General features: G+C 54.0%; 3 protein-coding genes across 9 annotated transcripts; all 3 read right to left on the reverse strand.

Annotated features, from left to right (window-relative positions):
- Positions 1 to 257: 257 nt before the first annotated feature.
- CACNA1S (calcium voltage-gated channel subunit alpha1 S) lies at positions 258 to 68,520 on the reverse strand. Of its 3 annotated transcripts, none has more exons than XM_032318912.1 (44): positions 68,200 to 68,520; positions 66,400 to 66,505; positions 51,275 to 51,414; positions 49,490 to 49,632; positions 49,158 to 49,310; positions 46,296 to 46,501; positions 44,799 to 44,902; positions 42,804 to 42,949; positions 42,287 to 42,368; positions 40,196 to 40,356; positions 36,892 to 37,117; positions 35,923 to 36,130; positions 34,801 to 34,921; positions 33,825 to 33,939; positions 32,741 to 32,834; positions 32,004 to 32,073; positions 29,622 to 29,754; positions 28,852 to 28,981; positions 27,814 to 27,873; positions 26,093 to 26,199; positions 25,531 to 25,618; positions 25,176 to 25,283; positions 22,523 to 22,575; positions 22,089 to 22,235; positions 21,419 to 21,620; positions 20,795 to 20,953; positions 19,347 to 19,457; positions 18,542 to 18,625; positions 12,915 to 12,971; positions 11,927 to 12,055; positions 11,663 to 11,728; positions 10,993 to 11,084; positions 10,114 to 10,273; positions 9,054 to 9,181; positions 7,962 to 8,058; positions 7,529 to 7,631; positions 6,483 to 6,584; positions 6,066 to 6,190; positions 4,549 to 4,677; positions 3,524 to 3,759; positions 2,167 to 2,252; positions 1,304 to 1,395; positions 953 to 1,096; positions 258 to 828 (listed from the first exon to the last, which is right to left on the reverse strand). In XM_032318912.1, exons 1-44 carry the CDS (start codon positions 68,349 to 68,351, stop codon positions 577 to 579), a joined length of 5,607 nt encoding a protein of 1,868 aa, XP_032174803.1. In that variant the 5' UTR covers positions 68,352 to 68,520; the 3' UTR covers positions 258 to 576. The 3 variants fall into 3 exon arrangements, with proteins under 3 accessions (XP_032174803.1, XP_032174802.1, XP_032174804.1); XM_032318911.1 differs by having other exon boundaries at positions 953 to 1,144; XM_032318913.1 differs by lacking the exon at positions 12,915 to 12,971 and having other exon boundaries at positions 953 to 1,144.
- A 1,625-nt stretch (positions 68,521 to 70,145) lies between these two features.
- ASCL5 (achaete-scute family bHLH transcription factor 5) lies at positions 70,146 to 70,718 on the reverse strand. The gene has a single exon (XM_032318914.1). The coding sequence runs from the start codon at positions 70,716 to 70,718 to the stop codon at positions 70,146 to 70,148; it is 573 nt and encodes a 190-aa protein (XP_032174805.1).
- Positions 70,719 to 88,106: 17,388 nt separating this feature from the next.
- TMEM9 (transmembrane protein 9) lies at positions 88,107 to 107,727 on the reverse strand. 5 transcript variants are annotated; one of them, XM_032318515.1, is made up of 6 exons: positions 107,627 to 107,727; positions 107,002 to 107,112; positions 105,815 to 105,906; positions 100,131 to 100,239; positions 97,642 to 97,773; positions 88,107 to 89,164 (listed from the first exon to the last, which is right to left on the reverse strand). In XM_032318515.1, the coding sequence occupies exons 2-6, from the start codon at positions 107,074 to 107,076 to the stop codon at positions 89,012 to 89,014; spliced, it is 561 nt and encodes a 186-aa protein (XP_032174406.1). In that variant the 5' UTR covers positions 107,077 to 107,112; positions 107,627 to 107,727; the 3' UTR covers positions 88,107 to 89,011. The 5 variants fall into 5 exon arrangements, with proteins under 5 accessions (XP_032174406.1, XP_032174409.1, XP_032174408.1 ...); XM_032318518.1 differs by having other exon boundaries at positions 107,011 to 107,112; positions 107,627 to 107,726; XM_032318517.1 differs by having other exon boundaries at positions 107,011 to 107,112; positions 107,542 to 107,627.
- Between the last annotated feature and the right edge of the window lie 19,335 nt (positions 107,728 to 127,062).

Genomic DNA, 127,062 nt, shown 5'->3' on the forward strand with positions numbered 1-127,062 from the left:
AGGCCACTGGGGTTGAGGCAAGAGGGGAGGAGCGCTGAGATGGCCTGGGACCACAGCTCTGCAGCCAGAGGCTGCCCCGCGAGGACCTGAGGCTCCAGCGTCCCCAGGCCCTAGCCAGGCCCTCTGGGGACTCTGTCCTCCCAGGCCGAAGCTCCCAAGCCCTTGAGTGGAGCTCCTGGGAAATGGAACAGAGACGAGGGAAGAGTGAAAAGAAGAGAAGGAAACGTTTCCAGAAAAGGAGACAAGCAGGCGTCAGGTGCCAATGTCATAGGCCTGAGACTTTAATGTCCTGCTGGGGGGAGTGGCCTTCTGCCAGCCAGACACCGGCACTGTGGGTCTATTTGCATGACGTTGGAAGCTCCATCCAACCGTGCCTTCTGCTGGTGAGAAGGACAGCCCATTCGTCAACTTCTTTCTGATCTTTTTTCAGTGGTTCCTGACTACCCCTACTCAGCCAATCCACTGAGATTCGGAGAGAGAGAGGGGGGTCTCTGCAGGGGGCTAAGCCTTCTCTGCCCCAGCCACCCCGCCCTCACCGTGGGGGCTGCTAGCTCTAAGCCCATGCTGTGAGGGTCTTCACAGCCTGGGGGGGATCAGGGTCTCCTGGGAGCCCTGATGCTGATCAAGGCTGCCCAGCGAGGACCTGAGGCTCCAGCGTCCCCGGGCCCTGGCCAGGCCCTCTGGGGACTCTTGTCTTTTCAGCAGTTCTGTGGCTGCCACCTCCATGTCCTCTGGTGCCATCTGGCAGGCATCTGCCAGGGCCTGGCCGGTCGCCATGACAAAGTTAGCATCAGCCGCCAAGGTGTCCAGGCCGCCTCGAACCAGAGCCTACAGGGAGGACAGAAGGCCGGGTGGGTTCTCCTGGGGCGCTGCCTCAGGGGTCTGCCTCTATTGGCCAGCCCAGGGCCACCCCTGAATGTTGCCCACTGCTCTGGGCCCGCCGCCACCTCACCTCTTGAATCAGCTGGGCTGTCGCTGGAGTCTGGCACTGGGATCTACTGTCCTTGGTCCTACTGCTGTGGGATGCTTGCTCGGGCAGAGACACCGGGCTGGGCCTCCTCCTCTCCTCAGGCAGGGGAGTCTCGGCGCTGGCACACTGTTCCAAGTGCAAACAGCAGAGACCCCAATGGGGATGCTGGAGCCCCTGGGATCTGGTGAGACTTCAGCTCTTCCAAGGGAGCCTCAGCCAAGACCCACAGAGAGGGAAGGACCCAGGAGGCCGACCCTTTCTGTTATTAATGGGCAAATAATGGTGGCCCCCCTCCTCTGTATAGAGTTTCTTCCCAGGCCTCTGCCCCATTACCTGGCAAGGGGCAGGAGATGCTTGGGATCTGGGGATTTCTCTCTGGGTCAGCTGTTCTTTTAGATTTTCCACACAGGATTTGCTGTGGGGTTCTGTGGGGCAAGACAGACCAAGGGCAATAGGGCTGCTGACTCCTCCCTGGAGTCAGGGGAGCTCTGCTCAGCCAGGCGGCCAGACCCTGAGAGCTCCCTGAGAGTCCTGGGGCTGTGGAGGGTGTCCTGTGTGTGTGGGGGGGTACACATGCTAAGATCCAACCAAGTCCAGGCTGGTTGGGTAGGACCCTGTGTTGTCCTCTTGCTCCTCTACTTGCCCTGGTCTCTGTCCTTGTGGGTTTGAGAAGGGGGAGGGATCAGGACCAGAGTTTGAGTAGATCTGGCCAAGATCTTCTTTGGTGTTTCCATGTGTGTTTGCATGTAAAAGTGTGTGTATGTGGTGTGTGTGTGTGTGTGTGTGTCTACGTGCTCTGGGGAGCAGGGCGAGTGCCCTCATCTCCATCGAACTTGGGCATCCTCAAGGCTCCTGATGTCACACACAGTGGTCTAGGACCTGCTGGGAGATCGCCAGGCTATCTCCTGAAGGACCCCAGGGCCAAGGGGTCAATGCGGCCAGGGGCTGTCCTTCAGAGAGGGGAGTACCAAGGGTGTGAGTTTCCTGGCCTGCCCCCTTCCCACCTCGCTCAGTTACCTACTTGGCACCCTTCTCCCCAACCCGGATGAGGAGCTGACAGCTCGTCCACCCCAGGCCCAGCTGGCTCCCATAGCGACAGGCTCCCAGCCAGATCCCCCTAGTGTAAGGAGAGAGCCAGGCTCCCCAGCCCTCTCTGGCAGACTGCTCTGCTTCTAGGGCACCCAGAAAAGACTGACCCAGGACCCTTCGGGGTTGACCAAAGGCTCCTCCTCTGGCAGCAGGCGTCTCTGTCTCTTCAGGGAACTCGCTTTCATAGTGGAGGCTGAAATGGAAGCAAGGCTGCTGAGTGAGAGCAGGCTGCTTGTCCTCCCGCCATCCCGCCCCTCCGTGGCCCCTCAGGATCTGGACCCCATCACTGGTGGTGTCCTGATTCCAGGGCTGGGGCTCACACCGCTCTCTGGCCGGCCAGTCCTGGCCAGCTAAGAGAAAGAAGCCAAATGCGTCCCCACCTCCTCTCCTTTGCCCAAGGGATGCCGTTCTTCTACCCTTTCCACATTCTGTTCATCTTTTGTGGCCCAGCCCCAGCCTCACACCCTCTAGGACACTGGTTCTCAACCTTGGTGGCACACTGGATCAACTAGTAGTGGCCGTGTCCCATCCCCGGAGTCTGTGGTGAGGCCCTGGGCTCCGCCATTTTGGAAGGCCGAGAGACAGTGGGGGAGTGGAGGCTGGCACATGGAGGCTGAGAAACATTGCTTAGCTCTGTTCTAGGCCTTTCCGGCCCCTGGTGATCAGGACACCTGCATTCTCAGGGCACACAGGACACATGTCCCAAGGAGACTACAGTCTTTTCAGGTCAAGGCCCAGGTCTCATACTTCTGTAGCCCCGGAACATCCAGCACCATGGTGACCCAGGCGCACTTCCGGGCCTGTGGGGCTTTGAATGGAAGGGGGTGTAGGCAGCCCCAGCCCTGGCGGGAGTAGCTGCTCAACGGGCATCTGCCCTCTCCTGCCCATTTCTGACGGTGTGTGACAGCCTTGCCAGGTCCCCCTACCTAGAACAGAAGCTCTGCCTGGACCTCAGCCCACAGGTGACGATTTCCGAGAAGCTCTCCCCCTCATCCTGCTGTTTTTCGTGACACTTACGTAATTGTCTATTATATTTAGTCTGCAGCTCAGGGTGGGAGAGAGAAGACCCACTTAGCAATGATATCTCCAGAACCTAAATCCAACAGTTTAACTTTAATTTTCTGCAGCTTTTTGTAGTAACTCTCTCTCTTCCTAACCTGCTATGTTCCAGAGGTCGCAGCTCCTTAGACCTTAGACCAGAGGACAGAATGGAGGAACCACAGGGCATTTGTGCCAATGCTGCCCTCTGCTGGCCAGAGGAGTCTCTGCAGCCCAGGCCTGCCTCTTGCTTTAAGGTGGAGTGGGATCCCAAAGGACACAGAGGCAAGCAAAACACAATCTATACATTTCAGGATGTCCTCCTCCTAAATGACCTGGAACCCACTAAATATGTCTTCCCAGCCCTACCCCAGGACCCCTACATCCAAAGCTGGCAGTTGCTGCCACTACTTTGAAAACACCTGCCTGTTGCTGTGGTTGCTGTTGCCATAGGCAATGTTGGCGTTGGCATTGTTGGTATTGGCATGAGCCAGAGGGTTGGTGCGCGGATCTTGAGGGAAATCCTCCAAGAAGACAGGTGATTCCAGCTCTTCCATCTCTATCTCAGCAAACTGGAGGGGTCTCTGGTTGGCCATGACAGGGGGCAGGGAGTTGGTCCTTTCCAGGAAGTTGTCCACCTGTCCAAAGAGGCCTCCAGTCCTCTAGGGTCAAGGAGAAGAGCGTAAGGGCTGAGAGCCGTGATGGGGGGATAGGAGCTGAGAGTGCATGGGGACTGCCATCCTGGGAACAAGTGATGGCATTGGAAGACAAATCCTGTAAGGCCAGAGGAGGATGGGCTGGGCTGTGAGGGCAGAGAAGAGCTCACGATCTCCTTCTTCAGAGAGTTTTCAATTAAATGGTGGTAGACAGGACACACCTAAGGAACTATGTAGGAGACACTGACATCCAGATGGGGAAATACATTGGCATGGAAAGAGCACTGGATTGGGAGTCTGGAGAACTGGTTCTAGTCCCATGTCTAAAACTAACTTGCTGAAGTGATATTGGCTATCCCATATCATCTCTTTGGGTCACGATTTCCTCAGGAATAACCCAAAAAGTTTTAACTAGGTGGTCATTAAGAACCTTTTAATTCTATGGTGTCATAAAAAATTCTAGAGGGCTAAGGATTGAGGACCAGTGTAACTGGTAACAAGTAGGCACGCCTTTTGATAATGAAGGGATTCGAAGAGATGAACGTCAACTAGGGCTCTTGGGGAGGTGAGGACGGGAGTGAGGTTTGGTAGAGGAAACTAAAAGAGTATGTGTCATATTTGACAACTTCAGTAGGTTGGGTCCAGTAGGATTCTGAGTCCCAAGAGATGTGGGCTGTGAGTGTCTTCACCTTCCAAATTCCCCTCCCGTATGGTGGGGCTCCTGGCCCTCATCGCTATGGGATGTTGCTGCTCCCCATGCCTAGAACAGATGGGGTGGTCACCGTCTTCACTTACCCGGAATATCCCTTCCTCCATCGCAGCCTCCACCATGGCTCTCTCCAGCTCCTCTTCTGCCGTCAGGTCTCCTGAGATAGTACGGCGGATCTCTGGAGCGGCCTCTTCCTCAATGGTCCGCAGTCCAGCCTGGGGACAGAAGCTCAGTGATCCCTCCAGCCTAGTGAGAGAAACCAGACTGCTTCCCATGGCCTCGCTCATTTCTAGCCCCAACTCCATCCACACCCTCTCCTGGACATTCAACATCCCAGGGCTCCAGGAGGCCCTGCTCTGACTGCTGGCCCAAATCCTAATGGCTCCCAAGGAGTCTTCTCGTAACCTCATGGGTGATTTCATACTCTCCCAGGCCTCTAGGTGGAAAAATCTTTTTACCAGTACAATCTCCGAGACAAATGATCTCTTTTGAATGAACATATCATTCATATCATTTTTTGAGTTGATCAAAGCAATGGGATGAACCAAGATTGGTATCATCTGATAGCTTGCAACGAGAACACAGCATCATTTCTGTGACATTCCTGTCCAGGATCAGTGTATCTTAACCCGATCATGAAAAAACAAGTGAACTCAAACTGAAGGATATCCTGACAATCTTCCAAAGTGTCAAGGTCAGTCAAGGAAAGACCAGAGAACTGTTCTGGGTAGAAGAGTCTAAAGAGATATAGAAACTAAATGCTGTGTACAGTTCTGAAGTGGATCCTTTTGCTATAAAGGACATCACTGGGACAACTGGTGAAATTGGCACGAGGCCTGAGGATTTGATGATCATAAAGTCTCAGTGTTAATTTCCTGATTCTAGTGGTTACATTGTGATTATGTAGGAGAATTATGGAGAATGCCCTTGCTGCATGTGAAAACGTTCTGGGTTGATGGAACATTATGTTGGGAATTACTCTCAAATGGTTCAGGAAAAAAGTTGTACCGTTGTACATGCAACTTCTAAAATTTTGAAATTGTTTTAAAGTAAAAATTGCAATTGAAATGTTTTCGAGCACACAGCCCAAAGGCATGCATATTTTTGAATTTGTAAATTGTGTGTCTGATTAACACCAAAAAATAGAAATAAAAAACAGATGCGATGAAACAAAGTTTAAATTTCTTTGCCTACCGGCGGATCTTTTTAAGCACTCAAATCTCTCTTTTATTTATTTATTTATTTTTTTTTTAAAGATTTTTTTTTTTTTATTTTATTTATTTGACAGAGAGAGATCACAAGTAGGCAGAGAGGCAGGCAGAGAGAGAGAAAGAGGAGGAAGCAGGCTCCCTGCTGAGCAGAGAGCCCAATGCGGGACTCGATCCCAGGACCCTGAGATCATGACCTGAGCCGAAGGCAGCGGCTTAACCCACTGAGCCACCCAGGCGCCCTCAAATCTCTCTTTTAAAAAAAAATCCCATTTCTGTTGGTCCCATCATCCTTCCCTCTGGGCCTCTATCACTGTCCTTCAAGGACATGAAGAGGGAGCTGGAGTCTGGAGACTTGGCTCACTGGAGTCCCTGGGACTTCAGGTTGGCCTTACCTGGATCTGTATGGTATCCTTCTTAGGCCGATACCCATAATACTCTTCCTGGCGCTTCATGAACTTCCGGAAGTGCTCCTGGATCAGAAACGTGGCGTAGAACTTCCCCACAGTCACCTCATCATCTGCAGAAAAGCCAAAAAGGGATGTCCTGAAGGTGGGTAAGAATCTGCACCAGGTTCAGAGTGGGAGCCGGGGGTAGCCAGGACCGGGCCATTCAGGACATGCCTCTCCTTGCTGACTTGGACAGTGGGCAATTCCCATCCTAAGTCTAGCACCGGTCCTGATGGCCACCACGGGGTCTATCCAAGGTATTTACAAAGTGTCTGGGCCATTTTCAGATTCTCACAGGGCTTCCTGGAGAAGTCCCCTTTCCTTAGCTGCTTCTGGACTCTGGTCTCTCAAAGCAGCACGCACCTCCTATTGGAGGAATGACCTGGTCCAGGAGCTTCATGCTGGTTCTCTTCCAGATCTTCTTGATGATGGCCCTCAGCTCCTCGTTGGCCTGCTCAAAGTTACCTGGGGCAAGGGACAGCCAGAGGCAGTTAGGGTTAGGGTTAGGGTTCCAAACACCTCACTCAACAAATGTTGGCTGAGGTTTTGTTTGTTTGTTCGTTTGGTTGTTTGATTGGTTTTGGCAGCTACTGGGCTCAGTACTGGGCATGGTGGGAAGACATCACCATCCCCCTGGGGCAGCCCAAACCTTGGGTCATGTATTTACTCCCCACAAGCCTTGGCTTCCAGTGGTCAAAGGGGCTGCCTTTGAAAGCTGTCTGATGTCTCCTACTCTTTTCCCTTTTCCTTCGAAAGCCCCCAAATCCCCATGCCCTGTGGTCTTTCCAAAGACCCCCGCAGCCTTCCTGCTGCCCTAACTTCTTTTCTCCAATTCTTGACTCTTGGCCCTCCTCTCCTTGCCCTCCGAGAAAACGTTCCCTGGGGCTGTCCTAGATGCTGGCAGAGGTTCTGATGCCCTTGGGGGATGGATCTGATAGAGCTGAGCCCTAAGAGAGGGCTCAGGAATAATACCAAGCTTCCCCACCCCAACTCCTTTCCCAGCTCCCTCCATGTCTGCCTTCCTGGTGGAGTTTGGGGGGAACCTGTGGGGTTAGTGGAGCTGAGTGTGGACTGCCCACCCACTGCGACCTGAGGAGCTCCTCTGCTCCTGCCCAGAGCCAAACCTCAGGTGGCCCTCCCCTCTGTGCTAACACTGCCACTTCTCCGGCCCTGATCAGACATAGCTGCGTGGGAGTAGATCTTAGTGACCTTGGCCTGTAGAGAATTTTTGAGCTCTATCTAAGCCCTGAAAGGCATGAGAATGTTGTGGTCATAGTCAGGGGTCCTCCTCCTACTTTTCCGCATGGCTCTTGGCTCCAACTTTTAGCTCTGACAATCTGGCAGAATCTGCACCAGAAAACTCATCCTCTGAGAGAAGGGAGGGGGGCCGCACGCCAGAAAGCCCTCACCTTCCGTCTTGATCTTGAGTGCCGTGCGGACCAGGGCAAAGAGGGTGGCGTTGAAGGTGACCGTGCCATCGCTGTTCAAGGGCATGTTCATGCCCACCAGCCGCTGTGAGGGGAGGGCAGTGGCTGACTGCTGAGCTGGGACCAGGCCAGGCGTGGCAGGTCATTCCAGCCTGGTCTGTGGACCGGGGGAGGGGGGGATCATGAAGGCTGGGGGTGTGGGTGATTCAGGACACCCTTCACAAGGGAATGGAAAAATGAGTTGGGGGGGACACTGCTGAGACCAGAGGTCCTCAGGGAGGAACTTGGGGATGCAGGAGATGGCTGCTGTGAAATGACTCATCCAATCAGGCCCGCCCTCACCAGCTTCCCTGTCCCAAGGTGCCTGAGCCTCTTTCTTTCCTGGAGGCCACCCCTCCCTAGCAGCGCTGGTTACCTTACAGGCCACCCGGTGGGGACAGAACTTCCCAAAGCCCAGAGGGGGCTGGATCCGTCTCAACAGGGTCACCACATCCAGGTGTTTGATTCTGCCCCTGCAGGAGGACACATGGACTTGTCTCCCTGCAGCCCCACCCAGAAGGTCCCTCCCTGCTCAGACAAGGGACCAAGGGCAAGAGAGCCAGGCCACAGGGCAATGCTTCCTATTGTCCAAGGAAGTAGAAGCTGTGCTCCCTCTTTAAAGAAGAAACAAGTTTGGGTTCACTATTGCCCACCACCAGGAATGGGCTGTCCTTTGTTGGGGGATGTCCTTTTGAGAACAGAATACCCTCAGATGTGGGATCTCCAGGTCTGGAACCTGGACTTCATTTGTACCATGGCAGAGCTTTCCTTGGGCTCTGTTTGAGCTGACTGGGGGCTCTTGGGTTATATTAACAGATGTAGAGGGTGTGGATCACTGGAGGTGGAAGCCCGCTTCCCGAGACTTGTAGAGAGCTGGAGAGCTGTGTCACAGGTTGTTGTGGTAAGGATTAAATGAGAAGAGGCTTGCAGTGGTTAGCACAGGGCCTGATGCCGGGGCAACATTGGTCAAATATGAGCTTCTTATCTTTCTAGAAAGAATGTAAAGCAGTAGTACTTCCCAAGGGTTAACAAGCACACAAACGCCCTGAGGATGAGGCTAATAATTGAGGGTTCTGATTCAGTAAGTTGGCCTGGTAGGGGGGCGGGGAGCCAGAGCTCTGCATTTTAATGACGCTAGGATGCTGTTGGTCCTGGGACTACAACTCTGCTAGCCAGGGCCCGCTGAGGCACTGAGTTCCTTGCTCCTGGATGTGTCCAAGCAAAAGCTGGATGACCATTTCTCGATAAAGTCAAGGGGTTTTCTGCCCTGGGAGGTCATGGGATCCCTTCCAACCCTAAGAAACTCCAATTTTCTGATCTGGAACATCAGATAATGAAGGGAGCAGGGGGCCACTCATTCTTATAAAACTGGAGAGTGACTCCCTGCAGGGACAGCAGGACGGGGTCTAGGATGGAAGGGGGGACAGCTGAGGGATGGCCCCGCCCAGAGCCTACAGATAGGACTCACTTAGCCTCTGGGTCATACTCTGCCCAAATGGCCTTGAACTCATCCAGGTGATGAGGGCCCAGAATGGACCAGTCCCGCGTGAGGTAGTCAAAGTTGTCCATGATGACAGCAACAAAGAGGTTGATGATCTGTAAGGGGAGAACAGAGGGTTCCCACCTGGAAAGACAGGTGATAATGGGGAGAGGGGTGGGGGCTGGGGGGTGCCCAGTGGGTAAGGGGGTCCTTCCTTGAAGACCTTCTGAATGACCTACCTCCCCGACATGAGCAACCCGTGTCACACCCTTGTGTTCCCGCATGGGTAGGGTCCTCAGATGGGGGTCTTTGTGCTCATCCTTAAAAGCCCAGCTCAAGCTCCTCCGATCTCAGCCACTTGCCCCCAGCCCAGAGAGATGACCCCGTCAGTGTCCTCACCGGACCATGCCCTATTACTGCTCCTGCCTTGGCTGTGTATCGTGACCGTCCCTTTGAACGGCAAGACTTGCTCCCACATGGGTTCCCCGGTACCCAGGGAGCTCCTTCAGGGCCAGACTGGGTCTTAGCATGTTTCTACCCTCTGCACTGAGCCCAGGACGCTCATACAACAGTTTTGGACTGAATATAGGAAAGAAGAAAGAGTGAAGGAACGACAGCCCACGGATGGCGCTGGCTCTTCACTTTCCACACGAACAGACAGCAGACCGGGGTTTCCAGAACAATCTGCACTGTTTCTAACCCCATAAGGCCTCCTCTGGGGACCTGTTTCCAGAGCTTCAGCCATGGGGCAACTTCCTCTTCACAGGAATAGGAAGGCCAAGTGGCTTTATTGGGGACCCCTATCTATGCAGGACAGAACCCCTTTAATTTCTTCTTTTGATCACTAATTGCTCACCAAAAAGGGTAAAACTTTTTAGCAACCCCTCTGGCCATGATAAAGCACTCAGAAAATCAAGTCCCCCCCAGGCTGAGTGGAACAAGGGGCCATCTAACCAGAGTCTCCTGTGTCTTATGTCCCCGAAGCCCACCCCCGATAGACAGAAGCTGCCGGGGAAGGGGAGGGTAGGCTCGTCTCCAGGCATCTCACCAGGAAGGCACAGAGCATGTAGAAGCTGATGAAGTAGTAGTAGGCGAAGTTGGTGCCACACGTGTACTCCTCACCCGGGGCATAATCTGACTCGGGGTCGCACAACTTGCCGTAGCTGCAGGCCAGCAGGATCTCCTGCCATGCCTCGCCTGTTGCACACCTGGAAGAGATGGGGTCCCGTTGGCCTGTCTGCTCGTGGGCGGCCCCTCAGGAGGCCAGCAGCCTGGGGGGTGCAGGGTGTGGACAGGTGGGCAGACTGGGGCTTCCCCCTCGCCCCCGTATCACCAAAAGAGGCAGTTCAGACCCCTAGGTTCACCAAGTAGCTCAGGGCGAGGCGGGCCTCAGTTTCCCCTCTGTGCTAGGGCTCCACTGCTCCTTATGGGGTACTATGAGCAGGAGCTAAACTAAAGAAAAGGGGTCTCTTGGCTGCAGGGGCAAAGTCAATCCATGATTCAAGTTGCTGGCGGGGACCGCAAGGGAGAGTGCCATGCTGACCCCGTGCTGACCGAGGTGGGGCAAGGTCACAGGCCACTGAGGCCCTACCACTCCCGTGTAGGGACATTTGGCCTCTGTCTCCTGCTGCACTGGGATGAGGTCCCACTCAGGACCAGCTACGTCATTTTGAAGGTCCAGGGCAAAATGAGCATGTGGGGCCATTTGTTCAAAATGGATTTAAACAATGGCATGGGTCAGTCAGAGCTGACTTCTAAAAGGATTAAACATTTCAAGACCAGGTTAGGAGAGCCTCATCTCGTCCGAGCACAGGGCCCAGGGCCAGGAAGACCAGGGCCTGCCTAGGGGCAGAGTAGAGCAAAGCAAAGGCCAAGGGCAGGGGTGGGGATGGGGAGGTAGGGGTACGGGGCAGCGGGAGCCTCACACCTGAAGAGCAGCAGCACAGCTTGCGGGAAGGTCTGGAAGTTGTTGTTGCGGTTTATCTGGGTCCCGTCCACCATGGCGATCTTACCAAACATCTGCAAATCACAAAAGGCCCCCACCTGTGACCTAGATCGCAGCCTCCCCTCAGCCCAGGCCCTGCTGGCCTCTCCCACCTCACTACTCCCCTCCTTCACCCCTATCTCCTCCAAATCCCCTTCACCACAAGCCACAGCAGACCTGAAGCCAGATTAATCAGATTATTTTCAAGATTGGGAGAAGTTCTTCCCACGGAGCCAAAGGGAAGCGGGAGAGAGGACCATGTTTTCCCAGCACAAGCCAACTTAGGGACTCTATGTGGGGAATGGGGGGGGCAGTGTTCACAGGGGGGTAAACTGAGACACCGGATTCCCTCCTCAGGTGGCCCCTGCTGTCCACCCGTGTGCCAAGGCTCCTCCTGGGTGGCTCCCAGCCGACCAGTCTTGCAGCCACCGGGGGTAAGGTGCCCAGCGTCCTTCCTCAGTCCCGCATCTGACCCCATGGTGGTCGGGATAGAAGACGCAGGGAGGGTGGAGGGTCCAGCCTCCGTGCTGATTAGGCCTCCCTCAAGGGTCCACAGATGCCCCCCACCATGTGGCCCAGATCCCCGCTTTGAGCTGGGCCCTCCTGCCCTCACCTGCATGCCGATGACTGCGTAGATGAAGAAGAGCATGACGATGAGGAGGGCCACGTAGGGCAGGGCCTGGGGGTGAAGAGGGAGGTCAGGGCGCAGGGCTCCACGCACCTGCTCTGCAGCCCTGCCCCTCCCCAAGCTCTACTGCGCACCCCATGGTCACGCCAGGGCTCTACCCCGGGCCACACGGATGCCCGTCACAGCCTCTCCAAGTCCCCCGTGTCCACCTGGCCTGGGCCCCGCTCAAGATGGGCTGGGCAGGCACACCTGGAAGGACTTGATGAAGGTCCACAGCAGAGTGCGAACTCCCTCCGCCCGGCTCAGCAGCTTGATCAGCCTCATGACTCGGAACAGGCGAAAGAAGGCGCTGGAGATACGGGCGCTCTCGTCCGGGTCCTGCGGGCCAGCAGCCCCAGAGGTCAGTCTGGAGGTGGCACCTCAGCCGAGGAGGAAGCAGGCGGGGCGGGAGGGGCAATGTGTGTGTGCTGGGGAGACATCCACGGCAGACAGGAATTCCAGCCCCAGCTCGAGTCCCCTGCCAGACCCTAGCACCCGATCCTCCTCAGGCTTAGGGCTCTGGGCTTGGGGAGCCAAAAGGAGGGAGGTGGCCCCTGCAGGGCGCTAAGCCCATTCTCAGGAGAGGCAGCGGGGACTCAGCCCTGGGCCCTGGGAGGCTGCACCTGGGCCCCACTGCCCGTCCTCCTGGGGCCTCCTGCCTCATCCCACCTTCTCCTCAAGCTGCCACTGAGCCGAGGACTCTCTCAGTGCGGGTTTCCTAGAGCACGGCTGCTCTGTCCCCATCCATTCACCACGGCCACTCCACCACCCCACCGAGCACAAGGCTGTCCTAAGCCAGGCTAGCCTCAGACACCCGGACAACTCTGGAAGGGGAGAGCCCTGCCAGGCTTCCTGTGTCCCCAGAGACCTTGTGCCAGCAAGCTGTCACTAAGGTCCTGCGCCAGCTAGCAGTCACAGTCCTCTCTGGATGCTGCCGTCTGGATGGAGGGCGCCAGAGAGACCCTTACCCTGTTTCCCAGGGCTCTGAGGAAAGCCACTGCAGCCATGCGCCTTCTGCTGCAGAGCCCGCGCATCCCCCCCCCCCCCACCCCTGACCCTCCAGGGCGCCTGCTCTTAGGGAAGGAAGCCCTTGGGGCCGGATCCACCCCATGCAAAGCCACAGCCAGGCCCGAGCATGCAAGCTGCGGGGCGGAGAGCTGGCGGGCGTGCTGGGCAGGCTCATGCAGCCCGGAATTACAACGTTCCCGCAGCCTCCACCCAGGCAATACAGTCCTCCGCTGGAGGCCAGGAAAGTCTGTGGAGAGAAGACACCAGGGGAGGGGCAGGGGAGGAAAGAGAGAGGAGGAGGGACACAGGGGGGAGGGGGCAGGTGAGGAGAGGCATCAGAAAGGACACACAGAAGAGTTAAAGAGAGAAAAAGAGCGGCAGGGGACGAAGACCCCAAGTGGCTGCCAATCAGGGGTGGGGTGGGTGGGTGTGAGGAGAAGCTGTGGGGACAGTGAGGCAACAGGCTGGGGACAAGGGAGCAAGAAGAAGAGGGAAGACCAGACGGGGACGGGTCCCTGCCCATCTCCGGGACGTGCCTACAGCTGACAAGGGGCCCAGGTTCTTCCTGTGTGTCTGGGTTATGACATGCTGGGGACATCCCTGAGGGGACACATTGCAGTGCCGGCCGTTCACTCTGAGTGGACTTCCACCCCTGTATCTCCCCAGCTCCCTTGTGCCGCCGAGGCCCTTATGGAAGTCCCACCCTCTGGGGGCAAAGGCCCTCTGTGGGGGGGTCTGAGCCGCCCACAGCAGACGTCTCTCTGCCCCCGGCCCATGAGCACGACCAAGGCTTCCACCCCAGCGGCCACGTTCTTAAGTTTTTCCTATGTGTTCAGCATCTCTCTTAGGCCACCTTGCACGAGAAACCCTTGTCCTGGAGTCACGGGACAGGAGGAATCATTGTTGAGTCTTCCCATTATTTGTGGGTGAACTTGTTCCCAGTACACCAGTTTCCCTGCCAGGCAACATTCCCTTTCCCCTGGGCCACTGGTTCTCAAGCCTGCCGCCATATTGGATCCCATGGAGAACTGAATAGATTCCTTCCCTGGGTTCCCCACCCAGGCCAAGGAAGTCAGCTTCTAGGGGGTGGGCCTGGCTTCAGACATTTCAGTGCATCCCAGGGGATTTTAATACGCAGCTAAGGATGACCACCAGTGTTCCAGACCTGTGCGGCCCTTATGGGAGCTTCCAGGCCCATGCAGCTCTCTGAGCTACAGTGACGATTAAATCAAGTGAGAAATTTATTTCCTCATTTGCACCAGCCACATTTCAGGTGACCGATAGACACGAGTGCCTAGTGTCAACTGTACCACATGAGGCAGAAGATTTCTACCATTGCCAAAAGTTCTAACAGACAGTGTTGCCCTGGTCCGCTCCCTGGTTTGTATGTCAGGAATAGAAATCGATATTTAAATGTAAAGCCTTGTGCTCTCTTCGGCAGCACATATACTAAATGTAAAGCCTTAACATGATTCCAAGAAAACATTCATTCTTGGTAACTCTGCTCCTAAAAATCAAATAATGACCGACACCCTCTGGGTCCTCTGCCACCGAAAAATTCTCTTGACTTATCCAGGCTTCCTCTACATAGACCCCAAACCTCCAGAAGTAATTACTTTTATTTAGGGCTGTTTATTTTAGCTCTTTAGAGTTCTCTCTTCTAACTTGGCTTTCAAACCCTGGGGCCTTTGGGGTGTTGTTCCCCAGTGGAAACTGAACATAGATGGAAATACACAACACCCACACACCCACACGTGTACACGTGCACACCAGTTTTGCCCAGGACCCAACCTGCCCTTCGCCTGCCCCCACCCTCTTGGGATCTGAGCAGACAGAATTCTGTCATTGTCTTTCAGTATATGGGGGTGAACAGGATTCCCAGGCCAAGCCCTCCCCCAGACAGTCTGCGAGGCAGCCAAGTCTCCAGGAGGTGCTGCCTGCCAGGGCTGGGCCTGGAGGAATCTCAGGCTGAGAACTCCTTCCTCACAGGCTCCAGACTTTTCCTCAGCTGCCTACCTCCGAAGTGTCTCTAGGGCCAGCATAGAATTCTCTCTGGGTAGAGAATTCTCTCTACCCAGCATAGAATTCACTCCTGGGCTGGCAGAGTCTAAAGGGCTCATCGACGGGCAGCAGGAAGTTCAGGAGGAAGCTCTGCACATGGGGGAGGCCTCTGGCTTTGGGGCTAGTCCACAGCAGCCCCTGAACAGAAGCCCAGCATGGCCATGGTTAGGGGGCTCAGAAGGCTCTTCTCTATGCCCCTCCCGTGATACAGCTCGGTAGGCACTCTGCCCAGAGGACAGTTGTCTCTTGATTTCAGCCTCTCTTCCCTGTCCCCTGCTCCCCTCTTCCACCCTGCAGTGACCCCCGCCCCCCCGCCACCGCCATGCCATCCCCAGCTTCAAATCCACAGAGAGGCCACCCTAGAGAGCTCTCGACTTTGAAGATCTCAGACATGGATCTCTCTGGCTGAAGCCTCCGGCCCGCCCCCGTGTTCTTTCTCACTCCACCCTGCATCCCCTCCCCCCACTTCTGTTGGTCCAGCTCCTGGGGCCATACGCCTCTCTGCTCAGCCTGGACCCTTGTTTTGCCATCTCGGCAACCCCCTTGCTTGCACTGAGACGCTCCACCCAACGTGCCAGCCCTCCAGACCACACCTGGGGTCCGGTCCCTTTCCCCAATCTCCCGGGGCACCGAGCAGAGCCTGACTCCAGGGTGCATCTGAGCTCACTAGGCCCACCCCAGCCCCGTCATTTTTCCTGCAGGTGGACTCATCACATCGGCTAGTCCTCAAGAGTCAGTTCCCACCCTCATGCCCAATGTCCTGTCCTCCCTCCCAGTGGAAGTTTCTGCCTACTGCCTCGGACACTCCCGTGGCTGCCCACGATGAACGCCCTCTTCCCTCCTCCCCATGCCCCGGCTCCCTTGCATCCTTCACAATTCTCATGACCTCTGCTTACACTCTTCCTCTTCCTGTGGTCTGACTCGTGTCCTTGGCCATCACCTCTGAAAATAATCCCTTCCTCAGCAGTCTCTTCTCCTGCTGTGAATTTCTCCCGTGCACCGGCTCCGCCTGTAGTCTCCCTTGCCCTAAACTCAGCACCCACCACTTTCCAGCTACGACCTCTACTGAACTCCTTGCAAGCTCCAGACTGTTTCCTGTACGCTTGGACATTTTTTCTCACTTTCTGGTCACTGCTCCCTGCTTATCGTTGGCTCAAGCCCACAGTCTACCCTGCTCAACAGACAACTTCCTCATCGCAAACCGAGTGGCTCTGCTGGCTCCAACTCTGCAGGATCTCAACTCCTTTGCAGCCGGCTCGTCCCACCCGAGGCTTCGACCGTCACCTCTGCGCATCAGGGTCCAGCTCGTGTCGATGGAGCTGCTACTCCCCCGGATACAGAGTGACCCTCGGTTCCTCGCCCGCGTTTCCAACGACTCGCTACCCATTTCCACTTGGGCACCCGGCACCCAAGCCCACAGCCCCAGAACAGAATCATGGTAAGTGCGTCCCCCCAAGTCTTTCTTTTCGGGCAGTGCTGAGTCTCTCTGGACTCCTTCCTTCCTGAGGCCCCAAGTCACCAAATCCTGTTGCCTCGGAGCCTTTCTGTTCCTCTCCTGCTCTGAGCCCTGACTCTCATGGCTTCATGCCCATTTGCTTTCTGTCCCCTCTTGCTAACAGGGATATACTGGAGCTTTCTTAAATCCAGCTTCTCCCCTGGGACACTGGGTCTTAAGCCCTTTCATTTATTCATAGTCTTTGCTCCTATAGTGTGCAGAGCCCGAGGCTAGGCTGTCATTTCTCCCACGTTCAAGGAAACCCTCCTTGGCTCCACCTTCTCCTCCCAGCCTCTACCCTGCTTCTCTCCGTAGTAAAACGCCTGAAAGGAATCACCCCTCCTTGCATTCTTTGTTCCGCCTCGCTGGTCCGCTGTAAGCGGGGATTCTTCCCCATCGTTCCAATGAAACTGTTCCTGCCAAGGTCCCTGCTGATCTCCTCATTGCCAAAGTCAAGTCAACACTCCGCTCCCATCTTTTTCAACTGTTTTGTTCTCCGGGTGGTGTCTCAGGACACCACTGTCTTCTGGGTCCCCCGCCTCAGGGGCCGAGCCTTCCTCCATCTGTTCGCTGGTTCCTCCTGGTCTCTCCAGGCACTAAACGTGGGAGCATTCCTGGGCTCAGCCTTGAGACCCTTTCTCTCTAGAGACCTGCTCCCTTCTCAGCAGTTGTCATCCCTCCCCCACAACTTTAAATACCATCTTCAAATTTAGATGCCCCCCCCCCCCCCCGCCGCCCTAAACTCGGAGCTCCATCCAGACTCCTACATCCCAGCGTACTTGGTGTCTCCATCCAGGTGCCTCGTGAGCACCCTAGATTACCACGTCTACAACAGAAATCTCGGTTTCTCCCCCACACCCGCCCACTTTTCTAGCAGCTTCCATATCTCGTAAACAGAAGCTCAGTTCCTTGGACAAAAATCTTTGTAGTCACCTTCAGTTTGTTTTTTCTCTCTTCCTCTAAATCAAGGCCATGTGCAAATTCGGTCAGCTCACTCTCGCGAGCAGATTAGATGTGTCTAATTCTTGCTACATCCACAGCCAGCCCCCTCGCCACCATCAGCTCTCGTGGTAATCACGGCAGCCTCCTGACTGCCCTCCCTCGGCCGGCCCCGTGTCCCCCACAGCTTGCTCTCAACACAGCCGCTAAGGGGATCCTTTTAGAACTAAAGTCAGACCAGGTTTAAGCCCTCCAAGCAGCTCTCACCTCTCTCAGAATAAAAAGCAAGATCATAACCATGGCCTTCAAGGGACTAAGTGATCTGGCCCTTGGCCTTCTGTCTCTGACCTCATTTCCACCGTCCTTCATTCCAACCACGAGGGCCTCCTACTACCCCTCCAACTCAGAGCCTTTGCACTCACCGTTTTTCTGTCCCAACTCTCCCAACACCCGCATGGCTCCCTCCTTTTACTCGGGTTGTCACTCACCTGGTGTCAGGTACCCTGACACCAACCCTTCCCTCCCTTCCCTTCTAAGCTTTCATCTTGCTTTATCTGTCTTTGTAATACCCACCGGGCCTACCTGCCCTGCTGGAGGTTTACTGTCCGCTTGCCCCCGTGCTCCTGTTCCCTGCTGTATCCCTAGCTCGGGCGGGAGGGACTCAACGAGCATTTTGTACTAAGTAAAGAAATGACCTCCTCCCTAACTGGGCTCATTTTAGTCATTCTCACCTCTCACCCCTCGCCTCCAGATCAACTTTCTAGAAGAACAGCTTTAATCCTTCTACTGCTCTCTTTAGAAACCTCCTGTGACTTCCCTGCCATGTAAAATTCAAGGCCTTCCTCACCCCCCTTCCCTTTCTTGCCGTACCCCCCACCCCCACCGGGCCGCCTCCACATGCTCACGTGATCTGCTAAACCAGACCTCAGTGCCCTGAATCTTCTATCATTTGTCTCCTTCTCCGGGTCTCTCCTACTGCAGCCTGCCTGTGTGGCTTGCTTGTCCCTCCGCCTCCAATCACGAGGTCCCCTTTCCTCAGGACCCACTTCAGTTTGCGCCACCTCCATGAAGCCTTCCCTGACCACTCCACCTTTCCCATCCACAACAGCTCTAGCCCTGGGCAGCCTGACACATAGATTATGTCTGTCTGGAATCTGAGTTACCTGTCCGCCCTGTGAGCTTGTGTCTCCCAGCATTTCCATCTTTGTAAATCCCCTGGGTGCCATGCTACACACACACACACCGGGTACCCCACACATTTCCGGGGAACGAACAAGTGCTCACACCCCACCCCGGTGTGGCTTTGTGTGCCCGATACTCACGTCGATTTCACTGAGGATGACGTCGATGATGCTGCCGATGACAATCAAGAAGTCAAACACATTCCAGGGGTCACCAAAATAGCCCTGGGAAGGACAGCATGGGAGAATCCGAGGGTGAGCTTTAGTGGGAAGGAGTTTGGGTGGCCAGCACACGGTGGTGGCCCCCAGCCAAGGTAATGCAGAACGGCCAAGCCGGGCCAAGGTGGGGTGCCCGTGGCTCTACTTTCCACTAAGGCTCCCGTGTGACCACACAACCCACTACTCCTTCTCCCTCTGGCTCTGTATTTCTCCTCCTCCAGAGTACAACATGGTTGGAGGGGAGAGAGAGAATGCTTGAGAACTCAGAATCTGGGTTTCTGGTCCAGATAGGGAACTCTTTTTCATCTGCCCCAGATCGAAGTCCTGTCTGAGGCTCCATAGTGCAGAATTGCAGCTAGGGTAGGGGGTGGCCGGGCAGGGCTGGGCACGGTGGGAGTGGACTGGGGAACCAAAGACACAGCAAAATGCTCCCCCAGCCCTGGGCTTCCTCTTCAGAAGCTTAAAGGGAGGCAGGGAACATAAGAAACCCTCAATAAAGGGCGCTGGGAAGAGGCAGCCAACACTTATGGCCATCACCAGTTCTGGCAGCCTGACTATCTCGCGTACCCTGTGTCCGAAGGAGGAAATGGGCCGAAGAGTGAGCAGGGTGGGAGCAGAAGTGCTGGACGAGGGGGCCCTTCAGTAGAACGAGACCAGTGTGGCGGTGCTCCATGAGAAGGTCCCCTTCCCTCCAGGCTCCACCTGCCCCCTGTATCCCCGCACTCACCCTGGCCTTGAACGCCATGAGCTTGAGGACCATCTCCAGGGTGAAGATGATGGTGAAGGCCACATTGAGGATGTCTGAGATGTGGTTCATCTCCTCCGACTGGTTGTAGTGCTATGGAGAGGCACAGGAGAGGGGGCTGGGAGGGCCTGGCTTCCCTGCCCTGCAGGGGGCATCCCAGAGCTCTGTGCTCTTCCCAGACCACCCAAGTCCTCTTCGTTGGGTTTCCTGCCCATTTTCTTTTAAATCTCAGAAGACTGAGTGCCTGTTTTGCTACCCCCTGAACTCCACCAAGTCTGAAGGATCCCACAGAGATGGTGAAAGGAGGAGGTGAGGGTCCAGCTGGTCCACCTGTGGGCTCCAAGGCCAGAGCTCACTTCCAGATCAGTTACGGGATGACCGGGAGGGGAGGCCCCCCAGCAGGGCTCGGGGACAAGTCCCACCTAGTCCCTGGAGCACAGGACCAGGAGAGAAGCTCGCTGTCTCTAGCACTGGTGTGATCAGCAGCCACAGGTGTACTGGTGGGCCACCGAGCTCACCAGGCGGACTGTATTCACGCTGCCCCCCCAGCCCCCCACCCCGTGACGGCGAGATGATTAAAGCAGGAAACTTAGCCCCCTTGCTCCACCCCTGTGATCCTCCTTCAATCTATTTCCTTATAACATTTGCTGGGAATCTCTTATTCTTTTTGGAAAGCTGACGAAATCCCACTTTTCCAACAAAACCTTGCCAGGTAGTTAGTTCAGAAGGATCTGCGGGCCCCTGCCCTACCTGGTCTTACAGGACGGCCTAAGTCTGGGCCCAGTTCAGACTCAAACTTGAGCCACTGCTCACGGCCCTCAGTAGGACCTGGGCCTGCCGGCCCTGTGACTCCTCTTTCATGTCCTCATCACCCAGCCACACGGGGTCCTGCGGCTGCGGGTGTCTCGGGCTGCCTGGTGGCACCATTCTATTTATACAAGCCTGATGGGAGCTGAGGCTTCTTTAAGGTTTGCTAACGATGCTGCTGATTAGGAGAGTGTCTATAAAGTATGCTCAGCTCCCAAGAGACACCTGTTCTGTGAATATTAAAGCCATTTTTCTCGAGACCAGAGCCAAAATTCCAACCAACTCCATCAGCCACATTTGCAACAGCGGAACATAAACCGAGAAGGCGCTTTCTCCTTCCTACGCAGCCTTGTGCTTCTGCTTAGCCATCTCCTGTTGACTGACTCTGTAGCTATTTATATGTGTGAATTCCTCTTAATAAACCGGTGGGTGCCCGGCAACAAGGCCTGGGCCCAGGGCACTCCTCTATCCCCCTTGGTACCTCACCGCACCATGCCCAGTACCTGGCAGGTGCCGGAAAAAGTATGGGGGGTGGGGCAGGAGCCAGGACCCCTGCCCTCCCCACCTGCCCTGCCCCGCCACCTGTCCCTCAGGGGGACAGGTGTCTCCTAGGGGGCCCTTACCTGCATGCCCAGGCAGATGGTGTTGAGCATGATGAGGGCAAACATCAGATACTCGAAGTAGGACGAGGTCACGACATACCACACCTGATACTGGTACGGGTTCTTGGGGATATAGCACCTCAGCGGGCGGGCCTTCAGGGCGTACTGCACACACTGGCGCTGGGATACAACGCCACAGGGCGGGTGAGCAAGGAGGGCCCCCCCCCTGTTCTCACGCTCTCATGCGTGGGCTCGAGGACACCCTGCCTTCTGGTCAGCCAGGAGCCGCTGAGGCCAGGAGCTCATGGCGGATGGGCTCTGCAGGCCTGTTGAGGGGAAGGGGTCCAGTGGGCCCGTGGGCTCCCCCTGCACTTCCCCAGCCTATTTCAAACATGGCTCTTGTCCCAGCCAGGGTTCTGAAGGGTCTCCTCTGGGAACAGTTAGGGTTCCATGAGCAGACTCCCACACCACCAACTCGTGTTGCTTCATGTTAGGGAATGAGTCAGAGATGGGGTAGAGTGCGTGGAGGCTGGGTCTGGGCATGAAACGGAAATTCTAGGGTCATCCTTAGCCCTGGGACTTTCACTAGGGCTCAGGCCGGCAGAAGGCCCGCTGGGGCTCTGCTCCCCACCTCAGCCCAGGCACCTGGTTCTTGTCCAGCTCACAGTTCTTGTACTCCGTCTCTCCCTGCTCCTGGAAGGTGACAATGACGAAGCCCACAAAGATGTTCATCATGAAGAAGGCAATGAGGATGATGTAGATGATGAAGAAGATGGCCATCTCCACTCTGTTGTTGTAGATGGGGCCCGTGTCTTCCTTGTATGAGTCTATGGCCTGGTAAAGTAGCCTTGGGAAGGGCAGAGAAAAGCCTGGGCTGGCCTGGAGCGATGAGGCAGAGGGTTAGGCCAGGATGGGTGGGTTTTATCCCACTGGCCATGGGGAGCCAAGGGAGCTTTCTGAACCATCAAGCGACAGAAAAGCAACCATGCCCGAAAATGCTGGAGCAGGTCCTGGAAAGGGCCTGTTTTTCCGTGGGATGGCTCATCTACCCAGATCAATCACTAGGGCTCCCCATGCGGGCTGAGAAGCCCACACCTGCTGGGGAACTAGGGACACTTTGTCAGCATTTCCAGGTCAGGATATCTTCGGAGGTCCAGTCAACACACAAGTCCTTCAAACCCTCCAAGCTGGTGGGTCTGTTGAGCGCTTACCATGGGCCTGACACGGAGCAGCGAGGGCTGCAGCAGGCCGAGATGGCTCCCCAGCCCTGCCCCCACCGTGCCCGTGTGGGACCCAGGCCCCAACCCTCACTCACTGAGGCCATCCCTCAAAGGTGGAGACTGTGAAGAGTGACATCATGGCCGAGAGCACGTTGTCAAAGTGGAAATCACTGTGTACCCACTGGCGTGGGCGCAGCTCCATCTGCGTGGGGTCCCCGTCCTTGTACACGTAGTAATAGCCTCTGGGGGTGGGGGAGGCTCAGTTACTCCCCTGGGCAAGGCCTGGCTTCCTCCTTCCCACGCGAATCCTCTGGGCCCTGGGCAGTGAGCATGCCGGAGAAAAAAGTCCCAGACCGGGGACCAAAGGGGACACTGCTGGGTCCTCCCTCCCTGCAGCTACCCCAGGAAAGGTACTTTAGAACATTCCTACTGGACCTAGGGGCTCGGGTTCCCCAGGTCCCTCTCACACAAGGTCCCCTGTCCAGTGGCCGTCCCACCGTGTGTCCTCAGCCAGCAGCGCTCCGCCCACCTGCACTCCTTCTCTGTCATCTTGGATAAGTCATTGCAGCTGAAGAACTTCCCCTGTGTCCCCGAGGAGGAAGGAGGGAGAGAGAGACACATGTGGTCACAGAAACAGCATTCAGTGGGCAATGGAGGTAAATAGTGGGAGTGAGAGGGAAAGGCAGGGCATGGGGAAGGAGGAGCCTGTCTGTTCCTTAAAGAGGGGGCAGGACCCCAGAAGGGTCTTTCTCCTTCCCCATCACCCATTCCCTCAGCTACCCTGTGGGCTTCCCCACCAGGCCTGAGGCTGCCAAGGCTGAGAAGCAGGTTCCTTAGCAGGAGCCTTGGCTGCAAGCCCCAGGCTGGGCCTGAGCAGAAGGAAATACAAACACGCTTGGCCCGGCTCCTCCCTCAGGCAGCCCCCTTCAATCTACCGCTGTAGGACACCCTCTTGGGTCTCCCCATTACAGATCAAAAAGAAGTATTGCCTCACCTCCCACTTTCCTTCTCCTGCAGGTGGGGTGGCCACAGGGCTGCCGTGGCAATAAAAGCCACAGGAATGGAGCCCAGCGGGGACCGTGAAGGTACACATTGTCTCAAAGTGAAGCAGGGATCCCAGCATGGGATCCTGAGGGCCTGAACAGGTCCCAGCACTGTGCCCCCCAGACAGATTTCAGGCAGATCGGTTTTTTTTGTTTTGTTTTGTTTTGTTTTTTATCTACATCACAGACTGGGCACCCACGGAAGTGTTTGTTTGGAGAAAAGAAGTTGATTGCTAGGTCTTCATGTGGCTAAATTAAGTTTGAAATCCACGGAATCTGGTTGGGTTCCCTCAAAGGCCCCCAGAGGGAACTGCTTCAGTCCAGGATACAGGGCTAGTAGAAGGCACAGCCGTCCTGCCCACTGCAGGTGCTTGCTGTTCCAGACACACCCCCTTTTCCAGTTGCCAGAGCAGAGTGGCGCCGGGGAGGCGGGTGACATCGGGGGAGAAGAGGGGAGAGGACACAGCTGCCACTGGGCAGTTTTGTGGGGACTTGAAACCAAACACTCAATTTAATACAAAAAGCAAACTCTTGATGTAATATAGAATGTATGCACAAGTGTCCACTGTGTAAAACGAGAGGTAAAATGCCACTTGTCACTGATGTCTAACCATTATCGGAATGGGCAGTCTTTTTTTTTTTTTTTAATTTTCTTTTTTTGTAAGTTTGCCAGAGAGGTAGAGAGCACAAGTAGGCAGAGCAGCAGGCAGAGGGAGAGGGAGAGACAGGCTCTCTGCCAAGCAGGAAGCCCAATGTGGGGCTTGATCCCAGGACCCTGGGATCATCACCTGAGCTGAAGGCAGCTGCTTAACTGACTGAGCCACCCAGAATGGGCAGCCTTTTGCTAAAAGACTAAAACACAGGAGAGTTTGGGGTTGTGGGACAGCTGTTCTTGCTTGGAAGGGACACAGGAGCCAAAGGAGGGGGTTGCTCATTCATTCTTGCAAACAGCATGTTGTGTGGGCCAACCACACTCCAGACCCAGGCTGGGTGCCAGAGTCAGGGATGACTCAGATACAGACTCTGCCCTCAGGAGGCCCCAGGGCCCCTGGCCTGGCAGCAGAGGGGGCAAGGGGAGAGGGAACGGGGCAGCCCTCCGCTGGTGCCAGGAGAAGGTCCCATGCAGATCACAGTGAGCACTGCTTTGAGGCTAAGCTATCACAATCTCGATGTGGTCTCCTAGGTGATCCCCCCCACCGCCACAGCCCAGGACAGTAACCAACAGGACCCATCTTCCTTCACATCATCTGGACTGCTGCTCCCCACCCGGACTGCTCTCCCCAAAGCCTGCTCCCTGCCCACTGGGAGAGACTTGGGTTTGCTTCATGACCCCTTCTCCTCTACCTTAGCAGAGGCCCTGGCCCAGAGAAAATGCTCCATGAATGTTGTTGAATGAACAAATGGCTGTAAGATGACGCCATTGCCTAAGTCTGACTGCGGTGATGTCACCGTGATTGTCACACTGTGGGTCAGGAAGAGATTGGGTCGTGAGAGGCAGTGTCAAGGGTGTTGGGGGATACACTTCGATGCCGATTTCTGTGTGATGGGCAGAGGCATCCGGAAATCAGCTGGGTGGGAGAGGACACCTTGCCGGGTAATTTCTAGAGAAGAACTGCAGAGCTGTGTCCTCCCAGGAAGGTGAGAACAGAATGAGGCAGCTCCCGGACTAGAATGATGGCCTCCCTCCCTCAGAGGCTCCTGGTAGATGTGAATGATGCCAGACATTCCAGGGGGGAGCATGGGGTGCAGCGCACTGAAGCAAGTGGAGTGGGCGGGGTGGGGTGGGGAGCATGTTTAGACAAGCCTGGCTGGATGGGAGAGGTGGGGGCGGTGCTCACAGGGCCAGCAGGAGGGGGAGGGACCTCCATCCTTAAGGAGAAGCCACGGAGAGCCAGGAAGACAGCAGGTGCCATGGCCACGGCAGCCAGCAGAGCCAAAGGGGCCAGGGAGGGGCATCAGGAAACCACATCCAGACTCCAGACGGCTGAGACTCACAGCCCAGCGCGCCCAAGGACATCGTTTGCACACTTTGGGGCTCCCTGGGCTTAGAGGCAGGGAACGGACCGGCTCCAGCCTTGGCCTGACAGCTGGCCCGGGAGCTAGGGAGAGGAGGCAGACTGCCCAGGCGGGCGGGCTCACCTTGAAGAGCTGGACGCCGATGCAGGCGAACATGAACTGCAGGAGCGTGGTGACCAGGACGATATTCCCGATGGTGCGGATGGCCACAAACACGCACTGCACCACGTGCTGGGGAGGGAGAGCTGGTCGGCCCTGGCCCGTCCTCACCATCCCTTGCTGCCTCACCGCTAGCAGGAGGGAGGGAGACGTCCACGGGGGACGCAGGGCTGCCCAGACTCATCCTTCCTATGCCCCCTACCCCGTTTGGCAAAGGGGACAGAACACACATCCCCGCAATGGCTGGGCTGAGGTCTCTTGCGTCGGGCCCCTGCAGCCCCTCTTTCCTGCTCCTGGGGTCCTGCACACGCCCTCTCACCTTCAGCCCTTTGGCTCTGTTGATGGCCCGGAGGGGTCGGAGCACCCTCAGCACCCTCAGGATTTTCACCACGGAGATGGCGCTGGACCTGGAGGAGGGCAGTCGAGGAGTGGGCACCGCCGGCCACCTGCTCCGGCCGCCTGCTCCGGCCTCCTGCCACTAGCCCGCCGCATCTGCCGCCTCTCTGCCTGGAAGCCCTCCAGTCTTTCCCCGCTCCTGTAAGCAGCATGTGTGCTCTAACCCAGGATAAAACCACCTCCTGCTAACGGGTGCCGAGCCATGCGGCACGGTAGGGGGGTGACCCAAAGCTAGGGGCTGTGCTCCCTCAGTGTAGCTGGAGGACTGCCTTCTCCTCTCCGCATCCCCCCCTACTCTCGAGGACACTGCTCTGGCCACTTAGCATGGTCCCTTTGGTCCAGTTAGTGACACCCCAGGGGACCCTGGACCCCGATCCATGGCCCCAAGAATTCCTCCCCTTGCAGCGTGGTGTCTACCAACACACAATGGGTGGGGCTCCGCTCTGAGGAGGGGACCACTTGGGGGTCACCCCGTCATTGCTCACTCAAGTCCCATGGAGATGAGGGACACAGCCACCACCAGCAGGTCCAGGATGTTGAAGTAGTTGCGGCAGAAGGAGCCCTTGTGCAGGAAGGCACCGTAGGTCGTCATCTGGGGGGAAGAGGCAGCATCCTGGGTGGGGGCGGGGCTTGGGAACACACCTGTCCCCGTGAAGTAGGGCTTTCCTAGGCAAGATTCGCCTCAGTCTGATCGCAAGGCACTCGCTGAGGCAGAGAGCTGCCAGAGGCTCTATCCTTCACTCTGCGCCTTGCTGGGTCCTCAGTGCTGTTCCCCCCATCCTCTGTTCCCAGTTCTGGAAACAGGACTTCTCACAGGCAGCTATGCTACCTTTGCTCTCTGAGCTCATCTCTGCTCACATGCCCCGGGGCGTCCCAGTCTCCTTTCCCCTGAGGCCACAGACTGGGGAAGCCCCGGCCCTGCTCTCCCCGACAAAACAGGAGGAAACCCATCTTCCTCCTCCCCGGAAGGCTTCTTCAGAAGTCGGCTCTGCCCTGAGGATTGCTGAGTCAGGCTGAACAGCCCGCGGAGGACGGGAAGAACTTCACCAGGCCCCTGACGCTTCCCCTGCCTGTTGCCCCACCTTCTTGCTGGTCCCTTAGCTTCTTTCCTGTGCTCTGTGATCATCTCCGAGGCCCTTTGCACAAACACGCTTGAAGTCTGATGGGCTTGAAGCCTTTCCTGGCATTGACGGTGACTTCGTCTCAACTCACCTTCCTGGCTTCTGAAGCCAGCCCTCCTGTTTTTTCTGTGCTATGTCCCAGCCCAAAGGGACCACTTCCTCCCCTCTGAGCACATCCCAAATACCTTCTCACAATGCATGTGCTGTTGTTTTGTCCTCCTGGACTGGCCTTGTTATCTCTCCCTAATGAAGTCCTGTCCAACCTCAAGGGTTAACTCTAAGCTACCACCTCCAGGAAGCCCTCTGGGATGTCAGGGAAGCCACCGTCCCTCTGCTCAACTCCTTTAGTAGTCAAAGACCCTGATATAAGGAACTGTCCTGAATTCTTATTGCAACCTGCTCTGGGCTATTCCTCCTGCAAAGCTCCCTTCTCCCCTCCTTATTCATGAAAGTGAAGGCTGGGGCTGCTGGGTCTCAGTTATAGACGGGCCCTCCCTCTGCCTCTCAGACCCTCCACAGGGATGGTGATGGTGTGAAATCGTGGGTCGGCCTAAGAAGGGGAGAGCAGTGATGTGCTATGGGTAAGGAGGGGGAGTGCCACGATAGGGCAGAGCTGCCGGAAATCCATCCAGAGCAGAGGTCACTTCTCTGAGGACCTCCGGAGAGAGGTCTTTCAGTCACATGTCACAAAGGTCTAGGAACAAATCATAGCTCCCTGGGTCTATTCTTAGGCTAACCGTGCCTTCCTTCTGCAGGAAAAACCCCCAAGGCTCCAGAGAGAAGGGTTGTGCTCCCTGAGAGGTGCAGAGAGACACACAGCCTGTGGGCTGGTTGTACTTCACATCCCCACCTGGCCACCTGCTCACCTGTTTGCCCCAGCTTATGAGCAGCAACCCCCTCTGCTCTCCTGCATCTGGTGAGTCCTTCCCTGATGTTCTCTGCTCTCCTCTTGCTTTTCCCGCATCCCCGCAACCCAACCTCTGAGTGGATGCTGCATGTAAGTCAGAGCCACATCAGGCCTGATGTCCTGGCCTATAGACACTGTTCTGTAGACAGATCCAGGCTGTGCTACAGCCTTCACTCACCTTGAGGACAATCTCTACAGTGAAGACCGAGGTGAATGCAATGTCAAAATACCCAAGGATCTAGTGACAGAGCAGAGGGGACAGAAGTCAGTGAAAAGAAGTACTGAACAATGATATCATTATTATCTTCAATGCCATCACCACCATCATCACCACCACCATCACCACCACCACCATCATCACCATCATCGTCGTCACCACCACCAGCACCACCACCACTACTATCATCATGGTTGTCACCATCACCCCTACCATCACTACCATTACTATCACCACTACTACCACCATCATCATCACCATAATCATCACCACTGCCATCATCGGCATTATTATCACCATTATTACCACTATCTTCATCACTACCACCACTGCTGTCATCCGCATTACTATCACCACCATCACCAGCATCATCACCATCATGACCATTACCATCACCATCTACCATCACCATCATCACCACTACCACCATCATGTCCACCACCACTACCATCACTGCTATTACCATCAGCACCATTACACCATCATCATCACTGTCATTATCACCACCACCACTATCATCATCACTACCACCACCACCATCATCGCCATTAACATCACTACCATTACCACCACGACCATCATCTCCACCATCACTACCACCACCACCATCACTACCTCCATCAATATCACCATCACCACTACCCTCACCACCATCACCATCATAATCACCACCACAATCACCCCATCATCATCATCACTATCACCAACATCACCACCATCCCCCTGACCACTACCACCACGACTACCACGATTGCCACCACCCCCCTCATCATTAAAACTAGGCACCAAGAGCCTGTCTGTGCTGTGTACTGTGGCAATACTGTTCCGAAGGAGTGGCTCGCGCATCTTGGTCCTCCAGGGACTTGAACTTTAAGAGACTCTGATGCCTGCAGCCACATAGAGCATACACTGAGCTCTGAGCAGCAGGGAGGTGTGCAGGTGGCTGAAGCCAGGTGGGGAGGGGTGCTGAGCTGGTAGAAAGCATGGATCCGCCATCACCTGATTCCTCACAGACTCGGCCCGGATGGGGTCCTCGGCGGCCAGGGCGGCGCTGCTGAGCAGGATGAAGAGCAGGATGAAGTTGGTGAACCAGGTGGCATTGACAATGCGGTGACACAGGACACGGATCCTGTAGAGGGACAGTGAGGGGACCAGGAGAACTGTGAGCCCTTGGGCACTCAGGCCTCTCCGGCCTCTGTAGGGCAGAGAGACCCTGGAGCCTGCATCTGAAAGGCCCTCTGGCTGGACATGCGGGGGGCTGGTCCACCACACCCCTCCTGCTGTTTCTGTGGCCTCAGTCCCCTCCCCCAGCCAAATCCCTGCCCCCACCCACCCCAGCACACCCCCACCACCCTGTGGTTTCCAGCCAAGCCAACAGAGCAGGCTGATCCCCATCCCGGAAGCAGACAGATGAAACTCTGTGAAGACTATAGTCTGTGTATATGTTAAAGGTTTAAGACTGTGAAGCCAGTAAGAACTACAGCTTCACCCAGTTCTCATCCCCCGTCCTGTCTAAAATCGCCCTCAACAAGGAAGCAAAATATACAAACCCTCTTAGCTGTGAGTAACCGCTAAGGTTTCCAGCATTCCTTCTCCCAGAGATACTAGCATTTTAAGCAGGGCACAAGATCTGAAGATAAGGGCATCAGTTTCTCACAGTGTTATGGTAGGCCCAGAGAATCAGGAGAAGGGGGGCCTTTTAGAGCAGAAACCAGCCACTTCTGAGAGCCCCAACAAGCACCCTGCACAGCAGCCGAGGGGCCACCCACTTGTTGGTGGGGCTGAAGATGAAGAAGGAGCTGGCTTCTGGAATGGGTACCGCTTTCTCTTTCAGCTGCAGCTCAGCCAGGGGGCGTGGTCGGGGGCTCACGGGGATCTCAGGCTCATCTTCTTCATCATCGCCTGTGCGGAGGGGAGAGAGAGAAGTTGGAGGCATCTTTACATACTTTCCTGTTCCCCAGGTTCTGTGCTCTGAATGCAACCACGAACCCCCAACCACAAACAAGTGAGGGTGGGAGCAGGCCAGTGCAGGCCACAGGGGTGTCAGCAGAGTCCAACCCAGGCATCTCCCTTTCCCCTTGGGGAATAGATCAGGGAAAACTGTCGGTCCCAGAACCCTCCAGAAGCGGGGCCAGGACCAAAGTCAAGGAGCCTTGCTGTTTCATCTTCTGTCTCAGGGCTGGACTCACCATCTCAAATGCTCGCAGTTGAGAAGTACAGGGGGGACTGTGCTCCAGAGGAGACGCGAGTTGTGGTCCAGGCTCTGCCCCTAACTTGCTGTGCTGACTAGGCAAGACCCTATCCTTCTTGGGTTTCAGCTTCCCAATTTGTGAAATTGATTAGGGGCAGGAGGCTTATTGAAATAGACTCCAAGTTCTTCTCCTGGGCTAGGATTCTAAAAATAATCATTTCAGAGAAGAACTGCCAGCATGGGGGGAAAAAAAAATCAATATCCTTAAGTTTCAGCCAGTCCCCAGTACTGAGGCAGATCCTGGGTTGGGGGGGGGGTAGAGGAAGAAGAGACAGACCCTCTCGGTTTATTGGCTAAGTCTCACGGCCTCACGAGACAGCACACTCCCTGAGCTCCTCAGCTGGGGTGAGCGGGGAAGAGAGGATCCAGTGATCAGACTGGAGGGCGCTGTCAAAGTCGGGGTGCCCCTCCCTGTCCAGGTCCTGCCCAGTCTCCTGTTGACCTCACCCCATAGCCACCTCACCGCTACTCCTCCTGGCCCTTTGGGGAAGCCCGGAAAGAGCCACTATATTCTGCTCTCTCCACTCGATTCTGCTCTCTGCACCGGCTCTCAGCTTCACCCCCCTTTCTCCTGCCTCACAACGAGCGTCCTAATGTGACACTGCCCATCTTGCCCTGGCTGCCAAGGACCCCAAAACACATCTTATGCTTAATGGAAGAAACTGTTCATTCTTAAAGTTAGCATATCTGCTTTCTTTTTTCCCTGTTTGTGCCCATTTTGTTCATTTTATTTTATGTATCTTTTGTCCTAAGCCTAAGGCATTTCAAATTGTCTTTTGGAAAGAAGCAGGATAAACATAGTCAACCTCCTTAGTAAGAACTCCCTTCCAACTGCTCACCCCACAACCCCTCAACCCTCTACCCTCCCCACTTCTTTCCAACCCTTACCCTTTCCTTAACCTCCCATTTCCTGGGTCACCCACTTTCCCCGGCATACCAGCCACGCTCATCTGCTAGGTCATGGTTGTTAGATGAAACAGCTTGAGATGAATTACTTTAAAACCCAAATATTCATTACTGGCAAATATTCATTACTGGAAGAAATATTATTAGTCCTGTCTCTATCAGCTCCGTGCTCCCCACACATCACTAGGCAAAATTGTTTCATGTGTTCATTCAATCTATTTATTGAGGGCCTACGCTATGCCATTTGGCGCACAGAAAGTCCCCCTGGAACTTGAGTCGCTGAGGTAGACAGATGCTAATCAGCGGATCCCCCAAAAAGCCATGAAGTTGCACCAGTGACCCCGTGCTCCCAGGACCCGTGAGGGAGCTAACAGGGAACCTCAGAGCTCTGGGGCTCCAGCCTCTTGCAGGTGGCTTGTTCACAGGAACCCAGCCTGGCCCCGCTCTCTCCACGGTGTTCTCTCCTTGGCACAGATGAATGGTTCTCTGCGGGAGCCACCATTTGCGAGACGTTCACGGTTTCTCTGTGGCTGTGTATCACCCTCCTGGCCACCCTACCCTTATCTCTTTCATTTCGATTTTTCCCACAGTGCAAGTCAATGTTCTATTTATTTCTGTTTCAGTCCAGCCCCCAGACCTGATGGACACTGAGGGGTGAGCAACCTGTCCGTCTCCCACACCACACAGACAGATGTCTGTGGTCTGCTCCACGTGGCCAGAAAACTTGAAAACGGAGTCCTCAGCACTGAAGTATGTAACAGGCACTCAGTAAATACTAGCTGAATTAAATGAAAACAGGATGTGTGGTTTTTTCTATCGTGTGTATTGTAGGGAGAGGCAGGCTTGCGGTGGCTCATATGCGGGACTAGGTCAGAAGGATGTCTCTGTGTCGTGATCCACTCGAGGAAGGATCCAGGGAGGGGACGCGCAAGAGCTTGTCCCTGGGGAGAAATCAACTCCCCAGCATATACCCCAACAGTCCCAAGACCCTCACCTGGGAAGTCAGCCGAAGGGTAAGGATCCTTTATTTCATTGACGTTAGATTCAAACTCATCGATTTTCAGCTGTAGGAATACGATGAAGATGAGGAATGCAGAAGCAGCAGTTTCTACTGACTGAGCACTTAGGGGAGGGGTAGGGTAGGTGTTAGCGCAATCCTGCCTCCAGCCTGGGGGTAGGTAATAGTAGGATCATTCTTTTTTTTTTTTTTACGAATGAGAAGCCAGGCACAGAAAGGTCAGACGAGTTGCCAAGACCTCAGCCTGTCTGAGCCTGTGCAAGCCAACCCCGGCTTAGTTGTCTGGGGCCCAACTCCCGAACCCTTTGACCTCCGCTTCCTCAGCTTCCAGAAGGGTTGAGCAGGGCCAGGCTGGAACAAGCAGGAAGTGCGGGGGGGTGGGGGGACCAATCTGGGCCTCGTAATGGGATGGGGGTGTCAAATGGGGCGGGAGACACCTGACTGGGGTAAGAAGCTGGGACTCTGAGGAAGTCTGGTTCCCACACTGGGGTATCTGCGCCTCTCAATACAAAGGATTCCTTGTGGGAGTGTAGCCATCGACTTTCTCCCCAGGAGAGTGGAGACAGATGCCCTCACCTGGCTGATAACCAGGCAGATAGCCCCTCTCCACCTCCCTACCCACCCCCAGCACCCTAAGTCATGGGGGTGACCCAGAGGACTTGCAGAGTCCCTCCCCATCCTGCCTCCGAAAACACCCCACGTGATATGCTCACCTTGGCGGTGGTAGGGATGCCCTCGCCCTTGGGTTTCTGTTCCAGCTTCTTGGCCATCACTGACTTCTCCTCCTCTGACTTGTCTGGGAGACCCCTGAGTTAAAAAACCAAGGAAGCCCATGGTAGAAGCCCGACTAGACAGTTCTCGGAGCTCAGGGAGCTCTGTGGACGATGGAACAGTGCAGGCTGCCAAGAGGGAAGGGCTATAGGCCTGAGTCTCTGACGAAAAGGCATGATGCCCACCTTGGGCCTGTGGCTAAACATGGCTCACTGGTCAACCACACTCAGTGTTTATTGACAGGTAGATGGGTGGAAAGAGTCTTTGCACCTGGTTCATCAAGAATTCACAGTGTGGGAGCATGGTTTGGTCCAAGATGGGACTCAACTCTTTGGAAGTATCTGGATTTCATTGCTGGTCTTTCTGTCTTTCTCCTCCCATCCTGCCCCCCAGGGCTGGGCATACCATTCCTGCAGACACGGGCATTGAAGGAAGCAGGCCTTTGTCTAGAACCACTCAGGGTGGTTCTCCAGCCAGTAGCATCGGCGCCCCCTGGGGGCTTGTTAGACCTGTCGACCATCAACCCCAGCCCAGACTTTCTGAATCAGAAGCAGTATTTTAACAAGATCCCCAGGTGACTCATTTGCAGTGACTTGTTTCCGGTTAGACTGGAAGACCAGTCCTGCTTCTGCTCCTAGAGGAGGGTCTTAGGCTATGGAGAGTTACATGCCAAACTCACTGATGGAGAGAACAGTAGAGCCCCGAGAAACCAACCGCCACTAGGACGTGTGCACGGCTCAGCAGAGGGAGAGGACTCCTTTCAAGTAGGCAAGTTCCCAGAACTCCCCACCAGGATTCCCTGGTGGGATCCTGCCTGGCTCTGCTGTCCCATTTCCTGGGGCCATCTCCAATTCTGCACCCAGGGACAGCTCAGAGGAAGTCAGTCATCCCTAAACGTGTGGGTGCAGAAGCCTGCCCACTGGGACGGGGGGTCACCGTGGCACAGCCCTTACTCATCGGGCTCCAACGCAGGGAGGCCACCGCCAAGCATGCCAGGCCCCTCCCTGCTGGGGAGGCAGCACTCACTTGGACATCTTTCTGCGCTTTCTCTCCTCAGCTTTGGCCTTCTGGGCAGAAGTCAGGCTCTCGGCCTCAGCCAGGTTGTCCACAGCAATGGCCAGGAAGACATTGAGCAGGATATCTGAGGTCATCCTGCTAAGGAGTCTTGGGTTGTGGATGAAAAGGAAGACTCTGGAGCCAGAGTCCCACCTTGCCCAGCGGTTGGCAGGGCTTAACCCCACTGCCTTGGTGGGCTTGTCAGAGGGCCTCTTGCCAGAGTTACACACGGGGTGGCATGGGCCCGAGTACACGGATGAGCATCCGCAGGGCGGCCTGGCTGCATGGGCTATCCATGATGGGCCTTGAGTGCCCCCCCATTTCCCATCCATGACTGATCCCAGCTTCCACACGGGGCTGAGTGGGGAGCCTCTGAGGCACTGTCCCAGAGAGTCGCGCTTGGCACCCATGAGCTCCAGGAACACTGGCTCCCTCCCTCCCCAGCCCCCTACTCATAATACCTACCAAATGCCGTGTACAGACCTCAAAACCCCCGGGGCCTGCTGGCTCTCTCTGCCCCAACCACCCCACCCTTCCATCTGCTTGTCTCATTCTCCACCGGCCTCTTCCCTCCTTCCTCCCTGCCTGCCTCCCAAACCTTCGGACCAGGCTGCCTACCAACCTCATGGCCCTGCAGCCAAACCTTGTCCTTCCTCCTGCCTGCTCCAGGCTCACCAGCCTCTCTAGGAAGAAATCTGCCCACCGGTAACCAGTCACCTCTGTGATTCTTGAACATTCCTGGGGGCAGGGGGGAACTCTCCTACAGCTCTCCCTGCAATTGCTATTTGCCATGTCCTAGCCCGCGTACCCTGCCCCATGAGTCTGGGGGCTGCCCTCCAGCCGGAGGGCTTGTTGCTTGGCATGTGTGTGGCCAGGACCCCTGTTTTCAGGCCCCCGCCCACCCCCTCCCACAGCTCTTTTCTGTGCCCTGCTTCCAAAGGGATACAATTGCCACAGACGAAAAGGATGATGAAATAAATACACACGAGCACCCCGGGGTAGGACGGTCCGCCGTAGGCCATGATCCCGTTGTACATCATGGAGTTCCAGTCTTCACCCGTCAGGACCTAGGGGGAGGGGGAGCACGGTGAGGGGAGGGGGTCGCAGAGGGTCTCCAGAGTCCTCTCTCGGGACTGCGTGGTCCCAAAGGCCCCTAGACCTTTCCTCTCTTCATCCACGGCCAGGATGAAAGGCCCCTGCTCCCCTCCTGGAATCTCTTCCAATGGTCAGAAATCCTACTGTTGCCTTTCCAGAGCCAAGGGGTCTGACTGTGGGGTCACCACCTCCCTGTGCTCCGTCCCTAATGCCCAGGCTTAACCGTACGGCCCCCACCCAGGCCTCCTGGCATCCCAGCCTCCAGAGCTAGCGCGAAATGTCAGGTGCATCATCATACGTGATGCCCGACCAGCCACAGGGTGAAGGGAAGAGAGGGTAGAATCATCTGGAAGACCCGCCGATGGCCACACACGGCCCTTCTCACAGGTACGGACTGAGGTTCCCCGGTGAGTGCCGGCCCTGCACAGAGGAGCGTTTCTCGGCTCTACACTGAGGAATCTCCTCCGGGAGGCCCATGGCTCTGAAGGCCTCAGGTACATCCCAGCCACGCTCCTCTGGGCGGATTCTGGCGAACATGAACTGAGCCATATCTTTGCAGTGAGAAATGGTTGGCATTTCTCTGGGGCTTTGTCAGTCTTGTTGGGGGAGAGCTCACTGGCTGACTCTGTGCTCAGAGACGGGAGTAGGGCACGGGAGAGAAAGCGGGCCCCTAGACTCCACTCAGTCAGTATCAGTGCCCCTGCCATGGGCCCGCGCTAGGTACCAGGGACAAAGCAAATAGGACAAACCAGGCAGAACTCCCAGCCTCCAGAGGGAGCCGGAGACCAGCAGCAGCTATTACAATGGAGAGGAGCACAGAGGAAGAGGAGGGCCTGCAGAGGGACCCCGAACTCGTGTCAGCAGATCTGAGAAGGCTTCCTGGAGGAGGTGATGCCCCCCGCCCCCGCTCTTGGAGGACAAGTGGGATTCAGCACCTACAGTATTGAATCCTGGAATCCTGAATCTTGAATACCTGGAAGACGCTGATGAGGGCCTGCGGGAAGTTGTCAAAGTTGCTGCGCCGCACCTCCGTGTCCTCGAAGTCGTACCTGCCCCCGAAGAGCTGCATGCCCAGCAGCGCGAAGATGATGATGAAAAGGAAGAGCAGCAGCAGCAGCGAGGCAATGGAGCGGATGGAGTTGAGCAGGGATGCCACCAGGTTGCTCAGAGACGTCCAGTACCTGAGGGCAGAGGGTCACAGGTGCAGAGGAGCCACGCCCCCTCCCCGCGCCCCCCTCCACGGAGCCCCTGAGGTCTGGCCAGGCCAAGGCAAAGGCTCAGGCTTGAGGGGACGCAGAGGGAGAAGCGGCACCCTTGGGCCTCTGGGAGGCTCCGGGATGGAGGCCGGGCATCCACTCTTTCTGCCCATCCTAGCACTTCTCATGGTTTGTCGTTTCATGTTCCTTTGTGCGACTGCCGGCTAACTTCCGGCCACCCCACCAGACTGTGGACCCCAGGAGAGTAAGGGCCACTTCTCTCCCTTGCACCCCTGCACACTCTGTGCCTAGCACAGTCCCCAGCTCAGGCGGCTGCTCAATAAACCCTGGGAAGCCGATGAGCCTGTCTCTGCTCCCTCCCTCTTTATTCTTTATTCTCCCTCCTCATTTCCACCCCCTTTCCCCACCTCTCCTTTCCTCTCATCTTCGTCCCCTTCCTCCTTCTCCCATACTCTCCTTGTCCTCTTCCTTCCCTCCACGCCACGTGCTGCACCCCTGCCCGGTATCCCTGCCCAGATGGTAAGAGGTAAGAGGGAAAAAAAAATTAAGGAAAGAGGTCAAAATGGGAAAGCCATTTCTTTTAGGGAAAGAGGGACATCCTGGGCCAGAGGCCACCCATGAACTTGCCCAGACCCCAGACCACGGGAACGGAGCCCCTATGGAGCAGACCAGGCACCCTATGGGTGTGGGGCCGCTGGAGCAACGCCCACCCTCCCAGCGCTCACTTGGTGATCTTGAAGATCCTGAGGAGGCGGATACAGCGCAGCACGGAGATGCCCAGGGGGCTCATGGCGCCCGATTCCACCAGCAGGATCTCCAGGATGCCGCTGCACACCACGAAGCAGTCGAAGCGGTTGAAGATGGACATGAAGTACTGGCGCAGACCCAGCCCGTACATCTTCATCAGCATCTCGATGGTGAAGAGGGCCAGCAGCACGCGGTTGGCTACATCTGCGGGGTAGGGGTGGGGGGGCCAGCCTCAGCATCGCTCGCTCTCTCTCTCCCTGCCCTGTCCCCAGGCCATGACCTTGCCTGAGCCCTCCGCCCCAAACCCGCTCCCTGAGTTTCCAAAGCATCATCCCTTTTCCACTCTCAAAATCCGTAAAACCTGGTGAATGTTTGCCCATTGAGGGAATGCTGATGTAAGTTTCTCAAATAAGCCATACCATGGCTACATCATGGCTGAGCCATACCATGTTTATCATAAGGGAGTTTCATTACTTTCAATTTGGCTTAAGTTAATTAAGCCCTGCCATAGTCTCATTACTGTACACGTCCTTCTCTCCTATTGGAGCCAACCTGTCCACCTGTGCTTTGCTCACCAGCCCCCCCACCCCTCCCTCACGAAATCCACTGCTAATGATCACTTCTCTTTCCTATGTGTTTAACTTCTTCTTTCAAATGGATTCTCCCATCACCATTTTTAAATGCCAGAGTCTTTCCCATTGTCCCTGTAGCTCCTGCCTCAGCTCTCTCCTCCCTATCATGACCAGACTTCCTAGAGAGCTATTGGCTTGGATCCCTTCATTTCTTCCCACCCTGCCCTGCTCCATTTGCTCTCTAAGTCATACCTAACTGGGTCTAACTGGGTCTACGTGATCACTCCACCAACAGGCTCTCTCAAGGTCACCAATGACTTCCAGGTCACTAAATCCACTTTAACCCTCATTTTCCCTGATCTCACAGAAGCCCTAGGCACTGTTGACCACTCTCGCTTTTTCAAATATTCTCTTTCCTTAGCTTCTGTAGCCCTATATCCTTCTGGATTTCTTCTACTTCTCCTGCTTTTCCCAAGCTTCCTCTGCAGATGTAATTCTTTACCTAACCATTGGATGCTGGCCTTGGGCTGTGCATTTAGTATATATTTCCTCTGATGATCTGGGGATGTCTTCTAAGACTGTAGCTTCAGTGGCCATCCCTGCCAATGACTCCCAGATTTTAATTCTTCAACATAGACCTCTCCATTGAGTTCCAGACCTGTTTTGCCATCTGCCTCCTTGACATTTCCATTGGGATATCTCAAAGGTACCTGAAACTCAACATGCCTAAGACTAAGCTGATGAGTACTGGAGTAGTACCCATCCTCCTGCACCCCCAAATATACTCAGACATTGATTGCCTTCCTCATCTCAGTAAGTGGCATTACCATCCATTTATCTGCAGAGGCCAGGAACCTCAAGTCTCTGACTCCTTTGGGTGGGCGGTACTCAGACAATGCATCGGCAATGCTTGACACATTCAAGGAGCTCTCAAGAAGACTGGTGGCAATGCATGCATGCATTTTTCCCTACCTCCTTCCCATAGAAAAACACAGTCTTCTTTTCTACTTATATTCCTTCTTTAATTTTTTTCATCATTTTAAACACAGTGTCTTTTGTATTGTCCAACTACCTCAGGCTCCCAGGGTTGCTCATTCCTGTTGGTTGGGCTTGATACTTCTTCCTCCGGGTGGCCCTCTTCCTTATCTGTTTTGCAATTGTTTTGTTGTAAGCTCTTCTTTGGGAAATACTTTTTCCCTGCAGGAATTCTGTATGCCTTGGTTTGAGAAGCATCCTTAAAGGGTGGCTTATGTTTGCTTCTGCTGGGCACCACAGGGTTTTCCCTTGCCTCTGACTAGTTTTTTATGTTACTGTCTTAGCTTAGGATCCCTACACCATCTGGAACAGTGCAAATTGGAGCGCATACATATAGGGCACAGATTGGATTTCAATTTTTTCACCTGAGACATTTTTCCTTATTCCCAGAGCCTCCAGCATGGATAAACTTCCACCTTCTTTCCCTGGCCCGATGCGGTGAGATTTTTGCTTCCCACACAAAGGGGTAACCCTAGACTCTGGCTCTATCCAGGGGGTCAGTTCTGTTCCTCACCTGACCCAGGCTCTGGGCTCCTGTCTCCTGTCCCTGCCCGGTCATTAAGAACCCAACTGCCACTCTTTAGGGTTTAGCTCTAGGTTTAGAATATTTCTGGAAATCAATTCATGAGCTCATTGCCTCTGACTTTCAGTTGTTTCTTCATTTCTGCCATCTAGAGACTTCCTTGTCTTTCTTTGAAATATTGTTGTTATGACTTAGGCAGCACTGCCACGTGTCTACAGTGGGGAGGGCACTTAGTTTGATCCGCCATGTTGGGACTGGTCTCCTTATTCTCTTAGTCTCTGCCTTTTCGCAGTTCAGAGCTCCACAGGCAGAGGAACATCTATCTTGGGGATGAGGCTGACTTGACTTCCCCCAAAACTGATCCTTCGGAAATTCTGATCTGATCGTGTTATATGGCTGCTGACAACTTTTCATTAGCTTTCCATCTCCCAAAGTTTAAAATCCCAATATTTTGCTCAAGTACTTAAGGGCCTTGACATGCAAACACCTCTCCCGCTGCTCTCAGTCACATAAGAAGTTCTTACAGCTCCCTGAATTCACTGTACTATTCTATATCCTCACATCTTTGCATGTGCTGTTCGTTCTGGGGGGATCCTCCCTCCCTTCCCTTTGACTGCTGGGGGGCTCATCTACTGATTCTTTAAGGTCCACGGAGCTCCAACATTCCTCCCCTATAATCCTTCTCTTGCTGCCCCATATTTGCCTGCATGGTTGCCCTCCCTATGTGGACTTGACATTCTTCATGAGCATCTATCTTCTCCTCTAAATACACTCCTGGAAGGCAGGAGCCTATTAATTCTCTCTGCATCTGAATTCACTGTCTATGCCTTACATATACCATGCATGCAATAAATAGCTGGTGAAAGACTGCTGTTTTGGCAGTAGAATTTGAACTTGGATGCTTGGAGTTCTAGATTGCTGGTAATCCTTATGCTCAGTATCCGAAATTGTAACAGACACCTGGGCTTCCCAACTGGCTACTGTTATTGCCCCTGGTGATGCCATGAGGAAAATAGTATTACCAGCCTCTGATTTCTAGAAAACAATGTCAATATCTCCATGACGTCTTCTGCCAAACCTGAGGTGCTACTGGCTGGCTTTGGCCATTGGCCACATCTGTCCCCTTTCTGGCTTCACTCTGTTGTGTCTCACCTTGCAAGTGGGTCAGCCACAGAGGCTGGTTGTGGTGCTCGGAGGCAATAGACAGGGTATTGAGGGCAACGACCAGGATCACCAGCCAGTAGAAGACTTTGGACTTGATCACGTCATGGCACTTCCAGCGAAAGATGCGGTTCCACTGCCTCCAGTGGCGACTGGGAGAGGAAACACGGGAGGGGGGAGGCAAAGAGCTGCTTTCCTCCGAGCTCCCCCCCCTTTCTGGAATTGCTTTCCGACAGGCTCCAGCCTGACTCCATCTGATCGCCCACTCTCTCCTCTGGCCACACGGGAGACGCTAAGGGCGTGAGCTGCAGGGCCAGACTGATTTAAAATCTTGCCTTCTACTTGTGAAGCTCTTCCTCTTTCAAAGGAGAAAAATAATGATCCCAGGATTTAGAGATAATGCAAGCAGAATGCTTAGCACAGTGCCTGCCATACAACAGGGGCCCCACACACTTGCATTTTAATTAAAGCACACGGGGAGGGGGGTGCATTTTGTTCATTAGAAAAACAATTGTGTAATGGATTAGTCATATCTGGTGTTGTTGAGGGTGTGTGGAAAGGGCACTGCCACAATCATTGCAACATTTTTTGGAGAACAATTTGGCAGCATTGACCAAGGTTTAAAAATATATATGCTTTGATCCAGAAATTCCATTTCTAGGAATCTGCCTGGTGGGAATGTTCATACTTATGCAGGACTGTTCCTACAGCACTGTCGGCATTGCCAAAACCAGCAAAGATTAATACTTTATGGTATATTCATCCTGTGGACTAACACTCAAAGATACACCAGACAAAGTTGAGCCATCCAGCCATGGACAGGCATGAAGGAAACTTGAAGGTCTATCACTAGTTGAAAGAAGCCAGTCTGAACAGGCTACATGCTGTGTGATTCCTAATATATAACATTCTGGAAAAAGCAAAACTACAGAAAGGCTAACAACATCAGTTGTTAGTTGCCAGGTCGGGGGACGAGGAATGAGAACACGAAGCACAGAGCACTTTTAGGGCAGCGAACATACTCCGAATGATATTAGAATGATGAATCCATGTCATTACACATTTGCCCAAACCCACGATGGGACAGCCCAAAGAGGGAGCCCCAAAGTACACCTCGGCTTTCTGGTGGGGGATGTTGATTAATGGGCAGTGCCTGTGTGCTGGCGGGGGGAGGGGGGGGATATGAGAAATCTCTGTACCTTCTGTTCCATTCTGCCGTGAACCTAAAAATGCTCTAAAAAAATTAAAGTCTTAAAAAAAAAAAAGACACGTGCGTATGTATAAAGTTGCCCTAAATAGATATTTTTTAAGTTAAAAATATGTTACTTGATACTATGTATATCTTCTTCATCAAGTGTTTGCCAGGACCTCCTGTATGCTGGGCACTGTTCTAGGCTGGGTATCCAGGGTAGTTAGCATAAGGAACTCTGCATGTAAAAAGCCAAGCCAAACAAAAAAAACCTGGCGTGTGTGTGTGTGTGTGTGTGTGTGTGTGTGTGTGTGTGTGTGTGTGTGTTTGTGTAGAGAGAAAAGCATAGCAAAGGTCTTGAAGGGATACGCATCGGTTACCATGGTTACCTCTTTGAAGGGCAGTGGGGACCTTCATCTTTTCTTTGATGTATTTCTCTGTTTGATCTTCCAAACTCACAAGTGGGTATGAATTTGGAAGAGGAAGCAGCCAACCAACCAAACACACCTTCCTCTTGAGACAAAGACACTTTGAGGTTGGAGCCTCCCCTTGTCTCCAGACTCCTGGGGAGGCCAGCATCCTTCCCGCACACCTCTCTGTGCTACCTCTTTGCAGCACACACCTTCCCTCTTCCTGAGCAGAGCTTTCCAGGACTAACTGTCCCACCAATGCTACTCTGATCACAGGGTAGCAGCCAGATTCTCTCCCTTGCCCCGTGGCAGGCTCCCACTTTCTTCCCGATGTAGTATATAATCAGGTCATCTGCTGAGTGTCCTAAAGGATGGCGAACATGACTCTAAGGTCCAATAAATGGGGACCAGTAAATGGGTTCTAACTCCCTATCTCTGGGAGTTCTGAGGCTGGGAAGACTCTGGGGAGAAGGGGATACTCACACGAACTGAATGATTTTGTTCAAGCCCTCGATTTCATACAAGCTCTCTGTGTCAGAGCCTCCTTCATCCAAAGACAGCTTCCCTGGGAACAAGAGAGAAAGAGTGGACCAGTCTTCTGGGCCTCTCTGCGCTAGACACACCTGGAAAAGGGGCCATTGACTGGAGACATCTGTGACAACGGGCCCTAGGCAGGCCTGAATCCCTGTGTGTTTGGGGCCCAAGAAAGAGCCCACACCTGGGCAGGGGGCGGTTATGGACAGGTAGCACGGTGCTTTGCACTCTAGGAAGAGCCCCGGGCACACCCAGATGCCATCATTTCCAGGTGTAAGGCTTTAGGCAAGTCACTCGCCCTTTAAGGGCCTGAGTTCTCTTACCGGCAGCACGGCAATGTTATACCGCTCCGTGGGCCTCCCAGGCTTGCAGGACTTTCCTTGACTCAGTGCTCCCAGTGGGCACTGACTGCGTGGGGCAGCTTAGGGGTGGGGAGAGCAGGCTGACCATGCCTTTGGGCCCAAACCTTCTCTCAAGTCCTCAACGTCCATGACCTCGCCCTGCGTGATCCAGCTCATGTAACCCCGCAGGTCCTCCTCCAGCTGCTGCTTCTCCCGGAGCTTTTGGAAGGTTCCCCTGGACTTGGCCTTCTCCCGCTCCTTGGTGAATTCCCTAAAGTGGAAGAGGGGAGACGGGGGAGGGAGGAGAAAAGGGAAAGGGGCTGGAGGAGGACTGAGCGTCCCAAGGACAGAGAGACACATTCTGTGGCTGGGTGTGGCCCCGCCTTCTGGTCCAGGGGGTCACCTGGGGTCCAGGTGTCCTTCCAGGTGGTGGAGGGGCAGCCACTCTCCCTCCCCTCACCATCCCCCTCCCCCCCCACCAGGCAGCCTGCCTTTCTCATTGCTTTCTGCTCTTCCCATCTGATACTTCATTGTATCTCATCTTGGGGTTTCCTTGGATATTAAGGGTTAACCACATGACAGCCCGTTGCCCTCACAGAATCAACCACGGATCTTCACATTCTCCATGCTGCCCAACCTTGAAGCTACCTGAGAAATGTAGCTGGGCTTATAGACCCAAACCCTGGAGGGAATTCTCCTGAGTCTAGAAGAAACCATGTGGCGGAAGGAAGGGACCTGAGGGACAGCGAGCAGTCTTCCGACCAGCAGAGGCAACCCTTGGCCTCTAAGCAGGGTCGGGGGAGGGGGAGACAGGAGCACGGTGCTGGGCTTGTGACGTGAGCACCTCAGCCCTCAGCACCGGCCCCCAGGGGATGGGCACAGGCAGGGGCTCTGGACCTTTCCAAGCAGTGGATCCTTGGGTAGTTCCATAAAACGTATGGGTCCCTCCTCAGAATAATGTTGTGAAATACACAACATAAAACACTCTCACTGCAAAGGAATCGATTATGTTAAAATACAGTTACTGAACTATAAGGAAATCGTGATAAAATACCACATATGTTTCTTTATTAATTCATTAACTAACAAGGTCTGGTTGCCAACCTAACAACCATTACAGTTTCAAAGTAGTAGGGAGTGGAAGCACTCTTTGCAACATTTGTAATGGGACACGTGGTTTCTACTGGGACAAGTCAGAGTCACTGCTAGTAACACTACTGTGGCGTGTGGTCTCCAAGCCTGATAAAAGGAAACACTGAACTTCAGTTAGAGTTAATAAAAAGCAAAGACAAGTTCTTCTTATTCAAGTTCATGGAACCCCCTGAATTCTGCCTACACAATGCCTGGAGGGAAGCTTCTGGGGTGGGGTGATGGCAGTGGGGAAGTAGGTGCATGGTCACTTCCAGACTGTCCGCTGTGGCTGGCGGGCGGGAGGCGGGGAGCCCTCCCAGAGAGAACCTCTCTCATTAATAATGACTCTCAGTACTTAGTGCTCATTATGTGCTCAATTCTAAGTGCTTTGCATGTATTAGCTCATTTTCTCCTCCCAACGACCCTATGAGAGTATTCCGATTGGAAGGATGTGGACCCTGAGGCACAGAGAGGTTAGGTAATTAGCTAAAGGTCACAGAGCCCTCAAGCGGTAGTGTAAGGATTTAAGCTCCAGGGCCCGGCACCTCACCGGAAGGCTACACTGACCCGTGCAGCCAAGCATCAGCTGCCTCCAGGGGCAGGAGGCTGGGGTCTCAGGGGCTTCACTCAGAGGGAGTGGGGGTGCAGAGGGACCAAGGAAGAAAGGATGGGAGAAGGCTGGAGGAGAAGGAAAAAATTAAAAATTAAGGGGCTCCTACCTTTATCTTCAATATCCCCCTTGCTAACCTGGGAGCAGACTCTTGGCAACAGGGATAAGTGGAGGTTCTAACCCCATCTCCCTGCCCTGGTCCTCCTCCTCCTCTCACTCCCCTTCCTTCTCTACCCCCGACTCTCTTTGTCCCTCTGGCTCTTTTCCTCCTTCTCTCCCCTCCTCCCGCCACCTGCTGCCCCTTCTCCCTCCCACCTTCCCTCCCTCTTCTCCTCTCCCATCCCCCCCTCTCCTGCCAGCCGCCTGTGAGCTTCCTTACCCGCTCAGGACACCCAGCACCAGGTTGAGAATGAAGAAGGATCCCAGCAGAATGAGGGTGACAAAGTAGATCCAGGGCCACTCGTTCCCGATGGCATCATTGACCTGGTCCAGACAGAGGTGTGAGTCCCATTCACACCTGAGCACTCACATCCTGACCTGAGGACGCACGTCCCCTTCCAGACTCAGGATTCTCAGTCTCCACCTGACCCTGGGGAGGGGGGAGGAGAGAGGCCATCTGGGCCCAGTGAGGGGACACTCCTCCCCGCAAAGCCCTGGGGCCTGGAGTTAGAAGGGCTTCTCAAAAGGAGCCTTGCTGATTGTCCACTTGGTCCAGACACGATTCCCCCATTTCTCCCTGCACCATCCATGTCCCTGGCTGAACTCTCTGAGACACTCTCCCCCAGGTGGTTTCTTGACAGCGAAGACTTTTCCAAAGTAGAAGAAGCACAAAGAATTCTTGGACTGAGCATGGCCAGCTCGTTCATGAACAAGCTCTGTGACCCTAGACAAGTCACTTAACATCTCTGAGCATTATCCCATCTGTCCACGGGAATGATGCTCTGTGCTTGCCCCTCACAGACTCGTAGCCGAGGTGAAATAACACATGTGACAGGCCTTTGAAATGTTTGATAATTTGCTCCCATAATATGAGCTTACAAGAACTATTCGTACTAATCCTTTCTATTTGCAAAGCATCTGACAGTTTGACAACCTTTGCCTCAACAGGCAGTGTCACGTGTGGTTAAGAGTTCTGGGATCAGAGCCAGATGGATGAGTTCAATTCTTGGATCTACTGCTCGCTAGCTCCGTAACTGCTGGCAAGTTACTGAACCTCTCTGAGCCTCAGTTTATTCATCTGTAAAGTGGGAACAATGCCTTCCGTGGTGGGAGGATTAAATAAGAAATGCAAACTAGCTCCGGATAACACCCAGCAAATAATATACTCCAACAAGGAAACTAATGTAGCATCGACCATGTTGTTGGCACTGTTACAATTTAGCTAATCTGCCTAGTAACCTGTAACTAGCCTATGATGTAGTGGTATTTTTATTTTATAGGCAAGGAAAGTGATAGCTAGTGATATTTATATCAGAAAGCAGTCTTGCTCTGGGGCAAAACGGGACTCAAAGGGCCCTTCATCCCTCAGGAAATCTGAGATTCGAGGTCATCAGGAATGAGTCACCCATGGGTTTCGGGAAAAGTTAGAAAAGTTGAGACCAGAACCCCTGGATTCCTGGTCTCCACTCCTCACCCACCTCTTAGGTCCTGCACAGACAGGCTGTACCTTGGGAACTGCCCAGAGGATACTGGGGCACACACACTTGGGGACAAGAAGGGGGACATACACCCTATGTAGGTTTCCCAGGGAGGGGTGAGAAGGAGCAGCAGACATTAGAGTCAGACCAACAGCACCACCTCTCCCCCTCCCCCCACCCGGTCCCTAGAACCTGGGGATGAAGGTAGGGGGCTCTGCAGCCGCGGGGGCCAGACCCACCCAGTAGAGAACATCGGTCCAGCCCTCCATGGTGATGCACTGGTACACGGTGAGCATGGAGAAGCCAAAGTTGTCGAAGTGGGTGATGCCATGGTTGGGCCCCGGCCAGCCGCCCCGACACTCACTGCCGTTGATGGTGCACGGGCGCCCCGATCCCGTCCTGGCGCAGGGTGAGGGCTTCTCGTTCTCCACCGTGGCCACGATATCTGGAGGCAGAGGCAGTGCAGGCATCAGATTGGAAGTGTGGATGGACAAGAATGGAAGAAGAGTCATCTGCGATGATTGAGGACTAGGTCTAGAGCCCACTCAGCCGGAAATGTAAAGGAGTGCTCCCCGGGAGCACACGGAGCTGGAGGAGGAGGACTGCTCGGGCCCCGGCCGGCGGTGGCTGTCTATGGGCAGCCACGATGGTATCTTGGGCCTTCTGACCTCATGAGAGGGTCGTCTTCAAGGATTAGTTTCCTATGAAGTACCACTTGTGTAGCAAGGGTAATGTGAATGTCATGTCTGCCCACAGAACTTTAAAAAAAGAGGCAGCGTTGTGGCTGGGGCGGAGGTGTGAGGGTGGGGCCACCCGTGTTCTGACTTGCGTTCTTTCTGGGAGCCACATGGAGATGTCCCAGTGGGACTGAGATGAGCTGCCCTGTGACATGAAGTTTTAGGGGCAAGGGTCTGCTCCTAGCAGGTGTTCCCAACCGGCTGCAGTCCCCTCTGTGTCCCTAGATGGTGCTCATATTGTCTCTAAAATCCTTCAGTGTCGATGACATCCTGGGTCCCCTTTTATCTTAGGACATTTTTGTCTCCTATTGTGTTCAGAGAATCGATGAGCTCATCAGAGCTGGAATGCCCTACCTCACCCATATTTACCAGGTTGGCTCAGTCTTCTAGAGATGGGAGAGGAGACATTGATGAATTCTGAGCTCTCAGTGGGTCCCTGACCCCTCAAGTTAGGTAACTCCCATCCCAGAAAGGTTTTGGAGCACCACTGGCCAGCACTGGTCAAGAATGCATGAGGACACCAGGTGAGACCTCCGGGTCTCAGATATGGAAGGTTGTGATAAAAAGTCTCCTTCTCGGGGCACCTGGGTGGCTCAGTGGGTTAAAACCTCTGCCTTCGGCTCAGGTCATGATCCCAGAATCCTGGGATGGAGCCCCGCATCGGGCTCTCTGCTCAGCAGGGAGCCTGCTTCCTCCTCTCTCTCTGCCTGCCTCTCTGCCTACTTGCGATCTCTGTCTGTCAAATAAATAAAATCTTTAAAAAAAAGTCTCCTTCTCTCTGTTTGGATAAGGCTCATTATAGGACTTAGATTGTTACAGGAACAGAAGGGGCTGAACTGGGAGAGAACTAGGAATGGAACCACCAAAAGCTCTATCAGAGTTCACTGCCTTGTCTTGGATTTGGACCTCGGGCTGCCTGTCCCCTTGTCAGTGGGTCTGGGGAAGTGAGGAGTATCCTGCAACACTGTGGATCTTGGCAATCTTGTCCATCCTGGGTTATTCTGGTGAGTTCGAGTCTGGGCTTTTGGTGGGAGGAATTGTCCTAATAGAAGTCACCTCTTTCTGGTGCCATGTTCAGTTCCTGTAGACCCCAGTAGAAGTTAGGCTCCTAACTGAGACAGACCGACACCACCGGCTGGCAGCACTGAGTCTTGGAGTGGGGGACCCACACCTTTTCAGGGCACCTACCTGGTCAAAATAATTTTTTTTTTAAATTTTTAAAGAAAGATTTTATGTATTTATTTGATGGAGAGAAAGCACAAACAGGGGGAGCTGCAGGCAAAGGGAGAAGCAGACGCCTCACTGAACAGGGAGCTAGACATCAGGCTCGACCCCAGGACCCTGGAATCATGACCTGAGTTGAAGGCAAACACTTAACCGACTGAGCCACCCAGGTGCCCCTGGACAAAATTATTTTTATAAGAATTCCAAGACATTATTTCATCTCCCAGTCTTTCAATGAATGCAGAGTGGAGTTTTCTAGAGCCTACATGATGTGCGATTTCACAACAGACAGAACACAGAAGCAGCTGTGTGAATCCAGAAGATTCTATCAAGCCAACTCATTAAAGAGATTTAGACAAAATGTAAGACAGTACCTTTCTTTAAGTATTAAAGAAATTTAAGTATTAACCAAATTCTTGGTTTGGAAAAATATAGTTATTTTTCATAAGGTATCTATGTTCCTAAGTAACAGGCTTATCACTGTTCTTTGAAAATGAATTCATAAATTAATATTATGACATTTTCCTGTTTTCCTATCTATGGATATCAATGAATATCAGAGACTAAAGTTCATATCAACAAAGGCTCTTTGGGGTCCTTAATAATTTTTAAGAGTGTAAGGAGTCCTGGGGCAAACAGTTTGAGAACGGCTGCTTTGGAAGGCTTGGCTCAAGTTCATTTGAGCCTTCAAGGTATGTTCTCCCTGATGACCCTACAAATGACCCTTCAGCTCTTGGGTGCTTTCTTTGGATCCCCTTTAGACACCAATCTGTGGGGCCCTGCTTGGAGGGGCTGCTCAGATCAAAGCAAAAACAAGGGCTGCAAAGAAAAATACAAATAGAAATTCAGGCTTGTCCCAAGTCTGCATCTCAGACCACAGCTGGCCCAGAAAGCCCAAATTTACCTCACTGGTCCGGGCTGGGCGTACTGCAGATTAAACTGTGGCCCAGTTCTTGGCCCACTTCCCTTGATCATTGACCTTGGCAGACCTGTCCTTGTCCAAGAGCAACCCATTCCTCAGGGTAACTAACAGGTGTGGGAAGCAATGACCTAGTTGCGGGGTCCTTCACGGCTGAGGTGGCTGTGCCTTTTGAGTTGCCCTAGGGCCACTCCCTCCTCCCCACGGCCCTGCGAGCTCACCTGTCCCGATGAAGTAGCAGGTCTTATGCATCTTGCCTTTGAAGAGCTCCAGCCCGATGATGGCGTAGATGATGACCATGAAGAGGACGAGCAGGGCGATGTGGAACAGGGGCAGCATGGCCTTGAAGATGGAGTTGAGGACCACCTGCAGGCCTGCAGAGGGGGAGCAGGGAGGAGGAAAGGAGAGTCATCCCCTCTCTTGGGCTCCTGGCCCTCCCTCTCTCTATATCCTGGGAAGCCTCGGGGACAGCAAGGTGGGAGGGGGTCCCAGGGCTGGGCAAGGGAATAGGCTGGGAAAGGAGGAAGGGCATCTGAGGGGCACTGGCACCCACTCGGCACCCCGGACACCAGCCGGAGGGGTCTGAGCACGCGGAAGGCTCTCAGGGCCTTGACGTCCAGACCAGCCCCTTTGCTGCTCATCGGGGCTGTGTTGCTTTGGATGACGTTAACCTGTTCCAGAATCACGGTGAAAACACTAGAGTGGAGAAGAGGGAGAGAAGGGGGTCAGATAAGCCCCTGTTCTGTGGGTCTGGGACCCCGTGTCCCATCTGTGCTCAGGGGACACTGTGGAAAAGCCTAGCGGGGAGTGACAACTCTCATCGACCACTAACTCAGATTTGGTGATGCCTGTCTGGAAAATGTCATTAGAAAAGATTCTGAGGCCAAGTTCAGACTCAGGGAAAAGAGTACTAGATCCCGCTGAGATGTCTGGGTGCTGAGGGGAGTTGAAGTCCACGTGCCACGGGGACTCACGGTCCCCGGCTGGGGAGCGGAGTGTACCCCATGGTGGGCTGAAGGTCACCAGCAGCGGTGCCCTCAGTGGGGACCCAGAGCAGAAAGCCGGAAGCTAGGTTTCTCCGTGAGGGTTCCTCGTGCTGTGCTTTCCGACAATGCCCTTTTATTTTCTTCCCTGCTCATCTGTTCCTCCTCTCAATTTACTCCAAGTCCCATTATCGTTTGAAGGCCATCTCCAACCCTTCTTTATGAATCCTTCCTTTGACGACCGAACCCCTGGGACACTCTCCTGTGTCAGTACAATGAGGCACTGTGTGGCAGTGTCTTCTGACACTCCATTATTCTGTATACATTGGTCTTGGCCTCCCACCAAGGCAGCTCATTAAGAGCAGAGGCTGATTCACAGACTTCTGTTTTCCCCAGGGTGCCGAAGGGCAGCGTTGTGCTTGAATAGCCAACTCTGGAACCAAGATCGCCTGGGTTTGAGTCCTGGCACTGCCGCTGGCTGGCTCTGTGACCGAGGGCTGGTTGCTTGACCTCTCTGAGCCTTAGCCTCCTTAAATGGGAAAACTGAGATGGTTGAAGATCCTCAATGAGATGTTACATGTGAAACACATAGTAAGTGCTTGGTAAATGCTCCTGTTATAATGGGGATTATCATGTTATGGACTGAACCGTGTGCCCCTCACATTCATATGTCAAAGCCCTGACCCTCAGTCCCTCAGAATGTGGCTGTATTTGGAGACAAGGGCTTTTTAAAGACTGAAGTGAGGCTGTGAGGGTCGATGCCAAGCCAGTCGACTGGTGTTATTGGAAGAAGAGGGGATTTGGAAGCGCAAAGAAGCCCCAGTGGGGAGCATACGCTGGACCTCTGGGCTCCAGGGCCAGGCGGGGGTGGGGGGGGGAGCGGGCGGAGACAAATGCTGTTGTTAGAGGCCTCCTGGACCCCTGTTGTTGGGACTTTGTTACGGCAACCCTAGCCGACAAATATGGATTCCTAAATGTCCATCTTTGCAAACCCAGATAGCAGATGCTTAGTACAGGACCATGGAAGACATGAATAGATGACAAAGGTTGAGAAATTTATAAACGTCCAGAAATTGCTGGCCGCTGAAACCATGTCCATCATTTCCAACTGCGTGTGATGTGAGAACAAAGGAACGCGGAGTGTCTCGCTGGGGAAGGGGTGTGTGAGCTGGGACTGCTTCACTCTCCCCCAGCACTGGCTGCATCCGTGCGGGAGCTGGCCCTTCCAGAGGCTGCCCCTGGCATGGTGCTGGGGTTCCATCTTGCTCTGGGAGGCTGCTGCTGGTGGTGGGCACAGTGATCTCAGAGATTCCCTCTGACCTCCAACCCCCCCACCCCCCACACTGGGGCCTCACCCCAGGAAGACAATGATGAAGTCTAGCACGTTCCAGCCACTGCGCAGGTAGGCATCCTGATGGAATAGGAAGCCGTAGGCAATGATCTTCATGGCGGCTTCGATCGAGAAAACAATGAGGAAGAAATACTCCAGCTTCTCCTGCGGAAGCAAACACAGTCACACCACTCTTCTGTGCATCCTGAGTGCACCCTTGAGCCGTCCTGACTTCCCCTCCAGGCAATGTTCTTTCGATGCGCCTGCCTCAGGACATTTGCACTGGCTGTTGTGTCTGCCTGGAATTCCTCTACCCTGATCCCCCACATCATGACCACACACCCCCACATCCCCAGCTCCCTCCCTTCCTACAGGTCTTTACTCAAAATTCATCCCTCACCCAGGCCTTGCCTGGACCGACAAGTACAACTTGAGGGATCTCTGACATTTTCTGTTCCTCTGGTCTGTTTTCGTTTGTCTTCTTAGCACTTAGTCCTAGCTAAAAATACCACATGTATTTTTATCTTGTTCATTTCCTATCTCACCCCCCTTGAACACAAACTCCATAAAGTGTGTGGATTTTTGTTCATTTCCTTCATTATGCCTCTTCCTGGGCCTAGACTCAGATGGAGCAATGAATGGTCTGGGCAGCCCTCAAAGGGAAGGGTCCCGGTCGTTTCCGGTTTGGACATCTTTCTTCTGGCACCATCCTGAGGACTGACGGTGGGCGTGGTGGCAGAGAAGGGGAGTGTTTGTTAGAACCCTGGATGGCCCTCTCTGGCTGATGTTACCAGGGTCTGACCTTTAACTAATTACTCTGTGCCCTCCCCTGCGTGTCCTCCTGCCCCACACCAGCTGCCTGCAGGCGGCCACCTAAAGGGCACAGTGCTCACACTCAGGGTGAAGGGAATCAGGCCACATTGGGAATGGAGGAGACGCTCCAGGTAAGCGCCAATGGCTTCAGCTCAGCCCTGCCCTGCAGAAGGCCTTGCAGACCCCTCCAGTTTCTGACCCTGGAGCCCAATCCTCTGATCCTCCCAGTTACCCGCTCCTGGGCCCAGTCACCCTTCCCCCTTCTCTGAGCCCAAGAGAGTTATTTCTAAACGACAAGGCAGAGTCCCCTCTGCCAAGACTCTGGGCTGAATCTACTCTCCTTGCAGCCGTCCAAACCCTGGCTTGGGGACTTCCAAGAGTCCGGCGCCCTACCCCTCCACGTCTCCCCAAACAAGCCCAGTCTTCTGAGGGGTTGTCCGCCCAGCCTGCTGCTGGCAGGACCGGCAGCACTGCACAACCCCAGGAGGTACGTAGAGAGAGACTGGCTGGTCCTCTGGACCTGACCACCAAGGGGGCTCTGCCTCACCCCAAGCCCACTCTTACCCTTAGTCACCAACACCCCACATAAGCACCCCCAACAGGGCCTCTCCATCAGCACACTATGGAGGCACAACTCATACTACTCTGAATTCATGGTTTCTTCATTCTGGATGGAGCCAGGTCAGGAGACAGATCACCCTATTAATAATCTGGAAGATAATTTATTTTTACTTCCGAGTGGCAAGGGAACAAGTCGCCAAATGGCCCATTGATATGGATACGGTCCTAGAAACCTTCCAACTTGTCAGTCAGAGAATTTTCCTGAGAGCACAATTACCCCTTCTGCACAGAGAGGAAAACTGAGATGCATACGGACTGAGCCTACTTTCTTTAACTTCACCCCTAATTCGCCCCACCAGTTTATAATCCCAGAGCTTCCTTTCTCTTCTAGTCTTTTTCTGGAATGCCATTCTTCTAACAGGCTTTGTTTGTTCATGTTCATTTGTTTGTTTGAAGACTTATTTATTTGAGAAAGAGAGAGAGCATGAGTGGGGAGAGGGACAGAGGGAGAGGGAGAGAACCCTCAAGCAGACTCCCACTGAGGAAGGAGCCTGCCATGGGGCGTGATCCCAAGACCCAAGATCATGACCTGGGCTGAAGCCAAGAATTGGACACTTGAACGACTGAGCCACCCCGGCGCCCCTAACAGGCCTGTTTATAGGAATTGTGCTCAACTCGACATGAGCTGGGGAATCATGGGACACCTTGCTCCACAAAGAGTGGCAAAGGGCCGTCTGGGCCACTCCCTGCTGAGGTGGAGTGGGGGGCAACCACGAAGGGTCTCCTGGGGATGGGCTGGCTCTTTCCTCTCCTGTGTTCCTGTGCTGAGCGGGCTTCCTGGGAGTCAGGCACACCGTGAGGGACAAGAGTAAGGAGGCGGGTGAAGTCAAGTCAGCATTTACGTATTTAAGTGGCTGCAGCCCCAGGGGCAAGATGGTTGAAGTGGGGATGGGGGGAGGGAAAACAGGGCCCAAAATAGTCACAGCGCTCCCAGGCGGGGCGGCCAGCCACGTCCACGGGAGAGCCGCCCGCACCTGCCACTGCCTGTCTAGCCACCACCAGCCAAGGGTGCTGGCCGAGGGCCCCCAGCCTCACATGGGGTCACTCGGCTTCCACAGGCTGTTACCTCTCCCTGCAGCACCCCTGCGAGCACTGGAACGGGGGCTCCTGGAGCTCTAACGCGCTGCCGTAGGAGCCCTGTGTGTGCACACAACATGGGTGCTCAGCCAGAAGGAGATGGAGGCGGGTTATGTCCCTTCTTGAGTTTTGGGACAATGCCGTCCATGTCACACTGGGTTGCCCCGCCGCCCCGCCAATCGGGGCTCCGTCTTTCACAAGGAATAAGGCACATTCATGCCACAGATGTTTATTAAATGCAAGGCTGGAGGCGGCAGGCAAGACCCGGCTCTCTCTCCCTGAGATCAAAGTTACCAGCCTTCCCTAAACCACCCCAGTTCCCTTCAGCACCCGCTTAAGAGGCCGCCATCAGCAGGCGGGAGGCCGCGGGGGATCGGCGTGCAGTGTCTCATCTGCTCTGTTCTTTTGGACAACCTCCTAACCTCTTGCATCTCGGCTTCCTCGCTTGTAAAACTGAGACCCGCCCACTACCCAGAAGAGTCATCGTGAGGAGTAAACGGCCTCCTGTAAGGGAGTGCCAGCGAATGGCCTCGCACGTTCCAAATGTCAGTAAATCAAGCCATTCTGATGAGAGAGACAGACCTGGGTGCCCTCGTGCAAGTCTGTTTTCTGCTCGCGCCCTGTTCTTTCGGTTTCCGCAGGGCTGTGGTCTGAGGTCGCATCTGTGGGTGGCTCACCGGGTCTCGGCTCAGTCCTGCCCTGAATCCAACATGCTTAAAGCTGAACTTCCTCCTTTGTCCCTGTCTCAGTCAGTGGCACCCAGCTGCCCAAGCCAGGAGCCCAGAGTCCTTCTGGGCTCTTCCCATCACTTTCCCCTAGACCCTGCCCATCAAGTTCAGACTTTTTAATTCCCTGATGCTCCCGAATCCACCCCTGCTGCCCTCACTGCCACTGTTGTCCCCGTGTATAGGAATCCAACCATCCGCTGGCCTGCTTTCTCCAATGACTCCAGACGGCTTACCAGAAAAATCCAAATGCCTTCCCATGGCACCCTAAGGCCCGCTATGACCCAACTCCTGCTGCCACCCCTGACTTCCCCGTGGCCTGCTGGCTCCCCATCAGTCACATGGAATGATGTTCGGGTCCCCCAGCTCTCCCCAGCTTAGCTCACAGTGGCCCTTCTGCTCAGAATGTACCTGTGGCCTGTCACCCAAGTAAGACCTGTCACCTAAGAAGGTCCTTCTGGCCCTGCACAGGGAGTGGAAGTCCTGGGTGTCCTCACCTTCTCCTCTAATACTGTGCCTTTCACCAAACTGCAGCCTTCTTGAGACCGTGTGTGTTCTCAGCTGTGGATTCTCCACGGTTTTTCTGCTTCATGGATAAGCTTTCATGGATAAGCTTCATGCTTTCCCCCTCAGGAGTGGTATTTGGGGGGTGGTCAAGGGTCTCCCTGCACTGAAGGCTGCTCAGACTCTCTGGTGGAGGTGGTTGGGGGAGATTTTGTGGCCTGACCCCCGGCCCCACTGGTGTTTCTGATTCCCTGCCCCCACAAGAGTCTTCCGCCCACCGCAGGCCTAGCTGAAAATGTGCTGAGCTCAGGGCTTTTTGCCCCTGCTGTTCCCTCTGTCTGGAACGTTCTTCCCAGATAACCTCTTGGCTCACTGTCTGCTTTCTTTTGGATCCCAATTCGAATGCCACCTTATCACCGAGGTGCACCTGTCACTCCCTGTCCCCTCGCCCCTCTCCATCTCCTTACCCTCCTTTGTTTTCATCTTTAGCAGTGATCACCGCGTAGTGTACCACACAATTCTTTCTTTCTTTCAACTCTTTCCCTTGGCCTGAATATAAGGTCCAGGAGAACAAGGCCTTGGCTTTGTCCAGCGCTCTGTCACCCACATCTAGAACAGTCCCCCACCGACACCAATCTTTGTGATCAGAGGAAGTGAGCCAGTGTCCTTAGCGCGCTGCTTCTCCGGGTCCAGCCTGGAGAGCGGGGCTGTCCACAAACCTTTGTTACCGCTCTGAGGCAAGGGCAGCCACGGAAAATAAGCATTTGGAAATCGTGACAGCGACTCGCCGCAAGTTCTCAGCACGTGGGCGGACTACAGGCTCAGTCTGGGCTTGGCGAGTCTCACGGGGTGCGCGTCCCATGAAGTGGGCAGGACCCCCGACCCATCCACAGTGGACGGTAAATTGGAAGCAACAGACTGGTCTTTCTCCACAAATCGTCTGAGAATCTCTATTTAGAGCATATTGTGCAGCCTGGCACAGAGCAAGTGCTCAAGAAATGTTTGTTGAATGAATACTAAAATACAGTAGAAAATCATCATCTCTCCTGCAAAATAATTTAAAGGGAGGTGCTGATACTGCATTTATACTGTGAAATACAGATTATGGGCTTCACCCTGCTAATGGCACAGAGCTTCTAAAACACCTGGAATTTCCTAAGTGATGAGAGTGACAAAGGTGTCTTTTGTTATTTTAATGAGATAATGGCTTTCAGAGGAACCAACCATGGAATTAGAAGGTTAGAATTTATAGTCCCATCCCCTTATCCTCCAGGAAGAGGAAAGGGGCTGAAGGTTGACTCCATCACCAATGGGCAATGATTTAACCCACTGTGCCTATGTAATAAAGCCTCCATGAAAAGCCAAAAGTACAGGGTTCAGAGAGTTTCTGAGTCAGTGAACAGTGGAGATGCACGGAGTGTGGAACACTCAGAAAGCATGGAAGCTTCGTGCCCTTTTCCCCCATACCCCGAGGTCAAGGTATGCATCTCTTCCATCTGGCTCTTCCTGAGTTACATCCTTTTATAGTGAGCCAGTGACGGAGCCGGTAAAATGATTTGCTGAGTTCTGTGAGCCACTCTAGCAAAGGAATCAAACCTAAGGGGAGGGTCATAGGAACCTCCTGTCCTTAGCCTGTCAGTCAGAAGCAGAGATAACAACCTTGTTTCAGAACTTGCTATTGGCTTCTGAAGTTGGGGGTGCTGTCAATCTGGTAGGGTTGAGCCCTGAACCTGTGAGATCTGGTGTTCCGTCTAGATAGGCAATGCCATAATTCGTTCCAATTGTCGGACACCCAGCTGGCGTGAGAGTGTTTCTTGGTGGTGTGGGGGAAATCCCCCCATACGCCCTAGAACTGGGTGCAGAATCAACACAGGTGTAGCCTCGGGGTCTCTACTCCTAAGAAGGGACACTACACTGCAGGCTCTGAAAGGGGGAAACAGCTCCGATTCCCTGGCCCTCCTGACCTCCTGGGAGGACCGTGCTTTGGGAGAAGCTTTGGGAGAAGTCCGGCTTTGGGAGAAGCCGGCTTCCTTCAAGGGCCTTCGCTGCTACGTGTCCCCTTCAGGGAGTTCTTGTCTCTCCACAAACAGACCTCTAACCAGGGCTTCCAGGGGCACCTCTTGGCCAGAGGTAGGCCTGGTGTAAGGCGCTGACCCACAGGCCTTGCCCCAGCTCCTGGGGGCGTTAAAGCTGGACACTCCCGAAGTCCTGGGCTGAAAAAGGCAAGGCTCAGACTGCATTCCCCTCACCCTCCTACTGTCTCTATTTTCCGGCTGCCTTCCAGCCATAAGGGTCAGTCAGTCCTGCCGTCTGCTCCCCACTCTCCCCGGCCTGTACTGGCTTTGAGGGAAGATGGTGGGAGCTGGCTGCTCCCTGTCTGGGACCAGAGAGACAGCTGTTACCACATCCTCTTTCTCCTCATCCCCAGCCCCACACTGCAGCCTGCAGGAAGACTGGACTGGACTCCCGTCTCTCAGGCCCCCAGCAGCCCCCTTTAGGGCTCAGGAAGAACCATAAGAGCCTAGAGCAGGGCTAAGAAAGGAGCCGGCATGGCTCAGCCAACGGGCTCCCTGGGAAGGGGGTTTGCCATCACCGTGCCCTCCCCACCACCTGGGCCTGGGTCTCCTTCCTTAGGGTCAACCCCTTGTGATCTGTTAGCACACAAATCCTCCTGGTGGAAGGGCATTCTTTCATATTTGTTGTTAACTTTTGAAGGCACATTCGCTTCAAGGAGCCAAAGTGAGTTTGGCTGAGGGAGGGGGAACCCAGGGTGCATGGAGAGGGCTCAGGCTGGCTGGTGGGGGGCTCCGTATGGGTATCTCCCCACAGCCCTTCATGCTCGTGGGCCTCACAGCAAGTGCTCGAAGCAGACTGGCTGGGTGCTGCTATTATAAGATACTTTGCTAACATTAATGATTGTTTTCCCCCTGATTCATCCCCTGTCTTGCTCCCATAAGCAGACAGCAAGGCTGAGTCTCCTGCCCTAGGAGAGGTTGTGCCTGGGCCCCAGGCCTTCAATTTCTGAAGCCTGAACCCACCATTTGAGAACAGGTTGAAGAGAAGGGTCTATCTCACAAGCAAAACAGAGATGACCCCAGGGTTGAGAAGCCTCTGGGGTAGATCGGGTTGGGGGTCTTCTTCCTCATCAAGCCCGAAAGATGTAGCAGGGTCTGGGAGGAGGCCTCGGGGCACCCCCAAAAAAGCAGGGTCCCTTCTTGCCAAGGATCCCTGCCCCTTCAGCTTCTCATGGAGACAGTGGAGGGCGGCCTGAGGGGGCCAGGGGGCTGGAACAAAAAGGCCTCATGTGAGATGGACAGAACACCTGTGAGCCTTAACACTGCCTGAGACGCAGGGCCCAGCCCAAGCCCAGCGCAGGCAGGCTAATGGAGAGCGGTGAGAATAATCAATGTTCAGGTTCTCCCCATCCAGAGAGATCCAGCTCAGAATCCAGAGAATGCTGATTTCTAGGAAAAATGATATTTCCTGAGCACCTCAATTCTAGACAAATGTTCAGCCCTGCTACACTGTTTTTCCTACTTCCCAGCTAAGGAGAGTGGGGCTTAGAGAGGGAACCAGGGTGCCTGAGGCCAAGAGGGTTTGTCCCACCGGCCGTGACCAAGACAAAGAATTTTCTACTAAATCAGCCTGGTGTCCGGTGACCACACCATTCACGGGGTGACCAGCGTCCTGGCGTCTATCTCCATGACCACCTCAGCCTCCAGGTTTGGAAAATGACCCGTTCAGGGGTGAGGAATGTAGCTATGTTTAGCCTGATGGACTTTTACCTAAATAGATGTGATCTGAGTGGGCCTCTCCTGCCATCCTGCTTCCCCTGCCCTTCCCACACAGAACTGCACTCTCCCAGGTCTTGGTAGGTCAGACATGCCAGGGCTTTCTACCCAAGCAAGACCGTGGAGCGGAGAGTAGCAAGAGGCGTCTGCATACTTGCAGTGGTGGTGAAAGGTGGGATGAGGGGAGACTGGGGTGCCCAGGCTGGGAGGGCATGGGAGACCAGTACGTCTTAGGTAATCATAGTGCTAGCTAAGATATATTCAGCACCCACTTACGTACCAGGCTTTACTCGAGCCACATACATGCATTTAATCCTCATGGAACCGTGTAAGGGAGGTACTCCTACCCTCATCTTACAGAAGAGGAAACTGAAGCACAGAGGGGTTAAGTGATTTCTCTGGGAACACACAGCTATTATGCAATAGAACAATAACGTGAACCTAGACGGTTTCCTTCCAGGGTGGGTGGTCTCAGTCAACAGGCCATGCCAGGAAGGGAGAGAAAAACAACAAGCCTGGGACGCCTGGAGGGCTTTGTCAGGTCCTGCCCATGTTTGCCATGGCCCCGTGGCTGTGGTCTGGGAGTGCTGGTCCGACAGAGCAGGAAAGAATGACAACCGCACAACCCCTGTAAGCCAGGTGGGATGTGACGCCATTGCCCTGATTGATGTAAGAGTTCTGCAAGGGTCGCTATCGTGGTCCCCTGTGAGGTGACTGAGACTCAGAGCGTTCAGGAAGCTGCCAGAAATCCAGGTTGGAGGCAGGTTGTCTGATGTGCAAGCCCTGTGTTCCCCTCCCCTCCGACTCCCCCAAAGTCTGCACAACTTGGACAGGGCGCCCAGGGGTTCTTCCAGGTTTCCGTTGTTCACTCCCCCTCCTCCCCCCGGTCTGCAGCTGTGCCCTGTGCGAGAGGCACGGAGTGGGGGTGGGGAACGCTAAGCCCCCAGAAGGGGAGCTGAGTCCCTGCAGTGAAAGAGGGCAGGCTTCAAGGTGGGGCCGGTAGGCAGCTTTCATTTCACTTTGCCAGACCCTGTACGGTGACCCAGACTCGATCACCTGGGCCCGGCAGGTCCCGCCCGGATCTCCAAAGAAAAGGCCAGAGCTGGGGTCCATCCGAGGTCGGAGGCTCTCCAGATGGTGAGGTGGAGTGGGCTGTGGGCCGCAGGAGTCCGCAGGCACATTCCAGACTCTATAAAAAGACAAGTGCACTGGATGCCAGAGGCTTAGGCTGCAGCCTTACGCAGAGGACTGCACAGGAACCTGAACCCCAGGAATGTACTGGGGCATGGCCGAGTCTGCTGACATGGGCGGGCTGGCAGGGGTGGGCCCACTGCTCTCCGAGGGCCGAGACTGGGGAAGCCGGGGAGGTGGGGGCCAGGGACAAGCTGAAAGGCTGAATCCCGCTAGCCTGGCCCTGCCCCGGGGACCACCAAGGCCCACCTAACCGGTATGCCAAAAATCATCCAGAACTTAGAAGTTAGACAAAGGGAGGTCATCATGTCCTTATAAGGTCATGTTGGAGCATTTTGTGACAGGCCTGGCCAAGGACTATTTCATCTAGGACAAAGTCTATCAGCCCCGGCCTTATTCACATTGTAAGCCGGAGAATTTTCTGGTGGAAGGACATCCTCCTAGGCATCGCGGGATGTTAGCAGCATGCCCGGCTTCTACCTGCTAGATCCCAGTAGTGTGGGAATGGTGCCCACCAGTTTCCCAGCATTGCCAAATTTCCTTTCCTTCCCCTCCCCTTGAAAACCCCTGAGCTGGGGGAAGGTACTTGTCCAACTCTCACAGTTCTGTCCTGTAGAGATGCAAATGATTTCTGCCTGCTAGAAAACATAACTCCAATGGGTGACTGTTTCTTTGCCCCGTGGGACATCAGGTAGCCTCGTGTCTAACCTGGGGATCTTATTCCATCATTTCTTTCTCCAATATCATACACTTCTGTTCCTCTAATTCTCTTAGAATCAGCTTTACCCTCCTGTTTGTTCTCTTCTAGGTTGAATTACTCTTTGAGCTGCGTTCCTTCTTTATTTTAATCAGAGTCATGTTTGTACTGTTTGAAAAGCATACTCAGACACAGGGCTATTTTGAGGATGAAGTGAGATAATGCAGCAAAAGCAATCAATTCCCAGTCTGTGCCCAATAATTAGTAACTCTGATCCTTGTTGCTTTTCCATATGAGTGTCCTCGGGCTGCTCAAGGCTGGGGTGGTGATGCTTTCAAAGTCCCCTTTAACTCAGTCAGGGGTCTCCCCTAGGAGCAGCATTCCTTCAGACTTCAGGGAGCAAATGGGCCTTCCAGGACCAGAGCTGGCTTGGGAGCGTCTTGGTCTAGGTTGGGGGCTAGGGCCCTGAGTTCCGGTCTTGGCTTCCAACTGCCCCTGGACATCTCATTGCCCTTTTGCTGGCCCCCATGGTGACTCTGTGTCTATTCCCTCCTCCTGCTTCTCCCACAAATGGTGCCTTTTGTGACCTACAACCGCAGCCTTCTCTTTCTTGGGAGAATTCCAGGACAGGGCTGTGTTCGACGTCGGCTTCCCAAGCTTAAGGCAGGCTTCTCTCTTGGGCACATGGAGTCTGGTCCAGAGAGAGGCTGGGGCTGGGTGCTCTGAGCATCCGTTCTGGCCTGGGCAGGCAGCAGTTTTCCAATCAGGAGAAAACAGGGTTACTGGGGCCTGCTCTCGTGGGACTCCTTCCTGCGCCGCTTGCCAGGGAAGCAGGGATGGTTGTCCTCTCCTCATATCAAGAAAACCACGTCAAGATGCCCAACACAGGGTACAGGCCTGCCCACACAGCCCACTGGGCATGTGCAGTGATTTAACCTCCCAATGCCTCAGTTTACTCTTCTGTAAAAATGAGAAAAATAATACTACCTGCCTTGTGGAGTGTTGTGGGCAATAAATGAGGTCATGCATATACAGCATTAGAATAGGTCCTGCACAATCGTGGGTGCTCAGCAAACACTGCGTGCTGTTGGTGGTGAGGAAGGGGCAGAGAATAATTTGCTGGAGAAAGGGGTTGGGGTGTCCAGGGAAGCCATTCAGAGAGGTTGGGTTTCAAGGAGTGAAAATGAAAAATCTAAGAGAAATCAGGGACAGATAGCGGGTGGGGTAAAGAGGAATTTTTTTTTTTTTTAATATATAATCCTTTGGGCATAGCCTTTGAATCTAGAACAACCCAAGGGTCTCTGTGATTAAGGCCTTGTGACTAGGGAGCCTGCTCTGAGACACTGTGATTTCTGTATAATAAAATTCCTTATGTTGAGAGAAGGGAAGCCACAGCACACCTGGTCTTGATTCATCCAGTAACTTCTCTCAAGTATCTGACGTTACCCCCATCTTACCAGGGAGGGGACTGAGGGCACAGAGAAGTCAAATAACATGTCCAAGATCACACAGCTAGGATATCAATGGTCCTGGACTCAAAAGCATACATCGGTAGCTCCGGGACCCACTTTTCCCCAACCTGGCTGATTTCAGAGCTCCTCTCCCACTCTGCTGTGAGGATACACAGCTGGCCCGGACATTAGCGTCCCCGACCCACCATGTCTCCCCAGAACTCCCCTGCCCTCCCTGAGCCTCAGTGTCTCTTCTGTTCAGGAAAGACCCCGTTTTCCCCCCACTGGCACAGAACAGGGAGAATTGGGGTGCAAGGGGGAGCCTCAGCACCGTCCATCACCTGCAGCAAGAGCTTACAGGTGGGGAGGGAAGGAGATGGGCAGCAGGAGAAAGCTCCTGGCGGGGGTGGGGGGGCACCCAGACTGTGCAGGGGAGCCTGACCCACAGACGGGTGTCAGGGCGTCTTTCCCACAGTGGAGGGTGCCGGCCACCTCCTGACTCTGTTCGCACACAAAGCCACTGTGGGAAGCCTTCCTCGCCTCCTGACCAGCCCTGCCCCCTACCCCTCACCCATCCAATGCTCAGCCCTGCAAAGCCAATCGCCTGGCGAGCGCTGGCACCTGCATGTCAACATGACAGAAACCAAAACTCACTGTCCCTCCTCCCACCTCAGCCTGCTCCTCCCTGGGTGCTGCCCGTCGTAAAGCGATACCGCCACCTGCTCTGTCACCTACTCTGAAACCCCAGCGTCATCCTTGCCTCTTGTTCCCCTCCCCCACACACCTCCCCACATCCCTCAGGCACCCAGACCCGCTGAGCCATCACCTCGCTATCTCTCCACGTCATCCTCTCTCCCATCATGCCTCAGTTCCAGTCTCCCCCACTTCCTGCCTGGACAACTTCATAGCCTCCTCCCTCCTCTCCCTGCTTCCCCTTCTCATCGCCCCCCTCCCCCAGTCCACCCTCTACGCGGTGGTCCGAGAGATTTTTTCCAGGTTCCAAACTCATCCCTCAACCTCTTGCTTCCAGCACCTCGATCATGGGGCTCCCTGCGGAGGCATCCACAAGCTCTCCCCTGGTGTTAAAATATAAAGCATTTTAACACCAGGGGAGAGCTTCCTTCCATGGTTTCCTTTTCAACCTGTCACGGGGCTTTTAATTGCCTATTATCTGCTGGGGGGGTGGTGGCGAGTGCGGACCCTCGCAGGCACTCCCCATCCTCCTCCATGACCCACTCACCATCCAGCAGCCAGACCGCCTGTCTCTTGGCTAGAGGTGGGGAAGTAGAGGCAGGCCTCTCCCTTCCCACAGCCTTGCTGCCTCCACCCAAAGCGACAGCCAGCACAGGGGTATGGTGGCCTCTGCTCCAGGAAACACGGAGTATCTGCTTGGGGGACAAGCCGTTGGCTCCACCTGGCAGTCATTCACGGAATGGGCTGTGACCTTGTCAACCTGGGGTGGGGACTGCCCTTGCCATACCCTATCTTGAGACACCCAAGACCCTCGTGTACCCAACCCTGACCCTGGCCCAGGACACCAGCAGGGAGAGACGGAGCAGTGTCTGTCCGTTGAGGTGGGAAGCTGGTAGGAGGCGGCGGGGGCGGGGGGGGGGGGGCGGGGGAGGGGAGCTGGGAGTGGGCCATGGCTCCAAGCCACTGGTCCATCTACCTCCATATACCATTGTCCCATTGGTCTTCACTCACAAAATAAGGATTCAGAGATAAAATCATTCTAATTTCCTGTACTGTAACCACAGATCATTAAACCCCAAGCATGGGACTCTTCTGAGTGTGGGCCCCAGAGCGACTACATAGGTCACATCCCCATGAAGTTGGCCCCTTCCTCATCCTTAGCATCTCAGGATAAACATCTCATCCTCTGGGAAGGACTAGGTCCTCCTCCAGTATTCATAGTGTCCCAAATCTTATACACTTCCCATCTCATTTTATCTATAATTTAAGTGTAATTGGTTTAATTATATTATGTTTAATTGATTTAATTAATTAAGCCCTGGGAAGATTAGAACTATGTCTACTGGCCCCAGCATGGGCCAGGGATATAATAGGCACTAAATAAAAATTTATTAAATGAATGAGAAAGTTAATGAAGGATTGGTCCTTGGGCCTCCCTTCTTAAAAACTACCGGTTGTTTTGGATGACCTGAAAGTCTCTAACCTCTCTCAGATACCTACAAATCAGCCAATAGAATAAGAGAGAGATAAATATCTGATTTCTTTTCCTTCTGGTCTAATTCCTCTAATTTTCCTCCTGCTGGATTGTGTGGACATGAACATATAATTGACATGTGGGAATTAAGAGTCCACAGCTAGGGGTTGGCTCAGTGGGTTAAAGCTTCTGCCTTCAACTCAGGTCATGATCCCAGGGTCCTGGGATTGAGCCCTGCATAGGGCTCTCTGCTCAGCAGGAAGCCTGTTTCCTCCTCTCTCTCTGCCTGCCTCTCTGCCTACTTGTGATCTCTGTCTGTCAAATAAATAAATAAAATCTATAAAAATAAATAAATAAATAAAAAGAGTCCACAGCTGGAAGCTGGCTCTGTGACCCTGAGTATCACCTACCCTCTCTGGGCTTCACCCCAAAGGGACCAGATTAGGATCCCTCATTGATTGTTAATAGTCTGTCTCACCTTGACATTTGAAGTGATATTCACTGCTTTGGAAAGGTTTCTGGTAAGGTTTTCCTCTTCCAGAAACTCATCATCTTGTGTCTGTGAGCTCTAGACCTTGCCCAAGGCTTTGCAACTCCAGCCCACAGGTTAAAAGAAAGTGCACAGGACCTTGTGAAATTTTTAGGGCAGCCATTTTGTTTCAAGATGGAAGATGACAGACCCAGTAACTTAACCCCCTCCAGAGAGCAATTTTTTTTCGAAAGTAGTCAACTTCTTAAGGAGTTGAAATGGAACAAAGGCCCCAAAATATGAAATCCTGAAGAGTGGGGGGAACCTAGAGCCCTCCTGGATTCAGGGACACTGAATAAAAAGCCAGTCTTGTGGAAGGCTCAGAGCCCCCTCCCGGGCTTGGTCGTACGGGTCCTGCCTACAGTTCATCTCACTCTCCTTCCACACTCAGGAGCTCAGAGTTTTTTCTGTTTATAGCCAAGCACACACTTAAAACCCCAGCTTCTTACCAGCTCAAGATAGATTCCCATGGAAACGGGCAGAAAAGAGAGGCAAAGATAAATATCTTTCTTTCAGGCCCCCGGATGCATGTTAATTGGCCTCCTCCCTCCCATCCCTGTGGTACAAATGCAGGACAAAGCCTGTCGAGATGGTGGGCCCATTGTCCTGTCTCCTTGGGGGGCCAGACTGTCAATGCCTGAGAGCTCAGTTTCTTTTGAGGGCTTCCCCTAGAAGTCCTCTCGCTGTCACCACATGGGCAACACAGTGATAATGAGAGCAAGTCCTAAAGTCAGAGAGGCCTGAGTTTGAGACCCTGTGGCAGGATTTGCATGTGGGGTGACCCAGGGCAAGTTACCCCAAACTCTCAGAGCCTAGATTTCCTTGTCTTTTATGTGGATTTAACAGTGTTGCCTCACAGGGGGTAGTTAAGAGAATTAAGTAAGACAATAACGTAAAATATTCAGCACAGTGGCATCCAGTAAGCACAGCATAAATGGTAACCATGTTTACTACTGTCTAGCTGTTACGTCAAGTCAGCGCTTCACCTCCACAGGGCACGGTCTTCTCATCTGTAAACCAGTGAGGTGGGGAGGAGATAGGACAATGGGATCCTGGAAAACCCCTTCCAGATCCGGCATTTCTGTGTCCATGTTATCAGCGAAGGGGCGAGGAGAATGTAGTCTAGAGCTCTAGAACACATGCTCTCTCGGAATCCCTAGATCCCACTCTCCCAGGAGGCAAGCTCCTTCTGGATGAGGTCCCGGAAAGGGAAAGTAGCCCTCGGCCTCCCTCGCTCTGTAGCTGACCTTACTAAGCCTCAGTTTCCACCTCTGTCTGATGGCACCGCTTTAAGAGGTTGTTGTGTGGATTTTCTGAGCTTCCCCTCATCAAATGCTTAGCACAGTGCTTGGGCACAGGGAGTCCTTGCTCAGTGCTGGCCAATATTCCAGAATCCAGAGTTAGCAGGTTTGCCCTGCAAAGCTGTCGAGTGGCTCAGCCGTGCAGGTGGCTGGAAGAGTGGGGTCTGTCGCCTCAGGAGACAGGAGCCCCAGCACCCCCCCAGCAGGCAGTCCACCAAGGGGGCCTCCCTCAGCCTGGGGCTGCAGGCCCATGGGTTGGGGGGGGCAGGAGGACCTCTCTTACCAGGCCAAGGTTCAGAGTGTTGTTGTCATCTTCTGGCATGGGCAGGTACACAGCCAGCGCCACACAGTTGGCAAAGATGGTGAGCAAGATGATGGTCTCAAAGGGTCTGGTGTCAGGGTTAAGGAGAGTGGGGTGTGGGATTGGTAGCGTTAAGGGCAGTGGTGCGGTATGGTACGGGCCCCTGTTGCTCCTTCCCTGCTCTGCTGCAGGTTACAGAAATGGCCAGGTTCTCCTCGGGAACAGGTAACTTCCACTTAGCCATGACGGCAACTTGAGGTGCCGGTTCCTGGCTGCGGGCTACTCAGCTTCAAGGGCAGGAAGACTCAATGCTCCCCAGCAAGCTCCTGCCCATCCCCCAACCCTACCTGTCCACTATCCTGAGATGCCATGATTTTCTGAGATTCTGGCCAGACAATATGGGGGGCTCACTCAAAGAACTGGCAAGGGCTGCTGGGGGCTGAATATCCAGAGGACAAGACGGGAAAGGGGAACCTGCAGAGGTGGTACCTGAATCAACGCCCCGCCCCCCATACCTGAGGAAGGACCCGCTAAGCCGACTGGGTCAGCGGCCTACCCCGCCCCCTCCCCAGCCGCGCTCACACACTGGGGTGCGCATCCCACACCCACTCACGCCTCCCTCCCAGACGCACCCATCCCCTTCACAGTCATTTCCCAGGGGGCACTCCTGGGGCCCATTCCTTTGTGGGCGAGCCCGGCAACCCATCCCATAGGCTGAGCCACTGGAAAGCGGGTGGTGGAGGGGGGGACCAGTTGGGGGATGGGAGGCACCGTGCACAGAAGGTCTGGACCGACCACCGGCTTCTCTTCCTGCCAGGGTTTGAAAAGAGGTGGGCCGCAGGGGCGGAAGCTGCAGAGAAGGCGCAGAGGTACAGAGGATGGAGGAGAGAGAACCCACCGGGAGAAACTCGATCCCCTGGGTGCTGCACGTCACCAGGTGGGGGGGGCAACTCCGATCCCCGCCTTTCCAACTGGTCCCAAGTTTTTCTTATCCTTCCCTTTAGCCCTTAGTCCCCTATCTTCTAGGGAACAGCTGGTGGGTGCCCAGGCTTCCAGAACCTTACAGAAATATTTCAAATATTCCTGACCTCTCTCTCTGAGAAGGCACTTGACCAGCCCTTCCCCCCAATCTCCTTCCCCAAATAACCAGATATTTTCATCGGTCTTCCTCTCAGAGCTAATGCAAACAGAGAAAGGGTTGGCGAGTCCCAGTCCCCAGCATGGTATGTCTGAGTTATTACCGCCGGGCATCTCGGCCTGCTCCCCGAGCCCCCCGCAGCAGCCCTTTGTTCAAGGCCATTTCTCCCTTGACTCCATCCTCAGCCAGACCCCCCCTCGCTCTGCAGTCTCCGTGCCTTCACACCCTCCCATCAAGGGTGGAGGGAACTTTCTTGCAGACGCCCTACTTCTTTCTCTCCTATCCTATATCAGAATGAGACTGTTGCCTCACACCCCTCAGTGGAGCCCCACGGTAACAGGGTTTGGGCACACGTGTGAACTGCCCCCGTGGGACATCCGGGTCCCTTCCGCAGATGGTTGTCACCAGGCCTGGGGCCGAGCACTCAGGCCGCAGCGGCCCCGCCAGGTCCTCCTGCTGCTCCCCTCCCTCTCAGCTGAAGCTTTCCATTCCAGAGGCTCCTTATCCTCTTCTGGGGCAGTGCACCCCATCTCCAGGTCCCCAGGCCCCTGGGCCCCCAAAGTCAGGGTTCTGTGACTACGCCCTGCCTCCCTCTCCCACATGACAGAGGCTCTCCCCGACAGCCCAGAGGTCCCAAAGGATACTTCCATTCCACGATGTTGATGCAGGCCTTCCTCAGGGGGTTCTGGAGGGTCAAGCAAAACAAGGCCCGGGGCGGCCTTGGCAGAATCTCCGGAACCGGCTTCTTGGGCTGTTTCTTCCTCAGACCCTCATCCTGGGGTGAGGACGGCTCCATGGCTTTCCTGGCAGTCTCGCTGTCTCCTGTCCCCCACCCCGCTGCCCTCTTCTCCCTGCGTCCCCAGTGCCCCCACCTTGGGGACTGGACCGGCTGAGCCTGCTGGGCCACGCGTGCCCTGCTGAGCCAGCCCAGGGGCGGGGGCGGGAGGATTACTTTCCCTGCTCCCAGCAAGTAAAATTAGCCTCCACTGGCTCCCTGCTGCCTGGCCTGAGCTCCTGAGGCCAGGCAGCTGTCATTCCTTCCCAGCCCAGCCAGTGACATCCCAATATGTCCCTGGGGAGGTTGGTAGGGGGGGCGGAGGAAGGAAATTTCACATGGGCCTGGGGTGGGGGCAGTGGGAGGCAGGATGGAAGGCTTCAAGGCTGGGGCCATAGAGAGTTCAGGAAGGGGGGTGATCTATGATATGGAGCCTTGAACTGCGGACGGGCTCCCTCATGCCAGGATGAGCTTCCCCTGGTCCCTAGCCCTATGGCACCCTCCAGAAAAGGTGCCGGGTGGCCTGGTTCAGCACAACTACACCACACCTCCATCCATCTCAGAGCCTGCGGCCAGCTCCCAGGCCAAACCTCCCCACCCAGGAGCACCCCCGTCAGGAAAAGCTAACTTCTTCACGCTGGGGTGAAAGGCTCCCTCAGAAGAACCTTGAACGTGCACACCAGTCGTACTCTCCTCCCTCAACCCCTCCAGCACCTAAGCTGCACAAAGCTCCTGTCTCCTGCCTGGGACTCCAGCCCCTGCCCCACAACGGTCCATGCTGTACACTAAGCTCCGTGGAAACGTTAACTGAACACAGAGCTAACAGAACACCCCACACCGCCGCCAGCAGGAAGTGCTCTGAGCCGCAGAGGGCAGTGACAACTGAGGTAGACAACGACCTGGAATCACAAAACCTGACAAATTTTTTATTTGACCTCTTGGTACAAAGACAGTGCCATATGGTCCCATTACCCACAGAGGGATACGGTCTGAGGGGGGAAAACGCAGTTCTCAAGCAACCTGGGGGGAAAGGGGATGAAAAAGCGACACTGAGGATCCGGAGTAGGGTTGCGGGTGGGTGATCGCCCTCCAGCAAGGAAGCCAGGGGGCGCCACCAAGGCACTCACGTGGCCTCTTCCCAAGCCTGATCTGGCCCAGCGAGTGCAAGCTTAGGTCTGGCCTCCTGTCCCGGCCTCAGGGTTGGGGAGGGGGGCCGGTGGTGGTCGGGGGGAGGCGGTGGCAAACAAGCTCCCCGAGTGGACGCTAGGATGTGAGGCCATCTCCTGGACAGCAAGGGCATGGCTCATCCCAATCAAAGACCGGCCAGCCTCCTGGGGAGTGGCAGACACGGGGGTGGGGGGCACCCGTGGCGACAGATTCGGAGAGGGCCACCACAGCAGGTGGTGCACAACCCGAAGCTGAACTCCGACTTTCCGCAGCGCGGGACTCAAGCAGAGCTGGAGGCCGGCTCAGGGACGGCCCTCCTGGGTTGCCATGCTGCGGCTTCGTGCGCGCGCGGCGCGCGCCCGAAACTTCCCCAGGCCCTGCGCCCTCACTGCACCGACGGGGCTCCTCCGGTCTCTACAGTGCACCTCTATCCCCCTCCCTGCCCCTCTGCCCCAGGCTGGAAGGAACGGGGTCGGTGGTGACTGTGGCGGAGGGACGGAGTAGCAGACACGCGAGCGCTGCGGCCCCGCAAATGCCGGGGACCTGCGCTGCACCATGCGTGACCGGGCAGTCCCGGGCTGCTCTCGGGAGTGGGACGGCCCTGGCGGACTCCGCTCCCCGCCCCCGCACCCCCGGCCGCGGTCCGGATCAGTGGCTGGATTCCTCCGACTCAAAGAACGGCGAGGAGGAGAAGCAGGAGGACTCGGACGACTCGGGCACCAGGGAGGCGGGCGCCTGGGCCTCGCCGTCGCGGGGGCAGTCGGGCGGGGAGGCGGCGGGCGGCGCGCCGTCGGGGGCCGCGCTCAGCAGCCCCTGCAGGTACTTGATGTAGCGGATGGCGGCGCGCAGGGTCTCCACCTTGCTGAGCCGCTTCTCGGCCAGCGCGCCCGGGAGGTGGCCGCGGAGGCGCGCGTAGCCCTCGTTGACGCACTTGACCCGCTGCCGCTCGCGCTCGTTGCGCTTCTGGATGAAGGCGGGCTCGAAGGGGTAGTCGTACACCCCGAAGGCCCCGGGGAAGGGCACGTAGGGGAACACGCCCGCGTAGGCGTCATAGTACTGTGGCTCAGCCGGGCCCGGGTACAGCAGTAAGGGCACGTTGCCCAGGGGCTCGGCGGGGGGCAAGGACGCCCGGCGCGGAGGGGGCACGACTCCCAGCTGCATGCAGCTGGGGGGTGCCAGGGGCCGCCGGTCCACCAGGGCCCGGCAGAAGTTATTGTTCATGGTGCCGCGTGGAGCTGGACCCAGAGTGAGACCCTCCCCGAATCGCCCCTGCTTGGGGTCTGCACGGTCCCGACCACCGCAGGGACGAGTCACATCGCCAGCAGCAGCCCTGGGATACCAGGATGGATCAGCACTCCTCTTCGCCCTTTGGGATGGCCTCCGAGGTCTCCCTGACGGGAGTCATCGCTGTGGCCCAGTGTGGCTCCTGGCAGAGGCTCAGCGGCACCCTCTCCGATCCAGCCGATCCAGCCGTTGTGCCGCAGGGCTCCCGGGACCCCTGCCTTCTTCCGCGGCGCCCATGGACAGGGCAGCAAGCCTCGGCACCCCACCTCCTCCTGAGCCCAGCATGGGCATCTCCCACGGGCACTAACCCTGGGACTTCATACTTAGGGCCATGGGCACCCCGTTCTTGCTCCTTACCGCCTTGGGGATCCCCCCTGCTGCTGGGCCACAAACCGCCGGCTGTTGTGAGGAGTGTGCCCGCTGGGCTCAGGGAAATGTTTCTAAAAAAGGGGAGAGTGAACGTATCAATTAGGAATTGTATTAGGGGCTCTTCTGTGTCACCCCACCCCAACCCTCCAAGGGGATTGTAGGCACCTGAGGGGAGGCACCTGTGGCCGCTGAGAAGGACAGGGACAGAGCCGGGTTCAAACCTGTGTTCATCCTTTCATGGCTGGGGGACCCCTCTGTGTCCTGGTTTCCACAAAGGGAGATAATTCAACATCCGTCACAGGACATTAATAATAATATGTGAGAATCAAATGAGAAAAAGTATACTAAAAAACACCTCCTGGGCCCGGCTTATAAAAAGTGCCCAGTGACCCTACGATTTAACAATCATACTACTAGGTATTTACCTAAGAATACAAAAATACTAATCCAAAGGGATATATGTACCAAAGTTTATAGCAACATTCTTTACCATAGCCAAATTATGGAACCTGCCCAAGCGTCTGTCCTTTGATAGGTGAATGGGAAAAGAAGAGGCGGTATATATCTACAATGGAGTATTATTCAGCCATTAAAAAGGAGGAAACCTTGCCATTTGCAACAACAAGGATGCAGCTGAGAGTATAATGCCAAGAGAAATAAGCCAATCAAAGAAAGACAAATACCATAGGGTTTCACTCATAGATTTGAAGATAGAAAACAAATGAGCAAAGGGGGAAGAAAGAGAGAGAGAAAGAGGCAAACCAAGAAAGAGACTCTTAACTATAGAGAATGAGTTGCTGGTGACCAGAGGGGAGGGGGCGGGGGATGGGGATTAAGGAGAGCACATGTGATGAACACCTTGTATCATATGGAAGTGTTGGATTTCTAGATCCGACACCCGAAACTAGTAATTATGCTGTATGTTAACTTACTGGAATTTAAAGTAAAACAAACAAATAAAAAGTGCCTGATGATATTGTTTCCTTTGAGAGTGGGAATCATTAGGTGTAATGATAGATACCTTCTAGGGCCTTCCATCCAACGTCTTCCATCAAAGACTGCTTATTGAACTAGCACAGTGGCCACCATGAGTCCACCAAGGTGGGTAACTCTTTCCTGAAGGAAATGAATCTGATTCTGAGAGCCTCGGGTGTTGCTGGGACTTTCCCAGGCCTCTGCCTGGCGGAGCAGCAACACCAAAGCCTTCCTTGCCCCAGTGCCCGTGGATCCCAGCTGTGCCCTCCCACGCCGGCCTGGGCTTCTCCTTTGTGGCACTTAACGAAAGTGTCTGTTCTCTCACCTCTGTGTGCGCAGAGCCCGGCCCAGCTCCTGGCCTGTAGCAGACGCTGCTATGCAAATGTTTGTTGAACGGGCCAGAAGTCCGGGCAGAAAGTTGGGCTTGTCGGGGTCGGGTTCAGTTACACACAGCCTCTCCCAGGCTCTAGGAAGCTGTTATTTCAGAAATAAAGTGGCCCACACTGAATTTAAATGCTACCAACCCTCATTACATGTGGTGAACAGATTCAGCCTGGGTCTAGTTTCCTCCAGAAATCCTCTCAGGCCCTGTTCTCCCCACTTGTGTGTGTCTCTAGTGTCCTCCAAATGCAATCTTAGCACCTGTCACGCTACTCTACCATCGTCCTCCTCATGGAAGAGGGAGTGACGGAGCAAGCTGCTCCCACATGGGGAGCGATGGGGCAGCGGGAGGCCTTGGACACTGGGGAAGGCCTTTCTGTGAGACAGAAAGGGGTGAGCTCTCTCCCTGGCAGGGGAAGGTCGGTGACTCAGATTCTCGGGGGGCGTCTCCTTCTGCACTTTCTCATCTTTGTCCTTAACTGGTCCCAACTCTGTCACCAGCTAGCTCTGCCCTCCAGGCTGAATAAAAACGGGGAACAATCAACAGTGAGTCTAAGTGTCATGGAGACTTGCGTCTGGTCTCAAGAGCGGAAGCAAATGTGCCAGACATCGGGACAAATTCACATAACCCGCCCCTGCTCAGCAGCCTTTCAGGGCTCCCTGCTGCTTTGGAGGGAAGATTCTAGAAAATCTCTTTCTAACAGACTCCCAGCTCCATCAGGAGCATTCTCCTCCCGTCACTCTCTGCTGACCTCTCTCCTTGGCTTCTACTGACAAGCCCTGGGACCCTTTACATAGTTTTCTTTTCCCCACTCCTGCCAGCATTTGAGAGAGTTTCCGCCCGTGCTGACTGCCTGAGCTCTGCAGCTCCCACCATGGACTTCCAGGGTCTTCTGAATCTTCAGCCAGATTGTAAGTCACCAGAGGCCAGGGCTTGGCCCTTCATTCTCAGGTAATGCCTGCTGCCCCTTGCCCAGTGTTGGGTACATAACTCTGCCGAGGATTATTCGCTAACAGTGCTCTGTTTTGGTAAAACATGGGATCTAGCCTGTCCTCTCCAGGGTGACCCCTGTCTATTCAAATTTGATTTCATTATTCAAATTTAATTTGATAACTGTCAGAAGCTTAGTGACAATTTTACAAAAGTAATTTTAATATCTATTTGTGTTGACTCAATATTCAATACTTATTTATGTTCCAGACTTACTGTTTCCATTTTTTTCATCAAACTATTCAGACAAATGACAAACCGCCTTCAAACTCTCGAGTCCCTTCTCTCTTTACTGGGAGGAAAGAGCTGATAACCTGGCCGGGAGCCCAGGGGAAGACACACCCGCAGCTGCTTTGGGTTCCTTCTTCTGCCATCGAATCCCCCACCCCAGACTGGAAGCCTAGGGCCACGGTGCAGTAGGTTATCACCGAGAGGCAAGAGAACCGTTCACTCAGCATTTATTAACTGGGGGCCTTGTGTGCACGAGGGGTTGCTCTGGGCAGTGGGATAGAGCAGTGAACGAAACACTGCAGTGAAATAATAGTAAAGATAATCCTAGCTGTTAGTTATTATTTATGGTGTGGGAGGCACTGCGCTCCATGCTTTCCATGGACAACCCCCATTTTACTTCCATGCCATTCTCGTGAGGTCGGTGCTAAGATTACCCAGTTTTATAGATGAGGAACCTGAGGGTCATTTAAAAAAAAAAAAAGGCAACAAACCTAAAGAGCCATATCCTCCTCGAACCCTCTCCCCACACCCCTTCCCCCAGGATGTCTCCCTGCAGCTTCACACCTGAACCAAGGATCAGAGGGGCTTGTTCTGGCCTAACACAAGCATCTTATTAAATTATGATTCTCGTTGGAGGGGATGTCCCCCTGCAGATTCGAATAATCGTGCTTTGATTGAGCATCTGATCTGGTGAGAGGTTCTGCAGGTCACCTTGGTCAACCTTGGGAAGGGAACGCCCTTTTGAGGATAGTCTCAGGAGGGTGTCCACGGAGCTCTGCTGGTGGGACCGCAAGAATTGGGATGTCATCAGACTGAGTTAAGCACCAAGATCTGTACCCCAGGGAACCTGAGAAAGAGCCTCCTTGCTTGAGGTCAGACACCCTGAATCGTGGCATGGTCCTCACTCAAAGATCTGCAACCTGGGCCGGATCTGATCAGCAACCAAGAATTGCCCAAGCTCCCGCCCAGGTCAGGGGACTGGGCAGAACCATTTGCTAACAGTGCCACCGTGTGGCGATGAGAGGCAATGGCAGTAGTTGACGAATGAAATTCCAGGTTGGGACCTCATGAGTGTGGAAGTTTAAACAAACTTCCCCCTGGGAACCGTGTTTCCAGATGTTTTGGAAATCTGGGGGGAAAAGAAGACCCTCCTCAATGAAGAGTCACTCAGTTTTCTGTTAACATGCACGAATTCTCTTCCTGAGTTTGTGAATCAATTCATATCCCTTAAACTTTCATTATACAGATACATAAAGTATGTATAATCAAGCATATTTTGTTATTTGTTTTGAACAGAAAATAGCACATTGTGTCAGTATTAGGCAACTCACTAGAGAGAAGTGTGGTTCGGAAGTAGGTATAGGATTTCCCCTCTACCCCCACCCCTCTCCCACACACATTAGCAGTGGTGGTGGCTACGGACTGGGTCAAGTTCAACCAACCCACAGATTGCTTTAAGTAGCCACAAAATAGCACCCGTGGGCAACACTGTCCACTTTCCAAAGGGGGCCTGGCTCCTCTCCGGGACTGAGGGCACTCCTTGCCCGTGGCATCCCTCCACTCCTCACCGTTCTGCCCCACGCGGGTTTAATTTCACCCTGGCATGGCAGAGCAGATGTGCTCAGCGAGAGGCACCTGATGTTCTTCCATGAAGCTCATGTCATGACGCTTCCCCTTTTAGGATTGTGATACCCCGTACAGCTGCTTTGTGAAGGGCCAACTGTCATCAAAGTATTATACAAAGGATTCCATAACCCCCAGTACAACTTGCAACAGAGAGAGTAAGTTGTCTGTGGGGGCGTCCTGGGCTTCCTTCCCAAAGCCTTGCTGCTCCTAATGGGCAGGGTGAAGGATTTGCCCACCCGTACCAGCTCCTCGTTGTCGCATGCGGCCAGAGTCCCTAACATCACAACCCCCGGGAGAGCACAGGATTGTAACTTCTTGCTGACGGTTTCGTGAGCACTGCCTGCGGATCCCTGGCCCAGCCCTCTCCCAAGTGTCCAGTGGCTACTCAGCCCTGTCTCTCCACTTTGCCTCCTGCTATACTCTTGGTGGCCCCCAGGTGGCCAGCAGGTGCTCTCCCCAGAGCATCTCCTGACACGGACTCCTAACCAGGTTGTCAACTTTAAGCGAAAGAATGCCTGTCTTAAGCTTCATTTTTAGGTATGTGCTCAATAAATGTTTGTTGATTGACACTGGGAGTCCTTGGGGAGGGCTGAACCATCATTTATCAAACAAATGGAGACGTGAACTTCCAACAGCCTGGACCACTTAAGGAGCAGGTAACATAATTTTCGACTTTCGTAGCTTCTCTCACTGTCTTCACTGGGACTGGAGCCGCAGGGGGGTGTCTGAGGTCAGCAACTGGCTGAACATGGACTGCATGGCTTCAGCAGTGGCTTTGGGGAAAGGGAGTTCATGATCTTCTGCTTCTCCTGCCTCTCTGAAAGATTCCCGAGGGGGACAGATGCAAGGTGGGGCTTTGCACAGCTGCACAGTCCTGCCATCTCCCGCTGCCAAAACCTGGGAGGATTTATAAGGAAACCAAGCACTCAAAATGACAGAGTGGGGGGCCCGACTGACGCAGTCGGTGGAGCATGCAACTCTTGATCTTGGGGTTGTGAGTTCGAGCCCCACTTTGGGTGTAGAGATTAGTTAATTTTAAAAAAAAGTTTCTAATGACAGAACTCATTGGCTTTGTGCTGTCATCTTGGACATCCCCCGGGCTCCAGCAAGGTGGTCAATAAAACTGTTCCCCGAAAGCTCCGTGGTCAAATACTTTGAGAAGTGCAGCCCCTTTTACTCCCTTTCTGTGAGATTCACAGGGTCCATTCGCATCCCAGAGAAAGCCCTGGAGTGAAGAAAGCTGTTTTGGGCTAACTCAGAAGTTCCCAATGGACCTCAGAACACTTCTTTTTCCCTTAAGACTGCTAGCATCAAATAGAATACATTCCAGGGAGCTGTACCTTAAATGTTCATAATACACACGTACACTGACTTTTTAAAGTAAGAAATGTCATAGCCCCCCTGGGAGTCTGTCTTGTAGCCTGGAACTCTTTCTAGAAGGATAACCTCACCACTCCCACCATAGGCATATGCAACACCCCCAAACGCATGTGTAACATATATAATCATCTTAGAATCTCAGGGATATCACGCTGGATCTGACCAAGGAGAAGGGGCGCCAGGCCCAGGGGCCCCATGCCCACAGAGTGCCTTTGGAGGGTTAGAAACGGCCTTAGTCTCTCGGTAGAAATGGGGCATATGCAGGTTGATTTCAGCCCCTCGCCCTCCCGCCATCCCCCACGCCCGCACTGGACCAGGTAGAGCTACAGTGGCCTTGGCCCCAGAGCTGCCTGGCCTCACACTGCCTGCCATGCCATCCTTCCCACCTCAGGTTCTAGAAAGCTCTGGTGGCTGCCGAGCAGCCTGTCTGTGGCACTTCCAGCAAGAGAACAGCACTGCAGAGTTTTGGCGCAGGATGGCGGAGCCGCGAGTGGGAGCATGGCGCCGCTCTGCTGAGCATCTCCAAGAAAAGGAAAGGAGCGGAGAAAGGAAGCTAAGGGGGATTAGGAGCCTTCTGATGTCAGATGCTTTGCTTGCTGCTCTGCTCTCCCTGTCTTGTGCAACCCTCACTGGCCCCTCGCACTTCTGTTTCCAGAAGAGGAACCTGGGGCTCAGAGAGGTGAAGAACGCTGCTCGGTGTCACACAGCTTGGGTGCAATTTACCAGGGTCGGGTCAGGTTGGTATGGCAGGGGTCCTACTGCCGGTCAGGTCACCCACCGGACATCTCCTGAGCTCCTTCCAGGATACTGCTGTGAACTGGGGCCCAGCACAGGACAGCTGCAACCACTGTCCCCAGCTTGACGAAGGAAGGAAGGACTGCATGTGGGTAGCAGTGCCCATCACATACCTAGTGCCCTCTTATGCGCTGGACACGGTTCTCAGTGTGCTCTCCTTACAGCCTGGGGGGTCGGGGGTGGGGGGCAGCACCGGCAGTATCCTGTGTTACAGACGAGGACGAGAAGGCTCAGAGAGGTTAAGCAACCTGCCCAAGGTAACACAGCCGGTTCAGGCCAGAGCTAAGATTCATATCCAGGTATTTGGGCTCCGGAGTAAGCACTGCTCACTATAGTAATTACAGGGAGAAACCCCAGCAGAGAAGTAAAACCAAAAGGAGTTGAGAGAAGGAAAAGACACCGAGCAGGATGTGAAGGAGAAAGCACTGTGCTACTATCTCAGTTCTGCTCCTGTGTCCCACAGCTGGGATGGGGGGGACAGGAACACATGCCTGATCTGTTTTGTGGTCAAATGGGTAAGTTTGTAAAATCATTTTTTGAACTATAAAGTTCCAGACAAATGTAAAAGGATTGTAGTTCGTAATTTTGTGATCACCCTTTTAAAAGCAGGAGCCACAGATGGGGGCCATCTCTACATACATGTTGGAAGGACAGATAGGGGCCATCTCTACATACATGTTGGAAGGACAGATGGGACCATCTCTACATACATGTTGGAAGGACAGATGCGGGCCATCTCTACATACATGTTGGAAGGACAGATGGGACCATCTCTACATACATGTTCGAAGGACGACAGCTAAGGGGTCGGGAATATTTCTCAAATATCCCTTCAGGCCTGTAATGAACTTTGGGGAAAAAAACTCATTCATGCATTTACCACCAAGGGACTCGCTAGGTCTACCTTCAGAAACAGTGACCCATTGGCTCAGGGCCATTAAGAGCTTGGAATTCAGAGACCAGAGGACAATAGCTAACTTGTATATAAGATTTCCTCCATGCTGGCCACTATTGTAAGTGACACAGATAGGTGTGCTTACACACACACACACACACACACACACACACACGGCCAGTAATTTAATCCTTACTACAAGGTTGGTATTCTCATTACCCTTATTTTGCATATAGGAAACTGAAGCACAGAGAGGTAAAGTAACTTTCTTAAGGTCACAGAGCTGATAAGTATCAAACTTGGCATTTAAGAGAAACTGGCATACACCTTGGGACCTGTTAGGCATCATCATTTCATCCAAGGGTGAGTCTTTTTTAACAGACTAAGAGAACGAGTAAAACCGAAATTCAAAAGAAAGACCATTCCAGTCGCTGCTCTTTCGACCCATACTCCCACCCTTGCCCCTGTGGTCAATGACACCCCAAGGGGGGGGAACGATGCTATCGTCTAGAAGCCAGGAGGACATCTGGACTCCTCTGGATCCAAAGCCACCAGTAAGTACTAATGGGATTGGTGGACAGATCTCAGCGTCAGACAAGGCTGCTCCTTCCCCAGCCTTCAGAGGCTGTGTGAGTAGAAACAGCTCACAGGAGCCCGACGACCTCGCGGTGGGGCGGGGGGTGCTGTTAGGGTTGCAGGAGGGCGGCTGGCGAATGAAAGGCAAAGGGAAGGGACCTGGTCAACATTCTGATGGGAGTGCAGTGTTTCACCTGATTCTCCTGGCCAAAGGGTACCAACAGCTTGCCAGCGCAAGTTGCTCTGGTGCCCGCTAGGACCGGTGCCTGTGCAGAGCCGGCGCGCGAGAGCATCTCTGAACTCCTGTGATGAATCTGTGTTCGTCTCAAACACAAAAACGAGGAAGGAAAATCATCCTACAGATGCCTTAAAGGCATGGGGAGGTCCAACCAGAAGTTCCGCAGGCAAGTTTGGACCGGGAAACTCGAGCTGGGCCTGACCTTCTCCCGATGGGGAACAGTCAGCTGCAGGTGGGGTACGCGGGCTGGGGAGCACCACGGGACATGACCCTGTGGGTACTGCTCTCATGAACCACCCCCTCAGCCATGAGTAAGGCAGTTGCCTCCCTGAGGCTCCTGCCCTGAGCCCAGCACCTATCTCAGGCAGAGACCTGTGTTTGGGGGCCCATATCATTGCCAAATCAGGGAACAGTGGAAAAAGAGACTCTCGCCCCTTTGCCACAGAAGAAAGTCGCCCTCATAGGCGATGGGTATTTCATTGGTAAAAAGTCCCTCCAGGCCACTGAACAAAAGTCTGAGTTTCCCTGAGGCCCTTCCCGGCCAACTGTGGCTTGGGATCCTGGCTTTGCCACCTCCCAGCTCAAGCAGCCAGAGCCATCCTGTTCTATTTTCTCTTCTGTAGGTGGGGGACAGCAGTGGCACTTATTCCCGAAGGTCACGGTGTGGGCCCGGGAGGCCCCGCCAACATCTGCTGCTGTCGGGTGGGCGGGCACCGCTCTCCAGGCTCTAGAACTGCCCCACGCAAATCCTCCAGCTGTGCAGAACTGGCTCGTCCGCTACAGTGTGACTTCCATCATGTTTCCCCCCACTGAGACAATTTATAACTCTTCTTGTAACTGTCCACCTTCTTGGCCGGCCCTGAAGGTCCTCAGCAGGATGCCTCCCCTCCTCTGACCTTCTCTCTCAGCACGTCGTCAAATCAGCCCTTACCTCCAGGGTCTCTCCACACCAGCCTCTGCCTTCTCCCCATGACGCCCAGGTCACTCCCCTCCCAGTGCCTCAGCCCCTGCCTTTCCACACATCCAAACTCAGCTCCCCCTCTGGAACCAGCTGGAGTCTGTCCTTGTCCGTGGAGACTTCTCTGCCCCTCCCATTCTGTTCTATTCTTTGTCTCCCCTGAATCCTAAAGCCTTTGCTTTGGCCATCACTGGTTTGGGGACCTTTCTCTCTCGGCTTGCCGATGACCTTGCCAATGACTTTGCTACATGTTTGCATCTTGGTCTCTCAAGGAGCCAGGCGGGATGGTGCCTCATGCCCTGAGCATCCTGCAGGGCCAGTGCTGCCCCTGACACCCAGGAGGTGCCCGGATGGAGCCCAAAGGTGGAGGGGCAATTCTGTGGCCAAGTGCGAGGTCCTACGTGAGCCCCGTCCACGTGATCCGCAGAACGTAGCAGGGTCGCAGACACTCACGAGCCACATCTGGTTTGTCTCATGCCCGTGGTGGAGCAGCTATACAGACCTTCCCGGCCTGAGGGTACAAAACTTTTCATTCCAAACTTCCTCTCACAGCAGCGTAAAAAGCATACGAACGAATAGAAGGAAAGACAGTGTTTTCACGGGGACAGGATCTTGGCTCACTTCACAGGGAAGGGGGCTGCAATTTATTGCAACACACCTACCATGGGCTAGCAGTGTATTTAAGCCTCTAGTACTAACTTTTCTTCCCTGTGTTGCAGATGCAGGAACTGAGGCTGGGAGCGCTTCAGAGATCATGTTTCTAGGAAATAGCAGGATGGAAAAAAGCAACAAAATACTTAAACAGAACTTACTCTGTGCTAAGCGCTGATCTAAGTACTTCTCTCGTTTGATTCTCACAGCAGTGCTCTGAGGTAGGTATTATTGATTCACTTCATAGGGATTGGAACAGAGACCCAGAGAAGCAAATGGCCCTGTGGTCACCCAGCTACTAAGTGATGTAGCTGGGATTTGATTCTGCTCCAGAGGCTGTGCCTCCAACCACAGCCCTGTACCACCTCCTGCCTGTTCCCATGTTCAGAAAGAGAACCAAGCTCTCCCCTGCCCAGACCCTTCCCATTTTTAGCTGCTTTCCAGAAGACCTTTCCCCCAGCTGATTTCCACCCAGAAAACCCATACTTTAGTCTCTGGACACTGGCAGGCATCAGGCATTGGGCTAAACTCAGCGGCAGTGGACTCTCCCATGACCAAGTCCACAGAAAAAATTCCCAGTTGGTAGCAAAGCCCTTGGCAGCACAGCTAATCCTGCCTGCTCCCCTTAGAGATGGTTGCCATAATGCCCCCAGCAGGCATTCCTGTCCTTTGGGGAGGAAAGCCCTTGGGGGTGACTAAGCCCTGAGTAAACTGTTCCCAGCTTCACTCCTCCAGGCCGGGTGGGGCCAGCACTGTTTCAGGACAAAACTCAAACACATCGCTCAGCCCAGACCTGCACAGTTACCTCTCCCAGGAGCACTCCGCCAGCACGGCTGCTGCCGCTCACAGCGATCTCTGGCTTGTGGGCCTTCGGGGGACAGAGGGATCTCCGGTGCTGCACCACCTGCCCTGTGGTGCCTTGAGCAGCCTCTGGCCCAGCTTCCCTGCCACAGCACCAGGAGCCAGGTACACTTTCCTGATTAAGCTTCAAACGGCGACACACCCAGAAGGGGAGGGAGGAGGGCGGTGGGGGTGGGGGGCTCCTCTGATCTGGGATCCACTCCCAAGGAGGAGAGAGGGCCACTCTTGGCCTCCTATGATTGGCTGCCCGGAGTCCAAGCAAGAGAATTGCAGCTCCAGCTGGAGCCAAGGGCGAGTGGGGATGCTGCTGTCCTCGTGGGCGGCTGCCCAGCTGAGGGCCAAGGTGGGGAGCGGCACACCTGGCCTGGGCTGGCCAGGGAGCTCCGAGAGGCTCTAAAATGGAAATCAGTGCCACAGGAGGGACTTGATTAGAGCTTAGGAAATGCCTCCTGAACGTGCAGGGTGCAAAGCCCAGGAAGGCACAGGGAGTCTCTTCTGGTGGGGGCAGTCCTTATGCTTACGGGAAGAAAACCCTCTCTTCCCAGCGGCTTTATGACCCCAGTTTGGGTGTTGGGAGCTGTTGTGATCATTGGGCACTCCTGGGGATGAGTGGGGGACCAAGCGGGGTGCAGTGGCCCTCCAGAGACACTGTTCCAGGGCTGGGCAGGACGCCTACTCGCACTGCTGGGCTCAGGGTTGCCGTGTGTCCGCTGGGGACCAGCAGAGGGCTATTCCACACAACTGCCTAGTGCCAGAGCTGGAGGGGGCCCTTGGAGGCCACCCAGGCCACAGAAACTGGCACCCAGAGACCAGCGGGGTTTACCCGAGACACACGGTCAGCTGGTTTAGCCTTCTGCAAAGCAAGAGCCCAGCTCTGGCAAAGCTTACTGACTTAGACGAGGTAGAAGCGAGAGGACCTGTGTTCTGGCCTCTGCCTCGTCCCCCTCACCCCTGCGGTGAATTCTACACTGTTTCCTTGCACAAAGTGACTGGGGACCCCCCGGACCCCTCTCAGCAGCTGGGGAAGACACTCTTTTCCCTTACGTGGTTACAGACTACACCACAGAGCACTTACTTCTTGCCAGGCTCTGTTCCGCTCACACACGCACCCCGACCCCTTCCGCGCCCCGGGAGATAAGCTACTATTCCCACTGCTCGGTGGAAGAAACGAAGACAAATTAATTTGCCCAAGTTCACAGGGCTCGGAAGAGCCAGCGCGGGGACTGGGACCTGGGGGGCCTAGCTCCGGTTTCTATGTCCCTGACCACTGTACTATAGTGTCCTTTGGTGGGGGCCAGGTGCAGAGTTTCGGGTGTGGGTTCCCTTGGTGCCTGCTCTGAGCTCCCCCAGCCCCACTGCTTCCTTCTACACATCCACCCCACTGCACCCCCTTCAGCCCGTGGGAGACCGAAATCTAGGAAGGCTGGGTGGTTTACAGATGTCAGGTCTGACGGTGCTTGTGAGAGCGACCACTTCAGGGGGCCCAAACCAGCATCGTCAGCACCCAGCTTCTTCCAAATTTCTGCCATTCGGACTGTTTTGCTAATATTTTCTTCATATGCACTTGCTTCCCCCTTCTCACTTGTCCTTAGCACCAGTTTCCCTGAAACCACAAGTGTATGTGCTGATGGCGTTTTTTTTCCCCCTAGTGCTCATTAAAATAATTACATAACTACTAGAATGAAAAGTATTCTTCGGGGCACCCCTACAATCGCCCTGCTCACGTGAACCGCCCTTCGGGCGACAATGGGCTGGGTGTCCTCACTCCATCCGGAGATGCTTAGGCAGGAGGCCTGCTGTTGGAGGTGACCCAGCAAGTAGCAGCAGAGCCAGGGTGGGACCAGGGCTCTGGACTCCCAGCCTGGAGTCTTGCCCTCCGTGTCTGCCCGGATGCAGTCATCAGAGGAGCCGCGGCAGTCAGGGTCGGCCTGTCTCTGGCCTTGACTCAGTGCCTAGGGAGCGGAGAGGTCACTGGCCAAGGGAGCCACCAAATAATCACCCCAGAGAGTTCTGAGCAGAACTTCAAGAATGGGGTTAGCTGAGGGGCCAGGGTTTCTTAGCCCTAGGGGCCCCTGTCACCCTAAGTGTGAGTTCCCTGTTGAATCTACAGAACTTGACCCTATGGGCCGGTTATGTTGTACTAGTAATGACAACGAAGTAAGAAGAGTCAATACCAGGGGCTTATTGATGTGCGAGGCTCGCTTTAAGTGTTTTACATTAACAAGTTATTCCTCATGGTAACCCAAGGAAGGAGGTCATGACCCACGTCTCACAGTGAGGAAACAAAGGCATGCAAGGCTTTAAAATGTGCTCAGTCGCCTCGGCAGCGGGTGGCGGAGTCGGCACCTGCACCCAGGCTGAGTTCGTGCTCTTAACCGCCCACTTGCTAATGTGGAGGCCAGATCTTAGGGGGCAAGTTGGGTCCAGCCCCTCAGAATGGTGGCCACCTCCTGATGAGCGCGTACCGTGGGCGAGGTCCAGGGCCATGGAGTCATTGCAGAGGACAGGACTGGCTCAGAGGGGAGAGGGGGTGGCCAAAGCAGCCAGCGGCATTCCAGCTTCTAAGGCCTGCACTCTGACCACCCCACCTGCTGGCTCCCCGGAGCCAGGCCGAGACACCCGCGCCTGGAAGCCAATGCTCAGGAATTAATTGGTGGGGAAGCAAAGGTCTAGTCATCCCCCTTCGAGCTCTTCAACCACTTCAAGCTCTGCTTTGGCCTCAGACCCCCGGGGCCTGTGGTGGGAGCTTCTGCCAGTGCCTCCCGCCCAAAATGCAGAGCCTCGCAGGGGGCTCAGGATGAGCTGTGTCCCTGGCCCCTGTGGCCCGCACCCCCCTATGTGAGCCCGTCGGTGGAGGGCCCCACAATTCCTCCCAACCAACGGCCCCACCGGGCAACTCCACCAGTTTGTTTTGGAGCTAAAGGCCAAGGGACAGGCAGATCGTGGCCTCAAGCCTTGGGAGACGGGGGAGCCCTTTATGGTTCTGAGGGAGGGAAGCAGCATGATTCTGAGAGAAAGGACGGTGTGAACTGGGGAGTGGCAGTGGGGGTGGAGGAAGGGGACAGATTCCTGAACTACAGTTGACCCTTGTGCAATGTGGGGGTTACCGGCGCTGGCCCCCTGCACGGTTGAAAATCTGCATATAACTTTCGACTCCCCCAAAACTTAGCTGCTAATTTCCTACCTTTGACTGGAAGCCTTACTAGTAACATAAACAGTCGATAAAACATACTTGGTACATTATATGTATTATATACTATATTCTTATCTGTAAAGATGGAAAAAGTATTAAGAAAATCGTAAGGAAAATACATTTACAGTAGGTACCATGCTGTAAAAAACCCACATATAGGTGGGCCCAACAGCAGTTCAAACTGTTCAAGAGTCAATGTACTTGAAGGTCAAGTTGGTGGGACTCTGAATGACTGGGCGTTTGAGCACCACAGAAAAAGGGAAGAATCAAGACCTGAATGATCTCTAGGTCTCTGGTCTGAACAAGTTCGTGGGTGGGGGTACAACCGATTCAGATAACTAGTAAAAAGCCAATTAAAGACAAGCTTAATCTTGGACATGGTGCCTTTTGACATGCTTGACGCACCCGTTGGAGGGTCCAGCAGAAAGTCAGGTAGATGCGCCTGGAGCTCAAGCCTCAGGTCTGGGCTAGACAGATTCTAGAGTCAATACTAGAGAATCACAAAGGAGAACAGACTTTCAGAGAGAGCACCCCGACATTAAATATTACATTGAGTCACGTAAGCTGGGATTAGAAGCCTGAGAATATAGCAAATATTTAGGGAGAAGTGAAGGGATGGTCAGAAGGGGGGAGGCAGACCAAAGAGGCAAGGTCCCAGAAGCCAAGTGAGAAATTCATGAAGGAAGAAGGATCATGGTATCAAATATAGTAGAGGGGCGCAGAAAGAGAAGAACCAAGGACATCCTCTGGGCTTGGCAACTAGTCATCAATGACCTGGCCTCCAGAGGGCCCAGGGTGAGGGACCGAAAGGGAAAGTGGAGGGCGTGGAGACAGACAGTAGACTGCACGGTAGTCAGAGGTGGGTGTGAAGCCCATGGAAGTTTCTTTGAAGAGCAGAAGACCCACACCTGTTAATAGGCTGAGAAGGACCAGGAAATCGGGTGAGGTTGGAGAGCTGACAGAGGCCCCAGGAAGAAGGGGATGGGTGTGTTGGCTTTGAACAGGAAGGACATACTACCCTCAAGACCACAGGAGAGGAGGCCAAGATAAGTATGAAGAAAAGCTTTCAGGGGGAGTGAATAAGTTGAGATCACACCTACTGGTCTTGATTTTCTTGAAGTAGCAAGGTTAAGATCTCCTGGGGTATGGAGAAGGGGAAATACAGGAAGGTGGCCTAGTGACCTCCGGAAGGAGTGGGTCATGAGAAAGGACTCCCGCCGAAGGACTAATGCCGCCCCTCCAAAGGTAGAGAGGAGGTGGGGGGTGGAAACCACAGACTTCTAGTCTCTCTTAAAGCAGGGCAGAGCTGCAGGGAGGAGCAGTCAGGCTGGGCTGTGGATCCACGGCTGGGGTTTTGCTGGTGATGAGTATGGTGGGGGCATGGAAACAAGAGTACAGGCGAGATGGAGTGGGTCTGAGGGAGAGATGGAGGCGAATCCACCGGGAAGCGTGCTGGCCTGTCCATTTCCTGCGTGTCACCTCCCTTGGAGCCACACGAGGAGGTGCTAGCCTCAAAGCATGGCGACCAGTTCTAAGGCTCTAGTCCCCAGGGCCAAACCCGCCCAGTGTCTTCCGGGTAGGTCCAATCCAGGTAGGACCTATGTCTGGGGACATAGGATTTCCGAGTACAATACTAACGTTCATGTCGCACCGCATGAGATGGGATAGGGTGTCCCTTCTGATCTTTCCTGTCCCAACAGAAGGGATCCTAACCTCTGTTCTGGGTTACCAGCAAAGCAGTAAACTCTCCTTTGCTGGGCTCCCCGTTCTCCCATCATCCACAGAAAGAGGAGGCCCACCCTGCACGAGTCGTCTAAAAATCAAGTTCATGCGTGTGAAGTGAAGTATATGTAGGTATTTGGCTACCAGGAATTCTTATGGAAAGAGAACATTCTCATTTTTCATATTAATTTATCTTCAAATATTTAGCTTATTCATGGTGACAGCTGCTTGCTTCCTATCAAATCCTTAAAACCACCAAGGACTGGCTGGGTCCGCCGCAGGACTGAACCAAAACTCAGACACACGCAGAACTCGGGGTCTGCCTTGGCGGTGCCATTTAGCGGGGACCCGGCAGTGTCAGATACCCACTTCTGGACTGGTTAGTCTCACAGGTTAACACACCCATCTGCCCACTTTTGAAAAGACCCACTTTTGTCTGCCTCTTGAAACCGCGCTGCCCTCGGCAAGCATCACAACGCACCCCATTGGTCTTCTGGAGCAGAGGGTGGCCCTGGTGGGCGCTGGTCTCTGCCAGGCACACGAAGAGGGTGGAAACGGAACCAGGGCTGGTTCCTCTGCCTGGTGTCCCACCCGGGGCACATGGAGCTCCTGTCAGCCCCCTCAAAAACCTCGCTCAGACTCTCTGCTCAGGATCCCACAGTCATTCTGGCCCTTCTCAGCTATGTCCCTTGCTTACTTCCAAGGCCACCTCCCAAGTGTCTGCTCTTCCCGGAAGCCCCATCTGCATGTCACCCCCTCCCATCCCCTTTAGTACTTGTACTGGACTTTAAACTTGGGCAAATCTTGACAAACTAAAATCCCCACCTCACATTGTTCTCCCGGAACCCCCCTCACCAAGAACCCAGCACAGGGCCCCCCACACGGAGCTTCTCCATACCCGTCTGCTCGCACAACCTAAGGGCAGAAACTTCGGGTACACCTGCCTGGTCCCTCAAGGTGCACGGTTTCTGCTGGCGTCTTGGACGCAGCCCGCGCTGCACCTGCCAGGAGGGGCAGGGGGGGACCCTGATGGTGCGCACGCTTGCTGCTCCAGGGCAGTTCTGTTTTCCTGGCTGCCCTGCTCCTCTGAAGAGCCGTGGGCTCTCATTAGGGAACATGTATGGATTTTGCGGGGAGCCCTTTTTACTGGGCTTGTAAGACAGTGATAGCAGGCACTGTTCAGAGTTTAACGGGGAATCTCCCACAATGGTGAAACACAAGTCAGCTCTCAGGGCAGCTCCCCAGGGTCAGTGGAGCGAGCTTGGGAGGAGCAGTCCCCACCCGACAAGCAAGCGGGAATCCTGGTGAGCCCTGGGCCTCTGCAGGAGCCCACTGTGGGCCCTTCCGCTGTCCCAGGACTGTCTAGGCTTCTCTGCCCAGACCTAGTAAAAACCAGGTTCTCTGTCCCCTCTCCGGGACACAGCATGTATCAGATGACCTGCGAAACACTCCCAGCTCTCTAGATCTCTTAAAATCCAGAAAGTGAGAGAAATAAGACAATTTAATGATGGCTTCCTTGGTTTACAGACAACGGAAGGACAAACGTTTCTCTCCATGCACTGGTACAATGAAATTCAGAGAGGAGTGGCAGTCCCAGGACAGGAGCCGTGGTGTTCAGAGCCACTGCCTCCGCCTCCTGGTCGCATGGTCCCACCAACTGTCTGGCTCAACAACCACAGACCCAGGGACATGCGGGCTGGCCCGGCCTCCTGGGTGGGGAGTGAGGGGGCAGGGGCCACAGGGAGCAAGGCGCAGCGGCACTGCCGTGCGTTGGTGGAACAGCGTGTGTGTGTGTGGGGGGGGTGGGGACAAGTGTCTGGCTGTGCCCTGAAGACAGTGCAGCTCAGTGGCGTCAGCTGTCCCATCAGAGCCGTCCTGAGGGCTAGAACCAGGCTGAGCTGGGGCTGAGGTATCGGGGTCGGGAGGAAGGTGGCCAGAAGACCCATGGCGGAGACGGAGCACATGCTGACTGCTTTCCTCCCGCATACTGAGCTCTTGAGGACCCAGCTCTATCCGGCAAAGGGTAAGGACATTCCCAAGATTTGGAGCTGGAGGAGTAGCGGTGGGGGAAGTAAGGAGGTACAGACTGTTACAATCCTGAGGCCAGCTGACACGTCGCTGCTCCGTCCGGGCCTGCCACCCCCATCCCCTCGGGCCCAAGCACTAGAGCCGGCAAAGCCGAGATCAGGGACCCCAGCACTCTTCCCAGATTCAACCAGCCGACTGTACCTTTTCTAAAGAGAGGGAGGAGAAGGAAAAAGGCCACGGGCTTCTAAAGAGAAATCCCGGGAAGGGCAGCACCAAGGGGTGGGGAAGGGAACTCTGGCTCTGTCCAGCATGGGAAGCTGGCCGTGGCCTCCGGTCCTTGGCCCAAGCTCGGCGGCCCGCCTAGCTGAGCATCTTGTGCCGATCGAAGACTGTCTTGCGCTGCTCCTGCACCTGCAGCTTCCACCGCTGCTGCGCGCCTTCCACGCGCTCCAGGACGGTGTTGGCGCGAGGGCCCCCCAGGGAGGCAGTGGCAGCCACCGCAGCGCGGGCGTCCTGCAGCGGGAAGAAAAAGGACAGAAGAGTCAGCTCTGTGAGCCAGGGCGGGTCTCGGAAGCCTGACGCAGAAAAAATGTCTTTAGAGCAATCCCAGAGGCTGAGCCCCCCAGACTGGGAGGCTGGACCTTCTCGCCAGCTTCGCACTGCCGGAGGGCCTTGTCCCACACACCAGGCCAGTGGCAGGTTTGGTGTCTGGAGAATGTGCAGGGCAGGCCCTGGGAAACAGGGGCACTCTGGGAGGAGTATGATCTGGGGCTCCAGTTACCACACGGCTGTAGTTCAAGCTGGGTCCCTGGCTGCACCCCACTGGCTCTGACCCTCAGGAGGAACACTGACTGTTGGGACTGGGACCTCACTGGGTCAGCGCAGAAGCTTGATGTCCTTTGTGGCTCCAGGAAATGCACCAGTGTGCCCCAGCACGGGTAGCAGGGTGCAGAACTCCCCTGTCTTGCCAGCCATGGCCCAGGGACAGCTGGGAGGCCAAGGAGCTTGGGCCCAGCTGCCCTGGGTAGGGAGCACATGCGTGCCAGCGGGGAAGACGGGCCCACCGAGGAGTCTGCAGGGGACCTGCTCCGCCAGTGGCTGGGACACCCAGCTGACTGCCCCTGACTGTCACCCAGCTGAAAGAAGGGATGTCACTCACTCAGGGAGTCAGACAGGGTTGGGACTCAACCCCAGCACTCCCATTCCAGAGCCTGCCCTGGCCCCTCTCCTCTGAGAGGGGTTAGGGTGGCTCAGCTCCTTCTGTGTGTGCCCTGCTGAGCCCCTTCTCCTCTGCTCTCGGAACCTCTCCCATTGTAAAAAGCAGCGGCTCCCCTAATTACCACCTGCCTGCCTCTGAAGCTCCAGAGCCTGTGCATTTCCTGCAGGACCCCAACCTGATCTTTGGGGGGAATTAGAGCCGAGGGCCAGGCCCACACCCCCGTGGGGATTTCCTCCCTCGCTCTCCCTGCCTCTCATCTCCTGCCACACATCTCTTAAGGGATTAGCACACCTCTCTAAGCCCAGAGCCGCCCAGTAAATGCAACTCTGCTTCTGATGCCCCGCGCTGGCACAGCTTCTGTCGCCCTGCAGCTGCCAAGCTGGGGAGAATTCGGGGGGAGGTAGGCAGAGGTAGGGAAGGCAGAGAGAGCTGGCACTTGCAGAGGTGGCCAGCTAGGGGTGAGGCTGGGAGATAGTTCACCGTTGCCGTAGAGCTCTGAGTCCCTGTCTCGTGAGGGACACTGCCTCCCTGGGGCCCAGGTCCAGGGCCCAGAGGAAGGCTTCCTGGGCCCTGCAGAGCTGAGGAGCCCAGCGACACCAAGCACGCAGGTGCCCACAGCGTCAGGCAGGGGGCGCACTGAGCCCAGAGTCGGACTCCTGTGTTCTAGGGCTGGGCTCCCAGGGGCCAACTTCTCCAGGCCTCAGATCCCAGCTCACCCCAGCCCCCCTGGGGGCCCATCTCAGAAGGATAGCCTTAGCCACCTGGCGGCTTTGGGTCCCTGGACAAGTGACTGTTTCTCCAAGCTTCAATTTAATACAGCCAGTCCTTCCAGACTTTCCTGACTGCACTGTCCGCAGGCATGACACGCACCCGATGACCCCGTGGGTGTGCACACACACACGCACACAGGATAGAGAAGTTTTACGAGACAATTAGTATGAGGCATTCTGATATTCCCTGCTCTGCTCTCCTTCGTTTTTAAAAAAACGCTGGTTCTGACTCACAACTGATCTCACGACCTAACGGCTTGCAACCCGCACTTTGAAAACACGGTTTAGGATGAGAAGCTGGGTACGACAAGGTTAGACAAATCATATACATCAAGTTCTCGGGACGCTGGCGGTCGCGGAGCAGGAGCTCAAGAAGAGTTTTGTTTTCTTCCTCCCTGCACTTCAGTTCAGGGGCTAACACTGTGGAATCCAACAAACCCGGCTCCGAATCTTGGTCTCACAGCTGCCGGAACGGGACCCCGGGCGAGCTAGCTCATTCTCAGAGCTGTTTCCCTGTCGGTGGGATGCAGACAGCCGGGGCTGCCTCTCCAGCAGGCTGTGCAAGGACAGTGTCTCGCGGCACCCGGCACACAGCACACGCTCAGTTCCCAGCAGCAGCTCCTCCCGCCACACGCCAGCTCTGGGGTCTCCGAGGCGCGAGGAAGGGGAAGATGCTAGTAGACCACTGCTCATGGGAGCTGCCTTTGAAGAAGGACCACGGCCCCGCACCACTTGTCCATCCTGTCCCTTCCTGGTTCGGATGCACCAGCTGGGAGCTACGGGGGGGTCAAGGACAAGCCTCTGGGTGCCCGGGGAGGGGAGGTGGGCACTGCAGTCCCCCTGGGGAACCTGTGAGCCCACCGGGACCTGGCTGTGCTGGCCAGCTGGCCCCCTTCCCTGCTGTCCTGGCCTCGGGGGCCCAAGGGGCTTCTCTCCCTCCCCACCTCTCATCCCTGTCCCTCCGGGTCCCACGAGCAGCGCCGGGGTGTGAGCCCGGGAGGCAGGCCAGGGAATGGGCCGGCTCCAGCCCAGCTCCTCCTTGTCGGCTCTGCAGCTCCAGAGAACATCTTGAGGAGGGGAAGGCAGGGGAAGCCAAGAGCAGAGCATTAGGGAACACGCCGAAACTCACCGCATGACCACAGCGTCATTTGTTTCCCCTTCATGTAAAGTCTTAACAAACAGCTCCTAAGTGGGGGAAAGCTGCTGCTGAGAGGCTCCGTGTTTCCATTGCTAATAGTCTGATTAAAAGGTATTAGAGCTTCCACGTCTGTTCTAGAGAAGCCCAGAGTGGGGCCTCATCTGTGCCTGTTCTGCTGCAGAACGGCAGCTGGAGGCCGGAGAGAAATCGCACCACGTGGAGCCTCTTCCCTCTGAGGCGGGGGCTCTGGGGAACACAGGGCAGCAGGAGGGCCGTTCAGAGGGGAGGAAGGCACCTGGATCCTGACAGGGTGTCAAGGGATGCCCAAAGGGACCAGAATAGCATGGTGATGACAAGTGTCACCGTGTGCCAGGGGCTCTGTTAAGTACTTGACGTGGCTTACGCCCAGGCGAGGGGGGACTGGGTGGCACTACTCCCGTCTGCAGACAAGGAAGCTGAGGCCACGGGAGAGGAGTCCCCTCGCTGCCCCGGTCACACGGCCCTGTGGCAGCTGAGTGGGAGCTGGAACCCATGTCTGTGTTCTCTCGTCCCAGCACTCTGCTGGCTGCTTCTTTGGCTGGTGGCTCCTAGGAGAGAGCCAACATGGAAAAACAAAGAAGCAAGCCAGTATCTTTCCACGAGGTCAGAATAAGCGCACAGCGCTGGTAAAGGCACCAGGGATCGGGGACCCTTCTCTCTGGGCCTGGGAGGCCCCAAATCCTAGCGTGCACAGGCCAGAGTTGACGAACACCATCGACACGGCCCGGAGGAAAGCTGGCCTTCCCATGCAGGAGCACTGCCTCCGAGTCAGCACCCAGCACCGGGCTGAGGACAAGGGGACGGAGGGAAAGAACCGCCACTTAGAGTTGCACTCCCCCAGCCCTCCCCAGTCCTGGGAGTGGGGGCAGGACAGGCAGCGCCGTCACTCACCCGCTCACACAGCTCGGAATGGCCCGGGCACAAAGCCCTCCCGAAAGGGGACTACATGGCCTCCCTCAGTTTTCCAAGTTTAATCCAAATCCTTCCTGCTGCAGCCAAACCCCACTGCTTCTCTGCTGCAGAGCTCTGACTCCCACACCTGCCAACCACCCTCCTAAGACAGCCCACAATGCCATGTCCTCGCAGACATCCTGCTTGCTGACTCGGCGACCACAGATAGAACCCGTGTGGGCACAGCACCCCGGCCCCTGCTCTGGCTGAAGCACATACCCCCGGCCTTGATGCCCCCGCGGCCCCAGCTCCGCAGCGCCCCCGGTCCACACGGCAGCCCCTCACCGCCCAGCCTTTGCTCAAGCTGCGCCAGGCCTCCCCGCCAGTAACCACCGCGCTGCTGATGTGTTCAGACCCTACCGAATCTCTCATAGTTAAGGAGGAACAAACACCTGTCAAGCTGGCCGGCACATCCTCACGGTGAGGTGCAGTGAGAACAACTAAGGCCAATCCACACGGGGAAAGGCACACTCAGAGATCACGCACCACGGCCAGTAACGGCAGAGTCGGAGTCGGACCCAGAGCTGTGGTTCTAAAGCCCTCTCCTGACAATGGTGCTGGGAGCCTCCCACCGGACACTCTAGAAATGGTTACTGAATCACACACTCTTCTGTCCGTCCCCAGAGAACTGTCCCCATCAGTGTCCCCTTCAGGGTTCTCTGCCAGCCTCCCAGGGCGAGGGCCCTCGGCACACGATGCTGCCCGACCAGCCCTGGACAGGAAGAGAGGCCGTCCCAGAAGCCCTGAGCCTTCTCGTCACCCCAGCTCCATCACGACCCCAGGTTACCACCACCATTCTTTGGGTTCTCCACACGTCCCTCTCACCCTGGGGGTGGTGGGGAGAACCGTACCCAACCCCGAGAGCTGAGAGTTCTGAGGACCCCTGAGAGCTCAGGGGGCCCACGCTGCAAGTAGCAGAGACATCGAGAGCCTCATGGAAAACCTTATTTCTCGCTCTTCAAAGAGGGCCAAACCCGTACATCTAAAAAGCTCTGTTTGCCGTTTTTGTCCCAGCAAACACGCTTGCTTCCTCCTTTCAAAGGGTGTCTGAGCCTGGGGATTAAGCCTAATGCTGCCGGAATCCCAGGGGAGGCAGCGCTCAGCAATCAGGGCCCACTGAGGCCTGCCAGCACTTTCAAAGGGAACACGACAGGCTTTCATCTCCCTCCTGGGCGCTGGGGCTGGGGCTGTGGGGGAGGCCTCCCTTCCTCTTCCAGACCTCTCGCCCCAGGGCAGGAGAGCTCTTGGCTACAGGATTTGGGGGAATGGAGCCAAGGGCCCCCAAACCTGGGAAGTGGTCCAATCCCCAGATCTCATGTCTGATTGGATCCCAGACTTGGGGTAGGGGGTGGGGCAGGGGCAAGGGAGCCTGGACAGTTTCCTCCTCAAGGTCACTGAGTTACAGTACACGGGCCTGGGCAAACTTCCGAAGAACCTGAGAGGTCCCATTCCAACTTTCTTCTTTTTGGAGCGAACGCTACATCCCTTACACCCCAGGGCAGACTCCATCCTTCTCGCTTCCTTCTTAAGGGAAACACTGTGCAGACCACTAATACCCCAAAGACACAGCTTCAGCCCTGGCTCTACCGCTATTTGGCCAGGTGGCCTCGGGACCTGCTCTCCTTGCCCCCCCATGCCACCCCACTGCCCCATGTGCACCGAGACAGGTGGGTCACCAGAGTCCCCCCCGCCCACCACCACCATACAAGGCTAGGGCCACTGGGTCTCTGCAGAGATGAGATCTATTGATCCTAGTGTCCCCAGAGCAGCTGAGCTGTCACTCTCCCTATGCCCTCTCTGAGCTGGCTCGCAAGACCCCCCTGCCAGGAAGCCTTCCCTCCCAGACTAACCGGAAGAGAAGAAGTCCCCAGTCCTTGTCTAGTAAAGAGCCTCCCAAGCCCCTCGCTTTCTCCCCGACGGCCACGGCTGGACTCCTGATCTTGCCCGTCGCATCCCGGCTCATTCACTTGGCTTGGGCTCTGTCTTGGGGCCTCAACACCCCAGGGCAGACCTGAGCTCCGTAAACCCACATAGTGGAGTTGAAGGGCCAGCGGGAAGAGGAGAAGCCCCATGCATGGGAGAAAAATGGATCTGCTGAACCCCCAGGAGGGATAACTTAGGGATGCCCAAGGTGGGGGCCCTGCACGGAATCATGACGTGAGGGGATGGAGAGCTAGGCCAAGTGCTGGGACGAACGCTTGCTAAGGGTGCTAAGCTGGTAGGCAGACTCCACTCACAGCTGCCCCGAGGGGGTCCCTTAATCACCTCCAGGTACCGGGGAGCTGCGCTCTGCCCCATCCACCACGTATCTGTGCAGAGATGGCTGCGCCTCAGGTCAAGGGCATCAGAACTCAACACCTTTTATTTCCTTCTAGAACATCGGGGTAGCAGGTGAGGGGGTGTCATCGCCCCCCACTCCCAGGACAGCAGTCTCCCCCACAGTGGGTACATGGGCTTGCCAGCTTCGGCTTGAGCTGCCTACGGTGCCCCCACCACCCCTGCAGGCCCTGAGGATATGTGGCCCGACAGCACTTCCTGGTAGGACAAAGTCTGCACCCAGGGAATGGACACCCTTGGATTAGAGATCTACTCTCAGAACTGGATGGCCACATCCAACCCTTCCTCTCCCCTGAGTGCCCCCTCACACAAATAGAAGCAGCTCTGGCTTAAGCCTCAGAGTCTCCTGGGAGAGAGGGGCCTGGGCCCAGACCCAGAGATAGCAGGCTGCCCTCCCCTCTGGCACCACATCCAGGACGGCAGGAGACAAAACAAGGCCATGCCCAAGAGCCATGCATTCCAGAACAATCGCAGCATGGGCTGTGTAATCACGGGCCACATCTCTCAATTACTCCCCCGGCCAGGACTGCAATTACCACCTTACCCCTAATCGCCGAGTGTTATTAGCGAAGCTCCTCCCCATCAGAGCTGCTATTACCGCACGTTAATAACCAGGTAGGCACGCAAGGTTTCCTCTTGAACACAGACCACCCAACTGCCAGTGCCAACCCCCCAGGCCCCAGCTCCAAGGGGCGAGGCCCATCCTCCCTGCTCCTGCTCGGGCCGGACTCACATCAGCAGGAGACTGGGGGCAGGCCAGGAACAGTCCAGCCACACACCCAGGACAAGCAACAGAGCCCGTGTGATGGCCCGGCCTCTCTCCTCGCCAGCCTCGTTCTCGTGCTTGTGCCGGCCCAGACCCACGACACCCAGTGGCTGCACACAGAGATCTGAGCCTAGGACCCTCTCAGTGGGAGACCCGACCTTTCCCATCTCCAATCCCGTGTTTGACTGGTCTAAACTGTGAGTTCAGCTGATGCCTGGTGATTTCTAGTGACCCCAAACACTCACCCACCCAACCCATCATCAACTGTGTCACTAAGTGACACTAAACTAACTGTGTCACTAAGAAGGAGTCACTAAGACTCTTGTTAAATCTCCCTCTTAACTCCCAACTGTGGGTCCTTGTACCCTTGGCTTTACCGAGGTAAGACTAAGCTTTCTTCCACCAACATCGGAAGGCTGCTATCGTGAACCTCCTCGAGTTTGGTTTGGTATTTTTTCAAGCTAAACATGCCTCAGTTGCTTCAACTTATTCTCCCAGGACGTGGCTGAGAGGCATCACCCTATCAGCCCCGCTGTACGTGTGCGGGTTCGCGCACTCCACCCTCAGCCTGGAGACACACAGCATCTTCTCGCAGCAGGCAGGCACTAAGGTCGGTGCTGAAAGACTGCTCTGTGCCAGCATCTTCTCGCAGCAGGCAGGCGCTAAGGTCGGTGCTGACAGACTGCTCTGTGCTTTCCCCAACTGCCCACAGCCCGTCCTCAGGGCAGCAGGGCAGTAAGGGCTGCCCTGCCTCTGGGTACCTCCGCTCTGAGGCCACTGTGAGGGCTGTGTGGTCCCACAAGGGGACAGCTCCGGGCACAAGGGGTGAGGACTCAGTACACAGCCCGCTCATCGCACCCCTGCCGGGCCAGCTGTGCACGCACACTGCCTCTCGCTCCCAACAAGAGCCGTTCACCACAACCCTCCTCTGTCCCACCGAGGGCTTCCTGTGCAGGGCACCTGTAACCCCTCAGCATGGGGACAGATGGAGGATGACAGTGGCTGCTAGCCGGGCCTGGCCTGACCCCCAGCAACCTTGACCTGAGGCATTTGCAGGTGGCCTAGAGTCAATGGGTCCCCACCTTCTTTATCTAATCGCACTGAAATTCCTTAGCCTGACATTAGAGGCCAATAATAATCTGCTCTAATCTGGCCGGCTCTGTTGGACGCTACTCCTACATGCCTACCTTAGCCTCAAAATGCTCCAGATTCCTCAAGCACCTCAGCACCGCTGTCGACCTTACTCCTCGTTGGCCCTTAAAGACCGGCTTTTTCTTAAGGCACCCAGGTTGCGCTCTGCCTCAAGCAGGCACTCAACAGACGTCCACAGAGTCCCTACAGGACAAACCTGCTCTCTCCATGTCTACCGACTCAACACCAGCGTCTGAGCACCCAGGACATGGTTGTCTACGTGTGACTGGCCCAGCTCGGTCCGTCTCCCCTCAGCCTGGAAAGGCAGCATGACAGGGACAGAGGGCTCCGCCAACGTATACATGGAGGCTGATGCCAGACATCAGCAACACTGCAGGGCCACGTCCTGCTTCATCCGTTCCCTGCTGAGGAAAACTCTGGAGTCTGGGTGACGTGTAGGACACTGAACAGGAGAAGAGCCAACTGGAGCATGGGGGCGGTGAGGGCCACGGATCCCCGCCCGGGCCTCCACGATGCTACTGTGGTTCTGCCCTGGGGACCTATAGGCTTGGAGCCCAGGACCCCCGTGTGTGTGGGCAGAGGGACTGGCAGGGCCCCAGCACCCAGAAACCCGGTTACCTCATTCTCTTCCTCATTGTGCAGCTGCTCAGTGTACGCATCCGGCTTCCGAATCAGAGGGTCCACCAGCATCAGGAAGGCCATGTAGAGCAAGAGGGCCCCCACCACTGACAGGTAGATGACAATGATGACCTAAGGGAGAGAGCCAGCTTGCCCTGTGAACTAACACCCCAGGCCAGGGTGGCCACACGCATTCAGGGACAGAGACTGTCTTGAGTGCCACACTGGGGAAGGGCCTGGAGGCTGCAGGCTTGGAGGCAAAGAAAAAAGGGACAGGGTGCCCTATTTTACATATATATCAGCTCTGCTCTAAACCGAGGGGACCTCACAAGAACAGCGGACATAAAAATAGATCGTGAAGAAAGGCATGATGCTCCTGGGGTGGGGAGTGCGGAAATGGGGCCTACCTGGCTACCTCTAAGGAAGGGGGGAAAGCAAAGGGACACAAAGTAAGAACAGGAAAGAACCCGCTGGGGGAGAGGCCTGAGGCCAAGCCCCAGGGCATGGGGGCTCACTCCCCACTGCCAAGAGCAGGATAGGGTGGGGAGCTCCAGTCCTGAGAGGGCACACCCATGGGCGGAGGGGGACAGGCTGGCAAGAAGGTGTGCCCTGAAGGCTGGCGGTCCTGCACGGAGGTGACAGCCAGTGGCAGAGTGGCAAACCTCTTACGTACGTGCACAGTCCCACAAGCTGGAGTGACTTCCATTTCACAGCAAAGACAGATTCAGTGAGGCGAATTCAGTGCCTCCCAGAGCGGTGCTCTGGGCACTTAAGACAGAACTCTCCAAGACATTCAGTGCCACAGCCCCTACAGTGGCATCACGAATACACCTGTTACTGAGACCAAAGAAGCACCTTTGCTCATGTCCAAGTGCCCATTGGGCGGCCACTACTCACCTGAGAACCAGGAGCCTAGGTCCCAAGGTCAGCAAATGGTAGAGGTTTTTAAACCTGAACTCAGATTTACTAACTCTGGCTCATATGCTTTCTCTACTTCCACAACGCCTGGCCATCACTGTGGCCTGTGACTTCAGCCTTGGCTCCAAAGGGACTGTGATGAGCGATAAAAGGAAGAGAAAAACCCTGGGACTTTCAGGTCAAAGCTCAGCTCAAAGGTCAAGGTCAACTACACCAGCTTCCTCCCTGACTGGGGCTTCCGTGTTCACAACTCTTTAACTAAGGCGAGGTCAGACCTCTTGCCAATACCCCGAGAAGGGCAAGGGGAAGGGAGGCTGAGTCTCTAGCAGGCCGAAGCTGGGGGCTGGTGGGGGCTCGTAGGGAGGAGGACCGGAGGGAAACCTGGGGGATTAGGAGGTGTGTCTGATGAGGTCCCTGTACTGGGAAGTCCCTTTCTGCCAAACAGGGAGAGGCGACACTTGGCTCAACATTCAGTATCAGCCATCTGGTCCCCAGAGGGTGGGCCCTGGAGCATGTTCAGAGCAGGAGAAAGACGCTCCAGTAGGGGCTGGCTCAGGAGGGAAGATAAAAGGAGTTGAGTCTGCACAGCTCGATGAGGTGAAGACTGAGGTGGGGGGCACAGGCAGGTGCTTCCCATCAGAAAGGCAAGAACACAGAGGACCGCAGGACAGGGAAGGAGCTGCCAGCTCCCTGGTCTGGGCAGGACAATAGCAGGGAGCACCACCTCCCTTCCTGAGCCTCAGAAGGAGAAACCTGAGGGATTAGGCAGTGCCGTTAAACTCCTCAATTCCCTTCTGGATACTATTTTTAAACTCTCCAAAGGACCAGCAGAAGTAAATTGAAATCCTGGCCAGGAAGAGCTCAAGTTAGAAATCAGTACGCGGGGCCTGGCTCAGGAGTTAGAGCCCAGACTAGGAGACCCCGGGGGAGGCTCTGGTGGATGAGCTTCTACTAGTATTTGTGGTGGTCCCTTGGAGCCCACCTAGGGGCAGAGGAAAGGACAAGCTCCCCGCCCTCACTCGCTATTGTGGTCAGGTCTACTGCTTCTCTCCCAAATTCACCCAATAGCCTGCAAGAATGAGGTTCGGGGCTGAAGCCCTTCCTGCCCAGGTCCCACCACGTGGACACCTTGCCCTGGTGCACAGCTCTCCGGAGGCTTTTCGGGAGACTGAGGCCATTCTGGAAGCTCAGTTAGATGGGGTGTTCTGGGAGGGCAGCCTTACTGCTCTGTTAGCGGCATCTGGGATGTTGCCTGGAACATAAAGGCACTGAAAGAGGCTTACTGAATGAATGGAAGAGAGAAGGGGGAAATTGGAAAGAACAGGAGGAAAAAGGTGACATGAAGCGCCGCTCTCAGGTTCCCAGCCCCCCATGTAACAGGAGCCACTGGACAGATGTCTGAGGACAGAGCTGGCTCCAAGCAGGTGTGGGAAGCAGGCCCCTGTGTCTGTGACAAGCCAGTCCAGAAGCCAGACCCACAGCCAACTGGAACGTTCCAGGATACAGGAAAAGATTGAGGGTGCTGGGCAGCTAGGGAGTGGGACGGGCCCATGCCCTGCGCCCCAGGCTACCTTGATGGTGGTGGTGCTCCGCTCCTCATACTTGCACTCACACAGCAGGCAGTAGGCCTCCACGTCGTGGCCGGGCACCGGCATGGGCTCCACCACGTGCAGGCAGTTGCTGGAAAGAGACAGACGGGGGTGGTGGGAGCAGGCCCACCAGCTGGAGGGGAGACGGAGGTGAAAATCCCCTTCCCAACCCACCAACCCACTGGAACCAGCTCTCAGAAGTGCACTTACATGCGGACCTGCCGCCCTCAGCTGCCTTTGTGTCCCAGGGTGTGCTCTGCCCCCTCCACGGGGGCTCACCCAGTCCCAAGATCTCCAAGTCAGAGCTGGGGAGGCCTCGAGTGGAGTCGGAGACTGGAATCCCTAGTCAGGACCACCCTCTGGCACCCGTCCATCCAGCTGCCCACCAGGCACCAAAGAGACAGGCCCCAGGGGCCTCACGCTCCCCAGTCACCTTCCATCGCTCCGGCCCAGCTCCCGGGGCTATGTCCCCAACGGCACAGAGTACCCCAACCATCCACTCCGCCGACCAAGCCCAAACCAGCAACCACCTCTGACGCTCCGTTCTCCCCTCACCTATGAAGCCACCAAATGCCTGTGATTTTACCTCCTTAAAAGTTCCTAAGACCCACCTTCTCTATTGGTCCCACTGTCCTGTCTCAGCTCAAGGTCTCATCGTTCTGTCCTCGGACCAATGCCCCAGACTCCCCACTGCCCTCGCGCCTCTCATCGGGCCTGAGCCCGTATCACCTTCTTCACCCGGCAGCTGAGCGGTGTGAGCGAACGAAACTCCCGTCACGTCACCCCCTACTTAAAGTCTGAAGCTGGTCAAGGCCTCCACAGGGCCTCTAGGCTGAGGCCCACTGAGCTGCTGCCCCTGGGGTGCCCACGGCTCCGTCTCCTCCCTCCCTACCATCCCTGCCACTCCTCGCCCCACACCCCCTCCTCCAGCTCTGCTGATCTGGACTCTTCTCTGAATGAGCCATGCTCCTCTCCTTGACACGTCTCCTGCCTCCTGCCGGAATCCGTGGCTTTGCCACCTCCCCTTCCCATGCTCTGAATCCCTATTCGTCCTTCGTATAGGGATCTCCAGCCTAGAGATCTGACCCCTCCCCACAGCGGCCAGCTCCCCACACTCATCCTGTCACAGCACTGACCGAACTGTGCTGTCATCCCACCTGTATTTTTACGGTCTCCCTGGGGAGAAGCTAAGTTCCTTAAGGACAGAGGCCTTAGCACCCAGCGCAGGGCTGGCAGAGCAGGGCTCGGGGAGGAGGCCCAGTGAGCAAGCTACTGCCAAGGGTGTTCTGAGGGCGCAGCCACTTAGCCCGCCTTTACCGAACAGTGCTCCCAACCCAGGTGAGCTAGAGATCACAGGCCCCACGTTTAGAACGAGGGAAGTGAGCTCAGGAGGGCAAAGTGGCACTGCCACCACAATGAGGTCAGGACCCAAATCCCGATCCTTGGCTCATCCTTCATGTGACGCTCCGTCTCAGGGGGCCTGTGCCTGTGCTCAGCTCTTTAGTTGGGCCTCTTGATCGGTCCCGGCCTTCTTCAGATCAGTGGGTTTCAACAGGTACGGTTCAAGACCACAGTGAACAAATGACCTCGAGAATGCACCTTGATCATTACCACTGGGGGAAGTCAGCAACACTCTCAGAGGTTCACAGAGGCAAACCAGGCATCACACTGCAAAGGACAGCCAGGTCTGGGGCTCTGCGCTTATGTCCTCCTCTCCGGGTTGCAGGGGTTGTACCAGATGACCTTTAAGGCCCTTCCAGCTCTGACAGGAACCCTGCAAGGGTCAATGGGGAGAACCTGGAGATGGTACCATTAAGGGTAGTAGGTGGAAACTGAGGCTGGGCAGGATTCTAGGCCCCAGCGACACTGGCAACACCCCTGTAGTTGGTGGTGGTCAGGGGCCTTGACCTGTGGTCAGCAGGTCGAATGTACAGCCGTGTGACTACAGTTAACAGCACTGCATAATAGGTCCTTCAGGTCTCTGCAAACAACCAGGCCTGTTCTGAGCTATCCCAGGGTCCTTCCAGACTCGGGCTGGGTTGCTGGCAGAAGCATCAAAGACAAGTGATGTGAAGATCAGGTGTGGAAATAAAAATGAGATGTCCTCTAAAAGCCTCTGTTCCCCTTAAAAATCCAGTATGTAGCACCCGTGATTTCCTCTAAACCCCTGATGATTCCAGTTCCACCCCTGGGTAACAACTTAACATCTCTCCCTGCTGCGTGAGTGGGTCTCCTATGTAACTAACTGCACCATTTCTAGACCTGCACGCTGCCCCTCCGGGAGGAGCTGATGGACAAGGCCAAGTTCATGCACAGCACTGATAATCACTGCTGGGACCTTCTGTTCTCCAGGAAGTCCCTATAAGCCTTCTGAGGACCAGATGCCTCCCTTTCTGAACCACACGGGGTTCTGGTCTGGAAGGCCACTCCAGTGCTGCAGTGGGATATGTGCACTCCCCACCAAGGGCAAGCCTGGTGGGGTGGCAGCGGCAGCTGGGAGGAGGGAACCCAGGTTCTTCAAACTGGAATCCTTTTACGGGAATAGGCTGTAAAGGGGTTCGGGGAACAGTAAATGGAAAGCTGAAATCTTTCTGCTGTCTCTGGCCTCTTGCAAGTCAGTAAAACCCTAAACATGATCTTGCTCTCTAAGGATTTCATTTACCTTCCGGGGGATCGGTGGTACTGAAAGACTTCAAGGACTGGTCAGAGGACATTAAGGGCGAGGTCTACAGAGAAAGATACACTGGGTTTAATTCTCTGCTCCGCCACGTCTTCTGTGATGGCAAGTAATTTACTTATACCCTCTGGGTCCCCATTTCCTCCTTTACAAACAGAGACTGGACTCATCAGTGCCTTTCAGGCTGTGTTCCCTTAGGTACCCCAGGAGCCAGTGGGCAAGAAGGCAGTGGACGGAGGGGCTGAGGGACCGGTCTCTCTCGGCGCCAGGTCTGATTTTGTTTCACATGCTGTGTTTCCAACGCAGATTGTCTCTAGAAAGGTTTGATCTCTAGAAGTAAGAAAGACACTGAACTAACCTACTTGGTTCCCTCCCACTCTGGGATGTCTCTGCCATGTCTCTCCTGGGCAGACCCACCAACAGAGCATCGCTGTTAGGATTTCTGCCCTCCTGCAGGGGTGGTTATAAACTCCCAGCACTAGACAGTAGAACACCAGCAACGTGGGAACGTAAATGAGGTCACCTGTGAAGCCCGCAGCTCAGATAGTTCTGGCTTCGCTCCCCACAACACAGGGCACGAATATTCTCCCAGCCACGGACCCAGGTGAAGCAGAGCAGTAACAGTGGCAGAGACCTGAAGACTGGTCTCTTCTGGCCCATGCCAGTGGGCTGGAAGACCACAGGTCAAGCCCTACCCCACCGCTACAGGGATGTCACCAATGTTGTCACTGGGTCCTAGAATCCTGCCTAGCCTCAGTTTCCACCTACCATCCTTAACGGAACTGTCTCCAAGTTCTCAATTTAAGAGAACTTGGAGACAGTTTAAGTGAACTTGTTCTTTGGGGGATCCCCTAATTCTGACTTGTAAGGAGAAGAAAATAAACTCTAGTCTGAGAGGTCTGGACAGCACTTCCTTCTCTCAGGCATCCACGCCTGGGTTTGCAGGTCATACTATCCCCCGGGGCCAGAGACAGGGCTACTAAAATCTGCTGTTGCCTCTGGGAGGCAGCCTTACTATCTGCTGTGGGGCTCAGACAGTCTCTCAATTTATTTACTCATGTCATCTGAGCTATAACTGCAACATACAAGGAGGTCACAGGGGCTCCTTCTAAGACTTCACGTCTTAGAGCTTTATGAATCCATCAGGACAGGCGAAACAAGACGCAAACAGTCTGCTGTGCAAGCAGCTCCAGTTTTCTGGGGCTGGGCTGTCTTACGATGAGTATCTATGTGACCTCTAACAAGGCCTGATAATATATATTAATATTAGCTAACACTTATACAGCACTTACTACGTGCCAGACATTGTCCTAAGCACTCTAATGACACAGGCATTTATAAGCGTGCACGTGCGCGCAAACACACACACACACACACACACACACAATCTCTCTCAATACTCAAAATACCGCCATCCATCTTGCAGATGAGGAAACTGAGGTACACTGGACAGCAAGTCCAGTGTCACTTGTGACAAGAAGTCACTTGTCACACGATGAACAAGGGGTCAACCTGGATTTGAAGCCGCGCAGGCCAGATCCCAAGTCCACATGTCTAGCCAGTCTGCCTCTCAGAAAATCACTGACTATCTCAGAACTGGAGAAGTTCCAATTTCCCAAAGGCTGTGCTAACCAACCCCATAACCACCAAAGGAACTTTAAGAAAATGTTACTCCTGCTCCCTGATATTTCCTGAATTCGAATCGTAGGGGGAGGGGATCGAATGTACAGCAGGGAAACTATAGTTAACACTGTATCATATACTTGAAAGTGAAAAGAGCAGCTCTTAAATGTTCTCACCACACGTGCGCGCGTGCACACGCACGCAGTAATTATTGGAGGTGATGGAGGCCATCACTAACCTTACCGTAGTAACATTTCACCATACGTATGTCCATCAGACCATCAGGTTGTACACCTTAAACTTACAGTGCTATGTCTAATGGATCTCAATAAACCTGAGAAGAAAGAAAACAATGAAACCCCAAATCTTGAGAGCAGGTGGTGCTGGGAATCTGTATTTCCTCAAAGCCCACCTGATATTAACGCACAACCAAGCAGGGAACCTGACTGGGACACCCCCTCTCTGTGATGCGAATCCTTTCCACAGTGCCCTTAGCAAAGAATCACCCCATCTGTGCTCAGATCTCTCCAAGGATGGGGCTTCCCAGCTCTTAAAATAGCCGGGATTAGAAACGCTTCCTCACCTCACACTGACATCGGTTTCCCTGAAGCTACTCCTGAAGCTGTTTCTACTGGCTCCAATTCTACACTAAAAAACCACATTGAATATAACTGATGCCCACTGCCATGTGCCTCACTTCCCAGAGCATGCCAGCACTGCTCCTCGTCTTTGCCAGCCACCAGATGTCTCCAAGCCCTTTCCTCTTCAAGCCTCCCTTGCACCACTCCTTCTAGGATATGGTGCTGAAACTTCCCTTCCCCAAGCTGGTCTCTTTTCTCCGAATGAATCTGAGCTTCTTTTTCTCCTTTTTAAAGGGAAGCATCCAGAAATGAATTCAGGACTCCAGAAGTATAACTGAAATATCCTCTTTGAGTTTTAGTCTCTGCAATTATAAAAAGGAAACACTACCTATCCCAATCTATCGCATCTACCTTACAAGGCATTAATGACACTGGTACAGAATAACACACGTAACAGAGCTTTGCAAAAGTACACCAAAGGTCCTATGTATGTGGGCACGCTATCTACCTTGCCCAATTTCTGTTACCATTTTGCATTTCATAAAACACCCAAATCAAAGCAAAATAACAAAATCCACTTCTCTGACCAGGAACCCCTCAGCTAGAATTCAAGACACCTGGGTCCTGTTCCCAACTGGCTGTGTGACCATGGACAAAACAGTCCCTTGTACGCTCTAGTGGGAATGAAGGAGCAAGCTTATCCTCCAGGGATCCAAGAATCCCACTAAACACTTGTAACTTCAACTAGTGGTAGCAACCATGAGCCAGCCTATATGGCGCCTTACCAGTCCTTCTGTGACACATTCTGGTTGTAAATGTGCCCACTGATATTTCTGTATGGCGGACAGATGCATTTGCAACGGATGTCTTCAGAGCTCTGGAAGAGAAAGTGCATGGTAGGCAGGTAGGCAGAGTCCCTGGCTTCAGGTTCTAGCAAGACTTTCAACTTTGAGTTCCCTGTTCCATATGTAAATGCTCTTGACCTCTCCCATCTCCAAGTTCATAAAGAAAGGACTTCTGCAAAAAGGATGCTAATACCACAGGACCCTCAAGACAGAAACTGTCCAGGTGGCAAATGAGACTCACAGAAAGCTGCCTAGGGATGCCATTCCCTAGTAGGGTGCTTGAGAGCAGGGGGTGTGCGTGTGACAAGGGAAGTGATAGCCCTCTATACTGGGCCCCACACCTGCTGTGTGCATCTTGGTCCAGCAAAGGTGAGCCCCTTCCCAACCACCATCCCATCTCCAACTACGGAGCTTAGGACTGGGGGAGGTAAAGGTCAGGGGTACACAAAAAGTGGATCATTTCCACGGGAATACCCAAGCAACCCCTTAGAAAGTTCCTCCTCTCTGAAATGGGTATAAGACACCACCACAAATACTTTCATTCCAATCAGGAATTCCCCAGAGGGGCTGGAAGCAAACCCTCAGACTCAACCTTACTCAAAACCTTGGTGACCTTCAGAATTTTAAATTCCACAGAGCTACCCAAGGCCAGTTCCGGGTCATTTACCCCTAAAGAATGGAAATTTCTCAGGAGTCCCAGCACTTAGGTTGGGTAACAGAAACTCCCAGCTGTGTAGGACTGCACACTGAAGGAGCATTTCCACAAACTGTATTACTTGGTTCTCCTTAAGTGGACCAGTAGACATTATAACCACCCCCGATTTTATCCAGGGGCAAAGGAAGGTGTGGGGAACTTAGGTAATTCCTCCAAACACAAACTCCCTCGCTGGGATCCCACCTAGGTTTGGTCTGATGCAGAACCCGTGCTCTGGGCTCCACCCCTCTCCCCTCACTCCACCCTTACAAAGGCCTGCGGTGTGGCACCCGCGAGAACACTCCCGAACCTATGGTCCACTGATGACTGAGGGACAGGGACGGAGCAGCAGCCTCCTCTCGGGGCGGGGGGTGAGGGGGCGGAGGCCCTGTCCTCAGGCACGGTGGTCGAGCATGAGGTGCTGCTGGCTCACCTCCCTCACCTTGTTGGCTTGCGCTGGGGGCAACAGCAAGCACCCGACCACGGCCACCAAACATAGGAGCTTCATGCTGATCGGGCTTGGGAGGCCAGCCAGACCGGACACCTGCATAAGAGACAGGAAGTCGGGAAGGGGAAAGCGGCCACACCATAGGCGGCACTCTCGGCCCTTGAGTCCTCCCGCGGGGACGTAGGAATGGAGTGAGGGGCTGGATTCAGCGTTCCAGGGCCTCCTAAAACCCTGTGGCCAAATGCTGCCTTCCCTCCCCAAGTCTCCGGTTCTCCATCGTCCACCTCAGCTCCTCCCTGGAGCGCCCGGGAAGAGGGGGGCCTCCTCCCGGGACCACGGCCGCCGGGGGCCTGGAGTTCCTAGGACCAGGCCCTGCTCTGACCCTCGCGGCGCGTTCCACCGCCCTCCGCCATCTCCGCCTCCGCCCGCCCGCTCGCCCAGCAGCTCCTCCCTACTCAAGGCCCGATGAAAACTTTCGGGGTACAGGCTGGGAGCCCTGATCCGACCACCAAGGCCAGTGCCCACCTAATCAGGGGTCTCGGGCTGGCCTGGGACCCCCCGCATGCCCCCGGGACCCTCGTACCCCACCCGCAACGCCCAGTCCGCTAACCTGCGGGCCCCGCCGCCGCCGCCGAAGATCCAGCTGGTCCCGCCCCCTCCCGGCCTCTATTGGCTGCCGGAGCGGCCTCTCAGCCCAACCTCGCTATCGCCAAGGTAACAAGGCCCACCTTCGCCTGGGCTCTGAGGCTCCCGCGCAAGGGAAAGGAAGGCATTTCTCAAACCCGACCAAACAAGAAAAGGGAGCGTCAACCTTCCAGACGGGAACAAGGAAGGGTCTTGCCTTTGTGTGGCGTGTAAAACCCCCACAGCAGTGCTTCTCCGCTTCTCGTATTACACAACTCGGGGGTCCGGAGAGGGGCTAAGTGTGTTTCATCGTATTGTTTTATAAAGAGAAAGCACTTTATAAGCTAGTAATAAAAACGATAACCTTAAAAACCCAGTTAAGGGCTTTGTCCTCGCTCCCAATTTGGAAATGTTAGTTAGGGATGCAGATCTTTGCTGCAGAGGACTTCAGCTAGGCCCCACCTCTGCTCTCCCCTCACTTAGCGCCCCGAAGAGAAGGAAACCAGGGGTGGCAGTGAGGTGGTGGGCTGGGCCTGCTAGGAGCGGGTTCAGCTACTGCTTACCTGGTCTCTCTGCCCCCGAGTGCTATCTGGACCTGGAGGACTGGGGCGAGGTGTGCAAGGCCACCATGGGGAGTGGGGAGTGGGAAGCTGGTGGGGAGGGAGGAGGGAAGTCTGGGGTGCTGAGGGGCAGATGTGAACTTCTTGCCAGCTGGGAGGACAGAGGAGCCATCCGAGTCCAGGGTACTAGACGTGGAATGAGGCCACCCAGGCTTTGGCCCTGGTTTGGCCACTGAGCATCTATGTGAGCTTGGAAAAGCCACCGCCCTTTTCTGGGCCTCAGTTTCCTTATCTGTAAAAACAATCGGTTGGATAGAAGGTCTCTTCTATGTGGGGATTCCTGGGAGCGGCCCACACCGGCTGTTGGGGGCTAGAACCGGCATATGGGGTGGGTGCCGGCAGAATTAAATCCCTTTCAGCCACTGCGGACTGTGGTGGGCTCCTTGTGTGGACGTAGTTGGGTTTATATTTGTTTCTCCTACTCATGTCTCACGCCTCTTTAATTCCACCTGGCAGACCACTGTACTCTTCATGGGCGCTCAGGAAAAGTGTGCTGAACAGAATTGAATAGAATTAAATTAAACCTCATTGGACAGCAGGCAGGATTCACAATGGTGTGACAAAGTCAGAGCTCAGTGAGCTCAATGACTAGGGCATGAATCCTGGTTTCCCCACTCCTTTCTAGTTGTAAAGATGTGGGTGGTTTGCTTCTTTTCTAGGGGAGCTTCGGTTTCCACATCCATAAAATGGGGCTAATATTACCTACCTTCCAGGGTTGTTATAAGAGTATAATGAATCTATATAGGCAAAGCCCCAGGAACAGTGGCTAGCCCCAGGTGGGAGAGGGATCTACAAATGGAAATGAGAGCTCGTTGTGGGGGTCAGAATGTCTGCTTTGGTGAATGGGCTGGGGCAAAGGCAGGGTGCCTGCCACATGGGAGCAGAAAGGACAGTTCAGGCCCTGGAAAAATACCCTCCTTCTCCCGATTCATCTGCTCTGTGGAGGTGAGGGTCTTCACGGGGACAAAAGCAATGGGGCTGAGTCTCAGTTACCTCTGAGGCCTGCCCTTCTGATATCCAACACGGAAGGTGCCCAAGGCTGAGTTCACCGTCTTGCTCACCTACTGGAAGCCAGGTCTCCATCATCCTGCTTTTCTCAGGCTGTGGTGTCAAATTATCTTTAACTTCACTATCTCCTGTCTCCACATCTAGTCTATCTAGGTGTCCCCATGGGACAGCTACATTCCCCTGCCTACATCCTGCCACAGCCAGCACTTCACTCCCTGAAATACACCCCCCTCATTTGTCCTCCTGCTTCCATCCTGTCTTCCTCCAACCCTGTTTTCAGCACAACACTCATGGCTCAGTAATCCCCAGTACCACGCTGTCGTATCAAATCCAGATCTTGCCACCTGGCATCCAAGCCCTGGCCGCCATTTCTGCCCCCCCCCATCTCCTCTCTGGTTACTACCCCCCACCGGCCATCTTTCCCATACCTGACTTGGCTCACACCTGTCCTCCCACAGGATGTCCTCATCCCATCAGCCCTGCCCATCCTTACCCTTCATTTCTTTCCAACCATTGTCCCAAGCGTTTCTCTTCCAGAAATTTCAAGTTGACCCAGGGTACCCCATCCCCACCCATTCCTGCCGGTGCCCTTTGCTCAAGAACCAGACCGTTGACATGAGTCTGAACCTATTTATTCGATGCAATTTCACAAAGATGTGCCGAGCATGTCAAGATGCAAGAGATAAGCCACATGTGAACCCTGCTTTCAAGAAGTGAGTAGTCTCACAGAGGAGAAATCATATGGTCAGGATATAACTTAAAATACAAAGTGAGGTGTCACAGGAGAGTATTCCCCTCCGAATACTGTTGAGCACCGTGCGCCAGCCTGTGTGATAGTGGCCAGGGATGTGTCAGTAGGCAAGACCACCCTGTCCCTGCTCTCATGGACCTTGAAGCTTATCGCAGGAAAATGACAGGTCCACTCATAATTACAATTCCAGGTGATCTGAGCTATGGTGGGGAACATCTGCTGGGGCTGGGCCAGAGTGGAAGGCAGAAGAGTGGCCTTGCCCAAAGTGTCCACATCCGATCCCTAGAACTTGTGACTAGGGTATCTCCCATGGCAAAAGGGATTTTGCAGATGTAGTTAAATGAAGTTTGTTGGGCTGAGGAGAGCAGCTGGGATTATCCAGATGAGCCGAATCCGGTCAGAGGACCACATCAGAAGACTTTTCTGGTTATGGTCCGAGAAGGAGATGACACAGTGAAGGAGAAGTCGAAGATGGAAGGGGCCGTGAGCCAAGGAATGAGGGTGACATTTAAAGCTGGTAAGGACAAGGATCGGATTCCTCCCTCTGCCCGCCTCCCCACTTCCAGAGCCTCCAGAAAGAACTTCACTTTAATTTAGAGATATGTGTGGACTTCTGACCTACAGACTGTAGGCTAATAAATTTGTGTAGTTTGAAGCCACTAAGTTCATGGTAATTTGTTACAACAACAGAAAACAAATACAGCCAGGAGGATGGACAAGATTTGGAACAGAATTCAGGAGCCCAGTGAAGGTGGGGAAGGACATTCTGAGTAGCTCAGGGGTAGGAGGAGAAAACAGATGGCCCTGGGAAGACACAGGAGGAGAAGAGTGAATAGTTCAGTTCGCCTCAAACCCAGGGCAGATGAATGGGAAGGGAGAGCAGAAAGATAAACTGGGGCCAGAACCTCACGACAGCAGAGGGTTGATGTGAGCCAGGGAATGAGCCTAGACCCCTGGCTCGGGTGGGGGTCTCAGACAGAGAACCTTAGGCAACCTCAGGAATGTGCTGTCTCCAGCAGAATGAAGCTGAAGGTAACTTCGAGCTTCCTGCTGCTTCTTCCTGGGACTCTTGGTCTCCATCCTGCACTTTGCTCCCTACTCTTAGATTTGGAGCTCTGGAACTTAGACCACAGCCCAGTGCCTTGGTTTCCCCTCTCTGGTACCTGCCTTTACCCCATGAACCCTAATATTAGTTGACCTGAAAGGGCCAGGTCTTGACATCTGTGCCAGAGCTGAAGGTCTGGTGTCCTCCTCACTCCCTGCCCCACTCTTGGTTCTCCTGGAGAGGAACTGGACTGCTGTCATCACCCCCAAACTGTGCCTACTGTCCTTGGCACTGGAGATGTGCCCCTGCTCTTCCTCTACCCCCCAGCTTGTCTGTCCAGTGCCTTACGGCTTCCAGCTCCATGAGATGATTAACTTCCTTATTTGTGAACCAACACCCATGTTTTAGTCCCCCCAGGGAATAGCTACACTAAGGTGTCGTCCAACCCAAGCAGAGAATAAAGCTCAAGGGCTAGAATTCAGACACTTGTAACAGGCTCCAAGGGGCAGTGATTGGCGATTTGGAGTACAGAGAAGCCCTAGATCCCCCTCTAATGGGAAGTCATCCTCCGCCACTAGTTGGCAGGTCAGGGGCCCAGGGATGTCCTTGAGACTGGGTGGGAACCATCCTCACACACCCTGAGTGGGGTCTGCTCTCTCTGACCACAGCAGGATTCCTCAGGCGACAGGGGGCCCAAGGCTGAGGGTGGAGGGTGCCATGCTGTGTAGCACACTCTCCCAGATTGGCGGCAGCCTGAACGTGTGTACTCTGTTTTGTCTGGGCCCCCGGAGTCGCGGTCAGGCTGCTGTCTGGAAACCCACCGATTAAGACAGCTCGTCAAAGAGGAATTATATTTAATTGAATAAAACTCTGAATAAAAATACGATTCCATCTAAAGTGTAATAGATGATGCAAACTTTGTCCATTCACACACACAGATACACACACACGTATGTAGTACACAAATATTTAAATGTAAAATTTAAATTCTGGACTCACTTTATGCCAGTCGTTCTAATTGAAGTCATTAATGAGGCACGGTTCGGTGTGTCCCTCTCGCTCTGTCGTACCTTTCTTGGCTCAGCTTCTGCCGCTGTACGTCCTCTTCTGGACACAGGCCTGACAGCATCACGGAAGTATGGAATGGTAGTTCACTTGGGGTTTCAATGTTCTTAACCACATCAAGTATCTTGGATTCTATTTGATCGGCTCCCAAAAGGACATGAGGCAGGGTGGGATGCAGGTAAGTCCCTTGGACCGGAAATCACAAGATCCGGATTCTAATTTGAACTCACTCCTGTCCAAGCACTAGTCCGCCAGGGTCTCAGCTTGGAATTTGGATTTGTTTGGAATAGCAGCTTTAAATCTTTCTGGTCTCACGCCCTGGGAAATAACAGGAAATATATATATATTGGTCTTTGCTATGGTTCCTGGCACAAAATTCTTCAAATCTTTTCGTTTTCTGAAGGTCAGCAACCTCTGGCATATATATTACTAAACTCTTGGGGATTCCTGGCCGATAGGAGCATCTTTTGTTCTAATGAAGGGACTCTTGGTGGACTCCTGGGTGAGGACTGATCACTAGGAAGACCAAACCAGGATCAGAAGCCTGGAACTTTCGGCCTCATCCCCTACCATCTGCAGAGGGAAGAGGGGCTTGAAAATGAGTTAATAATTGGTCATGCCGGCACAATGACGCCTCCATAAAAATCTCGAAGTATAAGGTTCAGAAAGTTTCGGGGCTCCTGAACCCATAGAGGTACTGGTGAAGGACGCGTGCCTGTAAAGACCAGAAAACTCTGCCCATGTCTCCACACCTGCCTTCCTGCATCTCTTCTATCTGGCTGTTCCTCACTTGTGTCCTTTTATAATAAACTGGTCCTCTAATAATGCAAGTGCTTTCCTGAGTTCTGGGAACAAATTATTGAACCTGAGGAGGGGGACATGGGAACCCCGATTTACAGTTGGCTGGCCGGAAACACAAGGGACATCAGGCGACTTGCAACGGGCATCTGAAGCAGGACAAAAGGGACAGTCTTGAGGGACTGAGTTCCCAGCCTGTGGGGTCTGCGCTTATACTGATTAGTGTCAGCATCGAATAGAATTGTCGCAGAATTGTTGGGCGTGAGCAAGGCCCACACTTCTGGCATCCGAAGCGTTGATGTGTGAGTGTGAGCAGAGAAGGGGAAACAGGAGTTTCCCCCTATTTTCATGTCCCCTTTACACTTAAGGTTATTGAGGACCCCCGAAGCGCTTTACGTTATCATCTCCATCATTATTTACAGTATCAAAATTAAAAGAGACATTTTAAAAGCAATTTGTTTTCAAATAACAATAATAAACTCATGGGGGTGCATAAACATCTTTTGATTAAAAAAGCCTGTATTTTTCAAAAGAACAGTGAGAAGAGTGGTATTGTCAAAAAGAAAAGAGAAAGAAATCAGTATTGTTTTTCATTTTTTGTTCGATCGCCTTATTGTCTGGTTTTATAGCCGACAGTTGGGTTCTCACATCTGCTTCTGCACTCAGACAGTTGTGAATTACGTGTCAGCACATGGCCTCTGCCTCCGGAAACCCCCACCGCCCCGCCCCGTATCCCTGGAAGAAAATGAGAGTGGAAAAGGTGATGAGGAAAATCGTTTGACCTCGTGATTGCCCTGAGTCTTGGGGGCCCACTCGGTCCTCAGGCTGCACTTTGAAAACTGCTGGCCTAGAGACCTTAACACGTCTGCCAGATCTGACATTCTGTGGTCTTTCTGAGAATGCTTTGTGATAGTGTTTTTCAGAATACATTTTGAGGATAATACTCCCAGGAATAATTTCATGGGATGTTACCCTATGTAGGGAACTGTGGTTTCTGTGAGTAAATTAGCTTGAGAAGCCTTGGTTTAAAGTAAATTATGTTGGGGGCGCCTGGGGAGCTCAGTCGGTTAAGTGTCTGCCTTCAGCTTGGGTCATGATTCACGGGCCTGGGATGGAGCCCAGGATGGAGCCTCATGTCAGGTTCCTTGCTCAGAGAGGAGCCTGCTTCTCCCTCTGCCTCTGTCTGCCGCTCTGCCTACTTGTGCTCTCTCTTTCTATCAAAGAAATAAATAAAATCTTTAAAAGGTAAGTAAATTATCTGGATGGATTTTACTGCAGGACTTTTTAGATGCTTCGATATGGTAATACATGTTATGAATCTCTTTTAAAAATACAACTATGTATAGGATTTCCCTATGGTTTCAGCCAGAAACTCTTTTTTTTTGAGAAGCATCTTTAAAGACTAGTGTAACAGGGAACATAATTTGGGAAAGGCTGCTCCTGCGACTCCTGGATACTTGTTCTGAGTATTAACAGATCAGATTCTACCATCTGGAATCCATTTTCTCTAAACAAAATTCTGCATGCACACTTTTTGATTCTTTTAATACAGATACTTTATGATAGTCATGTCGAGGGCTTAGAGAACCACAGGTTGCTAAAATTTGGCCTCTAGATAAGTTGCTGAAAATTAAGTAGGAAGAATGTTACCAATTATATTAATAGTTATATATATGTATTTGTAGGACTGGGTTTGACTTAGAAAAATTTGATGTAGAATAATCATATCAGTCAGTCGAATACAACAGGAATACATTGGTTCACAGAAGCGCTCATTAAGGGAGAAAAGAAAACCTCATCCTGACAAATATTTTGGTTTTTTCTTTAACTTTTTTAATGGGGGTAAAACAAATCTATAGTAAAATATGTAAAGGGACCATCTCAATCAATTTTTACTATGTCAGACTCAGGCCTGGGAGTCAGGGGTCCTGGTCCTGTCCCCAGCTCTTCTGTTAAATCTCTGCATGATTGAAGGGGCCATGTCCCTTCCTCTGAATTCTAGTCGCCCCAACTATAAGGCAACAGTGTTAAACTAGATCAGTGTTGGGGTGCCTGGGTGGCTCAGTGGGTTAAGCCTCTGCCTTCGGCTCAGGTCATGATCCCAGGGTCCTGGGATCAAGCCCCGAATAGGGCTCTCTGTTTGGCAGGGAGCCTGCTCCACCACCCCACCCCCCCGCCTGCCTCTCTGCCTACTTGTGATCTCTGTCTGTCAAAAATAAATAAAATCTTTAAAAAAAACTAGCTCAGTGTTTCCCAAAGTGTGATGTGTATAGGCAAGATGACTCAAAGTATACCTAGAAGAATAGGTGGTGTTTTTTTTTTTTTCTTTGCTAGGTATGCAGTTTCTTTTTTAAACTTCCATATGAAGTTATACTTCACTTACAAGAAAATGCATAAAATTTTTATTGAACAGCTTCGTGGATTTTTACCTAGGTATACAACAAATAATGCATATAAACCAATCTCAGCTCCTCAGAAAGCTCTCTGTGCCCCCGCCCCGGTCAGCATGCATCCCTGGCTCCCAAGGTAACCAGCATGCTGAGTTCTAGCAATATTAACTGGGTTTTGACTGTCCTTGAACATCACGTAATTAAATCACACAGTATCTACTCTTCATCTCTACCTAGCTGTTTGCTCACCACTGTGTCTGTGAAAACCACCCACATTGTTGCGTGTAGTGGTAGTTCATTCCTTTGCGTTGCCAAAGAGTATCCCCTTGGATGAATATATCACAATTTATTTATGTTATTTATATATATATATATTTATATATTATATTATATATATTTATATACTTATTTATATTATATTATAATATATTATATATATTTATATATTTATTATCTATATCACAGCAGCTGGGTATTCAAATTATTTCTAATTTGGGACTATTGTGAACAAAGCTGCTCTTATTGTATATGTCTTTCGGTGGCTGTATGTCCTCATCTCTCTTGGGTATGTTCCTAGGAGTGAAATTGCTGAGTGATAGAGTACTTTTGTTTTCCGAACTGGACATACCAGTGTCCACTCCATCAGCGGATGAGAGTTTTAGGTGACCTGCATTGTTGCCAACACTCAGTGTTATTACATAATATCTTGTGTGAATCTGAGGAGGCACAGTGGTCGTGGATGGAGGGGGAAACAGAGACAATCTCAAAACTTTTAAGATTTTTGCAGGGATCATCTGACTCAAGGGGGGTTTTTAGTGTCCTGGTAAACACAGCCCAAGAGGGAGGAATTTACAGAGGACATATATGGGTAAAGAACTTGAAAAAAGAGCATATGCTTAGCAAAATGTAGAGGCCACAAAACTGTGTGTTTGTGTAGATGTGGAGTGGGGAAGATGGTCCAAGAAAAAGCAATATTTTGGTGATGTGAGTCAGGGTCTAAAAGGTCTTGTAACACTGTAATGAAAGCTGGATAGGTTTCCCCGCTTACACAAATACAGGATGGGAGAGATATATAATGTAGCCAAAGATATGTTAGCACTTTACACTAATGCAGTGTAAAGTGACCGGCAAACTCATTTGACTCAGGCTGAATTTGCAGCAGACCTACGAAATCCTTTTGATTAGAACAGAGCATTTTATCTTTGCTCTGCTCTCTACCGGAAGCCCAGTTCTGGGGTGTTCTGTTCCATTTTGGAGATATACGCTTACGAGGAGCACAGACAGGAGGCATTCAGAGCACAGTGGCTGGCACGCTGGAGACCTCGAAACCCTGCCATGCAAGGAACAGCTGTAGGAAATGGGACATTGTTCTGGGAAAGAGAAGCCGCAGAGGTATGACAGCTGTCTTTGGCCATCTGAAGGAATGTCACGTGGAAGAGGAATAGAATTCACAGTGCATGACTCCAAAAGGTCAGCACTAACAGAGAAAACCTAGTATGGCAGCAGGAAGGGTGTTTACCAAGGTTGGCTAAGGAAGAAATGTATTGCCCGGGGAGACGTTTCTAGCACCTGCGGTGTTCACGTACCTTTTGGTCAGCGACTTGCAGAAGCTACCTCAGAGGGAATTTAAGCATCTGATGAAAAGTTTGACATATGACTCTAAGTTCCCTTTTGGCTCTGAGATCCCATGAGTCTGGCTATGTGACTTTGGATTTCCTGGAACCCCAGGTCTTTATAAAACAGGGGATGGGTTAAGGATTCTTCAACACCAAACACGTTTCCTTGTGAGCTGCTTCCCACAAGCGCTAGCAGGTGAATGATACACACTCCCCATCATCAGCTGTGACTCTGGCAGTTAGAGGTCTTTGGTTGTTAACAACGTTAACTGATTGGCTAACCTAAGGAAAAAAGGGAATTTGTTGGAAAGAAGGGGAAAATCTATAGACTGTAAGAGGGAGCTGAAGAATGCAACATAAAGGAGCAGAAAACTAGTGCATCCTCACAGAGCTTCGCCACGGGGGTGAAATGGCAACGCATGGTCTCTGCTGGCCCCATTCTCAGCCACTACTTTGTATTCCAAGTCCAGGAGAGGGAGAGTGCCATGGACTTCTAATTAGGTCTTACACCTGCCCCTTGGCAAGAAAACTCAGGACACATGGGTTGTCACTCCAAGGTCATCTCCCAAGATGACATCAGAAGCTATTATCAGAAGGGGCAAACAACGGTGTCCCCTATATACATCGCCCCTTCCTCTCCTACTCAGGATCGTACACCAAGAGCTCAAGAGAGTGAGTATTTGATACGTTAGGAGAAAAACAATCTTCGACATACTCGGCTTTATCTTTAAAAGGGAAACATGCACCCATCTGGATGCGTACGTTTTTTACTAAGAGCAGATGTGACACATGCTTTAACTGTGTAGTGAAAAGCTAGAAGCCTACGAACCCGACTCCCAGGGAGACAGACACGCCGATGTGGGCTTGCGCATCAACAAACAGGTATCAGATGCCTACGATGTGTCAATCCCTGTACTAGACACCAACACTTATTAAGCCAGTGCAAAAATGGAAAGGTTAAATATTTGCCCCGTGTCAACGCACAGGGGGAGGAGGGCCATGCGCTGGGGCTCAACGGTGTGGGGCTGGCCAGGGAGGGAGTCCTTCCGTCCCCTCAGGAGGTGGCCCGTGCTCGCCCCACCCACCAGGGACCTCCCGCTCCGGCCGTCAGTCCAATCACCAGGGACCCCACCCTGTCTGGCCAGCCCCTGGCGTCCGTAGCCCTCCGGAGGAGGTGACACCCCCAGAGGGAGGACATTTCGGTCAGGGCCAGCAGCTGTCACCTGAGAAAAAATTGAGATCCGCCCACCAGGTGACGAGGCTTGTTGTAGCCGAGACAGGCACAGCTCAGATTGCCTCCCCGAAGTAATTAACCCCGGGGCGGGGGCAGGGGAGAATGTGACAAATCTCTGGTGCAGCCGCCCTCCAGCCGGTTGGTCGCTCGCTCCAATCTCTCCTAGACAGGTTGGGATCCTGGAAGCTTTCGGGGAGCAATCCGGTGGGAGGAGGAGCGGACCCTACCCTTTCTCAAGTGTGGGTGCCCGCGGGGGTCGTCCAGGGCAGCAGAGCAGCTCCAGCCCGGAGCAGGTGGCGAGGTAGAAGCACGAGGCTGAGGTCAAAGAAAGTGAGCCTGGACCACAGCGGGGGTTGTGTGCCCGGCGCCAGCAGCACGTACTGAGCTCTGAGGTCAGGGCTCTGAGTTCTCCGCCAGGACGGGAGAGGTTGCGGGGGTGGGGGGGTGGGGGCCGTGTCCTGCGGATCCCAGGAGGCATGGCAGCACGGGAGACACTAATCCTCAGTTTTTACACATAATCACTTCAGACAGGAAAGATTAAGTACCTGCACCTCAAATTGCACTCACAGCTGGAAGGACTAGTAGTTTCAGAGGTTTCAGCTCATGTTCTCAGGGGCCCTGTGGGCCAGAGCTTTCCAGGGAGGGACCAGGGGCCCCGTCTCTGATCCCAAAACTGCCGCTCACTCACAACATCTCCCTGGACCTCAGTTTTCTCTCCTGTTTAGTGGGTTAAACTAAGCCTGATGCATCTTACCGCCTTTTAAGAACAAAAGAGAGGATCCAAACAAAGAGTGTTTGAAAATTAAAACATGACAGAAGTCTATGAATCTCACAGCCCTCTCTCTGGCATGTGTGTTTGGTCACCATAGAACATGAATTTGGGGGGAAGGGTCTCTAATTGACTTGAAGGAAATTAGCCTAATAGCTTGGCCAGATGAGGCCAGGAGATGGCTTGGAGGGTGACAGTGTGGGAAGGGCTGCTTCATTTGTAGGTATTCTCTCAAGGAATGAAGGAACCAAAGGAAAGCCTTCCTTGTGATTTCTGTAAAGATTCCTGTAATCAGAGATGCTTCTGAGTCCGCTGATGAGAGCAGGAAACTCCTCACGTAACAGATAAAGAAACTGAGGTACAGACAAGGGGAAGTGACTTGCCCAAGGGCAGCTGGCAATTGACCAGAGTCGGTTCTGGAATTTCTTTGCAGCTTCTTAAAACTAGCTTCTGTGACCCAGACCTCAGTCTTGCCTCCCCCTATCTTCAGGTTTTAGGATGTGGGCCTTTTTCCCAAAGGGATTATGGCGTAGTTTCGTGATTCCAAAGCATCTTAAACAGCCCCTCTCTCTCAACCTGCAAGAGGTAGGAGGTGCCAGGGGTTAAAGAGCATTCCCTGGTGTGGGATTCAGCCGGGGTGAGATGTTCACAGGCAGTCGCTCAGTTTACAACTTGCTGTTAATAGACGCCATTAATCACAGCCAAGTGCAGCTGGCTCCGCCTGGGATAGGGACGGCTCACCATGCCCGGGCGGGGCAGGCAGGCGGAAGGACACAGGCAGGGCCTCCTTCACGTACCCCTGAGGCCCAGAAATCTGTCCCAGGAAGGAGGCAGTGGACTAAGGGCTCCCACCCTGGCGACCCTGGCACATAGCTTCGGTGACTCGCTCTTTCCAGCTGAGTTTCCCAAATGCCCAACCCAAGTCAAATCCCTGACCCGGTGTCTGGCACACATTAGGTACTTCGTGAGTACTTTGAAAAAGTCTGGTGTTTGGGAGGCCTTGTCCCAAAACAGCAGGACAGAGGGAGGGAGAAGTTTAAGTGGTGTCCACTGCCATCTGGGTTAGCAGAAGCCTGCTGCTTAGTCTCCAGGGTGGTAGAAGCTGCTACTGGGTCCGTAGCTTGGGGACAGTTTTCCTTGCAAGGAAGCAGTGGGATGGGGCACTAGCCCAGTTAGTGCGTTCAAGATGTGAGCTTCAGGTCTCAGAGCTTGCTTCTTTTTCTGTGGCCCCTGGTGGGGCCCACACTGCTGGGAGTCTCGGACATCCCTAACATCCCTACCTGGAGACTCTAGACCCTCTTGGATTTACTCAGGGTCAAGACCAGAATTCTGGTGAACTACCCTATTCTAGGCAGACCTCCTAACAGAGTTCTTGGTGCTCAGTGCTGAGGAGATAGAAAAGCCAGCTGTCACGTTCCAGAATGTTCTATCCCAGTTTCAGATTGTACCCTGGTGCCAAACACTGAATCATCAGGACCCTAACAGTATGTTAGGCCACTTGAGGTCTAAATCAGAGGAAGTATCTGTTGTCTTTTGTCAATTACTTATTTTAAAGCTTGAGCCTAGAATAAGACCAAGTGAATGTAAGTGAGGGGAAGGATTTAAAAACTTGATTGAGTCTAATGGCTACCATGTATGTGGAACTGACGTATGCATTACCCATTATTCAAATATGACCTCACTTAGAACTCCCAACAACCCTGTGAAGCAGATATGGTTTTATCCCCATTTTGCAAGTGTGGAAGCAGAGGTGCAGAGAGGTTAAATTATTTGACCAACGTCACAGAGCAAGGAAGTGACGGAGCTGGGTTTCACACCCAGGCCATCAGGCTCCAGAGTCTATGCTCTTAACCACCTAGAAAGAAGGGACCTAGGAAGAACCTTGCAGGTGTGCTTGTCAGACCCAGATGTCATGCCCTCGCAAGACTCCCCCTCCAGCCCCGTGTGCGCAGCCCTCCCTGGAGAAGGGGAAGAGCGAGATGACCTCTGGAGGTCCTTTCACACAAACGGGCCTCCAGCTCTCCCTGGAGAACTCCCCCCTCTTGGTCTTCACTTGCTTTTCTTTCTGGCCAGTCCAGCAGGCTGGGCTGGGTCTCCTGATTGAGTTCAGCTGTCGCCGTGGGACCAGGGGAGCAGCGTGCAAACCCCTGCAGGATTAGGGGTGCCGAGGAGGCAGCCACCAGAGAACAGCATCACTTGACAGCCCTCTCTCTGTCAGCAGTCACAAGGGCCCAGCCTGGAGCCCTCTTCCGCTCCTCAGGTCGCCCTGGCCTCCCTGTGACCCAGCCCTTCTGGTTGCCATCCCCCCCTTCTCTCACAGCTGCTATTTTTGTCATTTTTTGTTAGACCCTCAAAGCCATCCCTCTGTCCTCCGGTCTCAGCTCCCAGAGGAGGCTGGAAGGTTCAGAAGGGCACGTCCTGCTTCTCGGCAGCCTATGTCCTTCTCCATACCCACCTGACAGTATCCCAAACCTCCCACGGAGATAACCAAATCTCTGTGGGAGGAAATGCTTCATGTTCTTTGTCAACATGTCCCAGCACTGACAAAGTTGTGAGGCCAAGGCATTTGGTGAGATGGAATTTCTGGGGGCAAGCTTCCAGGAATTTGTTGGGGACACACACAAAGATTTAAAGTATTCAGTTCTTCTAGCCCAGGGATGCACAAAGGGCCAGGTGGTGAATACCTTTTATGCAGACCCTACAAATTCTGTTGCAGCTTCTCAATTTCGCTGTCTTAACACAAAAGCACCTCGAGGGGATAATAAATGAATAGGTGTGGCTCTTACCAATAAAACTTTATTTACAAAAACGGGCTATGGGTAGGGTTTGCTGATCCCCGAGAGAAGGCAGCAGTGGGCAGCTTCTATGTCATACCTCCCACTGGCTGGGGAGCACCGTTGACGTGCATGAGCAGGGACACCTACCTCACCCCCCCCACCAGAGGCCATGTGTAGACAGAGGCCAAGGGAGAGCACTGACCAAGGGTCAGGACTGCTGTCTCGGCAGCGGCCTGGAATGGGGTGCTGGGATCCTGTCTTAAGGGGGAAGAGCCCTCCCACCCGTGCTTGGCCTTCTAACCAATGTATTCAGTCCTTATGCCCTGCGCAGACAGTGTTTTCCTAAGAGAGGGGTTCCCACAAGCCTACTCATTGACTAACACCTCTGTCTTCTTCAGCTGGAGCTACAGAGGCCCAAGGCTGATGCACTTAGGAGAAAACCCAAACCCATACAGCTGTGTATGGCTGGTAAAGTGCTTCCTGTCTGGGACTTGGTGCTCAATGGCCTTTGAGATGTCCTTGATGGGGGTGGGCCTTGAGGAATCATCTCAGATGTCAAAGAATTATTTCACTGCCTCTCGGGCACCTCTCTCTTTTCCACTCTGCACCTCTACATGTGCTGTTCTCTCTACCCAGAACTCTCTTCCTCCATCTTCTTCACTTAGCCTGCTCATCCTGTCGCCTTCTCCAGGAAGCCTCCTTCGATTGCTCCTGTTCCCCAGCTCTGGGTTGGGTTCACCACCTGTGCTCCTGTTAAACACCAACAGTCCCCTAGCACAGCCTTTATTGTGTTTCATCATGACCACTGGCTTGCCTGAATCCTCTGTTAGAGGGCCCCCAGCACCAGGCGTGAGACCTGCTGCCCAGTTAATATTCATACAGTAGCTGGTCAATTAAATATTTATCAAAGGAATAATATTTCCCATGTCACTGGGCCAGGTTTTCCCTTAACTATTGTGGGAATACATGTGCCCATCACATTCTCTATAAACTTCCCGAGAAGTTTGAGGGAGCTGAGGTCCTTTCCTGTGGTCATAGAAACGGTCTTTCCCCCTGAGATTCTGTTTCCGTTAATTAAGTCTGAACATTTGTGCATCATAAATTCCAAGGGTTGTTTGAACAGAGGCAGACATCTTGTCTTAGTGAGCCTTCGTCTGGGGAGGGAAGTGACAGGAGGACTATTTCCCTGGTCTCTAGAAGGGGGACTTCCTGTCTTCCTCTATGCTATAATAATGTACTAAAATAAATATAAAATAATGTGCTAAATATAAAATAATGCGCTAAAATAATGTACCCTATTATTTTTCTATGACTTTTTATAAATAGGAGGGTGCCATGTTTGTGGGAGGGAGGGGTAAATGAGGGTAGGAACCCTTGAGAGAGTGAATGTTTACCTCTAGAGCAGTTGAGGGGCTTTCTTTGGAAAGGGGAGTTTCTGAGCTCACATTTTCTTCAGAACACTCCAACTGTAATGGGGACTAGGATTTTCACAAAACTGAATATTAACGGCAAACCCCCTCCTACCTGCCAGCTAGGGGAACACAGGCCCAATTTGCAGTCTAAGGTTCTGATAATACCCCTTGGGCCCAGCAACTAGCTCCCAAAGAACGAGAAGAACTTCCCAGATATCACCATACCAACCTTCCCCATTCCCTCCCGTTGGAGGGAAGAGACAGAAATGGGTGTTGTAAAGCCAGGGAAACCAGGACTCCGGTGGAGGAAGATCAGGTCAGAAAGCCAGAGAGAATCTGAAACCAAACAGCAGCCCCCCCCTCCCACCCCCATCCCTTGCCCAGCTGGACAGACCAGCGCAGGTCCCTGCGGTGAGAGAGGCAGCCGCGAACACTGGGGAGGGGAGGAGGAGACCTTTGTTTCCATCCTAATGGTTTTCTCATGTCCGTGCCCAGCTCTCCCCAACTCTTTAGAAAACCCGTTCTGCTCTTTCCCCCTTTGCTTTAGAGCTAGCTGTAAACGGCCAGAGCCGCAGCCCTTGGGCCGTGCCAGGCCTGTGACTGGGGACTTGCTACCTCTCTTGATTTCAGGATTTTGTGCCTTCGAAGGGATAACTTCTGAGGTATTCTTGGGGGGCAACTGGAATGAGCCTGCCTGGCTTAGCTGGGCCTTGGTTACAAGCAAGTCGTGTTTGTGTGTTATTAAAAATAGATTGCAAGCAAATGTATTATTCTCTTTCTACTCTTGGTCTTTTCGCCTCTGCTCTCACACCTCTGGGGGGGGGTGCTCTTGAGACTTGATTTGCCCAGATTCCCTTTGACTCCCCAACCCCCTGCCTTAGGACACCTGCCCTCTCTGTTCCAGGTTGTTCTAGGTTCTTCTCACCTTCTCTCCTCACCAGGGAGCATGTCTCTGGCAGGAAAGCTGACAAAGCAATTAACAGCCTGGGCAGCTCATTAAATGCTAGAGCTGAGAGGTGCTAAATTTTCTCCAACTTGTCAAGGGCAACTTGTAGGTCGTTCAATAGGAAAGATCTCTTTCAAGTACAGAGACTGGCCTTGCTGGGTGGGGACTTAACCCCAGCACCCACAGTCCTGAACGAGTCAGCCTCTTACCCTCCCGCCCCCATACCCCGGCCTCCCCATGCCTCAGGCAGTCACTTGTGAACATGCGATATGCTGAGCCTGCTCAGGTCTCCGCTTTAAGGCTCCCGTCTCTTGGCAGAACACCCAAGGCTGAGTAATTCCTGGGCAGAGCCCAGGATGGGGTGGTATGGGGATAACCAGAGGGAAAAGGAGACGTCGTCCTCTCCTCGGGGAGTTCACAGAGATTGTGTATAAATACACAATCTAGAGGGAGAGAAGGGGGCACCAGAAAGACACACGGGCCCCGTCCTTGGCAAACTTGCTTGCGTTTGTGGGATGCTAGGATGGCAGCAGATGACAGGGGAGGGCAGGAGGGAAAGAGTCAAGAGGAATTAAGCAGGGAAAGTTTCTGGCAGAGAAGGGCTTTCAACCAGCTTTGAACAATGCTTGAAAGAAAGAAAGAGATCCAGAGTCAGGACAGATCAAGTGACCTCCACACAAGGCTCAGAGGCAGCAGAGGGGGCCTTTGATGGGGAGGACCAGTAAAAGGACTTGGAGTATGTATAGGGGCTAGGATAAAATTAAAGAACCACAAAAGTTTTCCCTCTCTAGATCGGAGCTAGAAGAATGATCCAGAAAGACTTCACATCTCAGGGAAGGACTTAGGATCATGAGATTAACTTGCCTGGTGCCCGCTGACCTGGAGCCCAGGATGTGTGTGGTGTGGTGTGGTGTGGTGTGTGTGTGTGTGTGTGTGTGTGTGTGTGCGCGCGCACGCGCATGGGCACTCATGCATGTTGGACAATCCAATGTATGGATTCTTCTGGGGGGCAGGGAAAGAAGCAAGTCAGGTGCACATGCGTGCTACAGGTGAGCTGGGTGGGAAGAATGGGGGGAGAGCGAGCTTGTGAGCTTGTGGGTATGGCCATGGAGGGCAGCAACCAGAAGTGATGACCCTGGCACCAGGCGGAAGGATCACTAATTTAAAAATAAGACAGCATGGAAAGTCAGCCAGGAGAGGGGCAGTGCTGGACCTCCAGGTCCCTGACCTGCAAACCCCTTTCCTGCCTTCTTAAGATTCCCACCATGGCTTTCTCCCTTGTCCTCTTTGCAATTCCGCTAGTACCTCCCATCTCCCTCACCTAGGCCCCTGCCACATCTCCAGCCACCCACCCAAGAGCCACCGGGCTACAGAAGGAGCAGACCTTTGACCTTGGCACTGGGGGAGGAGCACAGCCCCCAGCCCCATGGCTTGCGGGATTCCTGCTGTGAAGTCCATCCGCACCTTGCCCCCAACCCCATGTCGCTGGTGGGCCGATCTCAGAGGAGCGTGTGCCCAGACACGCGACTCTCTGGGAAAGGTCCGTCTCTCTCCTCCTTCCTCCTGACTCATTCTCCCATCGCCCACTCCTCTTCGGCCTTGTGATTCTTCAGGCATCCTTCTCCCATCCCTTCCCATGGGCTCTATCATCTCTAGTCCCTTCGGCTGATGCCTGCAACCCCTCCCCGGCCTCAGAGGACTGCTGGCAGGAGTAGGAATGGTGGGCAACAGGTCATCTGCTTGGGGGTACCCTAGGCAAACGCCATCAAGGAGAGGCCCCAGATCCTCCATTCCTCCCTCAGATGTTGCCAAACTGGGCTCAACCTGGGAAATTCATCAATAAAGAAAATACACATATGATTCGTGCCCCATAGAGATTTCAGTCTAGTGCAACAATACTTAGAAATAACTGTTCGAATATATAATGATAAACCAGGACAAGTCAGGAGATCCTACCGTGGCCCCCTGCAGAGTCATCCAGAATCTGACCACTGCCCACAGCCCCATGGCTCCAAGAGGCTCCAAGGCATCTTCTTCTCCCTGGGTCATGGTGGGGGCCGCTTGTCTGGTCTTCCTCCTTCCACTCTTATCTCCCTGCAGTCTGTTTCCAACCCAGCAGCTAGAGCGGTCCTTTTCCCACGTGAGCCAGATCTTGTGAAGCCTCTGCTGAGAACACCACAGCAGCCGCCCATCTGAGGGTAAAAGGCAAGTCACTGTCATGGCTGATGGCCCTGTGTGATTGATGACCCCTTGCCTCTTTGATAAAATCTCCCACTCTCCCTCTGCTCAAGCCACTCCAGGCCAACAGCCTCCAGACAGCAGAAGGGATATTTAAATCTGCGTCTGTTGAATTCAAGAGTCCATGTCCCCTCCATTAACAACGTTACCATGCCCTTTTTGCAAATGAGGAAACAGACATGCAATAAATTTAAGACGAGGCTGGAGTTATGTGACTAAGAAATGTGACTATTACTGCAAATTGAATCTGTAATTATCCACATAATGGCAAATCCAGGATAGACCCACCTAGCACTTCTCACGGGAGGTCATAAGTGTCCGTCAGTGTAGACCGGGAAATAATACTGTTGCCAATTCAAGTCACTTCCACCATACCAAATTCCCCTCAACTTTTAGTTCTACTGAGCTATGCTCTTGGTCCTTTAAAAGCCTAAAAATCATTCAATTTATCTCAGAAAGTCAGCCAGGAAATGAAAAGTTTTCTTCCTTTAAATTCTCATGCCACCCACAACATAGGGATAATTTTTCACCCCCGTAATTATTGTAAATAAAGCTGAGGGTAGCACCCACGAAGTCTGAGATCCTATCTTCCCCTCCAGAGACTCCTTTGGAGAGGTCCTCAGGGCCAGGTTCAGGAGAAACCAGTGAACCCCTTCACTGTACGGACAGTGAAACTGCTGTGGAAGAACAGAGGAAATCCTATCAGACAAGGTAGCCCTGGGGACAACCAAGAGGCTCAGGACACCGTCTTCC

The sequence above is a fragment of the Mustela erminea genome, chromosome 17 (genome assembly GCF_009829155.1).
Source record: "Mustela erminea isolate mMusErm1 chromosome 17, mMusErm1.Pri, whole genome shotgun sequence".
NCBI lineage: Eukaryota > Metazoa > Chordata > Mammalia > Carnivora > Mustelidae > Mustela > Mustela erminea.

Excerpts from the sequence above, each read along its gene's own strand:
- CACNA1S (XM_032318911.1), bottom strand. The coding sequence starts at position 68,351 with ATGGAGCCGTCCTCACCCCAGGATGAGGGTCTGAGGAAGAAACAGCCC. Across the intron at positions 44,903-46,295 it reads GGACCGATGTTCTCTACTGG|GTCAATGATGCCATCGGGAA; the intron begins GTGGGTCTGGCC and ends TGTCTGGACCAG. Across the intron at positions 25,619-26,092 it reads CTCATCTCCATGGGACTTGA|GTCCAGCGCCATCTCCGTGG; the intron begins GTGAGCAATGAC and ends GCCCTCCTCCAG.
- ASCL5 (XM_032318914.1), bottom strand. The coding sequence starts at position 70,718 with ATGAACAATAACTTCTGCCGGGCCCTGGTGGACCGGCGGCCCCTGGCA.
- TMEM9 (XM_032318515.1), bottom strand. The coding sequence starts at position 107,076 with ATGAAGCTCCTATGTTTGGTGGCCGTGGTCGGGTGCTTGCTGTTGCCC. Across the intron at positions 105,907-107,001 it reads AAGCCAACAAGGTGAGGGAG|AGCTCTGAAGACATCCGTTG; the intron begins GTGAGCCAGCAG and ends TTTCTCTTCCAG. Across the intron at positions 100,240-105,814 it reads AATGTGTCACAGAAGGACTG|CAACTGCCTGCACGTGGTGG; the intron begins GTAAGGCGCCAT and ends GTCTCTTTCCAG.